We start from the raw sequence: 142,374 nt of genomic DNA, 5'->3' as shown, positions 1-142,374 counted from the left end.
TGGGTGGCTCAGTCGGTTAAGCATCTGACTCTTGATTTCAGCTCAGGTCATGATCTCAGGGTTGTGAGATCGAGCCTTGTGTGGGGCTCCATGCTCAGTGGGGAGAGGTGAGGAGCAGGGGTGGGGGCAGGTGCAGGCGCAGACAAAGGTAATCACGCTGGCCCTCTGCCTCCCAGGGCCAGAACTCAGAAGCTAGCCAGACACAATCGCAAGGTGAGGGAGAGGACCCAGGTCCTCTGAGCAGGTGAAATAAAGCGGGAGGTGAGAGCTTTTCATGAAAGCAAAATGGAGCCTTCTGGGCTGGGCGGCTGCTTGGGACCCCAGTGAACTAGGCAGAATACGAGGGGCTGCTGGACAGCCCCCAATCCATCCCCACAGACCCAAGAATGTGAACCGTCCAGAGCAGGCTGGCTGGGTGACTCAAACCAGGGTGGGCAGGAGAAGATACCTCCCACTGGCACCCAGTGTCATCTGTTCCCTCAGTGGGCAGCAGAGCAGGAACAACGAGGGAGAACCACGGGCTGGGTTTCTACTGGGCTGAGGGATTTTATTTGTTGCTCAAACTTCTGGGACCTTTTCTAATTTGTTGTTTTTCCTGAGCATTGTCAGGACCCCTTTAAAAGCTTAACGTTTGGGGGCCCCTGGGTGGCTCAGTGGGTTAAGCCTCTGCCTTCGGCTCAGGTTATGATCCCAGGGTCCTGGGATCAAGCCCCGAATCGGGCTCTCTGCTCAGCATGGAGCCTGCTTCCCCCCACCCCGCCTGCCTCTCTGCCAACTTGTGATCTCTCTCTCTCTCTCGGTCAAATAAATAAATAAATAAAATCTTTAAAAAACAAATAAATAAAAAATAAATAAAAGCTCAACGTTGGGCAGCAGCGACACTCACACCTTGTCATCCCCTGGTTTCGTTCTCACCTGCTAATGATGGGATTGGCTCTCAGGTCTGAGTTACCAGAATTCACAGCTGGTGGCTCCTGCGGTGAGTAGAACAGAAACTTCTACTAACTGAAGAGTAAGGAACAGAAACAGCCTCTGGCTATGGCGGTGACTACCAAATGAGGCAGTGAGGCAGGTGGGTGAGCAAGAGCCAGAATGTTCTCTAATGGAATCTGCATCTAGGTCAGGCAGAAAATGTCTAAGAGTGAAGGTACGTGAAAGGCACACACATCAGTGATAAATCCCAGGGGCATGTTGTGAGCACTTGGTATCTCAAAGTTCACCTCACGGCAGGTGCCGAGAGGGCACTCGACACACATTATCTCGTGTGATCCACAGATCATCCTGTGAGGGAGGGATTGCTGTGGCCATTTTACAGACAAGGAAACCAAGGCACAGAAATCAATCGATCTGTCTGGCGTTGTACAGCGAGTAAATACAGAAGGGAAACTCTAAACCCAAGTCTCGAGTTCGCTGTCTATGAACGGGAGGACGCTCCAAGGTCTGTCATTGTATGTTGTATATTCAACATGGGACCATTGGGAAGGCGGCGTTTTTGATAAAATGAGGGGCACAGCCCTGACCCTGGCTGGAGCCACCTTTGTGGGAGGCAATACACAGAAGAGAAAGCCAGAGGTCAAAGTTCAGTAGGTCAGGTGCCAAATGCTCAGTTTCTTCTTGTGGGAAGGAAACCCCAAGCTGGGAGGGCTGTCACAACCAGATGACCTGCGGCAGCCCAAGTGAGCAAAGAACATGGGGTGTTCATCAGCCAGGGGCCTCCAGGGGCCGGGAGGTGTGCCGACCTGCCCCTGAGCCTCAGGTGTGCAAACAACTCTGTCCAGCCTCTAGCCCGCTAGAGGTTGGGGCCATTTGGGTATAGAGAGAAGAAACATGACGTTTCTGGAAGTGGGGAGTTTTGAGATCCTGCCCCCAGCTCCGCAGCATACAAGAGTTCCCAACACGGCAGAACAGAGACCTCCAGACGCCAGCAGGCTGGAGCCCCGATGGGCTTCCTGGGATGCGTTTTCCAATGGCAAGTTCACTTGCTACGTCCACTATTTAAGAAAAAAGTGACATCTCTCTCCTACCCTCGGCCCCACCTCTCCCTCACCCACCCGTTTGGCCCCCAGGGGGAACCACTGTGAAAAGCGTGGCTTCCGTCCTTCCTTATTTATCTACACATTTACAAACTTAAGTTTCCTTAAAAGAAAAGACACAGATGCTGCTTCATGTATTTTTCTGCAGTTTTCTCTTTTCACCTCCCAAAAATACTCCCCTGGCCGTCTTTCTCAGTCAGCACACAGATGTCCACTGTCCCTTTTCTGGCACTGGCGTGGCCTCCTACGGGAGGAACACAGACCTCATGTCTGGGTGACTGGGTGACTTGTCCTGTGCTGAGTGGATGGGGTCACAAGGCCTCCTTTCCCCCATGGACAAATGGATGGTCCTTTCCCACAGAGTTGTCCCCTCCGGGCAACTGACCAGAGTGGGGCTGGGGTGAAGAAGAAGTCGTGTCTCAGAGTAACTGGTAATGCCTGGATCCCAGACTCTTTGATTTTTAAAAAAATTTTGTATCTATTTATTTATTTGAGAAAGAGAGTAAGTGAGTGGGGAGGAACAACGGGAGAGGAACAAGCAGACTCAGCCGAGCATGAAGCCCCACGCAGGGCTTGATTCCATAACCCTGATGGGGTCTGGGAAGTGATGGTTTGGGAAAAAGGTGGGGTCTGCGAGGTGATGGGTTTGTGAGGAGGTGAGTCAGAGAGGTGATGCAGAAGTGATGGGGTCTGAGCCATTTCCCATGACCCAATGGCCAGCTCTGCACAGTCGGAACTGCTCTCCAGACCAGTTGGGCTGGTTAGAAAAGAGTCCCACCCTCCGCCCCACAGGCTATGGTTGCCATCCACCTCATCAACCAAGCCCTTTCCTGCACACATCTGGCACGCACCTCTCTAGGGACTCCTCCTCTATCATCCAGGGGAGGAAGCAGGGGATCCCTGCTCGCTCTTCCAAGATCTTGGCTGCTCTGAGTCATAGACCAGTACCCAAGGCAGTTCAGAGCAGGAAAAACAGGTCTGTTTGATGTGATAGGAATCAGTTTACCCAAAGGACACACTTTGTGTCATGGCTGGCAAGTTTAGGAAACCCAGTGGAACAACACTGGAAACTAGAAGAGGTTGGGAATAAACAAAAAAGATCAGTGGAACCTTAGGGTTCGTCATCTTTCAGAAGCCTTCCTGCAGACTTAATTTTACCTCTTACTTTCCTTCTCTGCCCTCCCGCCTCCCTTCCTCCCTGTCTACCAAACACTCACAGCCCCTCCTCTGCCCCAGGCACTATGCTAAGCACTGGGCACCCAGAGATAAATTAGCAAGTCCCTACTCTTCTCCATAAGACTATTCCATTCTTCTTCTGCACCAAGTTTCATATTCTATTTGGGTGAGGTTTTACAGTTTTATTGTGTTTTCTGATCTCATGCTATTCAGATCTCCAGGGTCCCTGGGCCAATTTTGAGATCTCCCGACTAGTCCCTGGACCCCTGTTTCTTTTGGCTCTGTTTTGAGCGGTGGGTACTGACCAAGGATTCCCAAGACCAAAGAAACATGGGCACCTGCTGGATTCCCCTCTCGTCCTCCAGAGGAAAACTCCTGCTGGCCTTAGCAGAGGCCTTGATGGCTTACAGTATGTTGACCTCATTTCCACCACCGAGGCTCCCACACCTATCTCCTTTTCCAGCCTCGTTACCTGCGCCCAGACACTGGAGCGTTTTGGTGGGAACACGCATTTGAAGCTGAATGAATCAGTAAGTGACTACGTGGATGTAGGAGCTCCAGGAGGTAACAAGTCAGCTTCTTCAGAGCCAACGTCTTCTAGTTTCCAATGTTGTTCCATTGGGTTTCTTCTTCTAGGAGATAATATGCAGAGATGAAAAGAGTTGCCTTGATTTGGAAGAATCAAGGGGCCCTAGTACAGGGATGCCTGGGTGGCTCAGTCCGTTGAACTTCTGACTCTTGATTTCAGTTTGGCTCAGGTCACGATCTCAGGGCTGTGAGGTCGAGCCCTACATCAGGCTGGATGCTCGGTGCTGAGCCTGCTTGAGTTTCTCTCTCTCCTTCTTTCTCTGCCCCTCCCTCCACAACTTTCTCTTTCTCTCAAAATAAATAAATAATTAAAATCTTTAAAAAGGGGGGGCACTCATACAATGTTCTTTTTCTATGTTTTCTATGTGTAAGTGTATTTTTTTTTTCCAACAGAAAACGGAAATGCTAAGGAGAGATAGCAAGTCAGGGCCCGCCAACCTGGCCAGTGGGAACTTAAAGGTTTCCTTCTTTCTCTCAATGGCTAGAGGGCAAGTGGTGTCTCTAGAAGGTAGGTTCCTGGTTATCTGTGAGGGGGTGAGGTCTCACCAGGAGGCCTGCGGGGGAGGCCCCAGGTTACAGTGAGTTTGAGAGCGAAAGGCCCGGGCAACAAGGTTGCTCTGGGACACACCTGCCAAATTCCAATATTTACTCAACAACTGCTTCCGAGTCTAAGAAACACGTTGTGTGGCAAAGGCTATCTGAGGGGTGTTGTAAGCGGAAACTTGAAGGAAAGAGCTAAGCTGGGAGCAGGCCAGTCCCAAACCTGCTGAGACGACATTCCGAGGAGCCACTGGCCCAGCCCTGCTCTGTGCATCTGACATTTGCGATGTTTCAGGCAACTTGGGCCAAATTCCTGGTGCAGCTCTGGGTGGGGGCTGAGCTCTCATGTTAAGGGGCGGAGGGCAGCCCCACTAAGAGGGAGGGACAAATGAGCCCGATGACTCTCTAGGCTGAACAGGGGGAAAGGACTAAGCTTGATGTATGCTTTCTGCCCTTTGAATTTTACCTCTTTTCTCCTAAGCCCAGCTCGCCTTTGGCCTCTCCGGCTCTGCCCCAAGAGCCACCCTGAGCCCCCACAAAGATCAAAGGACTCCTCCAGCCTCACAAGACTCATCCATGCTGCTCCCTTGGCCTGCCCCTCTTTCTCCCTCTTGTCTGCACCGGCCCTCCTCTCACTCTCCTGTCCACAACCATCCTGCCTTCCTCCAGAACTTGCTACCTGTGCTGACTTCCTTCTGTCCTGGATTCCTGTGGCTGCTGACACTCTCCCTCCTGCTCCTACCTGAGTGCCTCGGACCCTTGTTATGGATGCCCTCATTTATACCTGCATCCTTCTCTGGGTGCCAAACGGTGCCTGCCTATTCCAGGAGAGGGCCAGGGGCAGGGCACATGTCATTCCTCCTTGAGAAAGCAGGGCTCTTCCCCTTCCCCTGGGCAGCCACTGCTCACTCCCTCCTTCACAAGCTCCCCGGACCCGGAGGCCAAGCCAGGCTGCATTGGTCCCTGCTCCTGGGGCTCCCTGCACTCTCCTTCCAGCACAAACTTCCTTACACATGGATTGGGCCATGTCTGACTGACCTGTCTCTCTCTCTCTCTGTCAAACAAATAAAATCTTTAAAAACAAATATAAAATAAATAAAATAAAATAAAATCTCTTGAGATAAGTGCTGGCCCAGGATAGCTCTCTGAACTTAGGCCTTCATCCAGCTCCAACCCTGTGTACCCCCTCTAAGGAGGAAAAGTCCAGAGCCCTATCAGGCAGGCAGAGATCTCTCAGAGAACAGGTGCCCACTGCCACGCTCAGGAGGACCACCAATTTGGGTAGCTGCCTGGAGCATGGCATTTGGCTGACAACTGTCCACCTTTAGCATTGTTTTAATCACATGTTTGCAGGTTTGGAGACACAGCATTGTTCAGGTTCAAGGCTGAGTTCCTCCACTCACCAGCTCTGTGGCTTTGAGCAGCTACTTAACCTCTCTGGGCCTACATACTCCATCAATAATAAGGCAGTCATTCTACAGACCTCAGAAGCAAATCACTTTCTTTACTGGCAACTTCTGTCTTGTGAATCCTTCCCTGAAAACATCCTTCTCCTCCCTCCCAATTCCTTCCCTTAAATATAAAAGCTGGAAGTAACCTCTTGTGCCCTCAGGATGGCATAGCAATTGTCATTGTCCACTTTGTAGAAACCGCCCTAGACCACTTTATTATTTTGACAGAAGCCTCAGATCTACCCAGAATGACCCCCACATTCACACTCACTATGGTGCTAGGAAGACCAAGGACATTGCAAGGAGTTATAACTGGCTAAGGTTTTTTCACATCCTGCTGGAAACCGAAGTATGGTCCCGGGCTTCTTATAAATATGAACCAAATAAAGCATCACTAGTAGTGCAGAGAACCTTCTAGAAGCTCTGCTGTGAAATCTAGACAGACCCATCTCTACTTACTGATACTCTTTACATCCAGTCATTTAATTTCTTCCTTGGGCAGTCAGCACAGGCAAGGCTGCATCCATCCTGGCATTGGATAAACATTCTTTGGGCATTTACCATAGGGAGGGTCTCAGCTAGGCACCAAAGACATGATATGCAGGAAAGAAGACAGGCACATGAGGGATGGACATGGTGGATATCCTGCAGAAGACAGAGTATGATCAGGAAATTGAACATCAAGCAAAGGACTACAGGCAAGACAGGTGTTCACAGAGCAAGGGACAAGCCATCCCTTGACCTTGGCCAGGAGAGGTCCTGCCCTGGGGACCTGGTAGGGGCCAACAGCTCTTGGCACAATAGCAGCCTAGGTCTCGGGCCACCAAAGCCAGCAGCACCAAGGATGCTCACAGAGGCATGGTGGGATTTTCTCATTTCAATTTCCTGGTCCCTCTCCTTAAGTGGTCCGAATTGACAGCTCATGGTTGATGTAGGAAAAATGTTACTGTTTGAAGCCAATGGCCTAGAAGAATTCTTGAGACATCTTTGGCTCAAGAAAGTAGTTTTCTTAAAGCACGGGGACAGGACCGTGGGCAGAAAGAGCTGCACTGAGGTTGTGAGGAGCAACTGATTATAGAGTTTCAAGTTGGGAGGGGGCTAGGGACAGCACAAGCTTCCCAGGTATTTTGGAAGAAAGGTTTCCAGGATCTGAGGGGGCTCACTATTGTTAGGAAAATATCATTACTATTTGGTAAAAACCAGTCATGAGGCTCTTCAGATGTCTATCAGTGGGCCATGTGCTTGGAGGATGACTGCCAACATGTATCTTGAGGGGTGTAGATAAAGGAAATTTTCCAAAGCAATTTCTATATGTAGACTTACAGGAATCGGGGTGGGGGGCCGGGTAAGATTGCCTCTTGTCCCCGGCAAAGCATTAACACTGAGGCAGCCGAGTTCCTAGAGGAAGGTCACTCTGCCTATTTCAAGGACCTGTCAGAGGGCTATAGACAACAAGGAAATTTAGGTTTTCTTTTGCCTTTGTTTCCTACATCAATGGGCATGGATTCTTGCTTCGGAAAATGTGTCCAGGAATTTACTTCTTTTCCTAGGGAGTAGGAAAAAAAGAGCAGTGTAGAAGAGAAAGACTGAGGGTCCCCCTGGAGAGAGGGGAGCCCTATGCTCTGCTGCTTGCTGTGGGTGGAGACAATAGAAGCACTAGGGGGCGTCTGGGTGGCTCAGTCCCTTAAGCCTCTGCCCTCCTCCCAGGTCATGATCCCAGGGTCCTTCGATGGAATCCCACATTGGGCTCCCTGCCCAACAGGGAGCCTGCTTCTCCCTCTCCCTCTGCTGTTCCCCCCTGTTTGTGCACTCTGTCAAATAAATAAAATCTTTGGGTGGGGGGCAAGCAGTAGCAGCACTGGGGAGTCTGAGTTGGGGGCATGTCCTGAACTGCCAACAGATTTTAGGCTTTAGGATTTGTATAGGAAAACTCAGTACTGTAATTGTATCTAAGAATAAGTGGAAACTGGGGCGCCTGGGTGGCTCAGCAGGTTAAGCCGCTGCCTTCGGCTCAGGTCATGATCTCAGGGTCCTGGGATCCAGCCCCGCATCGGGCTCTCTGCTCAGCAGAGAACCTGCTTCCTCCTCTCTCTCTGCCTGCCTCTCTGCCTGCTTATGATCTCTCTCTGTCAAATAAATTAAAAAAAAAAAATCTTTAAAAAAAATAATAATAAGTGGAAACTACTGGAGTCTGAGACATGTTTTAAAATAAAGGCAGAAAAGAATAAAGAAACAAAACCAAAACCAAATCCAAGCAATCAGAGGACGTAGGGGAGAGTCATTCTACCCTCAGAGGCCCCAGAATACCCCTCTAAGAGGAGAGAAATCTGCTCTGAATGTGCCCCTCCCCGCCCTTAAATTCGAAGCGGACTTGCCCCAGCACAGCCACCAGCAGCCTTCTGGGGGCGGGGGGCGGGGGGAGGAGAGGGTCACATGGCTGGGAGCAAACTGCTACCCTCAGACAGATTCTTAGCTCCAATGCATAGTGGAGCGGACCGCGCGCTGGGCTCGGAAGGCGCGGGGAGAAGGGGTGGGTGGCCAGAGCTGGTCTCAGCGCCGCCCCTGCAGACCCCCCAGCCTGCAACCGAGGGCAGAACTCAGAATTCGTCCCCCCTGGAGTCTGAGCGCGGATCAAGGCGGATCAACGCACCCAGCGGAAAAATGAAGGAGACCCAATTTAGGAACACTCAAAGCAATGGGGACCGTAGGGGTGTCACGATGGGGAGTTTGGGGGGCCTAGTGATTGATGGTTATCATTCTTAAGGGATGGTGATCACGTGCAAAGCGTGCGAAGCGTGCGAAGCCCCTCGCCCAAGTGGCTTTGTCCCGCTCCAGGTGGGAGGTGGCGCCGGAGGTGGGACGCCGGAGTCCATCTCCCGCCCGCAGCGCCACAAGCCCGCAGCGCGCCCTCCGGGTGGGTCAGCACCGCACCCGCGGCGCTCCGGCCCGATCCCTGGCGGCGCGCATCTAGGACTTGGGCGGGGACAGGGCGGGCGGGGACCGCGGCTCCTCCCTCCTCGGCCCAGGGCTCCCCTACTCTTAACCCGCGCGCGGGGGCGCCCGGGCCACTGGGCTCCGCAGAGCAAGCCAGCGGTCAACGCAGAGCCGGAGCCGCGCGCGTCCAGTCCCGAGGCCGACACCAGCACGCCGGCATGGCCCCCGCAGCGGCGTCGGGGGGCAGCACCCTGCCCAGCGGCTTCGCGGTCTTCACCAGTTTCCCGGACCTGCTCTTCATCTTCGAGTTTGTGAGTGGCTGGCGCGTTGGCGCCGGTGCCGGGGAAGGGGCGGGATGGGTGGTGGCGGCCGGGTCCGCAAGCGGCACAGAGGTCCCCGGAGCATCGGGGGAGCGGGGCAGGAGTGAGGAAAGCCTCTCTCCTCCCACCCCCACCCCGGTCGTTTGGCCCCCTCTAGACAAGAGCAATGGGCGTAAGCAGTCTCCAGGACCTAGGTGGAAACGCCAAATTCGAAACATGGGTCAAATGTTGGAGGCAGGCCTGGGTCCACTTGCGGTGCGCTGGTTTCAAAGCCGCGCTCCCAGCTCGCTTCACAGGAGCCGCGCAGAGTATGCCCTTGTTGGAGAGCAAGGTCCTTGTACAAGTGACCGGCTTCTCCCAGGGTTGGGATTTCGTTTATAAAAATAAATAAATAAAAAGAAACCTGAGTACGTATCGCCAACCGACGCCTGGAGATTGGGTTGGTGTTCTGGGAGGAGCTGAATCTGAATTATTCTCTTCTGGCCTTTGAAAGTTTCTGGCGAGTGAAGGTACTTGCCACAACTTTGATCTGGAAATAATAGAACAGGCCACGGTCATTTTGCCCTGCGCTGCGGGTGGGCGTAATGGAGAGGGGCTGGCCTCAGCGGCCCTGCGCTTGGCTGACCTTGAGCAGCAGGTAACCCACGGGTCCCTACTGGAGCTGGAACCGGAGCCGGAGCCGCCGCTGGTGGCCCAAGAGCGCTTCCCATGCCAGGCTCCTAGTAAGGGGATGACTGTAGGGACGCTTCAGACCATCCTCTGGCCGAAACTCGCCCTCCGCCAAAACTCGGCAGGAGCCACAGACAGACCCTTACCTGGGAGGGGGCTGGTGTAGTTACTCTGTGGGTGTGCTGCATGGCGGCCACCCAGACTCGTTCCCTGCACCCTACTGCCGAAAGTGGCTGCCTGGAGGGTTGGTTGGAAAAGAAATTGTCCAAACCTAACTTTAAAAACGGGATATCGGCTTCTTATTGTCTGATGGGAGGCGGGAGGGTGTGAACAGCAAAGGGAACAGGTTCTACTCTCCGTGGAGGGTTTGGTGGAAAGGGCTAAGGGGGCTGAGGTGGCCTGAGGACACCCTATTACTGAAGTTGTGTGAGTTGAGTTGATCCCAAACAGGGATGATTTCAAATCCTGGAGCTAGCCAGAATCAGGGAAGTGACATCTAAAAGAAACCCTTGACACCACTAATCTAATCTAGACAACCCTGGACACCACTAAGGCCAGCCCCATTTTTTGTGGATAGGGACACCCAAGCCCAGAGGGGAGGGGCTTGCATTCACTAGAACATTCTTTTCCTACTGGCTTGTCTGGGCCATGCAGCAGTTAGCCTGTGCTTGCCCAAGGCTGGATTTCTGAAAAGAGCATATAGACCCTCTGACTTGAGAGTCAGTCATGGGTGGTTCCTTCAGAGGCTACTGCGTTTACAAAGGCGGAGTTTCATAACCGAAAGAGATGATGGCTAATGGTGAGGTGTAGTGGGACAAGAGAGATTTTTAACCAACAGAAGGTCTTCCTAGTGTCTTTTAAATTGCCCTTATGAGTGGCTTATTCTACCTTTGTAGCTGTTTGAGGAGCATTAAAACAAGAATCAGGAGAGTGTGTTACTTGAGCTCCAGGCAGACGACTGTGGTCTTCTCCTCATGCCCTGACAAGAATGGGCTCAAGGGCAGCAGGTGGGTTGCAGGTGGCAGTGGTTGCAGGGGCGGGGCTTTCCAGAAGGGACAATCTCCCAGTACCCTCTGCCTCCTCTTGGTATCACAGTTTAGGGGAAGGAGGGCCCCTGAGAGTAGGAACAGCCCAGCCAAGCAGAGCCGTCTGCTGGGTGGGGACGGGAGGATACCACCCCCACATCCCAGTAAGTGAAAGTGGAAGGTTGGGTGTGTGAAATCTCAGAACCATGGATTAGTGGAAATTTACACCTCCTAAGGCAGTTTTGTGACCTGAGATGGTAGGGGCTTCTATAAGAAATCATTCTCTCTTCTATAAGAAATCATTCTCTCTTGATAAGAAATCAACCTCTCAGCTGTGTTAGAAGTGATTTTTTTTTTTTTTCTCCTTAATGGCACCTGGGTGGCCCAGTTGGTTAAGCACCTGACTCTTGGTTTCGGCTTAGGTCATGATCTCTATGTCCTGGGATTAAGCCCCGCCCTCACCCTCATTGGGCTCTGTGCTCAGCAGGGAATCAGCTTGAGATTCTTTCTCTCTCTCCCCGGCTCCCTCTAACACTCCCCCTGCTCATCCTCTGGCACATGCACTCTCTCTCTCTCTGAAATGAATAAATAAATCTTAAAAAAAAAAAAAAAAAAAGAGTACCTGTGTGGCTCAGTGGAGCGCCTGGGTGGCTCAGTGGGTTAAAGCCTCTGCCTTCGGCTCAGGTCGTAATCCTAGGGTCCTGGGATCAAGCCCCACATCGGGCTCTCTGCTCATTGGGGAGCCTGCTTCCCTTCCTCTCTCTCTGCCTGCCTCTTTGCCTACCTGTGATCTCTGTCTGTCAAATAAATAAATAAAATATTTTAAAATAAAATAAATAAATAAAATTCTTTAAAAAGGAGTGATTTTTTTTTTCTCCTTAATCTCAGCCCTGCTTCCCCACCTCTTTTCCTTCCTCCCAACTTTCCGGGAGACCATAGGTGCCCCAGTGTGTCTCTGAATCTCTTTCTTCCTCTCCAGGGTGGGGATTTGCCCACCGGGTGCCTGAGAGAGCAGAAAAGAAAGCAGACACTGGCCCTTTAAATTTTCCTTTGCCTGCGTTGTAACATTGTAGAGAGGAAGCTATATGTCTACATGTATGAAAAGAGTAGTGAGTTAAAGGACTCTGGGAGGGTTTTTTGTTTTTTTTTTTTAATTACATACTATTGGGCCACCTGGGTGGCTCAGTGGGTTAAAGCCTCTCCTTTCGGCTCGGGTCATGATCCCAGGGTCCTGGGATCAAGCTCCGCATCAGGTTCTCTGCTCAGCAGGGAGCACAGCTTCCAGCCCCCCTCTCTCTCTGCCTGCCTCTCTGCCTACTTGTGATATTTGTCTGTCAAATAAATAAATAAAATCTTTTAATTACAGACTATTACAACTCAACAACAAAAAGACACGCAACCCAGTTAGAAAATGTACAACAAACTTGAATAAGCGTTTCTCCAGAGGAGCTGTAGAAATGGCCCATAAGCACATGGGAAGAGGTTCAGCATCATTCATCATAAGGAACATGGAATAAAAACCACAATGGGGTAGTTTTACCTGCAATTATGGTGATAATTATGAAAAAGAAAAAAAAAAAACAGAAAATACCAAGTTTTGGTCAGGGTGAAATTAGAACCCTCATACACTGCTGGTGTTCTGCTTCTGGAAAGCAGTTTGGTGGTTTCTGAAAAAAGGAATTACCATATGACCCAGCAATTCCATGGCTAGATTTTTAACCAAGATAATTAAAAGCAGGGACCTGAATGAGTACATGTACCTGCGTGTTCCTAGCGGCACTGTTCACAATAACTGGCAGGTGGAAGCGGCCCCAGTTCAGTGGATGGATAGACAGACTCATCTGTCCATACAGCAGGATATTCTGTAGTCACAGAAAGGAATGAAGGAAGTTCTGGTACGTACTGCAAAGTTGATAAATTGAAAACATTATGCCAAGTACAGGAAGCCAGCCACCAGAGGTCATGAATTATATGATTCCATTTATATAAAACATCCAGAATAGGTAAATCCATAGAGACCGAACCCAAACCGGTGGTTGTTCACGGACTGAGATGAGAGGGAGAACAGGGGAACAACTGCTTCATGGGAACGGGGCTTCCTTTTGGGATGGCAAAAATGTTTTGGAGTTAGAGGTGGTGAACGTGTTAAACACCATTAAACAGGTCAATTTAAGATGGTTCATTTTATGTTATGGAGACTTCCCTTAAGTTTTTTAAAGAATAAAAATCAAGAAATACTTCATATTACAGAAAAGGCGCCCACATGATTATCACTATGCTTTGTCAAATCTTAATATTTGGCCTGATTGACTTTCAGTATTCGGGAAATAAAGCTTTTCAGATGGCATCTAAACCCACCGGCTCTTCCACGATCGTCTTCTCTTCCCTCCATTCTCGGGACAATCCCTGGGCTGTACGTGGTGTTCATGACTCCCAAGCAGAGCTGATTTAAACCTAGACTGCCTGCCTCACTCGGGGTGGACTGTGCGTGGCATTGTTTTATATGTTGTCACTTCACGAAAATAGTAACATCCCGCGGGTTGACGCTGTTTACCTGTGCTTCTCTTAATGGACGCGTTGGCTGATTTCAGTTTGTTGCATTCTTCTAGCATCGCCAAGAACATTCTTGAATGTGCCCTGTTAGTTCAATGTGGGGAAGTTCTTCCCAGAACACCCAGGGAGGATGTGACTTCCTGGTTCATAGGGAATTCACTTCTTCCTTTTCCCAGCTGTTACCCCATCGGGGTGCAAAACGATGTTTCCAACGGACATGTTCCAGAAGTCATGTTACCTGGAAGCTGATGGCGCATAATTAAGCTCAGGCCCCTTCTAAGATCCTGCCTTACATTGTATTCTTTAAATAAAGAAGGTTCCCAAAGTGTATATGATTCAAGCAAAACCTGGACCTTTCCAGCTCCCCGCAGCAGTGTGTGAAAATCCTCATTGTCCCTCATCCTTGCCATACGTGATTGCATTAGATTTGGCAATTTTCTGCTAACCCAATGAGTGTGAAATGCTTGGTATGTTTTAAATCTGTAGTCCATTGAGCTGATTACTCACAGTTGATACTCCCATGTCTGACCTCCCAGTAGCCTGGGAGTCACAGATGCCAGTGTCCAAGGCCAACAGGGTGGAGCTCCCCTCCCCTGCCAAGGCCAGGAAACTGCCCGCAGGGGCAGCTAAGGGTGGTGGCTCAGGGGAGGAGTGGGGGGGGGGTTGTCTGGCAACTTCACCCTGGCCCAGCACCTCTACGCCAGACCTCTGAAAGCTACAGGGCCGTGGCAAGAAGTGGAAGGCCAAGCCAATCAGATGGTGTGAGCCACACAGGCCACATTCCTGTTGAAGGCAGTGCGGTCACAGGGGCACCCCAAATGGGCAGGCTTGTAGTGGAATGTCCTCTATCCCAAAAACTCAAGCCGGGGCTTTGCTTCTGGCCTGTCCCGCGTCTCTGCCCAAGGAGGACTTCTCCTTTGGGGGACCACAGTCTCTGCTTCCCCTTCCTCCTCTTCCCTTCTAAGGCAGGGGCTCTGTGACACTTGGCCCCCCGTTCACAGAACAAGATGTTAACATAGGAAGCTTTTTGTCTCAGCCCTGGCCAGAGCCAGAGGAAACTTCTCTCACAAAGTGCCGGGGACTGATGATCGATCATCCCCCCACCCCCACCCCATCCCACCTTCAGAACTTGTGAAGGAAATGCCTGAAAATGGGTTACAGAAACCGTTAGCTCCCTCCTCTGCAGCCTGGCAAGGAGGAAAAGCCACTGATAGAATGGCTGGGAGTAAAGAGAGACCCGGGGAAGGCAGAGAAGGGTGGGGGGGGGGGGTGAGAGCCAAGACTCCTTAGGGGGCACTTTTCGCGGTGAAAGTGGAGTGGGGGTTCCGCCTGGAGTGGGTTTGCAGTTCCGATTCTCAGTGAACTGGACACGGTAGTTACTCCCAGGACACTGTTTCTCTGACCCCAAATGACTGGGGACTTTTATTATTTGAGAGTGACCGGGCGAGTCCTGAGACCTGCCCTAGATTTTCCCCGCCCGGGGAACAGCCACCCTACAGAGCCACATTGGGGGGGCGGGAGAGAAGTAGGGAATGATACAGCAGTTTTCTGGTGGGTGGTCTGCCCTCTGGTTACACTGAGAAGACAGCATGGGGACTCATAGGAACCTCGTTTCTCCGAGCTGGGAGGAGACTGAGGCAGGGAGGTGGGAGGTGTAGTTTGCCCCAGTCACTCAGTCTCCAGGGTGGCACTTCCTGGAATGGCAGTAAGTCATGTCCCTGTTTCTGCCTTCACCCAAACACCCACAATGAACTTTTGCCCGCTGCACCTTCTCTCCCCGACTGGGGAGTTCCCAGCCCCTGGGTCTGCTTGTCAAAAACACACCCAGAGGGATCTGAGCCCCTAGGTCAAGCCTGGGCCCAAGAATCTGCATTTGCTGAGCTGTTGACTGAGCGAGGTTTAGAGTGGCCACTGGTAGACCAGCACACCCCCTCGACATTTCCACCGGGGGCAAGGTGGTAGAGACAGTTCTCAGTGAGAGGACGGGGGAGGGAATCGGATGCCCTAAAGGTTCTCCTGGGTTCAAAGCAGGCACCCCCTGTGCTCCTGGGGAAATTGTCCTGCTGCCCGCAGCCAGGGTCCTCTTCCGTAGTCGGCAGGGAGTGGGGGTTGGCCCTGCTGGGCCAGTGGCTGAGCTTGGCCTTCCCTGGCTGTGCCCACTGACTCCTGACCCTGTGTCTTTGTGTTGCGCTTGGGGCCCCCCTCTCTGTAGCTGTTTCGAGGCGGGTAAGGACCCTGCCTGGCCCCTTCTCCTTTCCTCCTCTCTAAAGGGAGGGGAAGAGTGATACATAGAGGTCTCTCAGGGGTTTGTTCTTGGAGCTGAGAAATGACTTTTCTGGTTTTTCGAGAACCAGAGAGGACTGCTTTGATCGGAGTCAGTGACTTGGAGCTGTTCTCTGGAAACTGCTGAGTGCGATGATGGGGCTCAGCTCCTGCACGGTCACCCGTATGTCATCACAGGCTACATGGAAAAAGTTGCTTTTAAGCTTCCCATAGGTCACTCCCTGGCTTGACACAGATGGGCTAATACCTCAGGGGAATGAGGCCTCCTCTCTGTCAGAGAGGCACGTTCAGGAGAGAGGAGGAGGATCCCAGAGGCCACTACCGGGGACTGGGAGCACTCACGCTCAGGTCACGAAGTTTGGGTCAGGGCCAGAGGCTGACTGTTTGCACCTACGCCTGCCACGCCCCGCAGAGGGTGGGGGAGGGCGCCGTGCGGACAGCCTAGGCCAAGTTCTGCACAGGCTTTGGAACGGCGTGGCTGGGCCCATTCTCAGGAAAAGGCCCATTCTCGGGGTGGGACTGGGCAACTTGGGCCCTGCCTTGAGGTGAGATGGGGTGGGCCGGCCGGCCTGGACAGGGCTAGGGGCTGAATCCTCATGGATTCATGGTTAAGCCCTGGCCTCCAGCCCCCACACAAGCCCGTCTGGGGCTTCCTTTTGGACTCTCAAATATCAGTCCCTGGACATAGTGTTTTGAATCAAAGGCCCCCAGGGGCAGACACTAAGATCCTGCACCCCAGATGTTCTTTTCTGGGGCTGATGAGCGCGAGGACAGTGAGTGAGTGGCATGCCTTCTTACAGAAGCTCTAATGTCATGGGCAAGTGCAGGCTCACTCCTCACAGGCTTCAGATGGTTTCTGGGGGCCTGGGGCAGGTTTCTGGTACTCTCTGCCTCATCGCGCCCCGACCTGCCTTCTACATTCTAGTGGAAAGTTCTAGCTCCTGGTTAGCTCCTGCTGGGTCCCCAGCAGCATCGTTATTTCCCAGAGTAATGGACTGGCATTCACTTTTTGCCACGCTCAGCTCCAGACCCTTCTACCACTCCCACCTCATTAACAGCTAATATTCTGCCCACACTGGAGCAAAACAACTCCCTAAGGCCCCAGAAAAACATGTAGGAATGAAAAGAAAAGCCTTGTCACCAGCCATCACACATGGATATGCTCGGCAGCGGGAAGAGGCACGGCCAGTCCCAGCTGCCCTGAAATTTCACACCGGAGCCGCATAGCCCCAGATTCCTGGTAGAACTGCAGTTGGGCTGAGAGGGGAAGGGGCAGGAAGAGGAGGAGGGGGGAGAGGGCAAGAGGAGTACCCTCCTCCCCACCAAAACTCCTGGATCCAAGTTTGAAGAAGGCCCTCAGAAACTCAAGGGTGCAGGTTCTAAATGAGGGGACAGTCCAGGAACCAAGCCAACAGGAAAGGAAAGAAAGTGAAGCTGGGATCCGTGGGGGGCAGGGTGAAGCTCATGACAAGTGTCCTGCCGATGGACCCAGGGATGAGAGCCGCAGGCCTGTGCCTTACAGAAGAGGGAGTGCCGTCCTTCAGTGTTCTGATCTTTTGCTTGTTTTCTGGTGTTAAACACAAAACCTTGGTATTCTCTTCCTCTGAAAGAACAGAGCCTATTGAACAAGCCGAGAGGTGGGGGAAGGGAAGCCCGCCCGGAAGCCGCCTCCCTTGCAGTTCTCTCCAGACACTGGGCAGCTGGGAGCCCGGTGAAGGTTAAGGGACCAGGCTCCTGTTATTCCACGTTGCTATCCTCAAGGCCATTGCCAAAGTGACCCTAGACAGGGAGAGACTTTGCGGTGAACCGTTTGTGAGCTGCCTTGGGTAACTGCCTCACGCACGGGAGAGCTGACTCAGGCTCCCCAGCCAGCCTGTGGGAGCTGGTCCTCAGCGGCTGCGGGGATATGAGCAGGTGACTGTGCCTCGGTTTCTGCATCAGTAAAATGGGGCAAATAGCTCCTGCCACAAGGATTGCTGTGAGGAATACGTGAATGAGTGTCTTATGCAGAAAGCTCTTAACGACACGATGCACGTAGTTATGGTTCAATAGCTCTTAAGTACACCTGTTATTAATTTATTAATGACTCACACACCTGCTCTGAGATCAACAGGCCAATCCCTGCGAAAAGGGGAAGACTGCAGGATGGGGGCCGGAAGACCCATCCCAATCCGCCTTTGGCCTTAGATGCCCTTCTCAGGCAGGCTGGGGGCGAGTGAGATTTGGGAGTGGGTGGGGCTGTTGGGGGCACACTTGACTTGTCTCTGAGATTGTCAAGTACACACAGACACCACCCTCTGTAGGGCCTTCCCAGGGCCTCCTTTGTTGCGGGCTATCCCGGCCAGCATGCTGGGGTGGCCAGGGGGAAGGGAGGCTGTGGCACTCCTGTCCTGCCTTCTGCCTCGGGACCAGGGGATGCCTTAAACCTCTCTCACGCACCACCCTGCCAGTTCAGTGCCAGGATGGGTGGGGAGCGCTTTGTGAATTCTCAGTGCCTTGCAAACTGCTGCACCTGCCCAAGGGGAAGGGACCAATCGCCAGTGGGGCCTGGGATTACGCCTGACGAAAATGATTTGTCTTCAGTGTCAGTGTATCGCCATCTGGGAGAGCATTGGTTCAGTAAGAGGGCGGCCTCTTGCACAAATGAGTACCCCCACCTCTCCCAGCTTCCATCCTGCCCTGTGGCTGGTGATAAGCCAAACATGGTTATAGAGCGGGACCTGACAGGAAGGGTCCCACCTCACTTTTGTGTCTTAGGACTCTTTCCAGAACCAGCCCATAGTACTCCGCTGGTTTCCATTGGAGGCGTTCCTTTAGTGCAGGTGGCATGGTGGGACTAAGCCCTCTATCCTTCGGGGCCAGATTTCCTCAGCACCTCCACTGGGAAGCCCACCCTGAGAGCACCCCTTTCCTGGCACTTGGCACCTGTACAGCAGGTCCTTGCTTGGCTCTGTCTCCTGCCCGGACCCAAAGACTGTCCGTGTTCCCAGCACAGACCATGCCCTCTGAAACATTTGTCTTAGCATGCATTGGTAGGACGGGAGCTAACTTCTCATCTCCCTCCTGGTTAATAGGAATCAATAGAGGAGCCCCTGACTCCAAGGGCAGATGGAAGATGAAGCTGAGAGTCACCAGCAACTCCCAAGAAAGAACCCCCAGGACCCTGGAAGGAAGCCCCCAGCCCTATATGGGCAGTTCCTTCTCACGGCAGAGGGTACACACCTGTTTTGTCTGTTTGCTCACCACCTTATTATCCTCGTGGTGACTCCCATTAGTACCTCTTGTTTTTCAGGCACTGTGGCCATGCCCATCGGGTCTAGCATTTCCCTGGATTTGCCCTCTTTACAAGTGGCTTACTGGTATTCTTCCCGGAGCCTCCTGGTTTCTGTTTATCCTGCCGGGTAAAGCCCGTGGGTATAGGTGTGGTCAGGAAACTTTTCCATCCAGATGAGGACATGCTGGTCTGAAAGCCCTTAGCTCTGTGGACCGCAAAGAACTTTTTTTTTTTTTTAAGATTTTATTTATTTATTTGACAGAGAGAGATCACAAGTAGGAAGAGAGGCAGGCAGAGAGAGAGAGGAAGAAGCAGGCTCCCCACTGAGCAGAGAGCCCGATGTGGGGCTCGATCCCAGGACCCTGAGATCATGACCTGAGCCGAAGGCAGCGGCTTAACCCGCTGAGCCACCCAGGTGCCCCCGCAAAGAACTTTTCATTCATTCAGGAATGGGTGACCGTCCTCTGCACCGGGAGGGAGTGATTGGTGTCCGGAGCTTAAAGCCGAGGTCTAGTGCGTATCGTGGAAGAGATTTCCCTGGGACTTGAGGGAAGTGGGATCAAGGGACTGGACAGGACCCTCCTCTCAGTCCATACTCACCCTGTTAATGTCCACTGTGGACCTGAACTCAGCCCCTATCCCTTTGAATCTCAAGTTTCTATCTCCCTCTTTACAACCAGACTCAAGACTGCCTGAGTCCTGGTCTTACCTCCAGAGAAAGGGATACTACCTAAGCCTGCCTTGGGAGGGATAATGGCATAATGGAAGAATGAATTTGTCGATGAAGGGTTGGGGAGGACGGAGCAACTTGCATAGGTAAACTGAGTCAGGTGGCCTCCACACCACTCTTGGTGTTTGTCTTAAGAGTGGCCTTGCGGGGGCGCCTGGGTGGCTCAGTGGGTTGGGCCGCTGCCTTCGGCTCAGGTCATGATCTCGGGGTCCTGGGATCGAGTCCCACATCGGGCTCTCTGCTCAGCAGGAAGCCTGCTTCCCTCTCTCTCTCTCTCTCTCTGCCTGCCTCTCCGTCTGCTTGTGATCTCTCTCTGTCAAATAAATAAATAAATAAAATCTTAAAAAAAAAAAAAGAGTGGCCTTGCGGTCAGACTTTCCACACAAGAAGAATATTCTGACCCCTCCCCCCACCAGACACCTCCCTAGGGGGTCTGTGCAAGTTGCTGGGCTTTGCCCTGTCCTGGGCAGAGGTGGTTAGTGGGTCGCCCTCCCCAGGGCCCTGACACTTTTACCAGGGGCTGACTCTGCCCTTGGTGGAGCCTGGCAGCAGGGCTGGAAAGGAGAGAGGGACTTCATATGTCTGCCCCAGTGGGTGTACCTGCCTCAGTGCTGGCCGTGGTCAAGGGTACTGTCAGCATCTGCTAAATGCACGGATAACAGAATCAGTGAGGGAGTGGGTGAGCAAGGGAGCAAGTGAAGGAAGCCTCTCCTTTGACTTGCGGGGTGCTGAGCTCCTCCACACCAGGGAGGTGGGGCTCACACAAGAGCCAGGGACCTTGACAGAAGCCCCACATGGCTACTTCCTGCCATCACTACCCCTCAGAACAGGAAGAGTCCCCAGGCTCTGTCTCAGACCTGAAGAGAAGAGCCAGGGGATGTTTGGAGAAGGCTTCCACGTTTGGGGGTCTGGTCTCGGGCTTTCCCTCTGAGCTTGCTCTGCGGCTTCTCCTACCACCCGGTGCTTACATCTTCCTGGCTTCAGCTTGCTGCATTTCCCTCCTCCGTGATAGCACGTCCATAACCAGCCTCTACACACACACCCACATTCTCGCTCGGGCACATGTGCACTCACGCACGTGCACATGCGCGCACGCACACACACACTAGTCCAGTCGGTATAGACATTTCCCTCAACACAAATTGAGGTTACTGCTCCTGGCAGCCTCCTGAGAGCACCAGAGGGCTCAGAGCTCACAGCAGCCGGGACCTGGCCCATCTGGAGTTGCCATCTCCCCTTTTCCTTCCTAGGGAGATGATCAGTGGCCCCTCACCCAAGTGGCAGGATGGTGTAGTATTGGGTCACTGTCTACGTTCTGTAACCAGTTTCCTTTGCTTCTCGAGAGTTCAGATTACAGACTCCTGTTCACATGTGCCTTCAGGAAACCCACACCATGCCCTCGGAGCCACTGGGAATTCTGGTGCTGGACTCCAAGGCGCCAAGCCCTGCATGGGAAATCCTCTTTAGTTCACACCTTGACTGGTGACTGGGAAAGGATCTGCCTGTGAAGACCCTAACAGAGTAAAATGGAGTCCCAGGAAAATATCCAGAGAATCTGAGCGATTCTCCTGCATTGTCCTCAGTTATCCCAGCCGCACAGGAAAGACACTGGGCGATTGTGGACGCAGAGCTCTTTCAGCCCGGCGCAAGCTGTGGAAACACCATACGAATCTTAAGAATGTGCTAGAGGATTCCTTTCCCCCCTTTTGCAACCAAGGCTCATTGTTTGAAGACAGGCTCTCTCCTTTTTTAACGTCCTTTGTGTTTCCTTCCACAGAAGCAGACACATTTTTCTCAACTTTTGATTTCTGGGAGATCATTTGTTTTTCTCCTTTTTGATGTTTTTGAAATTATTTTTAAATTCTAGGCCCCAGTGTGGTTTGGAGTGGATATCTGTGCGTGTGGAGATCCCAGACCTGCTGGTATTTACTTTCACACATTTACAGATGAGACTTCACCCCATCCTATGACAGCTAAGACAGCGAACACTCAGGCGCTCACTCTGTGTCAGGCACTCCGCAGACATAACCCATTTCACCGCCAACCCCATGGGGTGGGCACTGTTGTTATTGCTGTTTCACAAATAGGGAACAGAGAGGTTAAGTAATGTACCAGGAACAACCAGCCACCCAGCTAGAAAGTGGCAGAGCTGAGACTAAAACCTGGTACTTTAGGCTTCAAAGTCTATACCCTTTGCCATGCTAGCCTGCCTCCTGTGGATTAATTCAGAAAGAAAAATTGAGAACCTTCTCTAAGTTTACATGAGAGCACCCCCAAAGACTATCCCCTGAGAATTTTTTTTTTTTTTTTTTACAAAAATCATTTGAGTGGGCAGGCACAAATATAAACTCTTTGAAGTCTTTGGAATTTTTTGGTCTGGTTTTGCATATTACCCCTGGTTCTTAGGAATCTCAACTTTGCTTGGCATCCCAAACCAGCCTGAATTAAAGATGGGTGGTTTCCAGTCCCAAAACACCAGGCGTAGGGGCCTTCGATCACCAGCTTATTCCCATTCACAGACACAGAGGCTACATCCCAGCATCAGGAGGACGAGCTAACCTCATGTTCAAGGCAAGACAGGGATAGAAGCTTGAGGAGGGGAGAAGAGAGGGAGCTTTGCACGGAGAGCCCAGTCAGGACCTGGAGAGTTTGCCTCAGCAGGCATCGCTGGACCGCCAAGCAGGGCATCAGAGACAGGAGCCAGTTCTTACTCTGTTTGACAGGAATTACCAGGACATAATCCAAGGGCTTGTGTTATGGAAACGTGTTCTAAGGCTTTTGGCGAAGAGCCTGGGATGTCTGTTCCACGTGCTAGTCTAACGCTCCTTCTCTCCACTTGAGTTGGATCGTAGACATTGGTGTTCCAGACAATTCTAGCATAGGGTAAGGGCTGCAAACTACAGTGTCAGCCCAGACCCACCACCGTTTTCCAGCTTGGGGTTCTGGGCCCCACAGAGAGAGCTCAGTACAGATGATTCTCAGGCCATGCAACTTAGCGCCTGTTTCTGGCAACCACCCCAGTCAGCCGTACCATGTCTGTTATGGAGGACAGTGACCTGGTGTAGGCAGGGGGCAGTGGGAAGTTGCGGCCTGTTGACAGAGATGAAGGGCAAGTGGAGTCGTGCCTCCACTTGGATGACTAACGTTTCCAAATGATTGCCTCGGGGCACTTGTTGTGGGGGGTGGGGAAGTGGGGGGTCCTGGGAACTGCTTGGAGTTTTCTTTACAAAGGGAAATGCTTGAACCCTCACCTACCCCCTTCTCTTGACAAATATTTGGCCAGTGGGGTCCTGAGGTCAGGATGGGGTGGACTGCTCCCTGCCCAAGATGCCTTATCTCCGCGGGTGTGGGTGCTGTGCTCTTTCTCTCTGTTTGCTCTCTGCACACTTAGGAGGTGGAGTGGGACAGGCACTGGCTTTGTCCCATGATTCACACTGAACCCCAGTTTTCCATGGAGCGGGGCCTTAAAGGCCTTCATGCTGACCCAGAGATCAGTTCTGTCCCGAGTGTCCTCCCCGTTAAGCCCCATCTTCAGCCACCCCTCCCCCTCACTGCGTGCCTCAAGCCTTCACTGTGGCTTCAGCATCTTCTAGACTTTGCAAGCATATTATATTATATTATATTATATTATATTATATTATATTATATTACATGACATTACATTGTAGTATCATCATGTACTCCTTCCTCTCCCTGGAAAGCCACTCCTTGACCTTTCAGCCTGGTAAACCAGTTAGTCCAACTCTCCCTTCAAGACTTGATTGGGGCCCTGCCCCGGTCCAGGCTGCTTTGTCCCCCCAGGGCTGGTTATCATCCTGCCTTGTAAACGGCTGTGTCTGCATCTGTCCCCAAGGGCTGTGGGCCCCGCAGGTGAATGCCATCTTATCCCGGTCGGGGGTGGTGCTGGGCACAGCACCAGAGGCCTCACTCTCACACCCAGAGCGTCAGCCAGTGCGCGCCAGCCTGCAATGTGGCGCGAACTGCCATTTGCCGATGAGGAGGCCGAGGCCCAAGAGCCTGACTCCCGCGACAGCCTGGTCCAGCGGCTTGCGGGGAGAGCCCCGCCCCCCTCCGCCAGGGCTCCCAAGCCACTACTGGTGGCACAGACGCTGCGTGGTGGCTGGGCCGCGGGAGCCCGCCGGCTGGGGAGGAGCGGGAGCCTTCGCGCGTGCGCAGCTGGTACAGCTGTGGCGGCTTCCCACCGGCATCTGGCATCGGCCCCAGGCTTCTCACAACCGCGGTGCCTGTTTCCAGGGCGCTGCTCACAGACCTCTAGCTGAGGGTAGATGCCGTGGTTGAGCTGTCTTTTGTCACGTACTCCTCCTGTCCTCGGGGTTCTGTCTCCATCTCAGCACCCCTCCCAGGCGGTCCTACCCTGGGGACCCACTGGGCAGGGCCATGGTGGGTAGAAGACAGGCCTCTGCCAGTCTTTTGGGAGCAAAACCCCCCGGGGTTTTAATCATTTCCTTTGTGCTGAGGACATGGCCTTCCTATGATGGTAACTTAAAATACATTCCATTCCAGGGAGAGACTGGGCTGGTGGCATGCTTCCTTCAGGAACGCTCCTGGGAACCCATCGCTCTCACATCTATTCACAGCTTGGAGGCTCCAAAAAAAAATGTCCAGAGGCACATTCACTCAGTGTCCCCTAGATGACGGGGGTCAGAATGGGCCAGTGGGGTGTGCTGTGATGGTAGAGATATTTTGTGAAAGTCCCCTTGAGAGAGAATTTCTCACTTTGAAAGGCATTATGCTAAAGGAAAGAAGCCAGTCATAAAAGCCCATCTTTTGTCATATGATTCAACTCAATGTGAAAGTTCAGAACAGGGAAATCATAGAGACAGGAAGTAGGAGGATTAGCAGTCACTTAGGGATGGGAGGGAGGGAAGCAAGTGATAGCTAAAGGTACAGGATTTCTTTTGAGGTGATGAAAAGATCCTAAAGTTGGTCTGGAGATGATGATGGCACATATCTGTAAATAATCTCTAATCGTTGAATTTTACAATTTAAATAGGCGAGTTGTCTCGTACGTGAATTATATCTCACTAAAGCTGCACGCGAGAGAGGGAGAATTGCTTCCCACCATCTTACTATGAAACTTGCTGCTCTAAACCAACCGTGCAAAGAAATAAAAAGCATAATTGTTAAAAGGACCTTTGCAAGGTCATACACCCAAAGGCAGGATAGGGTCCTGAGATCTGCCCGGGGGCAGGGGGCTGGGACTGAGCCCAGGGTGGGCTTCGCTTCTATGGACAAGTATCCTTACCATGGGCTCCTAGAGTCAGAGAGAGAGAGACAATTCATTTTCCAGGGAGCTGGAACACAGCGTCACCAGACTGGTAAAAACACACACGCAAGGCAGGACAAGTGCCCGGATAAACCTTAATGCTCCCCTCTGCACTGGTACCAGAAGTTCAGCATCAGAACTGGGGCCACGTCAAGCTAGCACATGCTCTGGACTCTATGGCAGGCACTCTGGGCCATGGCTTCACTCTGACTCCGCTTTCTTTTTCCTGCCTTTGATTCCTGGCCAAGCCACAGAGGGAGAAAACTAGCAGTTGGAGAGAAAGTCAGGAGTCTGTATGGCATCCTGAGAGCCATCTTCCCAGATTTTGCCATTGACTGGTACCATCAGTGCATTAACTTACCCCGTATGGTTTTTAATTAATTTTATCCAAAATAACTATATCACTATCTTAAAAATAAAAACAGCATCATTGCTCAGTTCACCTTTGCCAGCCCATTCCAGAAGCCCCTGCTCTAAGGGAGCTCCAGACCCCTGGCTCAACCCTGAGCCCCTCTTGCCTTAGAAAAACCAAAGAGTGAAAAAGAGAATTGTTTTTCATAGTTTGGCATTCAGCGTTCATCAATGCCATGTCCCCTGGCAGCCTGCAAGCACCTCTGGCCCACAGTGTCCCTCACAGGATTCCCTAACACAGGACTCTCCGTCCACCCTCAACCCATAAGTCATTCCCGTTTACCCATACCCGTCTGACATGAGCCCCTGAAGGCTGGTTAACTAACTCATACAGGTGGACAGGTGTCCCACACCAGGGAGTATGCCATGAACAAGAGGGACCTCACCCCCTCCATCACGTGGTCAGGGATAGTACCATTTTGTAACTAACCAAGGACACCGATTTTGTGCTGGGAACTGACAAGGAGAAGGAAGGCAGGGCTCCCTGAGAGCATATGAGGGAACATGAGGTTCCCTGTCCTCCTTGGACAGTCTTCTGGCGCCCAATAAAGGATGCTCCGGAGAGGAACATCCCCCAGTCCCTTTCTTCTGCCCTCCATAAGGCGTGCCTGTTCTCCCGCTTCTCCAGGCCTCTCTTGGCCAAGTTCTCAGCCACCAGCACGTTCACATCCCTTTGCCAGGGCCCGTTATGGAAAAGGCAAAGTCATCTCTGTGATCTTAGAGACAGCTATGGATGAAAGGCACACACACACAGATCATATGCTACGATGGTCTAAGGGTTTTTATTGAAGTGTTTGCTCCAATGACAGCAAGTTGTAAGATGCGTCCACTACCTCTGCCGATGCCTTCCCAGACCCTCAGATTCAACAGTAGAGGAAGTGTTCTGGTCAGAGATGCCCAGATCTGAGTCATCAGGCCCAGCTTTGTTTTGATAACCCCAGTTTCTTCATGGCTCTGGTTTTTCTACTCAAATGTGTTTCCGTCCTGATGCTTCTCAGCTGAGAGGCTCAGGGAGCACCTGTGAAGATGGGGGGGGGGGGGGGCCCTGCCCAGCAGGTGGACAGCAGATAGAGGAGAGGGGGCCCAGCTACCACTTGAGTTCACTCCACGGGGACGTAAGACTGGGAGGGCATCCTGTCCTCAGCCCCCAGATGCTCTGAAGGACCTTGGAGACCTTTGGCCACAGAACACTCTCCACCTGTGTCCCAGCCTTTCCGAGCACAGTTCTTACCTGGGTGGGGGACCGTGGAGAAGGCTGAACTGTCTTCCTGGGGGATGAAAAGGGACAGGAGAAGAGAAGACAATCCCAGCTTTGGTGTGTGTGCTTTTGTCCTCGGGGAGCCAGGACTGTGGCCTCAGGGGCATGGTATGACTCCTGTGCTGTCCTGTGCTCCTCTTTGAAAACACGGGGCTCCCTGAGGCTTCAGACACCAACAGGGAAATGCTTCTCTCACACCAGTCCTAGACCACGCAAGGAGGCGGGCTGACCTCTCAACTCCAGCCCGGACCCCACTAGTCAGAGCACTTCCTGGACTTAGGGATTTAAGGGTGAAATTAAAAAATATATATATGCTTATGACATAGTGTGGTCAATTATTTTGCCAAGTAAAGACCAAAAAAATCTGCTAGTCACTAACTTTTCATAAAAGGAAAGATATTTTAATGTCAAAATATTAGGATTTAATCTAGGATAAAACCTCAGAATAATGATAATACTGGAGGAGATAAGTCCTTTCTTGGGATGACAGATTACTTAGGGTTCACGTGCCTCAGTTTCCCCATCTGACAAATGGACCTCGTCTGTAGGGTTGTTGAGAGAATTAACTGAGTATTTGCGAAGTGCTTAGGATGGTGCCTGGCATGTAAGTGTGTGATATACGTTTTTGTTAAATAAAAAATCAAAACTGCATTTAAAATGTGAAAAAGGCAAGCAAGGAGGGATTGGACTGAGACCTACAATGCAGGCAGAAAGAGTGGTTTTAGGGGAGGAAAATGCCCACCGCCATTCTCTGCCTTCTTCCTGTTTTTCTGCCCCCAATGCCCCAGCATGACTGTAGGTCTGGCCCTTTATGGGTGCGGGCTCTCCCGCTCTGATGCTCACCCCTGCCCTCCCTCCCTCCGCAGGTCTTCGGGGGCCTGGTATGGATCCTGGTCGCCTCATCCCTGGTGCCCATCCCCCTGATCCAGGGCTGGGTGATGTTTGTGTCCGTGTTCTGCTTCCTGGCCACCACAACCCTCCTTGTCCTGTACATAATTGGTGCCCACGGCGGGGAGACTTCCTGGGTCACCCTGGTGAGTCACAGCCCGGAATGTTTGAGGTGGGCGGGTGGGTATTGGACCCTCTCCACTGGCAGGCTGGCTTTTCCAGGTCTGGGGGAGGCTGTCCCATTGATGACTCCTAGCCCCGTTTCCAGGCTAAGCTGGCCAGGCCTTCGGCTCTGACCTCTCCCCAGCAGCCCAGGGCTCCCCACAGCAAGGAGGTCAGGAGAAGGTGAAAGCAAAGGTCGATTGTCGCTGTCTGATTCCCATTGGGCCTGCTCGGCTTTCTCCTGCATGACTGCCTTTTTCATGGACAACCAGCAGCCCAGCCCCCCTCCCCATCCGCCTGCACCTGCCAGGTGCCTGCTGGCGTCTCCCAACATCCAGGAGAGCTGGTTTCCATCTTAGGAAGGGGCAGGGACCTGGCGGCTGGCCTTAACTGCCCAGTGGGAGGCCAGGCTTCCTGGCCAGTGCCCAGTGATGATCTTCTAAAGCAGGGTCCCCAGAGAAGGACTTGGAGGTGGCAGAGGCATCGCCTGTGGTCTTAATTCTGCCTGAATTCTGCCTTCAGGCCCTTGAAGCAGGTAAAACTTGCACATGGGACACCTGCCTTTTATCTATGGAAGAAGAGGGCAGGGCCATTTGGCAAGGCCTCTACTCTCAAAAGGCCTCCTACTTAGAATTTCTTTCTCTTTTTTTTAAGTTTTTTTTTTTTTTTTTAAGATTTTATTTATTAGAGAGTGAGAGAGCACAAGCAGGGGGAGTGGCAGAGGGAAAGGCAGAGGGAGAGGGAGAAGCAGACTCCCCACTGAGCAGGGAGCCCAACCCAGGGCTCAATCCCAGGACCCCAGAGATCATGACCTGAGCCTAAGGCAGACACTTAACCACATGAGCCACCCAGGCACCCCCTACTTAGACTTTCGAAATTACCTCCAAATTACAGCTGCTTAAAACCCTATTCTAGTCCTTTTTTGCTTTTAAACAAACCTGGAGTTTGACTACCCAAGAAAAATTGAACACTAACAAGACAAAACCATAGTGGAAATGGCCTGGGCCCCTCTCCCCCTGCCCTGGTCGCTGAGGCCACATCTGAACTGGAACTGTGACCACCTGGGGGTTAGATCCCAGGCTGCCCCTCCTGACCCCCAGCTCTTCTTCGATCCCACGTCAAGGGAAAGCAGCATGCCTTCTCCCCTGAAGTCCTGACTGTGGCCCCCCACCATGAGCTAGAACCCGCTGGGCAGTGCTGGTTACCCACGCTCTGTGAGGAGGGGGCCGGGGTGGGGTGACGGGTGGACAGAGCAGGGAGCGGGTCAGGAAGGCCCTTCTTTCCCAAAGGAAGCAGCAGAAGATGAAGGCAGGACCTGAGCCATGCCAGGAGAGCAAGGGGTGGGGGTAGACAGACCTGGCTAAGACCACAGCTGCCCCCCCCCACCCCTCACGGCTCTCTCTGACTCTGTAGGATGCAGCCTACCACTGTGTCGCTGCCCTGTTTTACCTCAGCGCCTCCGTCCTGGAAGCTCTGGCCACCATCGGGATGCAGGAGGGCTACACCTACAAACAGTACCACGAGAACATCTCCGCTGTGGTGAGTCCCCCGGGCGACTTGCCCCTGGGCCCAGCTCCCCCTGCCCAATGACAGAGGGTCAGCAGAACCCTGTTACGGTCCCTCCCTCTCTTTCTGCATCACAGACTCCTGAAGAAACAAAGCCCTGGAGGAGGGAGCTGATGTGCCCCAGCCTCCCTTAGCCCTCTGGTCTGAGCCTGGGTGGGCTTTGCAAAAGGGAAACGACCACGAGTGTCAGGCACTATCTGAACTCTCCAGGAAGGATCTTGTTTAACGCTCCCCATAGCACTAGGATGTAGGCACTCTTATTATACCCATTTCACAGATGCAGAAGCAGGATGCTAAGGACATGGATAGCTTGCTCCAAGAGGGTCAGGAGTTGCTGGTATCCAGAGCTGGTGTTCTGTCACCCCTACTCTTAGCACCTGTTTGGAACAGTGAATCTGGCCACGTGGGTGCCCCCGGCTCTCCCTGAGTGGTCTTCCCTTCAAGCACACAGTCAGGCCAGGGAAGCACTGAGACCACAGATGTCAAATCGAGTGGCCAGGGTCTCACCAAGCCGCGGGCTTCAGGGCTGGGGTTGTACAAAAGCTTTTCTGGGTCCAGCATGTCCAGACCTGTGGGTGTTTGCTTCTGCGGTTAAGCCATTCAGCTCTTTGTGACGATGCTTCCTGCCCAGTGGCTCTGAGAACCTGCTGGAGCAGGAAGGGCCGGAGCTCACGCCCCTGCCATTTCCTTGAGCAGGTACCTCAACGTGCTCATCTGTGAAATGAGCACACAGTTCCTGTCCAACTCCCTCAGAACCGCAGAGACGTTAAATCCCTTTCTCCAAGCCCTCACAGTGAGCAATGGGGGCCTCTGGGAGCTTGAGCCTCCTTCACACCGTCGGCATAACAAATGGGGATGCCCGCTGTGTGTGGCCAAGGCGCGTGGCTCATGAGGGCCTCTGGACTCTGAAGGAAGCGTTCTCCAACTTTGGGCCCAGACCCACTGGTGCACTTTGAGGGCATAACCCGGATTCCCTTTTAAATGGAATGAATCAGACAGAGTAGGAGAAGATTTTGATTCCTAAGACCTTCTTCCAGGCTGCATGTGAGGGCTCCCACCAAGATGTGAACTCGAAATAGCGGATGTATCTCTAGCCACTTAAAAAATATGAAAGAGGTTCAGAAACTAGCACTCCTCAGGTCTCTAAAGGTCGACCTGTGAGTTCTACAAATCCTGAGGTCAAATGTGATGATCAGTCACAAGATCCCAGCTCCAGGAGACGAAACAGGGCTGTCCCCACTTTTTGGAAAGAGTAGAGCAGAGGCTGAGAGAAAATGCACAGGGAGGGGCATGGTTGGGCTCTTGGAAAGGGTTTGGGGGGGTGTTCTTCCTGCTCCCAGAGGGAGGGGTCTAGAGGAAAGTTCCCAAAAGCCTTGCCTACAGGTCCCTATGGGCCCATCCCCCACCCCAAAGACACACATTCCCCTTAAGTCCCCAGCCTACTCTCCAGTTCCATAAATATGGCTGCTTCTGGTCCCTGGCATCCCCTCAAATGTCCCACAGTGTGGGAATGGCTCCCAATTTGGCTCAGCTCCTAAGATGGCTGGTTTCTAAACCGGAACATGGCCAGGCCTCACCTTGGTTGTTCTCCCTTCCCTCAGGAGGCTGGTAATCCCGCCTCCTCTGTCATCCTTCCAATGACTCTCTTGGGAGCCACCTCGCCCCATCCCAAGCCCAGAAGCCTTCTCTCCAAACAGACATCAGCAGCTCAGTGTTAGACAACAACTTCCGTAAAATTATTGCAGGTGACAGTCGTGAAATGCATGTGGAATGCGGCCAGCAGGGAACAAGACAGTTAGGGTGAATGACTGCTCGGCCCAGGGGACAGATCTCTAGTTGAGAACCACTGTCATCTCCTGTACTCCAACTTTTCTCTTTTTCTCCTTACCAAAATGCAACATACATCCAGAGAAGGGAGTGGGTTGCCCGTGTACAGATGGGTGAACTTCCATGAAGTGAATTCCTCTGCGTAACAAGCATCCAAATTGAGACATAGAACATAATAAATGGGGGCACCTGGGTGGCTCAGTCGGTTAAGCTCAGTCGATTAAGCTCAGTCGATTAAGTCCGTCTGCCTTCTGCTCAGGCCGTGATCTCAGGGTCCTGGGATCGAGCCCCACATGAGGCTCCCTGCTCAGCGGGGAGTCTGCTTCTCCCTCTCTCTCTCTCTGACCTCCTCCCCACATGTTCATTCTCTCTCTTTCTCTCCCTACCCCCTCTCTCTTAAAAAAAAAAAAAAGAACATAATAAATGGCTCCCAGGGTCCCTCTGTCCTGCCGCTATCACTGTGCACCCAAACGAAGGACACCGGTCTCCTGATTTCTAGCTGCCTAGTTCAGTTGTGCCTGCTTTTGAACTTGGAAATGGAGTCATGCACTGTGCCCTCTTTTATGTCTGGCTTCTTGCTCTCAGCCTTAGGTTCGTGAGCCTCATCCACATTTTTGGGTGGAGATGCAGAGTGTTTATTCTCACTGCTGTCTAGCATTTCGCTGACGACTACACCAACATCTACTTATCCACGCCGCAATTGATCACATCCCCCCATTTATGTTAGATGAATGAGATGTACATGGGCAAGCCCGGGGCCAGAATCCAGAATGAAAACACTGCCTGCAGGCTGATGCCCTGGTCTTGTAGGAGCCTGGTTCGATGTAAAGTCACGTCTCTCTATTGGAAATGTCAACTGTATCTGCTTGCAGGAACGACCCTGCCCAACCACAGCGTGCCTTTCCTACATCCAGGGGATAGCAAGCCCAGGAATGGGGAGGTAGCTCAAGACCTTCTCCCACACATTCCTGGCCTTTGGAAGCATCTGGCCTGCCTCTCCCCTCTCTGTTACTTAGCTGGGGCTGCCTCAAAGGCCATGCTTCTCCCTCTCTCTCTCCTTCAGAGAGTCTATGCCAGAGGGATCTCTGGGATTGGTGGGAATTGAGAGGGCAGCTGGAAATTTCTGCAGAAATCTGGAATAACATCCATTTAGGGAGAGGGGTTTCTGAAGGCCCAAGTATATGCTACATGCATGCATGTTCCCGGCTCTCAGGGTCCCCAGGGTGCCATTGCTTGACCTCACTTGGAAAATAAGTGTCTGTTTCCTGCTACTGTGGGGGACATCTGAGGGGGGTTCCTGCCAAGCGTTCTCATTGGGTCTGGAATTCCCCAGACAATAAAGTGCTCCCATCTGACAGGGAGAGGTGCTTTGGGGGCTGGGGGTGCTGCTCAGTCAAATGCTCGGTCACGTAGAACTGCTCCTTTTAGATGCTGTTTCCGGATGAGTTCTCTTAAATTTGTTATTAAGTAACTCGGCTTAGTCATTGCCTCTGGCCAATGAGGGTGCAGGGTTCGCCCATGTGTGGAGGCAGGGAGAGAGCCGGCATGAGGACCGCTGGTGTTTATGGGCATTTCCGAGAGCCACGGAACCGTAGCTGCCCTAACGTCGTGCGCGGGTTGGCAACTCTTGACCCCACACCCAAGGTCACAAATCCAGGTGCGGATATTTGACTTGGGGGCTGGCAAGCCTTCAGAGAGGCCAGCCACCCTGAGCAGGTGATAGGAATAGACGGTGCCCATGTGAACACAAGGCTGGGCCTTGACAGGGACAAAGGGACCATTTGCCCCATTTCCAGGGCCTTTGTTCCCATTGTCAAAACCCTGACTGGATCTTTCCAACAGCTTTCTCATTAAGCCCCTCCTCCTTTTTGCCAAAGCCCCAATCCCTTCTCCCCATTCCAGTCCCTCATTTCCTGCGAGTCTGACACCCTTGCCCATGCTTATGAAATTAAGATCCCTAGAAGAAAATTCTGGTGGGTGTCTGAGGATGACCAGACAACATCGAGCCCTTAACCAGACCCAGCAAACCCGCGTGTTCATATTCTCTTAGCCAAGGCCAGTGGAATCACCACTGGCAGACTCTGCCCTTACTGGTGCGGGGGAGGACGTTTTCCATGGAGAGTGGGTATCATTTGAGGGGTCTCTGAGGGCCTCCATTTCTAGCTGGGTCGCACCAGCACGATGACTTGTGTGATGACAGATACTTGACCTTGCAAGTCCTGTGGACCGGTGGGTCACCTGGAGCTCTGTGCTGAGCACATTCTGGGGCCACATCTGGGCTCAGCAGAAAAGGATGTCTGCGGGAGGGATGGGCGGCCCGCACCCTTTTGGGCCATCGTCCCAGAGTGCCGTGCCAGTGGTCAGCTCCGTAGGGACAGCCCAGGCGCTGCCCTCTCCCTGTGCACCCCCATTAATCGTTGTTTCTCTTGGTTCCAGGTGTTTTCATACGTGGTCACTCTCCTGTATGTGGTCCATGCTGTGTTTTCTCTCATCAGATGGAAGTCTTCTTAAAGCCACAGAACTTGTTCTGAAAACTCAGACGGTGTTCACTGACCAGCCCGCCTTCCGGTGTAACATTTTAGAATGCAGAAATACTCCCGAGGGCGGGAAAAAGAAACCAAACAAAAAGCAACGCTCTGTCTCTTGTGGGTGTTACGTTGACTCTCCCCTATACCTTCATGTCAGGGTTGGGGGGCTTGGGCATTTAACCTCCAGTGACTGAGCTATCTTTCTAGAGCTGTTTTCTGTTTGTGAAAGGGGGCCAGGGGGGTGGGAAATGGGGACCGTGACCACAAAACCAAGATGCCCTGCTAAGCCCTGGACCGGATCTTGAGAACTGTCTGCTGGAATTTTCCACGAGCTCTTTTGAGGACCCATCCTGGGGCCCGTTTCCAAGTCCTCACAGATAGCCTGCCTGTCCTGGGGGGGGTAGAGCTCACCCAGCAAGTGTCTGCAGATGTCCACGGTGGAAGATGATAAAACTTTGGAAAACGTCATGCAGTGCCTTTATGCTCAGTACCTTTGTGGGGTCTTTGGGGGGTTTGTTTTTAATTTCCCAGTTATCAGGGACTCCGTCATTACCGTTGTCTTTCCGAGGAATCCTTGGGCTTACATGGAATCTCGAGAGGCAACATCAAATGGCAGTTCAGAGGACAGCTGCGTACATCCTGCCAGAGAGCCCGTCACTGGGTATCCGCACCCCACCCCCCCAGCAACCATGCTTGGTTGATGGCTCTGTCCTCTCTGGAAACACATCAAGTACCAGCCCCAGGGGACCCCTTCTTTCAGGTGGAACACAGACCCCCTACAAGACAAAGGGGTCTGTGCTCCATTAGAAAGTCCTTAAGCCAGGGGACACCTGGGTGGCTCAGTCAGTTGAGCATCCCACTCTTGATCACTGCTCAGGTCTTGATCTCAGGGTCATGAGTTCAAGCCCCACACTGGGCTCAATGCTGGGTGTGGTGTCTACTTAAACCAACCACAAGTCCTTAAGCCAAAAGAAAACAGGGTGCAAAAAGTTCCTTCTCACTCCTCGTGAAGCTGATCAGAAATTCTCTGGGCAGTGTGCTTTGTGCTCTGTTGCAAAAAGGGATGAGGGTAACAAAATGTTTTCTAGAATTTCCTTGGGCCACTCCCAAGGAGAGCAAGCGGACCAGACTACTGAGGGAAAGGAAGTAAGAGGACAAGTGGTGAGCGCCATGTTTCAGGTGCGAGGTGTCTGGATTGAAAGGAGAGGGGGCCGTTAGGAAGGAGGGCGCTCAGTTAGGAATCCCAAAAGCCTGGCTTCCATTTTAAAATGCTGCTTTGTCCCTTTGCTCAGAGAATTTAATGATATCCCACAGCTGGGCACAAACCAGGTGTCTCAAAAAACCAGTTGCACCCCCAGCTATGGAGGTCTGCAGGCGGAGGCTGGACAGCCTCTTGCTAGCAGCCACATAGAATGAAGATTCAAGCCTCAGGCAGAGGTTTAGCAAGTGGACATTTTACTCCCCTTCCAACTTAGGGTTGCCTTGACTAAATGGGGTCTCTGTGGTATTTTCAGGTTATCCCTGTGATCCCAGGGTCATTGTACTGGAAAAAAAGGCCACTTCCAGTGAATCCACTTAAAATAAAATTGAAGTAAAAATTTCATAGTAAATTGGGAGCAAAAAGTTTGATTGAAGCTTTATCCTGAAAAAGTACACATTAAAAATCATGAAGAAATGATAGAAAGTTTGTCATGTGTTTAACAAAATTTGGAATCAAGAGACGATTGGGACAAGTGGCATTTTTGCCACCCCCCACAACAAAAATGCCTGCTTGCCTGCTGGCGACCCAGAAACAGGGTGCCGATGGAGGAGCATTTCTGGCCCCCAACAAAAAAGAGAAACCAAAGGCTTGCTTGAATTTCCCAAAGTTTCCTCAGTGTTTAGGAATTTTAATCATTCTCTTTAAAGGAATCTTGATTGGCTCTTTCTCTTTCCTCATTTTCATTTGCAAACTGGTCTAACGATAAAATGCATAAAATCCCTATTTAGCCAAGGCTTTCTTTGCAGGTGACTCTCTGAGAGGACTTCCTCATTCCTCCCACACTGAGTTCTTTTTTTTTTTTTTTTTTTAATTTGCAATTTCATCTGGTATTTGACTTGCATCTGTTCTCATTGGATGTTAATGGAATGCCAGCCTCCGAAAAATACCCTCTCTAGGTCTCTGGTCTTGCTTTTCCCATTTGCCCAGACCCTCCTCCCTGCCACCTGCTGCTCGCCCCCAAACCTAGTCTAGTTCCCTTGCTCAGGCATCTCATTGTTCAGCTCTTCTGCACCCTGATGTTTAGGACGTGTTTGCAGAGTAAGGGCTGACTCTTGGGCAGGCCTTCCTGCTAAGGGCACTGACCCTCTGGGAACCTGCAATGCCTGGGTAGGGAGCATTTAAGTCTACAGGGCAAGAGCCAAGTTGTCCTCAGACCCTACAGAATGGACATTGACTGAACACCTGCTCTGCTGGGACCGTTGATGGTGTGGGATGCTATCTGCCCCCCAAAGATTCTTGTGGCTGGCATGCCTCACCCCTTTGCCTCTGGGTCTTGAACAGGAGGGGTTCTTCTCTGGGGCCTATCTTGGTTCCAGCCCAAGGGCAGATGGGATGTTCCTTAAATACTGCTTGCTTCGTGTCCCTGATGGACCAAGGGTAAGGTAGCACCAACACCCCAATATGACCGCCCAGAGGACCCACCTGTGTACCTGTGCGGCCATTTGCCTTCCATTTTTGGAGCTCTTGCCTTGGGACTGCACTGGGTAAGCCCCTTCCATGCACATGTGTAGCTTCCTGTCATCCCTGCAGTGGACATAGGAGATAGTGAGTCCGGTCTTTTTTTGCAGAGGGGGAATCAGGCTCACTCAACTGGCGAGAACTGGGGCTGGGTTTCTGGCCGGCTCCTCATGCTTCCTAGCCCAAGGCTGCCCAGACCTGTCCTCATGCCAGTCTGTCCCCCTGCCTCTCAGGAAGCAATAGTGAAACAAACCCTTGTAGTATCCCAGATACCAGCGGGCAGGGGTCTTCTGAGGGGGTGAGGCCAGCATTTGGGACAGCCCAGATTGCTGGAAGGGTCTGCAGGGGCCAAGTGGGGCTGTATTGAAAGGGGCTGGCGGCTCCAAGCTGCAAAGTCACGATAGTGCCCGCCCAGGCAGGTACCGAGGTCCGCTTTGCAGCCTCCAGAGAGACAAAGGCCCACCCGGTCCAGCAGATCCTTTGCTAAGAAGGCAAATAACTGGATGGTTTTAAAGGTCATGGAACAAAGAGCAGAATCCCTCCACGGATCTGAGAGAGGATTAAGAAGCTGGAACCTGGGATGGGACCAAGAGCCAAAGCTTGTAGAACAGAACAAACCACAGTCACCATAAACACATGGTGAATGCCTGCATCAAGGGAGGGCACAGGGCGACAGACGGCCGTGGCTTAAATCCAATAGCTTTACCTTAGGGAGACTCCTGCCTGTGACTGCAGTGGCTGTGGCCCCCTTGCTTTGTCGGGGCTCTGGGGGCCTTCTCCTGACAGCCTTCCCCGTGCGGGGCAGGGTGGCCTGACTGGGGCTTCACCCGCAGATGGTCCTCCTCTGTGAACCAATCCCTGAACCCCATTCTGCTCCCAGTGGTCCCCACTGGATCTGCCCTTCTCCCAGAGAGGACAGCTGGTGGGAGTTGGGCTTCGTTAACATTGAGAAGCAAACTCTACAAAGCGCTTCATATCAGAACCCTGGCAGCCACCACATGGGGGATAGCAGGCCTCCCTAGGCTGACCTGGCAGAGACGGCAAAGGGCTCATGCTGCCAGCCAAGGGCCTGAGCGAGCAAGTGGCCTTCGGGGCCCACACAAGGGCCTGTTGTCCTGGGAATCACTCGGGGCCGGTTCACAGGTCACAATGGGGCCTTTCAAGGGACAAAGAGCCTCTGGCCCAGCGCAGTGTCCCTGCACACATGGGCATCTGCCCGGGGCATTTAAAATAACAGGATTTGGAAAAACAGATTTAAAGTGATGTTGCCCAGTCTTCACATGATTCATGATTCAAGGCGTTTGTTCTGTCTCTCTCACGCTTGGTCAGGGCAACCGTGGTGCGGTACTGGAGGAGGACACCAGGGCTCCCTCCCAGGTATCCCGGGGACAGTCACTGTGCCAGGCTCGGGGATTTGATACAGTAGCTTGTTGAGCTTCCAGGCCTTCTCTCGGCCCATGCATGGTCCACAAAAGCTCTCTAGGACAGACTCGCCAATGACACCAGTGCTTCATGACACGCCAACCTCTTCACATAATCCCCATGACAACCCTATGAGACGGATGCCATTTAGAGGAGGAATCTGAGGCACAGAGAGGGGAAGCAACTTACCCAAGGTCACACAGCAGGTCAATGTGATTCCAGTTCCAGGGCGTCTAGCTTCAAAGCCCCAAAGATAAACATCATGTGCCACATCTCACCACGATAGAGTCTCTGTCACTCTGGGAGCAGGGAGCACAGACATGCCAAGCACGTTCTTCACACCCACAACACGGACAGACGAGATAAGAAGGTTCCAACCCACACACAAGGAGTGTGGGCAAAACTTGGCCAGAAGCCCAGCTGGCCTGGAAGGAATGTCTGAGATGAGGGGGGACTTTGTTGGGCAAAGATGGCTGGGAGGGCCTTCCTGGGCAGCGCCAGGGTGGGGATCGAACCCAGAGAGGGTGGGAAGGAGAGGTCTCAGGAGGTAATGAGGGTCTGGGGTGCCCCTGAAGGTGAGGCCACAGCTTGGCTTTTACCCAAGGAGCACCGGGGACAGAACACCTGTTGGACGGTGGCAGCTGTCCAAGCGAGAGATGGCTGTGGGTCTGGATGGCAGCAGTGGGAGGGGTGGGGCTGGGCTGGGGAGGTGGGATGGACTTGACCAGACGGTGGAGGACCGAGAGCCAGTAGAAGGGAGTGGCCAAGGGCATGGATCCCTGAGCTCACCCAAGTGTATGGTCTCTCTCTCAACCTCAGCTCCCTTGCCTGAGGAAGTGCCAGCTGCTCTTGCCATTATGGGAATGAAGAGAAAGGTCTAGAATGATCCTGAAGTTTCTAACCTGGGCAGAGAGCAGCTGGCCGGTTAGCTCAGTTTGGTCAGAGCATGGTGCTGACAACCCGGGCAGATGATGGTCATTGGCTTTGTCTTTATTCATTAACCACATTCCTGGCACCAAAAACTTGGATATTTTGCTCTTCCCCACAGAACTGAATGTTTAATCGGCTATGATGTAGTTTAAAATAACCCCATGTAAAATAGCCCGAGTGGCTCAGTCGGTTAAGTGTCCAAATCTTGATTTCAGCTCAGGTCGTGATTTCAGGGTTGTGAGATCGATCCCACACAGGGCTCCACGCTGAGGGTGGAGACTGCTTGGGATTCTCTCCCTCTGCCCTACCCCCCCACCCAATGCTCACCCACTCAGTCGCTCTTTCTCAAAAAAAAAAGCCCCATTTAGCAAACCAAACTTCAGTCCCTTGGAAGGCAGCCGTTTCCTCCAGAGCCCTTCTGACCACTACGTGAAATACACCATGAGAGCCAGAGAGGGTCAGAGTCATCCAACCAGACCCTTGGCTCCTCTCAGTTTCCTGGGCTTGAGTAACCAGGAGTGAGCAGCCTGAAGCCCCCACCCCCTGGGGACAAGTGGGACAGCAGTGCTGGGAGGGATCACAGAAGGTGCAGATGAAGAACAGGAGACCCAAAAGGCCAACAGACCCAGCCAGCACCCAGCAAGTTAGCGCTGGAGCTGGCATTCAGCCTCAGGCCCCCAGGTTACCTCCTGTGCTAACCACCCCCTTGTCTTCCTGCCCCTGCTGCCCTCCTCTTTCCCCTGGTTTTATTAAGATGTGATTGTCATAGGGGCACCTGGGTGGCTCAGTTGGTCGGGCATCTGCCTTCGGCTCAGGTTGTGGTCCTGGGGTCCTGGGATCAAGTCCCACATGGGCTCCCTGCTCAGTGGGGAGCCTGCTTCTCCCTCTACTGCTCTCCTGTTTGTTCTCTCTCTGTCAAATCAATAAAAATCTTTTTTAAAAAAAGATAATCGTCATATAACATTGTACAAGTCTGAGGTGTGCAGCATGAGGATTTAACACACATACATATTGTGAAATGCTTACTACAGTAAGTTAACTAATATCCATTATCTCATGCAGTTACAAAATTTTTTTCCTTGTGCTGACGTCTTTTAAGACTTATTCTGTAAGCCACTTTTAAATAAATAATAAACGTCGTTAGCTGCTGTCATCATGTTATACATCACATCCCCGAACTTATTCACGCTGTAACTGCAAGTTTTTGCTTTTTGACCCCCATCAACCCAATTCTCCCGCCCCCTACACCCCATGTCTTGCAACCACCAATCTCATCTGTTTCTATGCGCATGTTGTGGGTTGTTTCAGAGTTCACACACAGTGACATCCCACAGCATTTGTCTTTCTCTGACTCATTTCACTTAGTAGAAGGAAGTCACTATCCCCAACAGATTACAGGCACCTGCCATGTTCATAGTGGCACTATTTCCAACAGTCAAGACATGGAAATAATCTAGGCGTCCGTCTCCGGACAAATGGGTTAAAAATGTGATATAAAAAGGAATATTATTTGGCCATAAAAAAGAAGGAAATCCTGCTGTTTTTGACAACATGGATGGACCTCGAGGGCATTCCCGCCCTGCTCTTTTAAGACCCCCCCCCCACTGTTTTCTGCCTCATGCACCTGCACCGTGGTGAACAGAGCAGAGCTCAGTGAGCGTACTGTGCTGGTGGCACGGTAAGGGGTGGGTATAAGAGTCATTCCTGGGAGCCTGGGAATAAATACCAGGGCTCAGTGGCCCACTGGGAGACCCTGTGGCCTTCAGTTTCAAGGGTTAGAACCGATGGCCATATTGAGCATCACACAGGACACACATCCAGCAATGGCTTGAGAGAGGGGTGCGGCTGTCCCCAAACCTCACTCACAAAGCAGCCAGATCCCTGTGCTATGCATATTGTACCGTGAATGTCAGTGACAGTGACAATGGTGATGATGGTGGCCATGATGTCATCCACCCTCCCGAACCCTGCCTGGCTGACATGCCACAGCCCCGAGGGCACTGTCCCCCTACCCAGCCAGCTCCCGCTCCTGGGTATCTCGCTTGGCTGTCCACCCCAGCCTCTGCCCCTTAAGCTGCAAACTTCCCCACCACTTCCTAGACAGACAGCCTGGCGGGTTTCTCTGCAGAAACCCATGCCCACCGCCCCCCCAATAGGATAGAATGATGCTGGAAGGACCGACAGACTCTATGCAGCTCCCAGGATGGAAAGAAGCAGAGAAAGGAGGAAGTGAACTGGCCTTGCAGGCCTCTCCGTGCCCCCCATCCAGGCCAGGAAGTGACAGCCGGTAAGGGACGTGCAGGTGGACAGTGTATTTCCATGGACCTCTCACATCTAACAGCAGGGCTGGGGCTCCCAGTCTTGGCCTACGCCCTGCTTGGTGTAAATAATACCTAGAATGCGCGCCGAGGCTGCATGCCCAGGGAGCAGGCCCCCACAGCCAGCTGCTCTGACAGGGCTGCCCTGCCCTTCACCCCACTTCCCCGAGGCAGGCAGTGGCCAGCCCCTAACAGGCAAATGATGCTGACTCTCTGGGGGTAGGGGCACAGGCTGTCCTCCATGCTCTGGGGCAGCCCCCCACTGTCATGGAACGGGTAGGGGTTTCTGGCCTCACTCGGCAGGAAGGTGGGGGAAAGGAGCAATGGAGAGACAGAAAGCCACCCGCTGGTCATTGTGGGCTGCCTGCCCTTCCTCCTGCTCAGCTTTGTTCCCTCCTGCGCTACATAGTGGGGTCCCCAGTGGCTGGAGGGCATAGTAGGACTGAAGCTCAGAGTTCCCCACATGTTCTTTGCTGTCCCCTCACAACAATCCTACTAGGTACATGCTATGATCATTTCCCCATGCCGATGAGGAAGCAGGCTCTCTGATGCTGAATAAGGACCATCTGAGAAATGCCCAGCCCGAGCCCAGCTTTGAACCCAGGCAGCCCAGGCAGAGAGGGAGCCAGCCCTGCAGAAGTGTCGCATGGACTGAAGATCCCCGACGTCCCTCTGCTTCCATCCAGAGCTTGCCTCACCCACTGTCCTTGCCCCCCAACCCCTGGGCCTGGCTGGACACAGGTTCTCAGCTGGCCCTGTTCATCTTCAGAGCTCAAAGGGGCTCCTGCTCCAGAAGACGCTTGCATTTTAGCAAGAGACCCTTGCAAATCTGAGAGGAAGGCTTTAGTGGTGATGTTTCGGACACACAATCCCATGCTTGCGCGTCCCCAAACTTTTCTACCAATGGGAATGTTCTTGCTGGAGTGCGACAATGACCCACCCAGTCTTGAGGGCAGTAAGCCTAAGGCAGTAAGCCTAAGCTTGCCTAAGCAAGCTGGGTCCTCTTGAGGCCCAGCTAAGTGATTTCCAGGACAGCTGTGAGAAAGAGCAGGTGCAGCTGCAGAATTGGGCAGGGTCCTCGAGCGGTCAGGTGGCCAGGAGAGGCACATGGGACGAGGCTGAGTAAGAGGATCCCTTTCTTTCTTGGATGTGACCACATGGCAGATGTGGATTTGGTGTTCTGATTTCTATGTGGCCTTCATTCCCTCCAGGTCTCTACTTCAGCACCAGGACCAAAGTCACCTCCCAGATCACTCTCTTGCCACCTGCCCAGAAGGTGGGTGTCAGAGAGCCTGCCTTCCTCCCTGCTCAAAGAGAAATGGCTTTGTATCTTCTATCCTCCCCATGATGCTGAGAACACTCTGTGACTCTCAGAGCTGGTGTGTCTGGCCACCACGCTCCCTGCCTCCAACCTCAGCAGGACCACCACCAGCAACAAAGGCCCATCCATAGCCCGAAACAATGCGAAACATCTTTCCTCAAGCCCCGATTTATCACTCGTTTCCAGCACCATAAGAGACCTCATGTACTTCCAAAAATTTAAAAGGAGGAAAAAGAAGAAAACCATCAGAGGAACTTCCCCCATTGCCTTTTCCTTCCTGGGCTCCTTCTTTCTGCCCCATCCCTCCTAGTCTACAAACCTACCCCCATCCTCCTGCCACATACAGCCCCCTCACCTGTCCAAAGCCAGTCTCTCCCACACTCCCAGATCCCATGCCTCCTCCCAGCACTCCCCTTCTTAACCTTCCATGGCTGCTTGGCTCCCTGCTGGGGTTTCCATCACTGCCCACAGCTCGATCGATCCATACCCGCCTCTTCCCAAACACCACCAACACCAACAAGAAGCAAAACCAGATCAACAAAGAAGCAAAACTAAAATACAAGAAAGTAATAATAGTCCAAGGGAAACCAAACCAAACAAAACCTGTCCACCGACCCTCCTCTTGGCTTCACAGCCAGACTGATGAAGGAGGTGCCCCCTTGTGCATTCGGAGAAGACAGGTGAAATTATTTCACCAATTTTATTGAGGGATGATTTGGATATAATAAAATGTACCCATGTTACATAGATATTTTGATAAGTTTGACCAACATGCACACCCATGTAATGATTACCTTGATCAAAATATAGAATATTTTCATCACATAGAAAAGTTCCCTTGTGTCCCTTTCAATCAACATCTTACCGAGCCCACCCCTTGGCCCCAGGCAACCACTCATCTTCTTTCTGTCTTTCTGGATGGAGATGGATTTGGATTTGTCATTTCTAGAGTTTCATATAAATAGAATCTTAGAGAATATACTCTTTTATACCTAGCTTCTTTTGCTCATCATGAAATCTATGAAACTCATCCATTTTATCAAGTTTTAAGCAATTTGTTCTTTTTTTATGGTAACTTTTTTCTAGTATTCCATTGTATGAATATGTCATAATTTGTTTATCCATTCATCTGTCAATGGACATTCAGGCTGGTCCAGCTTGAGATATTATGAATAAAGCTTTGTCTTTGTGTGAACACGTTTTCTTTATTCTTGGTAAAAACCTAGTTGTTGGATAGCTGGGTCATGTGGTCAGTGAATATTTAGGTTTATAGAAAAATCATTTTGCTTTTCAAAATGGTGGTACTATTTTGCACTCCCACAGAAACGCATGAGTCCCAGTTCCTCCTCCTACCAATATTTGATATTCTCAGTCTTTTAAAATTTTAGTTATTCTGGTGGGTGAGATTTTAATATGTATTTTCCTAATAACTACTGGTGTCAGACAACATTTCACATGCTTATTGGCCATTGTATATCTTCTTTTGTGACGTGTGTGTTAAAATCTTTTTCACATTTCCTATTGGGCTCTGTGTATGTGTATCAGATACATACTTGATTCTCACTTGCAGTCGTTATGGGCTATAACGTCACCACAAACACTAACCTAGCAAATACCCTCCTAGTGTAAATACAGCATTAGGTTCTACGAGTCTCTGGTCACAACATTTTCGTCATCTGACAAATACATAAACTTGTTTTATGTGTGTTTCTATTCATATATTTCTATATTTCTATGTGTGTCAATTCGTTAACATTGAACTCATGGCCGACAGCATTTTAATTTATTCCTGAAAATTATCTAACACAGGGGAGCCTGGATGGCACAGTCAGTTAAGCATCCAATTCTTGGTTTCAGCTCAGGTTGTGATCTCAGGATCTAACTCCAGGCTGGGCCACACCCTGAGGGTAGTGTGCATGAGGCTCTCTTTCCCTCTCCCCTTGTCTCTCCCCACCACCCCTCCTGCCATGCTCTTTGACACATGCTCTCTTTCTAAAATAAATAAATAATTGAAAGAAAGAAAGAAGGAAAGAAAGAAAAGGAAAGGAAAGGAAAGAAAAAAAAGGAAAGGAAAGGAGGTGGGAGAAAGGGGGGACACCTGGGTGGCTCAGTGGATTAGGCGTTTGCCTTCAGCTCAGGTCATGATCCCAAGGTCCTGGGATTGAGCCCCTCATCAGGCTCCCTGCCCAGCGGGAAGCCTGCTTCTTCCTCTCCCACTCTCCCTGCGTGTGTTCCCTCTCTGTCAAATAAATAAATAAAATCTTTGGAAGGAAGGAAGGAAAGTAGGAAGGAAGGAAGGGAGGGGAAGAAAAAGAGAGCTCTAACATGTGTGTTTTCTCTGTAAGACACATCACAGCTTGTTTGTACCAGCCAGCACTATGGTTGGACACCATTTTAAAAAGCAAAATCACGGGGAAGGAGTCAAGATGGCGGAGAAGTAGCAGCTGAGACTACTTCAGGTAGCAGGAGATCAGCTAGATAGCTTATCTAAAGATTGCAAACACCTACAAATCCAACGGGAGATCGAAGAGAAGAAGAACAGCAATTCTAGAAACAGAAAATCAACCACTTTCTGCAAGGTAGGACTGGCGGAGAAGTGAATCCAAAGCGACGGGAAGATAGACCGCGGGGGGAGGGGCCGGCTCCCGGCGAGCGGCGGAGCAACGGAGCAAAATCAGGACTTTTAAAAGTCTGTTCCACTGAGGGACATCGCTCCAGAGGCTTAACCGGGGTGAAGTCCATGTGGGGTCAGCGTGGCCTCAGGTCCCGCAGGGTCACAGAAGGATCAGGGGTGTCTGAGTGTCACAGAGCTTACAGTACTAGAACGGGGAAGCCGGCTACAGAGACAGGCCGAGGAGTGACTCTAAGCTCGGGGTTACCATGAACCGGTCGCAGGCTCGGTCAGCTCGGAGTGCGGCCGGAGGCCAGGGTGACGGGAGTCATTGGGCGCTGTTCTCTGGGGGCGCACTGAGGAGTGGGGCCCCGGGCTCTCGGCTCCTCCGGGCTGGAGACCGGGAGGCCGCCATCTTCATTCCCGCCCTCCGGAACTCTACGGAAAGCGCTCAGGGAACAAAAGCTCCCGAAAGCAAACCCGATCGGATTACTCAGACCAGCCCAGGTAAGGGCGGTGCAACTCCGCCTGGGACAAAGACACTTGAGAATCACTACAACAGGCCCCTCCCCCAGAAGAGCAACAAGAAACCCAGCCAGGACCAAGTTCACCTACCAAGGAGTGCAGTTTCAATACCAAGGAGAGCAGCAGAATTCCAGAGGAGGAGAAAGCAAAGCACGGAACTCGTGGCTTTCTCCCCATGATTCTTTAGCCTTGCAGTTAATTTTTTTCTTTTTCAATTTTTTTTTCTCTTCTTCTGCTAAACTTTTTAACTTTTACCCTTTTCTTTTTTAATGTTCTTTAACTAGTTTATCAAATATATATATATATTTTTTTCTTTTTTATATTTTTTTCTTTATTTGTTTTCTTTTTTAAATTGTTTCTTTTTTTTTTTTTTTTCTTTCTGGACCTCTTTTTATCCCCTTTCTCCCCCCTCACGATTTGGGATCTCTTCTGATTTGGTTAAAGCATATTTTCCTGGGGTTGTTGCTATCCTTTTAGTATTTTATTTGCTCCTTCATATACTCTTTTCTGGACAAAATGACAAGGCAGAAAAATTCACCACAAAAAAAAGAACAAGAGGCAGTACCAAAGGCTAGGGACCTAATCAATACAGACATTGGTAATATGTCAGATCTAGAGTTCAGAATGACGATTCTCAAGGTTCTAGCTGAGCTCGGAAAAGGCATGGAAGATATTAGAGAAACCCTCTCGGGAGATATAAAAGCCCTTTCTGGAGAAATAAAAGAACTAAAATTGAACCAAGTTGAAATCAAAAAAGCTATTAATGAGGTGCAATCAAAAATGGAGGCTCTCACTGCTAGGATAAATGAGGCAGAAGAAAGAATTAGCGATATAGAAGACCAAATGACAGAGAATAAAGAAGCTGAGCAAAAGAGGGACAAACAGCTACTGGACCACAAGGAGAGAATTTGAGAGTGACACCATAAGACAAAACAACATTAGAATAAGTGGGATTCCAGAAGAAGAAGAAAAAGAGAGGGGAGCAGAAGGTATATTGGAAAGAATTATTGGAGAGAATTTCCCCAATATGGCAAAGGGAACAAGCATCAAAATCCAGGAGGTTCAGAGAACCCCCCTCTAAATCAATAAGAATAGGTCCACACCCCGTCACCTAATAGTAAAATTTACAGGTCTTAGTGACAAAGAGAAAATCCTGAAAGCAGCCCTGTAACATACAATGGTAAAAATATTAGATTGGCTGCAGACTTATCCACAGAGACCTGGCAGGCCAGAAAGAGCTGGCATGATATATTCAGAGTGCTAAACTAGAAAAACATGCAGCCAAGAATACTATATCCAGCTAGGCTATCATTGAAAATAGAAGGAGAGATTAAAAGCTTCCAGGACAAACAAAAACTGAACAAATACCAAACCAGCTCTACAGGAAATATTGAAAGGGGTCCTCTAAGCAAAGAGAGACCCTAAAAGTAGTAGATCAGAAAGGAACAGAGACAATATACAATAACAGTCACCTTACAGGCAATACAATGGCACTAAATTCATATTTCTCAATAGTTACCCTGAATGTGAATGGGCTAAATGCCCCAATCAAAAGACACAGGGTATCAGAATGGATTAAAAAAAACAAAACCCATCTATATGTTGCCTATAAGAAACTCATTTTAGACCCGAAGACACCTCCAGATTTAAGGTGAGGGGGTGGAAAAGAATTTACCATGCTAATGGACATCAGAAGAAAGCAGGAGTGGCAATCCTTATATCAGATCAATTAGATTTTAAGCCAAAGACTATAATAAGAGATGAGGAAGGACACTATATCATACTCAAAGGATCTGTCCAACAAGAAGATCTAACAATTTTAAATATCTATGCCCCTAACGTGGAGCAGCCAACTATATAAACCAATTAATAACAAAATCAAAGAAACACATCAACAATAATACAATAATAGTAGGGGACTTTAACACTCCCTTCACTGAAATGGACAGATCCTCCAAGCAAAAGATCAACAAGGAAATAAAGGCCTTAAATGACACACTGGACCAGATGGACATCACAGATAGACTCAGAACATTTCATCCCAAAGCAACAGAATACACATTCTTCTCTAGTGCACATGGAACATTCTCCAGAATAGATCACATCCTCAGTACTAAATCAGGTCTCAACCAGTATCAAAAGATTGGAATCATTCCCTGCATATTTTCAGACCACAATGCTCTGAAGCTAGAACTCAATCACAAGAGGAAATTGGGAAAGAACCCAAATACATGGAGACTAAACAGCATCCTTCTAAAGAATGAATGGGTCAACCAGGAAATTAAAGAAGAATTGAAAAAATTCATGGAAACGAATGATAATGAAAACACAATGGTTCAAAATCTGTGGGACACAACAAAGGCAGTCCTGAGAGGAAAATATATAGCAGTACAAGCCTTTCTCAAGAAACAAGAAAGGTCTCAGGTACACAACCTAACCCTACACTTAAAGGAGCTGGAGAAAGAACAAGAAAGAAACCCTAAACCCAGCAGGAGAAGAGAAATCATAAAGATCAGAGCAGAAATCAATGAAATAGAAACCAAAAAAACAGTAGAACAAATCAATGAAACTAGGAGCTGGTTCTTTGAAAGAATTAATAAGATTGATAAACCCCTGGCCAGACTTATCAAAAAGAAAAGAGAAAGGACCCAAATAAATAAAATCATGAATGAAAGAGGAGAGATCACAACGAACACCAAAGAAATACAGACAATTATAAGAACATACTATGAGCAACTCTATGCCAACAAATTTGACAATCTGGAAGAAATGAATGCATTCCTAGAGACATATAAACTACCACAACTGAACCAGGAAGAAATAGAAAGCCTGAACAGACCCATAACCAGTAAGGAGATTGAAACAGTCATCAAAAATCTCCAAACAAACAAAAGCCCAGGGCCAGACAGCTTCCCGGGGGAATTCTACCAAACATTTAAAGAAGAACTAATTCCTATTCTCCTGAAACTGTTCCAAAAAATAGAAATGGAAGGAAAACTTCCAAACTCATTTTATGAGGCCAGCATCAATTTGATCCCAAAACCAGACAAGGATCCCATCAAAAAAGAGAACTATAGACCAATATCCTTGATGAACACAGATGCAAAAATTCTCACCAAAATACTAGCCAATAGGATTCAACAGTATTGATTAAAAGGATTATTAAAAGGATTATTCACCATGACCAAGTGGGATTTATTCCAGGGCTGCAAGGTTGGTTCAACATCTGCAAATCAATCAATGTGATACAACACACTAATAAAAGAAAGAACAAGAACCATATGATACTCTCCATAGATGCTGAGAAAGCATTTGACAAAGTACAGCATCCCTTCCTGATCAAAACTCTTCAAAGTGTAGGGATAGAGGGCACATACCTCAATATTATCAAAGCCATCTATGAAAAACCCACTGCAAATATCATTCTCAATGGAGAAAAACTGAAAGCTTTTCTGCTAAGGTCAGGAACACGGAAGGGATGTCCATTATCACCACTGCTATTCAACATAGTACTAGAAGTCCTAGCCTCAGCAATCAGACAACAAAAGGAAATTGAAAGCATCCAAATCGGCAAAGAAGAAGTCAAACTATCACTCTTTGCAGATGATAATGATACTATATGTGGAAAACCCAAAAGACTCCACTCCAAAACTGCTAGAACTTGTACAGGAATTCAGTGAAGTGTCAGGATATAAAATCAATGCACAGAAATCAGTTGCATTTCTCTACACCAACAACAAGACAGAAGAAAGAGAAATTAAGGAGTCCATCCCATTTACAATTGTACCCAAAACTATAAGATACCTAGGAATAAACCTAACCAAAGAGGCTAAGAATCTATACACAGAAAACTATAAAGTACTCATGAAAGAAATTAAGGAAGACACAAAGAAATGGAAAAATGTTCCATGCTCCTGGATTGGAAGAATAAATATTGTGAAAATGTCTATGCTACCTAAAGCAATCTACACATTTAATGCAATTCCTATCAAAGTACCATCCATTCTTTTCAAAGAAATGGAACAAATAATCCTAAAAATTATATGGAACCAGAAAAGACCTCAAATAGCCAAAGGAATATTGAAAAAGAAAGCCAAAGTTGGTGGCATCACAATTCTGGACTTCAAGCTCTATTACAAAGCTGTCATCATCAAGACAGCATGGTACTGGCACAAAAACAGACACATAGACCAATGGAACAGAATAGAGAGCCCAGAAATAGACCCTCAACTCTATGGTCAACTAATCTTCGACAAAGCAGGAAAGAAGGTCCAATGGAACAAAGACAGCCTCTTCAATAAATGGTGTTGGGAAAATTGGACAGTCACATGCAGAAAAACGAAATTGGATCATTTCCTTACACCACACACGAAAATAGACTCAAAATGGATGAAGGACCTCAGTGTGAGAAAGGAATCCATCAAAATCCTTGAGGAGAACACAGGCAGCAACCTCTTCGACCTCAGCCACAGCAACATCTTCCTAGGAACATCGCCAAAGGCAAGGGAAGCAAGGGCAAAAATGAACTATTGGGATTTTATCAAGATCAAAAGCTTTTGCACAGCAAAGGAAACAGTTAACAAAACCAAAGACAACTGACAGAATTGGAGAAGATATTTGCAAACGACATATCAGATAAAGGGCTAGTGTCCAAAATCTATAAAGAACTTAGCAAACTCAACACCCAAAGAACAAATAATCCAATCAAGAAATGGGCAGAAGACATGAACAGACATTTCTGCAAAGAAGACATCCAGATGGCCAACAGATACATGAAAAAGTGCTCCATATCACTTGGCTTCAGGGAAATACCAATCAAAACCACAATGAGATATCACCTCACACCAGTCAGAATGGCTAAAATTAACAAGTCAGGAAATGACAGATGCTGGCGAGGATGCGGGGAAAGGGGAACCCTCCTACACTGTTGGTGGGAATGCAAGCTGGTACAACCACTCTGAAAAACAGCATGGAGGTTCCTCAAAATGTTGAAAATAGAACTACCCTATGACCCAGCAATTGCACTACTGGGTATTTACCCTAAAGATACAAACGTAGTGATCCGAAGGGGCACGTGCACCTGAATGTTTATAGCAGCAATGTCTACAATAGCCAAACTATGGAAAGAACCTAGATGTCCATCAACAGATGAATGGATAAAGAAGAGGTGGTATATATACACAATGGAATACTATGCAGCCATCAAAAGAAATGAAATCTTGCCATTTGCGACGACGTGGATGGAACTAGAGGGTATCATGCTTAGCGAAATAAGTCAATCAGAGAAAGACAACTATCATATGATCTCCCTGATATGAGGGAGAGGAGATGCAACGGGGGGGTTAAGGGGGTAGGAGAAGAGTAAATGAAACAAGATGGGATTGGGAGGGAGACAAACCATAAGGTACTCTTAATCTCATAAAACAAACTGAGGTTTGATGTGGGGAGAGGGTTTGGAAGAAGGGGGGTGGGGTTATGGACATCGGGGAGCGTATGTGCTATGGTGAGTGCTGTGAAGTGTGTAAACCTGGTGATTCACAGACCTGTACCTCTGGGGAGAAAAATATATGTTTATAAAAAATTTTTTTAAAAAAGCAAAATCACTAACAAAACACACAAAACTGAAAGACACATGGCGTGACACAGACCACAGAAGGGACAATTTGGTTACAGCATGAGGGCTGAAACACGAAGCAGAGATCGGCTTGTCAACCCCAGCCAGAATGTGCACATCCAGAGACTCAAAATTTTTGTTGCCACAAGTCGCTGTAAAAGTGCCACAAGTATTGAATTGGGGGTCACAAGTAAGTGTTAGTGAGTGATGAATTGTGGTACAGAATCCACATTTAACAAGATGCAGCTACGAATATTCAGAGGAATACATGACCCAAGTTGGATATAAGACCTTTGTCAGATGAAGTAGTGTGACTATTTGCTCCTGAACTGTCTTTTGAAAAGCAGATCTTAGTTTCCTGAAGACTGGCTTATCAATGTTTCTTTTTATGATTTGTGATTTTTGCGTTTCTCAGATACATCAGTCTTTGCCCAACCCAAGGTCTTGAAGACTTTTTCCTACATCACCTTCTAGAAGTTTTATTGAACTAACTTTATTAGGTTTATGATCCATTTTGAGGTTATGTTTGTGTTTAGCCTAAGGTAAGGTTGAGATGTATATTTTCCCCATGTGAATATCCAAGGATTCCATCGCTGCATGTTGACAAGACTACCCTTTTCTTCATTGGATTATCTTGAAGGTTCTGTCAGAAATTAGTTGACCCTCTATGTGTAGGTCTATTTCTGGATTCTCTTTGATATGCCATTGATCTACGTGTCTATCCTTTTACCAGTACCACAGTTTTTGTACCTTCATAATAAGTCTTGAAATCAGGTATTGTAAGCCTCCTTTTGTCTTCTTTTTTCAAAATTGTTTGACTCTTCTATACCCTTCACATCTTCATAAAAATTCTTTGTCCAGTTCAACAAAAAGGACTGATGGGTCTACAATTGGAATTTCATTGAATCTACAGCCCAATTTGGGTAGGACTGACACCTTAACAGTATCGAGTCTTCTACTCTTTAAGTGTGATCTATCTTTCTATTGATTTAATCTCTTTAATTACTCTCCGGGATGTTTTGTTTTCCAGATACATATCTTGCATGTATTGTTATTCATTTTCTTCCCTTTTAATGCTATTGCAAGTGATATAAGTTTTAATATTAAAATATTTGGTGCTATATATAAAAATATATTTGATTTTTATTTATTGATCTTGTATGATCCTGCTAAACACTTATTAGTTCTAGAAGTTCTTCATAGATTCCTTAGGATTTTATACACATACAATCATATCATCTGCAAATAAAGACAGTTTTACTTTTTCCTTTTCAATCTGGATGCCTTTTATTTCTTTTTCTTATCTCATTAAAACAGCTAGGACCTCTAGTACAATGTTGAATAGATGTGGTAAGAGTGGGCATTTTTGTTTTGTTTCCAATCAGAGAGAGAACATTCTGTGTTTCACCATTAAATATGACATCTGTGGCAGGTTTTTCACAGATGGTCTTTATCAGGTTGAAGACCTTTCCTCCTTTTCCTAATTCTCTGAGAGGATTTCTCATGAAAGTTGTTGAATTTTGCCAGATTTTGTCAAATGTTTTTTCTGTATCTGTTGAGATAATCATATGGGTTTTCCTCATTCTGTTAATATGATGGATTACATCACTTTGTTTTTGAATGTTAAACCAACTTTGTATTCCTAGGATGAACTCCACATGGTCATGGTGTATTTTTAACTTTTTTATATAACAATACATGTTACTGGATTCAACTTCATAATGTTTTACCAAATATTTTCATGTCCTTGTTCATAAGGGTTATTGTCTTTAGTTTTCTTGCTTTGTAATGTATTTGTCTGGTTTTTGCATTAGAGGGATGCTGGCCCCATTGAATGAGTTGGGAAATTGTCCCTCCTTTCCCATTTTTTGAGTTTGTGTAGAATTAGCATTGTTTTATTCTTTAAATGTTTGTTTGAGTTAATCTGCAGTTTCATTTGAGTGACAGCTTATATTTAAAATGGGGCCTAAAAGCTGCTTAGCAGTTCTGCGTACAAAAGTCAGCTTTTCTGGAGTGTCACTGTAGGGTGATCTGGATGGACTATTTAATAAAGGAATCTCTAATATCACTATCTGTTAGTCTTTCTTCTTGCCTGGTTACAGTCCCCTAGAGCAGGCTCTTCCACTCTCCAGCTAGAAGGGGATAGGCCGGAGGCCTGCCCTGTGGGAGCCCAAAGTGGGAGGGAGGGAACATTCTTATTTGACTCCTTCTTCAGTCCAGCCTCTAGAGTTCCATGGTATCAACAGTTCCTAAACCTTTTGAGGATTGTTTGTTACAAATTGGGTTGGTTCTAGGCTTTCCCTACTGCCACCTCAGGATTTGGGAGGGCGGGGTTTAGTCTGAAAAGCTAATTACAGTTTATTTGGTTTTGAGCTTCTAAACTTTCTTTTCTCTCATTAGTCCTGTCCTGTAGGTTATGCCTTTCAAAAACAACCTTTACTATTATTTGAGTATAGTTTCAAGAAAGCACTAAAGCAGATATGCATGTTTCATCTGCCATATTAACCCCATAAAGAACTTGATTTTCTTTTCTTTTTTTTTAAGATTTATTTATTTATTTGAGAGAGAGCATGAGGGGAGAGGAACAGAGAGAGAGAGAGAAAGAGAGAGAGGAAGCAGACTCCCTGCAGAGTGGGAAACCCCACACAGGGCTCCATCTCACAATCCTGAGATCACCACCTGAGCCGAAACCAAGAGTAGGGTGCTTAACCGACTGAGCCTTGCAGGCACCCATTTTAATTTTCAATCCACTACAATCTGGCTTCTGATCCCACCGCTCCACAGAAAGCTGCTCCTTCCTAGCTCAATTAACTCCCCTTTACCAGGTACAGTGAGCCTCAATCAACCTTTATCTTTCCCAACCTCTCACCAGCATTTGATATCACTAGGTTCCCCTGCTTGACACCTCTTCCTTCCTAGGCTTCAGAGACCTCACCGGGAGGTCACTGGTTTCCTAGTCTCCCACCTATTTCTCTGGCTTAGTGACCTTCAACACTCCAACTGGAGCCATCTTCTCTTCCCCCCATGTCCATATTCTTCCTCGGAGAAATCATTCAGATCCACGCCAATGACTCCCAAGTCCATTTATCATCTGCCTCTCCCCCAAGTTCCAGATCCATGTACACAACTGTCCACCAAGTCTTCTCATCCATGAACATCACGTCTCTATTTGATCAAGACGTTTATGTCCTTCAGTAGAGATTAGCTGTCTTCTTAAAAATCTTGTAAATTTTCTGTTATGTGTGTTCCTGTGTTCTTTATAGTTGTGTTGCTATCATGGTTGGAACCTCTTTGATATTACTTTGATGTTACTTTTTCTAACTGGCCATTCTGAGGCACTGGCCTCCTGATGATTTCCTATGGGGTCACCTGTATCAGGCCACCTTGAACCTCACTTGTATTCACTCTAAGAGTCTATCCATTGATCCTCTTGGATAATATAGGTAGACAATCACGTCCCCTGTAAATGAAGACTGCTTTGTCCCTTCCTGTCCTTTCTCTTGTCTTGCTATGCTGGGTCAGTTTCCAGGACAGAACTGAATGATAGAGGGGCAGGCAGGCACACATGTCATATTCCCTCTTTGAATGGAAGGAATGTTTCTGAGTTTTCACCATTAAATCCCATGTTTACTCTGGTCAGAACCACTTATCACGTTTAGGGTGTTCCTTTCTACTTAAAGTTTGCCAAGAGAGATTATCAAGAGTGGGTATGACTTTGATCAGTTTTCTTTGGTCTCTGTTAGAGACATCACAAGGCTTTTCCCTTTTAAGCTGTTATTCTACTAAATTACACTGGTGGACTATTGTTGAATTAACCCCGGAGCCATTGTTCTGGCAGCCTTCTCAACACCTTAACCTCATGGTGTGATGATTTCTCCTTCTCAGGAGAGTGGACAGAGAAAATAAACCAAGGCCCATGTTCTCAGGCAAGTTTCATTAGTATCTGTTAGTCCCCTTACTGGAAGATAGCCTCAGGTAGCAACATCATGTAGGTCTGTCTACACACTTGCCTTGTCTGATCAGTCTTTAGAGATTGGGTTTGCTTATTGTTTAGTGAAGAGTTGCACACTTTGGGTCCGGAAGGAGGATGGAGTCAAGCCAGGCTATGATCCAGACCTGTGATTTTGGCTTTTAGGGATATAAGCAACCATTTAGAACATCCCCTCACCCACCTGCTCATGCCCTCAGTGCCTGGGTATGGATGGCAGCCAAACCCCTCTGTGTGTCCACCTGTAGGAAAAGTGAGTCACCACCTCCAGAGTCCAGGACATTCAGACTTAGGAGAAATTTTACCCTCGATAGAAAAAGGCTGGGGTTGAGAAATATTTTTGCTAGTCTCCATCTCTTGGTGTCTTGAAAGTTCATCTCTCTGAGATCAAAGGAATCAAAAGTAAAGAGTCTCCCAGAAAGGGAATTAATTGCCAGTTTCACCAAGGCGCAACACAGTAATGGTGTAATGTTCTTTAAATGCACCATAATTTATTGGGGATTTTGGTTTGGGGATGAATGTGTGGGATGAACCCAGCTTTTTTTTTTTTTTTCACGCACAGCATGAACTTGGGGAGCTTTAAAAAAAATACAGGACAGGGCCCAAGCCCTGGAGATTCTCATCCAGTTGCCCAAGGATGGAAACAGCCATCTGTATTTTTTTTAATGATTTATTTATTTATTTGAGAGAAAGGAAGAGAGAATGGGGGTGTGGGGCAGAAGGAGAGGGAAAGAATCCCAAGCGGAGTCATGCTGAGCATGGAGCCTGACATGAGGCTCGATCTCACAACCCCAAGATCACAACCTGAGCACAAAAGCAAGAGCTACATGTATAACCGACTTCACCACCCAGGCACCCAGGAGCCTTTTTTTAAAGAAGTGGTTTAGAGGGTTCTTAAGGACAGCCAGGTTTGGGAACCACTGACCAGAAAGATACCGGAGGGTCCCGGCCTCAGCCTCATCACCACTGAGATCTAGGGATTCCTGTAGGGTCTTAGAGATCACATGGATACCATAGACCTTCTAGCCTGATCTAGTCAAAGTGAAGCAGGTGTGTGTGTGTGTGTGTGTGTGTGCGTGCACGCATACTGCTGAATCCTGCTCTCTCTGGGAAATGGGGGACTCTGATTTCATAAACCTGTGGTCCCTGGCCTGATAATCCTGAGGACTGTAAGTGAGTATCTATCTGTGGTACAAACATCTATATACTCTTTGGAGCTCTTTTTCAAGTATGTGTCTATGTGTTTGTGATACCTACGATACAACATCATTTAAAAACACTGCTGAACTCAGAGCAGCCTTTTATAGGTTTTACATTTTTTATCACAGTTACTAGAAGTGCACCTACTATTATCGTGTCTCTGGTAGGGGGCCCATCTGTGCTTTTTATCTGTTGATTTTTAAATTTTAAGTAGGGATCTTCATCCATAGAAAGGCTGGGAAGTCCTAGGGAGAGGCCCCCTGGAGCCAGCAGCGTCCTTTGAGTTAACAGCAGCTGGAAGGTTGCTGCCTTGTCCACTGGGCAGGCAGTTACTCCCCCACACCGCCCCACCCCGTCCACTCGGGTGACCAGCTGCCCGGGTGCTATCCAGGACTTGAGTCATCCCAGTCTGTGACAGTGAGGGCTCCGTTATAAAGGAGACTCAGGACTCAGGGATGGAGTGGGTCATTTGACGACAGAACTGTACTGGGGGTGAGGGGGAGGGCACTATGGCTGCCATCCAAGTGCACGCCTGCCCCCTCCCCTCCCCCACTTCAAGCTGATTCTTAGATCCTCGGGGGATTTCTCAGTCCTCCTAACTTTGAGTGAGAGAAGTCGATGTATTAATGGCCTCAAAAGCTTCTCTAAGGGCCATGAAGACACTATGTATAAGCTCTCATTACCTAACCAACCTCAAGGTGTGTAAACTATAAATCTGGTGACTGATTCACACGCTTAAATCAGATGGTCACTGAAACTCCCCCATGGCTCCCTACTTGAGGGGACACCAGACTTTGCTCCTGTGAACCTCAAGGGCTCAAAAGCCCTGACAATACTACAACCTTGAGAACACACAGGACATCTGAGGGGTGTGTGTGTGTGTGTGTGTGTTGTAAAAGACTGCATTTTCCTGAATTATCTTGAAACCCCCTGTCCTCGCAGCATTTTCCCCAAACCCTGTTCACTCCAGCTGGGAAATTCTATTCGGTCCTGAGTAAATGCAGTTTCTGAGAAATAAGCAATCCTTCCTTCTCAAGGGTCCTTTTGTTCTTACTCTTGCCAACCAAGCCAGGTGTACCTGCTGTTTGAAAGTTTGCATTAGGCCACTTCACTTTAATGAACAACCTACTTCAACTGTAAGAACTCCAGATTGGATTTTGCTCTTATGAGAAAAGGCAAAAATAGCCGTCCAGTGTTTATTTTCAGCGAGCCATCCCAGAGGCAGCGAGGGCCCAGAGCGGGAGTAGCGCCGCCCAGCGCCTTCCTCAGGAACTACACCTCAGCCTCAGCCTCCAGCCGCCAGAGCTTTGAATCTGTACTTTATCTCAATTTCTTTTGTGCATACATGAGCAAGATACGTCCTAAGATATCAAAAAAAGCCCCCGAGAGGGTATTTTTGGGGTCTGGGAATGCTCAAAAGTTTTCCCCATATAAATTAATGGTAATCGCGTCTTCAAATTATGCCACTTTGGCTCAGGGAGTGTTTCATAGAAATGCTCTACTTGCCCATAGCAGAGAAACCTGTAATCTTATTTTGCTAAAACGTTGATGACAGAATGCTTAGAACTTTGCTCTTGCTTCCATTGTTAGAAGTAGTGCCGTTTGTTCTCGGTGCCTATACCCCCTTCCCTGTACCCCTCCCCCCGCCCCAGCAAAATCCTTTCCTGTCCAGGGTCCAGTGCTTTGAAGCAGCGGTCTTCCTCCCACACAACGTAATAATAAGGAACTCCTGGGCGCCTGGGTGGCTCAGTCGGTTGGGCATCTGCCTTCGACTCAGGTCATAATCCCAGGGGTCCTGGGATGGAGCCCCTGCAGCAGGATCCCTGCTCAGAGGGCAGTCAGCTTCTCCCTCTCCCTCTGCCCCTCCTGCCCTTGTGCTCACTGGTGCTCTCAAATAAATAAATAAGACCTTAAGTTGTTGGTGGGGGGAGACAGGAATTCCTCCAAGTTTTATTTCAATACAGGGAAAGAGGGGCTGGATGGCCCAGTGGTGGGAGTGGTTTCTCCCTGTTGAAGGCTACCTACCGGCTTTCGGCTGGGGGCTGCCAGTCTGAAGGCTTCCTGGATGGCTCTGGGGAGGCGAGTAGCCCTATCCAACCCTGGAAGCGGAGAGCAGGGGCTACTGGAGGCCTAGTCACAGCCTACAAATGTGGGGTTAACAGGCATAAAGCACCCCCCCCTGGGGGAGTAGGTAAGGACAGCTGGCAGTTGGAGGGGAAGCCTTTCTCCGAAGGAGATGTCAGAACCCCAAAGGGTGTTGCCACCACAATGTCTGTGGGGCCTCTAGAAAGGGCAGGACAGCATCTAGGCAGGAAGAGACTGCAACATGGCAAGATTGGTGCTCACCAAGGGGACATCAGGAAGGGTTACATCTGTGGGGTCTCCTCTAAAGACTGCTGTGAACCCAGCATTAGCAAAGGGTCTGAGTGAGGCCAAACTACCCCCCCTTTTTAAAGATTTTATTTATTTATTCGACAGACAGAGATCACAAGAGGGCAGAGAGGCAAGCAAAGAGAGAGGGGGGAAGCAGGCTCCCTGCTGAGCAGAGAGCCTGATGCGGGGCTCGATCCCAGGACCCTGAGATCATGACCTGAGCGAAGGCAGAGGCTTAACCCACCTGCTCCTGAGCCACCTGCTCCCCAAACTCCCCCTTTAAAAGATTGAGGTATGGGGGCACCTGGGTGGCTCGGTTAAGCGTCCGACTGGATCTCAGCTCAGGTCTTGATCTCTGAGTCATGAGTTCAAGCCCCTCACTGGGCTCCATGCTGGGTGTCGAGCCTACTACTTAAAAAAAAAAAAAAAAGTTATCAAGAGGTTTCCTGAGAGCCACAGAGACTGACTCATTGGCTTGTGTTTGCCCTGGATGAATGCCCTTGGCCATGCTGGTGACAATTCCCCCTACCCTTGATGTGACCTCTGGCATCTGCCCCAAGAGACTTCTCCTAGGCCTGGCCTCAGGAGGCAGAGAAAAATCTATGCTGGTCCTCTGTCCTGGGCCCTAAGGATGACATACTTTGAAGAGAGTTTAACATCAGTTTTGACTGATTTTGAATCCCCATGGAACTAGGATCCATACTTTTGCACCAACAGCCGCATTTGTAAGATGAAAATCTTATCCTGATTTTTTAGTTGTATCACAATGTCCTTAAAGAGAGAATCTCCTGGTTGATGTTTACTAGACATGAATTGAGCTTATCTCCAGGGGCACAATGAGACAAAAATAAAACAGCTCTGCTGTCTGGTGCGGGCCCTCCATGGACACCCAGGAGGCAGGATGCAGCTTTCTTCCCGAGGAGTGACCACAGCCAATGATAAATGCATAAACGCATGCCAAACAGTATTCTCTGTAAGGATGAGGATCTCAACACCAAAGTACAGAACAAATGTCTGAAGGTCTGGGATGGCTGACTTCATGCTAAGAAAAAGGCAGGAGTGCACCTGCCTGTTAGAGGTTACGGCAGAAGGACAGTCATTGGTCCCAAGTATGCTCCAAGTGAGGCACTTTCTGCCCTGTGTCCAGGTCTCGTTTGCCAGCCAAGTGTTGCTTTTTCCTAAAAAAATGAACCCTTAGAAGCTGTGGGGTTGGACTGGTGAGAGGAGCCAGGCCCACCTTACCCAGGTCCAAGAATGCCCAAACTAGAGGGCTCCCCTCCCAGGTCTGCCACTTGTCTCTTGTAGCCCATCAGCCACCGCTCTCCTCCATGGCCCTGCCTCACACGCTCCCCTCCCTCTGATATGGGTCCTGGACTGCCCCGGCAGGCAGTGTCGATTTTATAAGCAACATTCATGTCATTCCTCATTTTTAGAAAGCTGAGACTGGGCACTGGAGGTGCGTAAAGTGGTTAAGCAACATGACTGATGTCACACAGCAGGTTGGCGGACTCTGCACTACGGTCCCCAGATCCCGCAAGCTTCCTGCAGCGGCTCCCCACCCCTGACTTAGTTTGTGAACTAAGTTTATGAACCTTAGTTTGAATGCAGTGATCTGCAGCTGAAAGAAGTTTGACAATCCTCATGAGAGGAAGGAGAGCAAATGTGATTCATTCAAGACAATGTTTGTAGCACAAATCTGAAAGATTAAACTGGAATCTCGTTGCTAGTAGATATAAATGCTAGTAGACATTTATAGTCCCCATCCCCTGGGGGATCCCACCCCTAGCACTGCAAATTGGAATGATTTATCTATGAAGTAAGCAAGCATTCCTAACTACAAAATATTTCTTTGAGAGAGTAGAGTTGCATTTCTACTAGAATCATCAATTTCTATGTTGTAGTAGGTACTGCGGCATTGGATAAACGGAACAGGGGCTATTTGGAGGAGTGCTCCCTGCCCCCTGCTGGTTGTAAGTGTAATTCTTTAACAGTCTCAGGTTTAAACAACATAAACTGCACGTTTAAACTTACCAAAACTTTGACATATGCACATGAAACCGCTATGAAATCATCACAACCAAAATAATGAACATATAAGCCCCAAAACTTTCTTTATGCCCCTTTGTCATCCTTCCCACTCCTCCCACCCCTCTCCTAGTATTGTTGGTTTACACTTAAACAATAAAAATTACCCAATCTGAACAACAGAGAGTGAGCAGACTACAAAAACTAAACAGAGCCTGAGAGACATGGACTACAGCAAAAGATCTCAAGCTTCTGTCATCAATGTCCCAGTAGGATGTGGGTGAGTGGGTGAGGTTAGGGAAAAAAAAGCCCAAGAAATAAGAAAATAATAATACAATCCACAGAACGGGAGAAAACTTCTGCAAGTCATATATCTGATAAAGGGCTTGTATCTAGATTCTATAAAGAACTATTCCATTCAATAAAAACACAAATACCCGATTTTTTAAATGCACAAAGGATCTGATTAGACATTTCTCCAAAGAATATAGACAAATGGCCAACAAGCCACAAAAAGATGCTCAACGTCCTTAGCCATTAGGGAAATGCAAATCAAAACCACAATGAGGGGCGTCTGGGTGGCTCAGTGGGTTAAGCCGCTGCCTTCGGCTCAGATCATGATCTCAGGGTCCTGGGATCAAGCCCCGCATGGGGCTCTCTGCTTGGCAGGGATGGGGCTCTCTGCTTGGCAGGGAGCCTGCTTCCCCCCCGCTCTCTCTGCCTGCCTCTCTACCTACTTATGATCTCTTTCTCTCTGTCAAATAAGTAAGTAAAATCTTAAAAAAAAAAAAAAGAACTATGTTTAAAAAAAAAAAAAACCATGATGAGATGCCACTTCCATTCCTACTAGGATAACTATCCTCAAAAGACAGAACAAATATTGGCAAAGATGTAGAGAAACAGTTGTTCGTCACCAGTGGGAATGTGAAGTGGTGCAGCCACCGTGGAAAACAGGTTAGCAGTTCCTCAAAGAGTTAAGCATAGAATCATGGTATGACCCAGCAGTTCCACTCCTAGGTATGTACGCCGAAGAAAAAACTGGTCTACACAAAAACTGGCACAAAAATGTTCAAATCAGGGACACCTGGGTGGCTCAGTTGGTTGGACGACTGCCTTCGGCTCAGGTCATGATCCTGGGAGTCCCGGGATCGAGTCCCGCATCGGGCTCCCGGCTCCATGGGGAGTCTGCTTCTCTCTCTGACCTTCTCCTCGCTCATGCTCTCTCTCACTATCTCTCTCTCAAATAAATAAATTTAAAAAAAAAATGTTCAAATCAGGGACACCTGGCTGGCCTCGGTCAGAAGAGCGTGTGACTCTTGATCTCACGGTTGTAGGTTCAAGCCCCATGTCAGGTGTACAAATTACTTAAAATCTTTAAAAAAAAAAGTTCATAGCAGCATTATTCGTAAGAGCTAAAAGGTAGAAACAACACATGTCTATCAACTGATGAATGTATAAATAAAAATGTGGTTTATCTACACAATGAAGTTTTTGGCAATAAAACCAAATGAAGTATTGACACGTATACGAATGAATCTTGAAAACATGACACTCACTCAAAAACACCAGTTACAAAAGACCATGTATTGTGGGATTGCACGTGTGAAATGTCCAGAATAGGCAAATCCATAAAGAGGAGATCAGTGGTTACCACAGGCTGGAGAAAGGGGGTCCTGGGAAGATACTGCTAATGGGTACAGAATGCCTTGTTCTTAAAAAGCTCTTAAAATTGATTATGGTAATGGTTGTACAACTCTGTGAATAAACTAAAAACTACTAAACCATTAAGAGAAAATTAAGAAGAAATTTTAGGAGAAAAATTTCCAAGTTTGGCAAAAGACAGATACACCTTACAGATTCAAGGTGAGTACCCCCCCCCCCCGCCAAAATAAATGGAAAGAAATCTATCCCAAGACATATTGTAATCAGACTACAAAACACTAGACAAAGAAAGGTTCTTGAAAGCAGAGAGAGAAAAACAGCGTCTTGTCTGTAAAGGGAAACCATTCAAAGGAAAGCAAATTGTCATCAGAAACCAAGGAGGACAGAAGAAGTGGCCTATTTGTTGAACGGTGAAAGGCACTGTCATTCTGAGCCTGACACCTGGCTCTGGGACCTACTCTGAAAGCGGAGGTAGAACTACGGCAGTAGTAGCTGCATTATTAACTTAGCTCCACATTTTGTTCCCTACCTAATTCACCTTACCTTGTCCACCTCTATCCCGTTTACACACTGATGAGGACGGGATGGTAACATTGGTGTATTGACATAGCTGACGTGCCAGGTCCCAGAGTGCCTCACTGTCCAGAATGCTCACCTCCAGACTGTTTCAAGGCTCCAATCCCGCCACTCAAGGTTCCAAGAAACCCCCTACACTCCTCTCCCGCACGTAGGCTGTCCCTAGACTCAAGAAGGCAAGGCAGCTTTGGGAATGATCCCCTGCCTTCTCGTTGGGCTGCCCTTCTGATGATAAAGCTTTCTTGGTTCAAAACCAGTGTCCCAGTCAGACATTGGCTTACTGTGCACTGGGGACACGGACAAGCTTGAGTATGGTAATAAACCTGGATTCTCTAGCTGGCAAAATTGGTCTTAAGGAATGAAAAATAAAGACATTCTCATTGGAGGAAAACTAAGAGAATTTGTTAGCTAAAGGAAGTTCTTGAAGCAGGAGGGAAATGTACGAGATAATAGATTTACTTACTTATTTGCTTATTTATTTATTATAGAAAACATATATATTATATATATAGTAGAAAATAGAAAATAAAGTGCTCTATACATATACATATCTGCGTATGTATATACATACATAGTCTGTATATACATATACAAATACATATCTGCCCCCAGTTCCTGGCACAGAGATCTTAAAACCACTGTCATTTCTTAAGTGATAAGAGCATCAGCAAAACCTTTTATTCTAATAATTGGTCTTTGAGCCCAGTTCCTGACAGTTCCTCAATCCCTTGGAATTTCCTAGGTGATGACAGGGTCTTTTGTTCTAATGAGGTGACTCTTGATGGGCTCCTGGATGGGGTCTGGTCACCAGACAGACCAAGCTGTGATTAGCTTAGAATTTTCAGCCCCACCTCCCATTCTCCAGAGAGGGGAGAGGGGCTGGAAATGGGGTTAATGATCCCTCATGCCCATGTGGTAAAGCCACCATAAAACTCCCAGCAGTACAGGGTACTGGGGGCTTCTGAGTTGGTGAACACATGGAGGTGCTGAGACTGGCGCATCCTTTCCCATGCACCTTGCCCGAGGCTCTTCTCCATCTGGATGTTCCTCTGGATCTTTTATCGTATCCTTTTATGATAAACTTGTGAACAGGAAGTAAACTGTGAGCTGCTCTAGCAAATTCACCAAACCCAGTGAGGGTGCTGGGGGAACTCAGAAGCACAGGGGACAACCCACCTGTGACTGGAATCTAACGTAGGGTGAGGGCGGTCTTGTAGGACTGAGCCTTCAACTGGCCGGATCAGACCCCACCTTCAGGTCAACAGTGTCAGAATTGTGTTAAATCGCAGGACACACAAACTGCCTAGGGAGAAAAAAACCCAAAAGTCTGGTGTCCTAAGTGCTGTGAGTTCAGCAATAAAGGGGATATGCAGGAGAACGGGGTGTTTCCCTACTCAGAATGCTAATAGAGACTCCTGGAAGGTCAGGAAAGAACTGAAAGAATAAAAATATGGGTAGGGCACGTCTGACTGGCTCTTGATCTCAGGGTCTTGAGTCTGAGCCCCACATTGGGGGCAGAGTTTACCTAAAATAAATAAATAAATAGGGGTGCCTGGGTGGCTCAGTCAGTTAAGAATCTGACTCTCGATAGCTCAGGTTCTGATCTTAGGGTTATGAGTTCGGGGCTTGCGTGGGGATCCATGCCCAGTGTGGACACTACTTAGAAAAAAAAAATGAAGGGGCGCCTGGGTGGCTCAGTGGGTTAAGCCGCTGCCTTCGGCTCAGGTCATGATCCCAGGTCCTGGGTTCGAGCCCCACATCGGGCTTTCTGCTCAGCAGGGAGCCTGCTTCCTCCTGTCTCTCTGCCTGCCTCTCTGCCTACTTGTGATTTCTCTCTGTCAAATAAATAAATAAAATCTTAAAAAAAAAAAAAAAGAAAATGAAAAAAATAAATCAATAAAATTTTAAAATATGGGTAAATAAAATAGGCTTTTGTTTTCTCCTTGAGTTTTCCATATTATGTTTGATGGTTGAAGCAAAAAGTATAATATCTAACATGGTCCAAAATGTAGGTAGAGGAAATTTTGAAACACTTACAGACACTGGGGAAGGTAAGGGATTTAAAGGGAGGTAAGGTTTCTATACTTCAAACGGGTAAAATATCAGCCCAGTAGACAGGTGACGAGTCACGTATGCATAATGTAATACCTAGAGCAATCACTAAAACAGCGTACAAAGTAATTTAAAAAAGAGAATTTCTAGAGTCAAAAACAACATGGTGTGCCCCTTTTCCTCTAGTTTCTAGCTGAGTGACTGTAGTCAAGTCATTGGGTTGACTCACTGGATTCAGCGTCTGCCTTTGGCTCAAGTCATGATCCCAGGGTCCTGAGATTGAGCCCCGCATTGGGCTCCTAGCTCAGCAGGAAGTCGGCTTCTCCCTCTCTTTCTGCCTGCTGCTCTGCCTGCTTGTGCTCTATCAGATAAATACAATCTTAAAAAATAAATAAATAAAGTAGCCTTGAAACTATGGATGTACTGCTCTTTCGCAGTTCCTGGCAGATATCACATGCTCAATAAGTTAAAGCTATAGTTATTTATTATTTGTCAATAAAGAAGGTGGGCCTGTCCTTTAAAAGGAAAGTGACATTCCAAAATGTGAGTGGCTGAGCCTCCTCTAGGTGCTGGACAGTACCAGCGGCTACAGCTGTACGAGGCCAGAGGGAAGGAAGCTCAGGTAGCGGCTCTCTTTAAATCCGACCACACTGAGCGCTTCATTCCCTGTGTGGCCCGCACTTCCTGCCAGTCCAGTTTGATGTCTGGAACCTCATCTTCCGGCTCAGGGTCCTTTCTCAGGGCTCCCTGTGGGGAGGCCACCACGATGGGCAGAGGGCCACACTCCTCCCGGAATTCGACAACGTGGAGACTCTTCTTATCGGCCAGCTGTTGATGGGTTTCCTGGGCAAGACCAAACGGAGAACGCCAGGTTAGGTCTACGGATGTATCTATAACTGAAAGAACAGGAATGTCCACAGACCACTTGGGGACTTCACATTTCAGAGGATTCTGGGTAATGTACCTTGCAGCTAAACGATGGGATCTGGAGTAGATGGCATCATCTCCCCACTCCCCACTGGAATGGAGGAAGCACCTTGGCCTCTGGTCTCTTGCCTTCTAAACCCCCCAGTGATGTGCCATGCCGTGCCCAAAACTGAACTTGAATCTCATCAAGACCCTAGTTCTAGGGGCGCCTGGGTGGCTCAGTTCGTTAAGCCTCTGCCTTCGGCTCAGGTCATGATCTCAGGGTCCTGGGATCAAGTCCCGCATCGGGCTTTCTGCTCAGCAGGGAGCCTGCTTCCTCCTCTCTCTCTGCTTGCCTCTCTGCCTACTTGGGATCTCTCTCTCTTTCTCTGTCAAATAAATAAATAAAATCTTTAAAAAAATAATTAAAAAAATAAAAAATAAAAAATTTTTAAAAAAGACCCTAGTTCTAGCCACTGTTTTACAGGACACGCAGGGAGAGAAGACATTAAGAACCCACAAGGGGGGGGCGCCTGGGTGGCTCAGTGGGTTAAGCCGCTGCCTTCGGCTCAGGTCATGATCTCAGGGTCCTGGGATTGAGCCCCGCATCGGGCTCCCTGCTCAGCGGGGAGCCTGCTTCCCTCTCTCTCTCTCTGCCTGCCTCTCTGCCTACTTGTGATCTCTCTGTCAAATAAATAAATAAAATCTTTAAAAAAAAAAAAAAAAAGAACCCACAAGTATTTAGCAGCAGATTGGGAAGCTACAGGACCCAAAAAAAAAAAAAAAAAAAAAAAAAAAGGCAAGGAAAGAAAAAGAGGGAAACCTACAGACTAGAAGTGACCGAAAAGACATGGCAAGAACTTATAATGTATAGACCTTTTCTGTAAACTAACAAATTATGCAAAAAACTTTTTAACAAAATTAAACAAATGGATACATTACTATGAACACCACCCAGGTAACTGAAGATGCTGTGAAGTTTTAGGTATAACAGCAGTGCAGGGTATTTTTCAATCTTTATCTTTTAGAAATACATACTGAAATATTTATGAATGCTACAAGGTGATGTCTGAGACCTGGTTCAAATGGGGGAGGTACTGAGAGCAAAGTTTGGCCACAGCTACTAACTGCCGACACTGGGTGAGAGGGCCATGCGGATTCATTACAGACAGCAGCCACAGAAGTCCGGAAAAAGGCAAATAAATTTAGTAGATGACTTATTGATAGCACATTAAAATACCTGATATGTCCAACCTCATTTTCCAGACTCTATGGCCATCTTATAGTGTTCTAATTTTATATAAGTTTGAAATTAGAAACATGAGCTATTTCATAGAAACAAAATAATTTAAATTGGTGGGTCTTACAATCAATGGCATATTGCTTAAACTGGTGACATTCTTTCTCTTTTTGAGTGGCACATAAAATAATGCAACATTTTATTTATGTATTATTTTTATTATTTTTGAGAGAGTGCATGTGCGTGTGGGGAGACTGGAGAGATCCCAAGCAGCCTCCACCCTCAGCACAGAGCAACGTGGGGCTCGATCTCATGACCCTGAGATCTTGACCTGAGCCAAAATCAAGAGTCAGTCACTTAACTGACTGAGCAACCGAGGCACCCTAAATAATGCAACATTTTATAGTTGATGGCATTTTAGAAGAGATGATACATGGTGATCGTATCAGAAAATTCAAAGTACTCGGGGCGCCTGGGTGGCTCAGTGGGTTAGAGCCTCTGCCTTCAGCTCAAGTCATGATCCCAGGGTCCTGGGATCGAGCCCCGCATCGGGCTCTCTGCTCAGCAGGAGCCTGCTTCCTCCTCTCTCTCTCTGCCTGCCTCTCTGCCTACTTGTAATCTCTGTCTGTCAAATAAAATAAATAAAATCTTTAAAAAAGAAAAAAAAAGAGAAAATTCAAAGTACTAACATAAAACAAAAATATTACAGGGGCGCCTGGGTGGCTCAGTCTGTTAAGCATCTGCCTTCAGCTCAGGTCGTGATCCCGGGTTCTGGGATCAAGCCCCCACATCGGGCTCTCTGCTCAGCAGGGAGCCTTTCTCTCCCTCTGTCTCTGCCACTCCCCGCCCCCACTGGTACACACACTCTCTCTCAAATAAATAAAGTCTTTAAAAAGAAACAAAAAATATTACATAAAAGAGCAAGTCTCCCTGATCATAAATATAATCTATCTAAAACCAATACCTTAGTTATATCAAACTTCTAATGAGAAGTCTAAATTTAGAAGTGCTTTTGAAGCCTATTTTTAATAGTACCAACACACACACACACACACAGCTGTTCAAAAAGGATCTTTTAACCAAAGCTTTTCTTCCAATTAATCTTCCTATTTTACACAGAGATATGTATAATTATTCCAAAGACCACGTTACTCAAAATGAGCTATCACACTTCCTAAGTATCAGGAAGACTATCAAAGTTGAATCTCTTTTTTTTTTTTTTTTTTAAAGATTTTATTTATTTATTTGTCATAGAGAGAGAAGCGAGAGTGAGCACAGGCAGACAGAGTGGCAGGCAGAGGCAGAGGGAGAAGCAGGCTCGCCGCCAAGCAAGGAGCCCAATGTGGGACTCGATCCCAGGACGCTGGGATCATGACCTGAGCCGAAGGCAGCTGCTTAACCAACTGAGCCACCCAGGCGTCCCAAAGTTGAATCTCTTGAACCTGGTTGTCTTTTCTGCTCACCCAGCTGCTAAGGTCTACCCATCCCTTCAAAGGACAGGCCATCCCTTGGAGCAGGTAAGAGGGCAGCCCAGGGGGAGTAGAGCGATTGTGCACCTCGCCCAGGCAGAGGGGGGCAGGCTGGGTGGTAGCACAGGGCTCTCATCTCTGCAGAGAAATAACCTGGCATGTTAAGTTCATAGCTCCTTCTGACTCAGGTGTCCGTCTGAATGACCTATGCGGGTAACATGAAAACCACTTGTGCTTCTCCTGAAGACAGCACTCTTGAGTGGACCGGCTTCACTCTGGTCCCAACTGAAAGGACTAAATCAGGAAACAGACTTTCTCTCTCTTCGTTACATTTCTATACTTTTAGAATCGTAGAACAAGCATAAATTCTTTTCATAATAAAACACAGATTATAATTACAGGCTTCTATAAATATTTCATTTCAAAACTTTAAAATAGCCACGAGGTATTTTTTAAAAGGGTAATTTTCATGAACTCTCCAGTTGGATTAATTAAACAGATGCAGCCACAGGAAGCAAAGAATGCCCAAGTCCTCAGGCAGTAATGGGACAGCAACTCCAAGAGGCTCCCAGGACATCACGGTCCAAATGCCCACAACTGAAACATGAAGAAGAACTTCTGTTTCAGAGCCCAGGGAAGGGTTACCTGGCGGGAGAGCCCATGGAAGAGGCCTCGTGTGAGGTTGAGCATGTTGACGGACCCAGAGACCTTGGCATACATGTCTTTGATGCCAATGAGCCGGCAGATGGTGATGATGGCCCTATGGCAGCGGAGCCCATAGCCTAGAAAAGGAAAAGAACCATCAGTCACCTTGCTGCCTTTCACACAGCTTTGGACTCTGAGTTTTGGGAGGCCCTGCTTCACATTCTGGTTTCATCACTTCTCTGGAAAACTTACTTCCATAATGGCACTGATTTAAATGAGATGTTATAAAGACTAAAGAAATAATATATATAAATCTCTTAAGCATGTGGGCAAAAATACCAGGGATGTTATAAAGATTAAGAATATAAACATTAAAAAAAAAAAAGAATATAAACATTAAGTTCTTGGCCCCCCCCCATGCCTGAGTTAGCTAAGAACAGAGGAACACATCTGTTTTCACCCTCCTCAATTGCTCAGTTACATTGAGATCTACTTCCTCTTCCTGGAAAAATGCCTCTCTTGGCTTTGGTAACACACCCTCTTCCCCTCCCCCCAAAACACAGCATCTTAATTGCTGTTTTCAGGCACTTCGTGGAACCTGCTTATCTGATGTTTCCCCTCAGTAGAATGTGGGCTCTGTGAGGACTAAAATAGTGTTTATTTCTACTGTATCCCCAGAGTCTAGATCAGTACCCAGCAAATGCAGGTAGCAGGGAGGGAAAGACACCCCAAGTTTAGACTCTAACATTTTGATTAGCCAAGACATGGAACCCAGCACATACCTCCCTGCTTTAAGACAGAGGATCTACTCTGTGTTCCTGGCTTTCTAATTTCCAACTTGTAATGGTAATTCAATATATGTATATAAAGGGACGCCTGGGTGGCTCAGTTGGTTAAGCGGCTGCCTTCGGCTCAGGTCATGATCCCAGCATCCTGGGATCAAGTCCCACATCGGGCTCCTTGCTCAGCAGGGAGTCTGCTTCTCCTTCTGCCTCTGCCTGCCACTCTGTCTGCCTGTGCTCACTCTCTCTGACAAATAAATAAATAAAATCTTTAAAAAAAATATGTATAAAAAAACTATTTGGATACAAGCACCTAACACAGAACCATGCTTTCTACTTGAAACAGTCAGTTAAATGTGGATCCCAGAGCTATGCCAGATCATGTGAAAACTAGGGACCTCAGAGGATAGCTAAGACAGGCAACAACAGGGTGGTTTGCCCTTCTTTGCAGAGTTACATACACAGGACAAGTGTTCAAGTGAGAACAAATGCACACGTGCACAGGTATGTATAAATGCACACACCTCTGGAGACTGGTGCCCATGCAAGAGGGTGCAAGGCAGATCGTGGAAGGGCCTGGAAGGCAGATTCTAACCTGCTACCACTCACAGGGCAAGAGCCTCCCTTCTCCTCCACACCCACTTAGCAGACCTGATGCTGGGCTCCCGAGGGAAGGCGTGTCTACCACACAGCCACTGGGCCATACACAACGCTCCCCAAATGGGGGCCAGTTTTGTATATATACAAACATCCATGCAATAGTCGTCACAGCCCTATGGTCATTATTTGGATGTACTTGGACTGTAAACAATTCCAGGCAGGAACTATGTCAAAACCCTTGTTTTTTTGTTTTTTTAAGATTTTATTTATTTATTTGACAGAGAGTGAGATCACAAGTAGGCAGCAAAGAGAGAGGGGGAAGCAGGCTCCACAATGAGCAGAAAGCCTGATGTGGGGCTCGATCCCAGGACCCTGAGATCATGACCTGAGCCAAAGTCAGAGGCTTAACCCACTGAGCCACCCAGGCGCCTCTCAAAACCCTTGTTGAATGCAAGTTAAATGTATGTATGTGTGTGCGTGTATGGTGTGATATGGGACATGCTTGGCAGTGCTGCATGAGGCATTAAACACCACACTGCAACCAAGGAAGAAGCGTCCCAAGGTCAAATAAGTTTGCGAATGCCGCCTTCTCTACCCCACTCTCGGAAATTCACACCGCACAGCAGTGCATTAAAGACTTCGACAACCCCAAAGATGCCCAAGCATCTTTTCCTACTTTCCGTAATCGTTTTCCCACATGGCACTCTTTCTAGAGTTCACACCTATTAGTATCTCCTCACAGAAATAGCAATACACGGGAACATAGTTTAGGAACTGCTATCTATAATGTATCCTACTGTTTTAGCTTCAAGATCAGAAAATTTAACCCCGGGGCACTTGGGTGGCTCAGTCAGTTAAGCGTCTGCCTTCAGCTCAGGTCATGATCTCAGGGTCCTGGGAATGAAACCTGCATAGGGCTCCCTGCTCATTGGAAAGCCTGCTTCTCCCTCTCACTCTCCCCTCCACGGCCCCATGTTCCCTCTCTTGCTGTCTCTGTCAAATAAATAGATAAAATCTTTAAAAAAAAAAAAAAAATTAACCCCGATGCACAGGGAACAGGTTCAACTATATAGAAACCTGAAAAATATAGCTTCAGGAGACAGGGAAGATTTAAAAAAACAACTTTAGCAATTAATTCAGCCATCTTTCAAAAATCTTTCAGATATAAATTTATCTATACTAACACTGTTCAACGGAAATAGGACATAAGCCATAAACGCAAGCCATCTATGGAATTTTAAAATTTTCTTATCAATGTATTTGAAAAAAGGAGGTAAAATTAATTTTAGTTAAATCTTTGATTAACCTAGGGGCACCTGGGTGGCTCAGTGGGTTAAGCCTCTGCCGTTGGCTCAGGTCATGATCTCAGGGTCCTGGGATTGAGCCCCGAATAGGGTGCTCTGCTCAGCAGGGAGCCTGCTTCCCCCCGCCCTCTCTCTGCCCACCTGCCTCTCTGCCTACTTATGATCTCTGTCAAATAAATAAAAAATATATATATTTTTAAATCTTCGGTTAACCTGGGTGCCTGGGTGGCTCAGTGGGTTAAGCCACTGCCTTCAGCTCAGGTCATGATCTCAGAGTCCTGGGATCGAGCCCCACATCGGGCTCTATGCTCAGCGGGGAGCCTGCTTCCTCCTCTCTCTCTGCCTGCCTCTCTGACTGCTTGTGATCTCTCTGTCAAATAAATAAAATCTTTAAAAAAAAAAAAACAGGGGCGCCTGGGTGGCTCAGTGGGTTAAGCCGCTGCCTTCGGCTCAGGTCATGATCTCAGAGTCCTGGGATCGAGCCCCGCATCGGGCTCTCTGCTCAGCAGGGAGCCTGCTTCCTCCTCTCTCTCTGCCTGCCTCTCTGCCTGCTTGTGATCTCTCTCTGTCAAATAAATAAATAAAATCTTAAAAAAAAAAAAAAAAAAAAAAAAAAAAAACAAAAACAAAAAAAATCTTCGGTTAACCTAATATCCCTAAAACACTATCATTTCAACATGTAATCAATAATAACTTTCAGCTATTTTACATTCTTTTTTTTCATAATGAGCCTTTAAAACCTGGCGTATACTTGAAAATCTGATGTACACTTGGCAGGAGATCCCAGTAGCCACATTTCAAGGGCTCGACAGCCACTAGGGGTCCCAGCAACCACAGGAATAGCGCAAGTCGAACCGCTGATGTCGAAGTGTTTGACTCAATACTTTTTCTAATAATAAAATAAAGGTTTTTACTAGACATACAAATGATTGTGATTTTAAAGCAGAAGGCAAGTTCTCTTGGCGCACAATTAGTACTGTGATGTTTTTTCTTCCTGATTTATTTCCACATACTAGAAGCTTTGGCATGAAAAATTTAGATGTTTTATCTTTTTCTGACCCAAACTTTTTAAGATATATCTAGAGTATCATTTTAACTGTAGAACCACAGGCTAAATACAAATCCAAGTGCTCAAGAATTCTACACCCAGAGTCCACTGGGCATGACTGCCCCAGCTCCGTGACCCTGAACTCTGCCTGCCTGCCCTTCCAAAGGACAGGAAGGTCCACCTTGGCAACCCCAGAGCTCAGCATAGCACCCAGTTCAATCAATACTTGATGATGTGAGCAAATGACCAGAACCAAAGAAGCTGTAAGAGTCCTCCAACTAATACCATCAATTATTCTCGAGGAGGAACTCATGTTCCAACTCATCCAAACCCAACGACTCACTCGATTGCTCTTTCCCATTCAGAACATGCTCTTCCTACCTAGAACTCCCCTGGAACACGCCTGTGTTCATGTGAGCCTGCGTAGGTTGACTACTTTTATGTCCCTGAGAACCTCAGCCTGCTTAGATCTAATGTAGGCCTTTCCTTTTGGTGTTTTCAAAAGGGAGTTCAAAAGGGAGTTTCAAAAGGGGATCAAAAACAGAGGACAGGACGAATCTGGGATCATTTCTCTGCTTTATCTCTAACAAACTGTAAGAGTGTTTTTGGTTACCTCTAGGTTGTTTCTTCATCTTGATATGCGTCCTCTTAAATCTTAAAGAAATATCGTGGAATACTGGAGGATAAAAACATAAACATAAAAGGATTAGGCATACAGCTTTAATGCCCTTGCAAATAACACAGGGCAACTGATACTACCCTAAGCGGCTGGCACACACTGGCCAAGGATGAGTGACAAAACTCTGATTTCACTCATTACTAACCTTCTCAGGGGGAGAAAACTCGTTTCTGTATTTTACATAATTATTTGTTCCAAGACACAATAACCAGCAGAGAAACACAAAGACAGCCATAGAGCTAAACTGCCACACTTAAGGAAACAAGTGTAACCCTGTAAATTTTACGAGAGAAGATTAGCACTCACTCGTGTGGTCTTCGTATCGTTCTATATAATGCAGATAGTGAACTGCCCTGTTCTTTGCCTGAAAGGAAGAAGAAAAATCATTTTCTTAAATCTATTGATAGAATTTACATTTCCTTAGAGATTTAAAAAAAAAACATTCCAGAAAATGTTTTATTACAGAAAATTTCACGCTCACACAAAAATTCTCTTATATACTTCTAAACGCTGAGGATTTAATTTTAATAATTTAGAACAGTATCACTATCACATGTAAAAAAACATTAACAGTAATTCCTTAGTATTTTTGAACATCCTGTCGGAGTTGCAACCTTCAGCTGTGTCGCACTTTTGGTAAGCAGTCACAAGTCTGCCAAAACCAATGCAAAAGAAAACAGGTGCTATCACGGCTGCCTTTGAGGAGATCAGTAACTGATGACAGGAAGCCTCAGGGGAAGGTTCTTAATTTCGTTACTTTTTTTGTAGTTCTAATGGTGCCTAGCACACTGATCTTTTACTATCAACAAAAGAAAAATGTACATACTTTTCTGAAAGCATCCACCCGCTCACTGGCCTTCCCAACAGCAAAACCTTTGAAAAAAAAAAAAAAAGGAAAAATATAAAAAGGGGCATAAATTTGGCACACAATGTCTTTCACCACATTTCAAGTGTCAGTTCCTAAAATATTGCACAACACTGCATTTGTCTTCTGTCCACAGAAAACCCGTTATCCAAAACAAATGATAAAACATGAAGCTACAGATGGGCGTCTGGCAGGCTCAGTCGGTAGAGCATGCGACTCTTCCATCTCAGGGTTATGAGTTCGAGCCCCACACTGAGTTGTAGAGATCACTTAAATAAATGAAACTTAAAGCAAAAACATGAAGCTACAGAGACTCACTTTTCTGTTTTGGGGCAATCTGGAAAGATCACATTTAAAATTATCTATAAAATCCAAAGTTAGGTATATAACGCTACCTTTTATAAATCTCTAGATAAAACTAAATACACTTTAAAAAACTAACCATGCTCGGGGCGCCTGGGTGGCTCAGTGGGTTAAGCCTCTGCCTTCGGCTCAGGTCATGATCTCAGGGTCCTGGGATCGAGCCCCGCATTGGGCTCTCTGCTCAGCACTGAGCCTGCTTCCTCCTCTCTCTGCCTGCCTCTCTGCCTACTTGTGATCTCTCTCTCTGTGTCAAATAAATAAAATCTAAAAAAAAAAAAAAGAACCATGCCGTGTCAATCCAAGGCATTTGTCCTGTCTCTATATGTCTCTATATGGAAGGCCTCTGGAAAAAAGTAGGTAGAATAAAAAATAACACTTTCTCAAGGTACTATCATTACTAATAATCCTACCTTACGTCTGCATAATTCTAAAAAAAAAAAACTAACCATGCTCTAAATTAATAAGATAGTTTTGCAGATTTTTAAAAATAGATTAAAATAACCAAAACGGTTGGGGAAAAACATACATTGGCTATAGAGTAAAAGCACAACTTCACTGGAACTATTTTTTTTTTAATTAAGCTGTGTATTTTTAAGAAGCTGTTTTGTTTATTTGTCAGAGAGACAGCACAAGTAGGCAGAGGGGCAGGCAGAGGGAGAGGGAGAAACAGAATCCCCGCTGAGCAAGAAGCCCAATGCAGGACTCCATCCCAGGATACTGGGATCATGACCTGAGCCAAAGGCAGGTGCTTAACAACTGAGCCACCCAGGTCCCCACTAGAACTTTCATATGCAATTCAGATTTTCAATTAACCAGGAAATAAAATCAACAATTCTAAGTTTGTGAATGTTTAACCCTATAAAATGAGATTTAAGGGCGCCTGGGTGGCTCAGTGGGTTAAAGCCTCTGCCTTCGGCTCAGGTCATGATCTCAGGGTCCTGGGATCGAGCCCCACACTGGGCGCTCTGCTCAGCAGGGAGCCTGCTTCCCCCTGCCCCCCCCCCACCCTGCCTGCTTCTCTACCTGCTTGTGATCTCTGTCAAATAAATAAATAAATAAATAAATAAATATAAATAAAATAAAACGAGATTTATCACAATTTAACAGAAATGCTGTCATTATTTGCTATTACATTAATTATTTACTTTGAAGAATGTATTTTATTTTTAAATTATGTATACAAAAGTAATATAAAGCAATACTGCTCCATGAAATGAAATGCAAGACCTATAAGAACTTGGGACAAAAGGGGCTATAGATTTTAATTCCTAGTTTTAACAAAACAAATTAAGCCATATAAGTCTTAGAGGAAAATACAAATGAACTTGTATTGAAGGCTTTCTAAACAAGATACAAAATTAGAAGTGATAAAAAACTGATAAAGTCGCAATATAGGGACACCTGGGTGGCTTCGTTGGTTAAGTGTCCAACTCTTGATTTTAACTAAGGTAATGATCTCAGGGTCTCCCTATGTCAGCCTCCACACTGGGCATAACGCATGCCTTGGATTGTCTCTTTCCCTCTCCTTGTCTCTCCCCTGCTCATTCTCTCTCTCAAAAAAAAAAAAAAAAAAAAAAGCTGCTATAGAAAAGTTTAAAACCTCTGTGGATTTAAAACTTTTGTGTAGAAAAAAATTAAAAGTGAAATCAATGTGTAATAGACAAAGGGCTAATGTCCTTAACTTACAAAGAGCTTATACCAATCAGTAAAAAAAAATAAATAAATAAAACCCATCACCCAACAGGAGAATGGGTAAAACAGGTAAACAGATCTCAAAAAGGAAATAATGGCAAATGAAACATGTAAAATGGTGTCCAAACTCTCATAATTAAAGAAATGCAAATCAAAACTAAGAGATATGCTTGACAATCAGTGAAGTTTGATAATACCCAGGGCTGACCAGGGTGTTTTGGTACAGAGGGACGTAAACCGACGCAACCTTTTGGGAGGGCAATCCGGCAATACTTACCAACATTTAAAACACATCTAACTTTGAGGCAGCAATTTCACTGCAAGAAGCTTCCCTTATTGATATATGGGGAAAAGTACAACAAATTACATATACAAGAAGCTCACTGGTTTTTCTAAGTGGTGAAAAATGGAAATAACACGAACATTCACCAAAAGGGAAAAGGTTACAATAATTATGTTTCTTCATCCAATGGAACACTATGCAGTCAGTACAAAGAATGAAAGGGAATCTGTTTATGCTCCTACAGGAAGACCTCGGGTATTATACTAAGCAAGGAAAGCAAGGTACAAAATTATGGATATACTCTGTAAATGTTTCTTTAAGGTAATTTTTAAAAAATGTTTTAAAAAGTAAATGATGGGGCCCCTGGGTGGCTCAGTTGTTAAGCGTCTGCCTTCGGCACAGGTCATGATCCCAGGGTCCTGGGACCCAGCCCCTCATCGGGCTCCCTGCCCAGCAGAAAGCCTGCTTCTCCCTCTCCCAACCCCCATTTGTGTTCCCTCTCTCACTGTGTCTCTCTCTGGCAAATAAATAAATAAAATCTTCAAAAAAAAAAAGGTAGGGGCACTTGGGTGGCTCAGTGGGTTAAAGCCTCTGCCTTCGGCACAGGTCATGATCCCAGGGTCCTGGGATCGAGCCCCATATCGGGCTCTCTGCTCAGCAGGGAGCGTGCTTCCTCCTCTCTCTCTCTCTGCCTGCCTCTCTGCCTACTTGTGATCTGTCAAATAAATAAATAAATAAAATCTTCTAAAAAAAAAAAGGTAAATGGTGATACATGAATACAGAACTTCTGGAAGAAATAAAAGTAACTGTTAAGAGTGGTTTATTTTGGCAACATAGTATCTATAGATGACTTGTTATGACACTCTCAGTAAGGGTTTAAATAGACAGTTTTCCAGTTTTCTTTCCCTAACACACCCATGTATACACTTTAAAACTAGATGTTCACTGGGGAAATTTTACCAAAATGTATAAAGAAGAAAATTTAAATGATGCACAAACCTATGGACTAAACATTATTAACTTTTTGGGGATTATATTATACAATCTTCTGTGAAGTTTTTTCAGTTGTTTATTTTTACTTAGCATAATTTTATAAGTAATTCTCCACTATTCTTTAATGGCTACAGAAGATTACAACGTGTGGCTATGCTCTTTTTGTAACTATGCCCTTTTGTTGAACATTTAGTGACTTTTCCCCCCTAACGTTTCACTATTATACATAACACAACAGTTTCTTTCTTTTTTTTGTTTTTTAAAGATTTTTTTATTTATTTATTTGACAGACAGAAATCACAAATAGGCAGGCAGAGAGAGGGGAGGAAGCAGACTCACCACTGAGCAGAGAGCCCGATGCGGGGCTCGATTCCATGACCCTGGGATCATAACCTGAGCCAAAGGCAGAGGCTTTAACCCACTGAGCCACCCAGTTGCCCCAGCACTACAGTTTCTTAAGCCTTTTCAAATAACCATTGTTCTTCATGGAAAACACAGGCAGAGGAAGATCTGTTCCTTCTTTTTCCTCTAAGGGGTTTTATGGGTTTACCACAAGGTTTGTGGACCCAAGCGACTTAAAAGGTTTAATTTGTACAGAAAATCTGGGCAGCAGCAAGAACCCATGGACCCCATAGCAGAGCCCAGGCCACACCTGTCCTCTGCCTCCACCACCAGCACCGTGCCTATCACCCCCCATTCACCTGCAGCTCCTCGGCCGTTCCCCACCGCGACCAGGACACGGACTGATTTCTTTCTCCCCTCTTTTGCTGTCATATTGAAAACATTTCTTACCTAAAAGACAAAATGTTTCATATGTATAGCACCTTAAGAAAAATCTGGGGGGAAAAAATAAAGGAAAATCTGGGGGAGCCTGGATGGCTCAGTCAGTAGAGCATGCAACTCTTGTTCTCAGGGTTGTTGAGTTCAAACCCCATCAATTTAAAAATAAAATAAAAAGGAAAAGAAAATTCTAAAGTAAGGAACTGGAGTGACCTCCTTCCACACACACCCCCATAGTGAGTAGCTACACCATCCTCCCAAGCCATGAGCACCAACAACAAACTTTCTCAAAAGGAAACCTCTCTCTGCGCTATTTCTTCAGTGGTAAAATGGGAATAAGGCTTTCCCTCCCTATTTCATAAGGCAGTTAGAATGCTGGACTAAGAGCTTTTGAAGGGATTCAAAACTACAACTCTGTACAACAAAATTATACACTATTTTAAAGAATTTCACAAAGGAAAAGAGTTGCTGATTAAACTTTGAAAGAATTTATAACTGATTATAACTGATAATAACATATCCCAATTATCAGAGATGTTAGATTATGGGAATATGCTCTTCTTAGAAATGAATGAAAATGCAGTACATAGAATTAGGGTAGGACTGGATCTCTCTACGAAGGATTAGGCTCACCTGATAATACAGAATTTGGAAATACCTGCTTATTATGAACTACATGAAAATCTGTGTTTTATTTAGCTTGGTTATTTTGTTTTTTGGGTATATTTAAAAGGCTAGGAATTATGAAACTCTTACTTCTAACTGCTTACATGGCAAGTCCTTTCCCATAAAAATAGCTTAAAGGGGGCGCCTGGGTGGCTCAGTGGGTTAAGCCGCTGCCTTCGGCTCAGGTCATGATCTCAGCGTCCTGGGATCGAGTCCCGCATCGGGTTCTCTGCTCGGCAGAGATCCTGCTTCCCTCTCTCTCTCTCTGCCTGCCTCTCCATCTACTTGTGATCTCTCTCTGTCAAATAAATAAATAAAATCTTTAAAAAAAAAAAAATAGCTTAAAGGACAAGGGAGCTCCTGTTCACGTCCATGGATAACCCTACAGGAAATCATCCACATATACAAGAATTTTCCAAGGGATTAACTTCCAAAAGGTATAAACTGGTACCAAAAGACATAAAACACTTGTAAATGTTATTTTAAATTACTGATAACAATGATATAATATACATCTTTGATCACAAAATCAGTAAGTGGTTTTTCCATATGGTATTTAATCCTGACCATGTACATGGTTCTAGCTCAAAGCGAAACTCACTGTGAGAAAGTGCCCTGCAAAGAGTGATTGAAATTTACCTCATACAGGCTTCAGTTTCAAGGACCCACAAACAGCCAAGCAGATTGTGTCTTCATCAAGAGCTGGGTACTCACAGCAACTCCAAGCTTTCTTCCCCTGCCCCATGGTTCCTCCCGTCTGCCCCCTGAACCAAGTACCCAATACAGCTTGGTTAAGAATTCAAGGAGAGATTGCTAATCCTACTTTAGCTTTGAAGGAGGGCTTTAACAGTAATCTCCAAATTCTGTTCTCCACAATACCACTGAGGTTGCCTGGTCATGGGACCACAACTGGTAGCCCCCAAAAAGGGCAGCAATGAGGAGAGCCAGTATCAAGTAACTGCAATTAAAATGTCATCATTTTCTTATCCGGATCAACCCTGTGTCTCAGAAAAGTCATGCATCAAAGGCTTTTCCTCAGAGGCACTCGAATGGTGCAGTCTGTTAAATGTCCAGCTCCTGATTTCAGCTGAGGTCATGATCTCAGGGGCCTGAGATCAAGCCCTGCATTGGGCTCTAGGCTGGGCGTGAAGCCTACTTGAGATTCTCTCTCTACCTCTCCCTCTGCCCACCCCTATCCCTGACTCTCTCTTCCCGCCTCTCAAAAAGAAAAGAAAAAAAAAGGAAAAGACCTTTCCTGATGGTTCCTCTCGTGCTAGTCCCACTCCACCCACCCCAACTTCTCAAAGGCTCCACTGGGTATTTAATTCAGCATGCCTACCTCAAGAATCCTGGTATCAAAATCATCGTATGTTTCTGTAGAGAGAGAAGAAGCAGACACACAGATAAACGTGTACATGAAAGCATTTTCAACACAGGCACACCAATAATTTTTAAGTGAAAAAGAACCTCGGATCTCTTGCTGCCACTCCCTGATCATGCATCACTACCAGAGACTGCTCCAGCACTAAATTCACCCTCTCCGACAGCATCACCCTACCTCTCCAGCTCTCTCACTCAACCACTCTCACGGTGATGGCTCCTGGAGTGCCCCAGCACCTCCAGATTCTTGACCACTATCTTCCTTTCCCTCGAATCCCTCTGGTCTTCAGAGCCTCTGCCACTCAGCCAAGACACCACAAACCATAGCTTCCACCAGAGCCTGCAAATGTCCTCAAATCCCTCACCTTCTTCTCTCTCCAACACACTATCCAGGCCAGAATCAATATAACTGTCTGGCCACACCTGGCCTGCTGGATGCTGCTGGAGAAGAGTCAAAGCACAGCACACACGTGGGCCACTAGAAATTCATGGTCTCCAACTCAATCAAGTTCTCCCTGCTGCCTGTTGGCCTTTTATGTCCTTTTAGGTCCCTTTCCACTCACCACAGCAGCCACTGCAAACTCTCTGTGTTCTTTTATTTTTACTAACTTCTTCCTATAGAAAATTTCAATCATACAAAAAATAAGAGAGAACAGCAAAATGAAATCTTATATACCCATTAGCCAGCTTCAATAATTATCAACTCATAGCCAATCTCCTTTTCTCTAAACTCTAATTCCTACTCCACTAGATAATTTTGAAGCCAGTCCTAGAGACCCTGCCTCTTCATCAAAAGACTCTGGTGGCCACGCTCATCCATGCGCCCATCCTACCTTCAGAGGAAGACCCCACCTCCTCTTCACAGACTAAATGAAGCCACCAGACAGACAGCACTCATACACCACGCCCCCAGCATGCACACATTTCCACTACCAACAGCACAGGCTCCCCTGAATCCATAGTCACAAGTTAATCCATTTATCCATTCTGGATCTGGACCCTCAGTAGGGATTTAGTTATGGGGTTTTTTTCTCTCCAACCCACACCTTCGTCCTCCCAACTGAAGCATTTTGTTCCATTCTAAGAACATTCACCTGAATCTCTCCATCTCAACTTCTCCTCTCCTCTCTAAGCCAAACTTGAGAAAGTAGTCAAACTTTTGTCTATTACTTCACCTTCTACTCGTTGACAAGTTTTTTTAAATGATTTTTACTTCTTTATATATTTGGGAATGGGGGGAGAGGTGGGGGGGGCCTCTCTTTTCTAATTCGGCCTGCTAAGTATTATCAATTTTTATTTCATGTATACTTTTATAAAGCTAAAAGACAACTATCTAGTCTATCTCCTGTTTACAAAACAGCACTCCCAAGCCATGTTGCTCCATAGGTACCCCATGAGCAACCCGTGTTTGGGGAACTGCACCCTACACGTGGCTTGTATAGACCCAAAAGGCATAGTACCACATTCAAGGCTCTGAGAAGTCATGCAGTAAGGATGCTACGCAAGTACTTTGCTTTCAGTGTGTCGAATACCTCTTGGTGGTGGGCCTCTAATGTTCCATAAAATACAACTAAATAATAATGTGAAGTTATTTCGGTAATGCTCAAATCCTTTCTTGGGAAAAGGCAATCTAAACAGACAAGTAAATAAAATCTTATTAAGGAATTTTAGAACTATAAGTACTCTCTCTGTCACAAAGGAAAGCAACACCAGGACTCTGCTACCTCCATTGGGACCAGGGTCAGGAGGGCCAAGACTGACGCCTCCCCAGGTGTTTCCGCTCCATCCTCGCTCGCGTTTAACCTTCATCTTCCTCTTCCGGTCCCATTCTTCCCTCTGCTGGACCAGATCAGCCTCTACCTTCTCCTGCTCTTCCTTGCTTCTTTGGGCAATGGTCTGCACAGCTCCCTCTCTCATAAGAGGGGCATTCAAACCAGGCCATAAGAAGCCACGACGCCCTGAAGGTTTAAAAAAATACATTAATAAGAATTTTTAAAAATCATCCATCTCTTAAATGTTAAGCTGGCAGGCAACGTGTATACAGATGATGACAATGCTGGACAGAGCTTAAACTAACGATCACCTGGCAGGCCACTCAGCACGGTCTATTAAAATTTTAAGTGTACCTACCCCATAACTAGTAATTCTACTTCATGATGTCACCTAGAGAAACACTCCTGTGCCAAGTACGAGGCATAAGTGTGCTTGGACAAGGAGGTCCACTGAAGTGTTATTTGTAAAGGCAAAGAGTGGAAACATTCTATTGCTGTACAGCAACACTGGACTGGTTAAATGAACTACAGCATCTTCAACCCATGAAATATTCTGCACTGAATTGAAAGAATAAGGTAGCTATATAGGTTCTGATATGGAACAATTTCCAAGACCTATTACCAAGTGAAAAAAGTAAACCATAAGCTAGTTCATACCATGACATAATTCAATTTTTTTTTAAGAAAACACGTGTTTCTTTTTTTTTTTTTTTTAAAGATTTTATTTATTTATTTGACAGAGAGAGATCACAAGCAAATGGAGAGGCAGGCAGAGAGAGAGAGAGAGAGGGAAGCAGGCTCCCTGCTGAGCAGAGAGCCTGATGCGGGCCTCGATCCCAGGACCCTGAGATCATGACCTGAGCCGAAGGCAGCGGCTTAACCCACTGAGCCACCCAGGCGCCCAAGAAAACATGTGTTTCTTTTAGAGTATTTACGTATATAAAAACCTTTTAAAAAGTCAGAAGGAAACACATCAAAATGAGATCAATGCCTTGCTTGGGGGCAGCAACTGGGATTGGAAGAGAGAGAAAAGAACATCAAGGGGACTTTAGATTTCTCTATAATCTTTGAATTTTTTACTGAGAAGGTATACATAATGAGACTGTTGTAACTTTTAGAAATGCTAAAAAATAAGATACAAGGTGAGTCATTAGAGAAAAAGATTCAAGTAGACAAGCAAGTGCAGTGAATGCTATTTTCTTTATGCCTGGAAGCCTATTACAATTAAAGATAATTTGTCAGCCCCCACAGCACAAAATATCGATTCACATACACTGTACTATTTTTACTCTTCAAAAAAACACACGTATAAATGAGCATGTGTTCCAGGGGTTGGCAAATTAAGGCCCGGGGGCCAAACCCTGCCCACCCTTTGTTTTTGTCAAGTTTTACTAGAATGCAGCCATCCTGGTTTGATCATGTATTATCTGAACTGTCTTTGAGCTCCCATGGCAGAGCAGATAGTTGGAACAGAGTCCATGTGGCTCCCTAAAGCTAAAAGGATTTACTAACTGGCTCTTTACAGAGAAAGTCTGCCAACTCTCTCAATGAATCATAAGCTCCTTGAGAGCAGTGACTGTCGCAGAAGATGCGACATGATGGCACTTAAAGCTTGTTGAATGAAAAACTGAATGAATTCCTCTCCACGGGATTTTCTTCCCCCAGAATCATGGGACATTAAGTGAGCCATGTGGTTGAACTCTAAAACTACAAACCCTAATGCCCTTCCTGAAAAATGTGCAAGGCTTCTAGACTATAAAAACTCTCTATAAAACTAGGAGGGAAACCTTAAAAAGCAATTAGGTTTATTATAAATAAGCTTACCTTCACCAATGACCTGACCCCTGTTCAAATCCTTTCTTCTCTTTTTCTTAGTTCTTTTGCCTCTTCCTTTTCTTGCTCCTGCTCCAGTCTCTGCTAAAGCGCCTTTCCAAAGCTCATCTGCTGTCACTATAATGAAACAGGGTTTTTTGTTTCTTAATTACCAAGCAATGATCGATGGTCCTCTATGGAATGAAAAAGGCCAGAAGAGGCCAGCTTCACTTGTATCACTGTAGAATTAGAGGTGATCTTCTTTTTGATTTTTGGTATTTACCAAAAAATCTAAAATGAATTGGCTTTATAATCCTAATTTCTTTTTTTTAAATAGAAACTCTATTTTTTTAAAGTCATCTCTACACCCAACACAGGGCTCAAACTCACAACTCCAAAATCAAGAACCGCATGTTCCACCAAATGAGCAGACCAGGCGCCCCAATCCTTTTTATTTTCCCCCAATTCTAATTTCTGTTAATTTGCCAATGCTGAGTTCTGAAATCAATCTTCATTTATTATAAGCTAATTTCGGTTCAGATTGGACTATTTCAAATACCACTGCAAGTAGGAATAGTATTAGTAAAACAATGTCTACAGAAAATTAATTTTTCCTGATTTGTACTATCTCCTCTACCAGAGTGCAACTGAAAACAGACCTGAAGTACATTCTTGTTGTGAATCTAAATCAGCAGGGATTTGGGCCACAATTCAATACTCTCTAGGTCTCAGGTGCCCCCAAACAAGGGGATTAAACTAGAGCTCCCCAAAGTACAGTACAAATACAGTTGGTAGTACGTGAGATAATTCTAGGAGGTACACTAAGGAATATTTTTATTTCAATAGCACATCATATACTAATTTCTAAAGTGTTAATTCATTAAAGGAAGAAGAAAAATTAAGATACAAAAAAGCACCTTTTATTTTCCTGTTTCATGAAATGAGAGGTTTGTGGCCAGTCTACGTACGTTTAGTGAAGAAACTATAGGCTCTATACTGTTGGCCCATCAAATTACTGGGAGAAGAAATACAGCACTGTGTCTGTAGTGCACGGGTCAAGCCGATGAAATGATGACTGTCTCTGGTTCCTGAAGATGACAGAGGGCCTATACGTAGATGGAAGAAAACTCCGAGTTAGATGCCCATGCCTGTGGAAAAATATTGCCAGCACCAAATAATTAATTCTTCCTGACACAAATAAGTCACATGTACCTGAACATTCAAGGGTCCTATTTTTTTTAAAGAGTTTATTTATTTATTTGACAGTCGGAGATCACAAGTAGGCAGAGAGGCAGGCAGAGACAGAGAGGGGGAAGCAGGCTCCCTGCTGAGCAGAGAGCCCCATGCAGGGCTCGATCCCAGGACCCTGAGATCATGACCTGAGCCGAAGGCAGAGGCTTTAACCCTCTGAGCCACCCAGGCACCCCTTAGGAGTCATATTTTAAGGACAGCCTTTCTTTAAAAAATAATCAAATTTAAACTGCTGAGCTAACTGCCCATCCTAGTTAGAGAAGTGAGAGTTCATCCACACAATGGATGCAGCTATCTAAAGAAGTAGATCTGTCCTTACCTGGATACCCACGGCGCTATGTTGCCCTGACAACCCCATGATCAGCACTGTCTACTCTGGGCAAGTAGTGACCTCTGCTATATTCAGCAGGCAATGCACCTGCGTGGAAAGACCTGTAAATGGCCTGGTTAGAAGAGCACAGTGACAAACAGGAGAGCACCCTACCCTTCATTCTGAAAAAATAAGGAGGGAACACGAATACACTTTACAGACTAATTTTAGAAGCATATATAAGAAATTGGTCATAGCAGTTGCCTCTGAGGAAGAAAACTGATGTGTCTGTGGTTAGTGGGAGAGATATGCTTTTTTTGTTTTTTTGGAATTTCTCTAATCATATGCATGTGTCACACAAGAAGACGTTTTCAAACAGCCATGTCCTAGAGGCAGCCGTTTGACCAAGTCCATGGGTGGTAGTGTCCTGTGAGGGAGAGGGCAGGTGACAGGAATCAGGGAAATGGAAATGCTGATTACAAAAAACAGTACACACACTCCAGCTTGGTATTTCACTGGAACATTGAGTCACTGTGAAAAAAAATGAAAGGGGGATTAAAACAGCCCTGGAGAGAATAAAGTTGATTTAGGGGCACTGGATTTGAAGAGAAAGCCAAAGAGTGACAGCAGCTGTTTTCACGTCTCTGAGAAGTGAGGCCAGTCTGTGGCCTTCCTCATAGAAGCCTTCTGCAGACCATCTATCAGCTCAGGCTGGGGACACTGCCTGGCTCACAGCAGAGGACAGAGTCAGTAGCTTCTGAATGAATGAGTCACCCAAATAAAGGGAAGAGCTCAGGTAAGCACACTCTTCTGGACCCCTCAAGCAAGGCATGAAGTTATCTCAACAAGTGGGGTTAACAAGATAAGAGGGAGTTAAGACTAAAAGTTCAACACAGAGAGTTCCAGAAGGTCTAGGACACAATGAGATTTCAATTCTGCCCTAACCATAGGAAAAGGCATTTCACGACCACAAGTACAACATGGGCTCAGCAAAGGTTGGCTTCCTTCCCTTCTGGAGAGTGACTGAAGAGAGGGCCCTGCGCTATGTCAGTGTAGCAGTAAGGCCTCTGTACAGACACAGCTTTACTAGGAGGCATCACAGTATCCAGACAGCTCTGGACCCAGTCTTGCCACTTACTGGCTGTGCGATCTGAGCGAGTCTCTTAGCCTCTCAGAGACTCACTTATCATCTGCAAAATGGAAACAAAACCCCCTCATAAAAACTGGTGAGAATTAACCAATATAACATGTTACAAGCCTGACACACAGTAATTACTCCAAAAATCACAGCTATTGTTTTTTAAAGCCTTGAAATATAACAACTATAATCATATAAAACTTGAAAACTACTCCAGGCCTTATGCACTTCCATTATAAAAAAATGTGCTTTATTCATTTACATTTATTCCTACATAAAGTACTCTGGCATTAGATCTTATAAGAAAAGGCAGTTGGATAAACCAATCTCACCATTGCTGAGAACAGTCTTCAATGCCAGAATGGAAGCTGCTGGAAAGGTGTTTCGGTAAAGCTGTCTGGACCATGTGTGACCTGTAAATTTTTAAAAATTCTTTTAAAATACACTTCTACATTAAAAAGAACATTTTTAAAAAATATTTTATTTATTTATTTGACAGACAGAGATCACAAGTAGGCAGAGAGGCAGGCAGAGAGATGGGGGGTGGGGGATGCAGGCTCCCTGCTGAGCCAAAAGCCCTATGTGGGGCTCAATCCCAGGACCCTGGGATCATGACCTGAGTCGAAGGCAGAGGCTTTAACCCACTGAGCCACCCAGGCGCCCCTGAAAAGAACATTTTTAACACCCCAAAAATATTGATATCTATAGACTAAAAGAACCAAGAGAAGTAAATGAATCATTTTTGGATCCCATGACCACTTGAACATTACATCGTATCTTCTCCTTCATGCTGACATCTAACCAGTTACCAAGCCCTATAAACTGTCCTCAAATATCCATTAGCTGCACCCCCTCCTATTGTCTCACTGCCCTTTCTTTGCTCAGGCGCCATCCCATGGCCACAAGATAACAACAGTCCCCTAGCAGGTCTTGCTGCTCCCCCTCTAATTCCCCATCTGTTACCAGGCAGGCCTTTCTAAAATAACACACTTGGTCACTTCCCAGGCCCGATTTATCATTCTTTGGCTCCCTACTGCCTGCAGAACAAAGTCAAAACTCCTCCACATGGCATACAGGACTGCAACGTGGCCCCAACCTTCCACATCAGCGTCATCTGTCACCATTGTCCCCTCCACCCTCTTTCACTACACCAGACTTGTAGTCATTCTTGAACACACTCTGCTCTTCAATCCTGTTGTGTCTCTGACATGCTCTCCTGAAACACCACCTACAACATCAATGAATCCTGACAACCTATGTTAAGTAAAAGAAGCCCATCACAGGGGCGCCTGGGTGGCTCAGTGGGTTAAAGCCACTGCCTTCAGCTCAGGTCATGATCCCAGGGTCCTGGGATCGAGCCCCGCATCAGGCTCTCTGCTCAGCGGGGAGCCTGCCTCCCCTTCTCTCTCTCTCTGCCTGCCTCTCTGCCTACTTGTGATCTCTGTCTGTCGAATAAATAAATAAAATCTTAAAAAAAAAAAAGAAGCCCATCACAAAAGGATACATGGATATATGAAATATCCAGAACATGCGAACTATAGAGAGAGAAAGATAAGTGGTTGACCATTGCTGGGGGCAATGAAAAACTCGGGGGATGAGAGCCAAAGGATATACTTTGATGAAAATGTTCTAAAATTTGGTTATACAGTGATGGTTGTATTTATAAATGGTTGTTTTGTAAATATACTAAAAACCACTGAATTGTACACTTTAAGAGGATAATTGTAGTGTGTAAATTACATCTCGATAAAGCTGCTACCAAAAAAGAAGTTTATAATATACCAGAAAAAGGGGTAGGTAAAAAAAATAAATAAATAAAAAACAAGAAAACAAACTACACTCTGGATCCAAGTGGTATGGGTACAAACACCTGACCCCCTCCCCGTGTAACCTTAAACACATTTCTCAACCTTTGTGTCTTGATTCCCTCATCTTTATAATGGAAATAATAAAGGCATCTATCTCACAAAGGCACTGTGAAGAGGAAGTGAGGAAGAGCATAAAGAGCTTAAGATAATTCCAGGAACACAGTAAGGGCTCATGAAGGAAAGCTACAAATGCCATAGATCTTATTTGAACGGAGCCTTGAAATAGGAGGAGGTGATCAAAATATGGGACAGAAGTAAAGAATGCTCAGGGCAGATTTTCTGCCAAACGATTTCTGGTTAAATTTCCCAACAAAATGAGTTACAAAAAACAAAAACAAACAAACAAAAAAAAACCAACTTCGGTTTTTAGAGGTCTTTGGGTTTCCGAATTACGAATGCTGGGTTGTGGATTTACAATAAAATAGAACGAAGAAACAAGGCCAAGTCGATCATGAAGCATAGGGTTACACAGAGCAGACTGCCCCTCCGCAGGCTGCAAACCACCAAAGGTGGGAGAGGACAATTTAACAGCAAAACCCAGACATTCAAAAACATCCTTCTTTTCAATAATGACACTGATCAGCCCGGAATCTAAAATGACTGATACTAACCTTATCCGACTCAAGCTGGAGGACTGCCTCAACCTGCCTCGAACCCCCACATCGACATCTCCAAATGAACCCATCACCAAATGAATTACCATCACGCCCGCCGGGAAGGCGATGCTTGCTTCCCAGTTCCCCGCGCCTCTTAGCCAAGCACGCACTAGCAGTTTGGTGAACTGGAAGGAAACTAGGACGGCGTCCCGTTCACCCTCACTTTACAGAGCCCTGCGATCCAGACAAGGCGCGGAAGCGCGCAAGGTCACACAGCGGCTCTGGAAGGGACGGGAGCCGAGCATGACAGGTCCAGGGACCGGGTGCTGTCGCTTCTTCCTGCCCGTGCATCTGCAGTCTGCGGAAAAGCCCAGGTTCCCGACCCCGCTCAGAGCCCCTCTCCCAGCATCCCGGCTCTCACCCGCCTGCAAGCCACACAACGTAGGGAGACAGCCTGCGGCTCGCACCGCCGCCGCCATAATGAAGCCCTGAGAGCGCCTCCGTCGGGACCGCCTTCTCCACTGCCTGCCGCGACTGCAACTCCCGAAAGGCTGGCCACATCCTGCGGCTGAATTCCCGAGGCCAGAGGGCCGTGCCGCCGCGTAGACTGGAGTGGGGGGGTTGTCTCTACCGGCAGCATGAGAGAGTGAGTACGGCGCAGCCGCGGACAGCCCCCTCTGGGGGGGGGGGGTCCTCGCGTTAGGACCCGGGGGCGGGGCTTGGGCTGGCCGGCAGGGTGGCCGGGGCTGGCTTACAGTGAATACTGCTGAGGGCGGTCGCTAGTGACCAGACAGAAAGGCTGCGGAATCTTCGGTACCGTGAGGGCTTCCTAGGGCTGATAGGAGCTGGGGCTGCGGTTCGCAACAAGAAGTGCGAGGTACAGACGAGAACGAAAAGGGTCTAAGTAAAGCTGCAAGGGGTGATGTCTCGAGAAGGTTTAGAATAGGTAAGACAGACAAGAAGTATAAAGTTCATACCTAACTCTGGTAAAGCTCTGACGTGTTTACATTTATTACGCACCCTGGATTTCACACGCATTTATGGTTTCTTCCGATTCTCACGTTTGGTCACACACTCATACCCCAGACCTACGCTGCGGTGTTTTCACCAGCCCCGCTCATGGCTTCACTGCATCTGGGTTTGCCCGGAATGCCCAAATATGTGGATGGAGAAAAGATACGGACTTTTTTAAAAAATATATTTTTATTAACATATAATGTATTATTTGCTCCAGGGGTACAGGTCTGTGAATCATCACATTTCACATTCCATATTACACATAGGCTTACACACTTCACAGCACTCACCATAGCACACACCCTCCCCAATGTTCATAACCCCACCCCCCTCTCCCGACGCCCCCCCCCAGCAACCCTCAGTTTGTTTCCTGAGATTAAAGAGTCTCTTATGGTTTGTCTCCCTCCCGATCCCATCTTGTTTCATTTATTCCCTTCTGTACCCCCAAATCCCCCCACTTTGCTTCTCAAATTCCTCATATCAGGGAGATCATAATTGTCTTTCTCCGATTGACTTATTTCGCTAAGCATAATATCCTCTAGTTCCATCCACGTTGTGGCAAATGGCAAGATTTCATTTCTTTTGATGGCTGCCTGGTATTCCATTGTATATATATATATATACCACTAGTTCTTTATCCATTCATCTGTTGATGGACATCAAGTTTCTTTCCATGGTTTGGCTATTGTGGACATTGCTGCTATAAACATTCGGGTACACGTACCCCTTCGGATCAGTACATTTTTATCTTTGAGGTAAATACACAGTAGTGCAATTGCTGGGTCGTAGGGTAGCTCTATTTTCAACTTTTTGAGGAACCTCTATACTGTTTTCCAGAGTGACTGCACCAGCTTGCATTCTTACCAACAGTGTAGGAGGCTTCCCCTTTCTGTATATCCTCACCAGCATCTATTGTTTCCTGACTTGCTAATTTTAGCCATTCTGACTTGGCCTGAGGTGGTATCTCATTGTGGCTTTAATTTGTATTTCCCTGATGCGAGTGATGTGGAATACTTTTTGATGTGTCCGTTGGCCATCTGGATGTCGTCTTTGCAGAAATGTCTGTTCATGTCTTCCACCCATTTCTTCATTGGATTATTTGTTCTTTGGGTGTTGAGTTTAAAAAGTTCTTTATAGATTTTGGATACTAGCCCTTTATCTGATATGTCATTTGCAAATATCTTCTCCCATTCTGTCAGTTGTCTTTTGGTTTTGTTGACTGTTTTCTTTGCTGTGCAGAAGCCTCTGATCTTGATAAAGCCCCAATAAGGATATGGACTTCTTTTAAGAAGCCAGTACTCCTGCTCAGCCAGACCTCCTGATTTTCAAATTTAGTACAAAAATTTTCAAACATACAGAAAAACAAAAATAGTGACAAGTTAGATTCCAAAAATTAAGATTGACTTGGTCACTTCATCTACCCTTTCTTTTTCTTTGCTGAGTTAGACAACCTATTTCACCCCTATTTTATGATGCATCCTTTTTTTAGTAGACTTCTAACATATCAAGTTGGCTAAATTAAAAGAGATTGATCCCACTCAGCGCTGGCAGGAATTTGGGTAAGAGGCATTCAAGCAGTGGATTGAAGAAGGAAAATTACTGCTCAGTTAAAATCATAATGGTAGGATTACTGCCAAGATGGCCCCAACATTCTTTCTCTATCTCTAACTTAACATGTTATTATTCCCATCAAGAAGTGAAGTTTAGGGGCACTTGGGTGGCTCAGTCGTTAAGGGTCTCCCTTCAGCTCAGGTCATGACCCCAGGATCCTGGGATCGAGCCCCACTTCGGGCTCCTTGGTCAGTGGGAAGCCTGTTTCTCCCTCTCCCCCTCCCCTGCTTGTGTTCCCTCTCTCACTGTGTCTTTCTTTGTTAAATAAATAAGATCTTTTAAAAAAGATTGTGCTTGGATGGCACAGTTGGTGTAGCACCCAACTCTTGATTACTGCTCAGGTCATGATCTCAGGGTCTTGAGATATAGATCTCCACTCAATGTGGAATCTGCTTAAGACTCTTTGTCCCTCTGCCTTTACTCTCCTCTAAAAATAAGTAAATAAATCTAAAAAAAAAAAAAGTGAAGTTTATTTCCCCTTCCTTGAATCTGGACTGGACTTATCACTTGCTTTGACCAACAGAAAGTGGTGGAAGGCCTCATCAGATTTGAGAAGGCAGAAGAGAGCATCAGTGATCTAGAACATAGAACTAGAACTAGAACATAGAACTATAACATCTGTGTTCTAGATCAATAAAAATTATACAGTCCAAAGAACAGAGGGAGAGAAAGAAAATGAAGGATAAGTAATGGAGCTTCATAAACATTCCAATACATATGTAATGGGAATTTCCAAAAGCAGAAAAAAATATCTGAAGACTTCATTGGAAAGTTATTGGTGTTCTGGGACTTCCAGCAAAGCCAGAAGAGGACTGGCAGCTTCCACATTCATCCCCTAGGTATCCAGCTACCATGTAAAGAAATGTAGTTCAGCCTAGCCAAGTTGACATTTTAAAGCCATTATAGTCCATTCCGTGTCAACTTGACACCCACACACTTTACAGGAACTATTATAAAAGAACTCTGTAAGAACCCATATTCAAAAAGTATGTTGTCCTTACCATACATAGTGTCCTGGAAAAGTTGTAAGAACCAACGGCATCTTTAACTTAAAATTAGCAAAACTTCTAGAAACACTTTAGCAACCTTACCAAAGGTAGCCCTTATGGCCAGAAGCCCTGATGGCTATATAGGTCACTCCCTTGGGGATACAATATTATCCCCCTAAAAACTGATAACTGGAAGGCCCATTTATTTAGAGATTCTACTGCCAATACTAGACTCTGCTCTGCTGCATGCAGACATGGCAAAATAGTGCAGGAGATTCTTGTACTATACCTAGTTCTAGCATCAGGTCAACACTGTCTTCCCACAGCATCTTCCTAAATAGCCTCTTTGTGCTCTTCAACCATGAGGTTGTATCTATAAGAAGAGACATAAGAGAAACCTGCTCTTGAGCCTCATTGTATGGGACTTTATCAGGTACTGTTAACAAAAAATACAGCAGTGAAACCAGAGAGTCAATTCTTCAGTATGTATTTCACAACTAAAGAAGAAATTCTTCCAAAAGTAGATGTGGTACAACTAGAAGCCTACTCCAGTAGAGGACTTCAGACAAGATTCTCCAAGATACTCTAGAAGCAGCTGATCTTCAGAAGTATATAACTGACCAAAGACCTCTGGAAGAAATAGCTGACCTCAGATAATGAATAGCTTCTGCCCAAGATGTCAGACTGAGACTTCATTAAAGTCCTGTTTTGTTTTTCTTCTGCTTGCTTCTATTCTTTTTCTCATTCCTATAGGTCCCTGGTTGTCACCCACCCATAATGGTCCTTTTTTCTCTTTCTCCTTTCATATAATTGTTAGGTTGGAACATATTTACTCTAATGCCATTCTTAAATTATCCCAAACAGTAAGCACTACTTTCAGTCTTACCAGTTGCTAAATATGCTGTCCATTGTCATGATATATTATATATATATATGAATGAACAATTCTGGTCTCGTCATATGAGACTATAGGGAATTATAGCCAATTTTTTCCACATGTACCTACAGAGACAAATGACCTTAAACAAATCAACCTGTGACTGCTAGTGTCCCTGACTCCCATAAAAGGCTAGTTACTACAATCTAATGATCAGACCACAGGTAACTGTAGACTTGAATCTGACAACCTTTGTAGTGTTATGGGTCAGTTACTCATCACTTGGGTAGTAGGAATCCAAATAGGTAACAAAGCTAACGTAAGGCTTTGGTCCCAATCTCATGTCCTGGGCAACTCCCCCCCCCCCCTTGATTTCTGTGTGCCCCTACTGGATTCTGCTTCCTTTGCTGACAGGACAACTGTCTTGTTTTTCTCACACTAAATTCTAATGCAGTTTAGAAATAGTATCCTAAGATCTGAGTGTGTATAGAAATCCTTTGTACAGAAATCCTAACTGTTAGTCACTAATGCTGGAAATTCTAACACAGATAGGAGCTCCAAAATGAGGAGCTTGACTATTCAGGCACTCTGGCAAGTTGCTAACTCATTGTTTATGTGGACAATCAGAGCAGTATTTCCAGTGGAGGGAAATAAAAAGACTTTAGAAGACCTATCACTGACTCTGGCAGAAGTTATTAATGATATCACCTCTTACCTACATGGAAGATCTGTAAATTTGCCTCATTTCGCTGGCACAAGTAGTTACGGCTATTTGTGCTACTCTAAACCTCTAATTGACTAACCATGGTGGCATCTGTGCCATGGCTATAATTTCTTGCTGTTCTTAGATAAATGAAATAGACATGGTAGCACTGGGTATATATTGCCTTAAAGAAAACACTACTTGGCTCAATACTTCTTCACAACTGCTCTCTTATTTGATTATTGCTGTGATAATACAATAACAAAAGATATGATACAGTTTATATGGGGAAAATTGAAAAATCTGTAAGTTGTGAAGATCTGGAGGTCTAGTATATCTGAATTAGCCAGCCTTTCTCAAGCAAGGGAATGACCAAAGCGGGGGAACTAAGGAACTAAATATACCAACGGACAATCGACACACCATATATGACAATAGAACTCTGACACACTCCTCTGCAGTAACCAACCTGAGAGGCAAACCACGGACTCTACAGCAATCAGCTCAGAACAGCCAGAACTTGGTCAATGACTGCTAGTACCCCTATTTTGTTTGTCCCCACTTTCAACTTAGGATCAACCATAGAGAGCCAAATAAGCTCCCCAAACCAATCATGTAAGATGTCCTGGGGCACCTGGGTGGCTCAGTGGGTTAAGCCTCTGCCTTCGGCTCAGGTCATGATCTCAGGCTCTCTGCTCAGCAAGGAGCCTGCTTCCCCACTCCCTCTGCCTGCCTCTCTCCCTACCTGTGATCTCTCTCTCTCTCTCTCTAATATATAAATAAAATCTTAAAAAAAAAATGTCCTGCTCCCAGTTAACCTACCTCCAGCTTTCCCGTGCTAACAACCTCCAATCAGGGCATCCCTGAAGCTTCATTCTTTTTCTTCTCATTTTAAAGCATTCTTCCTTTCTGCATGCCTCTGGATCTCTGCCAAATGCAGGTGATAGTAGCTGATCCTTTGCAATAGCAAGCTCTGAATAAATAGCCTTTGTGCTTTCATTTGAGTGAGCTTCACTTATTTTCACAAGTACAGAGCCCTTCATCTTACAGAGAAGGCTGAGACCCAGAGAATTGTGGATGTGACCTCACACCCAAATGGCTTTGCAGTATTGGGTCTTGAGAAACAGATTCCTGGTCATCTGTCAATATCCCATCATCCTCTTTTTCCTTAATAACAGAATCCCCCATCTTTTAACTGGGCTATTGCTGCAAAGGACAAAGACCAATTTCTGGCTTCCCTTGCCATCAGATCTGGTCCTGTGTCTAAGTTCTCGCCAGTGATCTGTAAGCAGATGTAGTATATAGCAGTTATTTGTTGAGGAATATCTAAAGTACAGTCTTCATGTTTATGCTTTGTTTATTTGGATAATAATTGAAGAATTGAGGATGTGGAGAAAAGGAACTCTCTTGCACTATTGGTGGGAATGAGAATAAAGGCAAAAGAATGTAGGTAAAATTAAGTCTCCTTATAACTTACAGCCCATTGGCAAATACTTGGGTGGAAAAAAAAATAGAAAAAAAATAATTGAAGAAGTATTTTCACATTGACTTGAGTGTGTGCTTCTGTCATAAAGAACTTGGCTGGTCTTTGTCCTTGGTTCCCAGGAGGTAATTGTGAAATCTGTGGAAATTCCTTTGTACAGGAATAAGAGTGTCTTTGTTATTCATAGTGGGTCTTGGGGAACCACACCTGATAGTTCATGCAGATGAGATGACTCTTGGGATGCCTGGGTGGCTCAGTCAGTTAGACATCTGCCTTTGGCTCAGGTCATGATCCTGGGACCCAGTCCTGCATTGGGCTCCTTGCTCCACAGGGAGCCTGCTTCTCCCGCAGCCTGCTGCTCCCCCTGCTTGTGCTCCCTGACAAATAAATAAAATCTTTAAAAAATATATAAAAAGGTGACTCTGGTTTCCCCTGGTTTATACTAATTAGATGATTCAGGATGGGGGCTGGCCAAGTGAGAAAGACCCATCTTGTGATTAGAGAGTTGGGACTTTGAGCCATGTGATATCAGCCTGACCTCCAGGGAGGGAAGGGGCACTGGAGATTGAGTTCAACTGTGTGGTCAACCAACCATGACAACATGAACCCCAGTGAAAACTTTGGCCTATGAAGCTCAGGTAAGCTGCCCTAGTTTGCAGTACTCTGCATAGTTACACATTGCTGTACCAGTCAGTGGTGTGTTCCTGGAGAAGATGAAAGCCTCCCATCTGAGATGCTGTCAGACCTCAATCTATGTGCCTCTTCCTTAGGTTGAATTTGATTTGTATCTTTTTGTTATAATAAAATTGTCATAATAAATATAGCCCTTTCCTGAGTCCGGAGATTTGCTCAGAGAATTATCAAACCTGAAGGAGTGGTGGGAACTCCCAAATTTGTAGCCAGCTGGTCAGAAGAGTAGCCTAGGGTCCCCCACATTTGTGGCTGGTGTCTGAAATGAGAGCAGTCTTATGGAGTACTGTATCTTTAACCTGTGGAGTTTGACCTGGTTCTCATAGTTGATATGAGAAGTCATTGTAGTGCTACAAAATAAAATAGCAATGAGTTTTTATATACACACATACCAACCCACCCCCCAAAAATGGAACAATCCCAATCTACATTTGAATCTGAAAAATAATTATAGGAATCAACATTGTATTTTTCTAAAAAAATATTTAATTGGTAGTTTTCTAGAAGGAAAGTTTTTCATCTAATACAAAAGTGTGACATCAAGGGCACCTGGCTGGCACAGTCAGAAGAGCATGCGACTCTTGGGGCGCCTGGGTGGCTCAGTGGGTTAAAGCCTCTGCCTTTGCTCAGGTCATGATCCCAGGTTCCTGGGATCGAGCCCCATGTCGGGCTCTCTGCTCAGCGGGGAGCCTGCTTCCTCCTCTCTCTCTCTCTCTCTCTGCCTGCCTCTCTGCCTACTTGTGATCTCTGTCTGTCAAATAAATAAATAAAATCTTTTAAAAAAATAAAAATAAATAAATAAATAAAAAGAAGAGCATGCGACTCTTGATCTTGGGGTGGTGAGTGTAAGCCCCATGTTGGGTATAGAGATTACTTAACTAAATACTATTTTTAAAAATGTGGTATATCGGGCGCCTGGGTGGCTCAGTGGGTTAAGCCGCTGCCTTCGGCTCGGGTCATGATCTCAGGGTCCTGGGATCGAGTCCCTCATCGGGCTCTCTGCTCAGCGGGGAGCCTGCTTCCCTCTCTCTCTGCCTGCCTCTCTGTCTACTTGTGATCTCTCTCTGTCAAATAAATAAATAAAATATTTTTTAAAAAAATGTGCTGTATCAGGGCACCTGGATCGCTCAGTTGATTAAGTGACTGCCAGCTCAGGTCATGATCCTGGAGGGAGTCCTGCATAGGGCTCCCTACTCAGCAGGGAGTCTGCTTATCCCTCTGACCCTCTCTGCCTCATGCTCTGTCTCTCAAATAAGTAAATCTTTGTTTTAAATATTGTATTTATTTGAGAGAGAGAGAATGAGAGAGAAGAGCGAGTATGAGAGGGGAGAAGTCAGAGGGAGAAGCAGACTCCCCGCCAAGCAAGGAGCCAGACATGGGACTCGATCCTGGGACTCCAGGATCATGACCTGAGCTGAAGGCAGAGGCTTAACCCACTGAGCCACCCAGACATCCCAAATAAATAAATCTTTAAAAAAATAAAATGTAGTATATCTGTACAATAAAATATTTTTTTATAAACAGTGTGAAGTCAGAAGCAGTGAGAAAACATGGGCAATACAAGTTTCTCAAATTAACACCAGGTTAGTAAGCACCTACTGTCTGCTCATTTCTGAGAGGAAGTGGAGGAAATTATCTGAAGCAGCTGATAATCTGGTTCAGGAGGGGGCGCCTGGGTGGCTCAGTGGGTTAAGCCGCTGCCTTTGGCTCCGGTCATGATCTCAGGGTCCTGGGATTGAGCTCCCGCATCGGGCTCTCTGCTCAGCAGGGAGCCTGCTTCCTCCTCTCTCTCTGCCTGCCTCTCTGCCTACTTGTAATCTCTCTCTGTCAAATAAATAAATAAAATCTTTAAAAAAAAAATCTGGTTCAGGAGACAAGAAAGTGGCAAGCTGATAAAAAATGCTTTAAAGAGATCAAGACAGTAATAAGAACTACCCAAGACATCTCTTCATTTTTAAAAACCTTAAGCAAATGCAAATGCTTTTACAATTGCAAATCAGTAAGATATGACTTTACATCAGTGTTCAAGAGAATTCTTCCCTGATGAGAGGGTATTTGAACAGGGTTCTACTTAGTAGGCTTCTGAGAAGTGGAGTGCGCATTCCAGGCTGGTGGGGCAGGCAGGGAAGTGTGAAGGTATCTCCGAGGTATGGCAAGCAAATTAGTTTGTAATAGAGGTTCTTGTCAGGAGTAGCAGGAGGTTAAGGCAGAGTGAAGACGGCGTTAAATGCCAAACTGAGGAGTGAGGATTTTTCTTGTAGGCAGTACAGAGGCTTTCAGGCAAGGCAGTGGGTACAGACTGATAAGAATGGTTACCATAGCAAAGATACACAAGACAGATAGATGTCAAGCAAAGACCAGCTACAAAGTTGCAGGTATCCAGGTATATAAAGTGACTTAAGTTGGGGTTAGAAAAGAACACGGGGAGGAAAGGTAAGACAAAGCAAACTAAGACAGTACTAATGTAGTAAATTTGCTGTTTCTCTCCTGTATACTTTGGCTCTCTGGAAAGAAATTCCCATGATTTCTAGGTTTCTAGACTGGCATTCTGATCTCAGCTGTCTAGATGCCTCCATTTATCCTGTCTGCCTGCACCTCTCAGCCTTAGCCAACCTGTTGGACCTCTAGATTGTGCCTGTCTGCATGGACCCACTTTGAACTGATTCCCTGAGGTCTAGGCTCAGTGACTTAAAATGCTTGAAGGACTGTCTTTAGTATAAGCTAATCTTTTTAGTCAAGACTCCTCTGCTCTCTGCCAGCTCCTACTCCTGGCTTCTCCACATAAATTTCAGATGCATCATGATATGAACTTGAGACCCAGAAAGCTTAGGGTTAACTACTACAGAAAATAAAGACATACAGATGGCTTGAAGTAACAGACAAGGTAGGAAAAGTAGTTTAGCAATAGTTGGTATATCTGTATATTTGATGTTTTATAAAAGCAATTTTACTGAGGTGTAATTTATATACCATAAATTTCACCCATTTTGTGTGTGCAATTCAATAATTTTTAGTAAATTTACCAAACTGTTCAACCATCAACATAATCCAGTTTTAAGACATTTGCATCACCCCAATAAGATTCTTTCTAATATTTGCATTTACTCCCAGTTGCTTCTCCCAGTACCAGACAACCATTAATCTACTTTGCCTCTGAGGATTTGCCATTTCTGGACATTTGCTATAAATGGAATGGTGGCATCTGGCTTTCACTTAGAATAATGTTTTTGAAGTTTTGATTTTTTTTAATACCCACATTTTAATGATTTTAATGTTTAAAAAGATTTTATTTCAAAAATCCCAAATCTCAGAGCATAAAGATCTAATGAAAATTGCTTTTTGCTCAAACTTTAAAAATAACACTCCAGCCTCTTAGAGAGAGGTAACATGTAGTGGCATGGGGGGGTTTGTACGGGGAAGACCTTCAGTCTCTCAATCTCAAAACCACAGCTGTGAACCAGAAGGAAGAGAGACCCAGCCCAGCGCATGGCACTTTCAAATCAGTTTTCTTAGCCCTAAGATAGGGTCTGGCTGAATCACTGGTGGTTCTCCACCTAGCGCAGCTTCCATTCTCTTCACCCACACAGTAGCACCTCTGCTCCCATCAGTAACAGGATAGGGAGGTGAATCACAGTGCCGTTACAGAGAGCCCCACCAGGTAGAAAATCACAGGACTTGTTGAATCACTCAGATTCCTTTCAGCTCTTGCTTTATGAATCTCAAGCCTGAAAGGAACTTTTCCCACATTCATTAAGTTCCCAGGGTTCCTCATTGGAGTAAAGCCTTAATGTATGCTGAGACCTGAACTATACTAGTGGGTTTTCCCAGTTTCACCAAATTCACAAAGTCATTCCAGTACACATTCTCTGATGTGCAAAATGGGTGGAACATTGGCCAAAGGCTTTTCCGCATGCATTCTATTCCCAGGTTTCTAACTAGCAGGGTGAGTTCACTGATATTCGTAAATGAAAGAGGTTTGGCTGAAGATTCTCCCACATTCACTATTTCCATAGTGTTTTTCTCAAAAATAAATTCTCTGATGTTTATTGAGAGATGAGCTCTAAAAGGCCCTCCCACCTTTATTGCTTTCAAAGACTTTTCTATGTGTTCTTGGTGCTTAGTAAGAGAAGTATCACAGATTGCTTTTACCACACTTAAGTTATCTGATATTTATTTACTTACTTACTTTCTTTCTGAATAGTATGTGACTAAAGGCTGTGCCACACTCAGTGCATTGATAAGGCTTCTTGACAGTAGAAACTGTCTGCTGTTGAATAATATGTGTCCTCTGACAAAAGCCTCTCCAAATCAATCACATTTACTTGGTTTCTCACTAATACGGATCCTCTGGTGTTTGATAAAGGGCGAGGTGTGACAGAAAGCCCACCTTTTCTCTTGACATCTAAAGAGCCTTTCTTTAGCATGTACTGTCTGATGTTGAATAAGACAGGTCTTCCAACCAAGTCTTCCCACATACATTACACATACAGGATCTCTCTCCAGGGTGTGTCATGTGAAAACTGTGTGTGCTCCAGCTGAAAGCCTTCCAACATTGACTGAATTCATATGGCGTTTTTTCCAGTATGACTTTTCTGATGTTTAATAAGGGATGCAGTATGAGCAAAGGCTCTCCCACATTCATTACATTTGTAAGGTTTCTCTCCAGTATGAAATCTGTAATGTTGAGTGAGAGATGAACTCTGGCTGAAGGCTCGCCCACATTTATTACATTTGTAAGGTTTCTCTCCAGTATGAAATCTGTAATGTACAATGAGAGATGAACTCTGGCTGAAGGTTCTCCCGCATTCCCTGCATTCATAGGGCTTTTCTCCAGTGTGAGTTCTCTGGTGTTTAATAAGAGATGAAGTATGACCAAAGGCTCTTCCACATTCATTACATTTGTAGGGTTTCTCCCCAGTATGAAATCTGTAATGTAAAACAAGAGATGAACTCTGGCTGAAGGCTCTCCCACATTCACTGCATTCATAGGGCTTTTCTCCAGTATGAGTTCTCTGATGTTTAATAAGGGATGAAATATGACCAAAGGCTCTTCCACATTCACTGCATTCATAGGGCTTTTCTCCGGTGTGACATCTCTGATGGCGCCTCAGTTCTGACTGGAAATGGAAAGACTTCCCACATTCATTACATTTACAAGGTTTCTTTCCTGGATGGCTTCTCTGGGAGTTATCTCTCCCTGAAGTCTGTCTGAATTCTGTGTCACATTTATAGGCTCCTTCTCCTATAGGAACACTGCGTTGGTTAACAAGGACTGATCTTAGGTCTAAACTTCTCCCAAATTCACTCCGTTCATGATCTATCTTAAGGGTGGTAGATTTCTGAGAGATTGGCATTCCTTTCAGATGTCTCGCCTGGATTTTTGGTTGTATCTCTAATTGGTCATCACAACCACAGGTTGCTTTCAGTTTGCAGAAGCAGAATTCATCTCTGATGTATTTTTCCACTGATGCTATCTGGAGTAATTCTTCTTTGGAAATTCCCTGATTCAGTACTGATTCCTTGGCTTTAGGCCTTTTCTCCCAGTCTGAGAGGAGGGAAGGAAAAAAAAAAAAAAAAAGACAAGACATTCTCATATTAACTGTTCCATGTGCCCAGAGGAAGTAAAGTCCTATAATGGATGTAAGGTAATGAAGCTTTAAAATAATACCCGAGATGTGTACAGTTTCTTTCAAGTATAGTGTATATCTGAAGAAGGTTTTGGAGTTATCAAGAGGTGATAAATTACTGAATGGAGATTAGGAAAATCTAAAAAAAAATAGCGTTTGGATTCCAGTACACAAGGTAAATCTAACATAAAGATGAGAAGAGGGTAGGAAGATGTCCTCCACAAAGTCCCCTCAGCACCTCAGTAATATATTACAGTATATAATTGTGACAGGCAGAATAATTCTCCCCCAAAGACATCCATGCTCGAATCCCAAGAACTTGTAAATGTGTTATCTTACATGGTAAAAAGGACTTTGCAGATATGATTAAGGGCCCAAACCTTTAGATGGGGAGATTATCCTGGATTATTCAGATGGGCCCAATCTAATCACATAAGTCCTTAATTAAAATCAGAGAACATTTCCTGGCTGGGTCAGAGAGATGTGTGAGAATGACTCAGCCCACCACTTCTGGCTTTGAAGATGGAGTAAGGGTGCCATGAGCCAAGGAATGTAGCAGTCTCTAGAAGCTGGAAATATTTCTCAATTGACAGCCAGCAAGAAAACAGGGATCTCAGTTTCACAACTGCAAGAATTGGTTCTGCCAACAACTCAAATGACAGAAAACAGAATCTACCCTAGCGACTCCAGAAAGGAACACACCTCTCCTGACATCTTTTTTGAGATCCATGACAGATTTCTGACCTATGAACTATAACTAAACTCGTGTTTAAAGTCATTAGGTTTGTATTCATTTCTTTCAGCAATAACAGAAAACTAATGTAATAATAGTAACACTTCTGAAGAGGTAAATGATTACTGATGCCAGTGCTCCCAGAAGCCATATTCTGAGTCAGTAGGTCTCATGTGGCCCCTGGAGATCTGGATCTTTAACAGGCTCCCTGAGAGATTCTGAAACACAGCCATGTTTGTAGAGCACTGTCAAGACTAGATCCAGAGGTCACACCCTTGCTCCCATTCTAGAAGGAAAAAAGATCAAGAAAATATGAATATAGCAGAGATTAGCAACTTCAGTCTCTGATCTCTATTCTAGGCTCCTTTAATGAGGCCCAGCCTGTGCTCCCAGGATATGAGCACTTATTTCCTGAGATTTATCTCTGACCCAGGGCTATGATTCTACCTGAGACTGATACTGGCACAGACTGTCACCTTCCTCCATTGTGCCTTAGTTACACATGGCAGGCAGAAGAGCTTGAGTCCAGAATTCTGCTCCAAGAAGTGAGGCTCATCACATACTCTCAAGTTACCTAGGAACACGTGGTCTCAAAGAGGTGACATCAGTAGACAGTAAGGAGTAATTTTTGTTCCTGGAACCACCTCTATTGAAGCTCAGCTTGATCAAGCATGAAGTGTCTCTACCTTGATCTTCTTGACATCTACCATCTGTCCTTGCCTGTAACCCTTTAATTTCTAGGCTACTCTACTGTTTGGTCTTTCACTAACTCTCTTAACTCTGCTGGCAAAGGAGGGCCTGGCCATTTACAACTGTCAATCCTTTGATTCCATCCAACATCGTCCATATGACATCTAGTGATGATGAGTGGCACCAAGAACCCAGAAAGGGTGGGCAGAGATGGGTTCCAAAGTGTAAATGCTAGAGAAGAAAATGAGCATCTCTTCTTTCTGACACCAGACAATTACAAAAGCCCGAGAATATTCAAAATACTGCAGTGGAGAGCTCCTGGCAAGTGGTCTTACCTTCTCAAAGGAGAGCCCCATGAGCAAGGGTTCAGGGCAATTTCTCACCCATGGCTGGTGTGTGTGTTGTTGCTTAGTTCTCATTCACTCACCTGTTGAGATTTCTCCCTCTAATACACAGGGTTCTTTCCCTTTCTCCAACTGGGAGATGACATATGGTTTAGCCACTGGAAACCCTGATGGTAGAGAAAGAAAAGGACCATGACTCTGTATGTTAGAGGCCAAGGCTTTGGCTCTAGGTCTTTCTGGGGGAGATCAGACTGTAGGTGTAGAAAGCCTCCAAAGAATAGGCACTGTAAAATATTGGGAGCACAATCATGAAACTTCATATGGAGCAGAACTTTTTCTAGGAATGAGGACCCCAAGGACAATGTAAATGTCTAATTCCATAACCCCAGGGCAAAACTCAGCAAACAGGCCTACAAACCCCAAGCTTTTAAACACCAATGAAATAAAGATGGCAGGTCTGACAGGCAGGCTTTGGGCTTTGGAGGAGCTGAGCTCACCCAGAGAGGCCAGGTTCTTGAAGTTCTCCAGCATCACTACCCTGTATAGGTCCTTTTGAGCAGGGTCCAGCTGTCCCCATTCCCACTGGGTGAATTCCACAGCTACATCCTCGAATGTCATCAGATCCTGAAACACAGAAAATACTCTTGTACCCTAAGGGAACACACTAGCAGCCCCAGGGAGAAGAGTGGGTGGATGTCTGAGTAAAACCTTAGGATGTAGAAGGGATTCCAAGAGCTCCTAGCTATCCCAGTGCCCAGTGTTTTTTGTTTGTTTGTTTGGATTTTTTTAGATTTTATTTATTTGACAGACAGAGATCACAAGTAGGCAGAGAGGCAGGCAGAGATAGTGGGGGGAGGTTAGCTGGCTCCCCGCTGAGCAGAGAGCTTGATGCAGGGCTTGATCTCAGGATTATGACCTGAGCCGAAGGCAGAGGCTTTAACCCACTGAGCCACCCAGGCACCCCACCAATGCCCAGGTTTGGGTCTTGTCATCCCCAAAATATTTTAAGCTGCTCCAGGGATTGTATTATTGTTACTACTTGGATCCTACCCACTGATGCCGACTTGTCAGTATCACGCTGCTTAAAAATATAATCAGGATCTCAAGATCTCAGGCCTACAGAGACAGTCTGCTTACATAAGGGAGGTAAATGCAATCCATTTCTTCCATTTTCCACATAGTTGCATTTAATTAGAATCAACTAGAAGTAACAGACTAATATGTTTTGCATTCCTTTTTTCTTAAAATGCATCTACTTATTTGAGAGAGAGCATGAGTGAGTGTGGGAGGGGCAGAGAGAGAGGAGAGAGAAACTCCAGCAGACTCCTCACTGAGCTTGGAGCCTGACATGGGGCACCATCCCAAGACCCCAAGATCATGACCTGAGCCCAAACCAATTGTTGGACGCTTAACCAACTGTGCCACCCAGAGGCCCCTGTTTTGCATTCTCAAATGCACTAGTATCAACAATCTCCAACTATTTTTGAAACTTGTGGCCTATGATTTTAATCTTTTTTTTTTTTAAGATTTTATTTATTTATTTGACAGAGAGAGATCACAAGCAGGCAGAGAGGCAGGCAGAGAGAGAGGAGGAAGCAGGCTCCCCGCTGAGCAGAGAGCCCGATGCGGGGCTCGATCCCAGGACCCTGAGATCATGACCTGAGCCAAAGGCAGCGGCTTAACCCACTGAGCCACCCAGGCGCCCCGAGTGGCCTATGATTTTAAAGATAAGTTTTACTAAGTCCAAATCAAATATTGGGGATTTAGAATAATATATCACCACCACCACACAGTTCAGTGAAAGTATATCCAGTGGCCTTATAATGAATCAGTAAGTCTTTTGTGAGTTTGATTAACACGAATCTTCTCCCCCAAACCCTAATCACTTTTTGTCCCGACTCATTCAATTCCTGAATGTGCAAAACTGACAGACCCTGAATCCCAGGTCCCCACAAGGTACAACCATTCTGTGGGTCCCAGTCAGGACTCTCCTGTCATCCTCTGTAAAAGCAATCAGAACACCTCTCATCTGACTGTTAAATCCCTGTTACTTTTCCCAAAATATGTTTAGAAATCAAATCCCATTTAGGCATTGATTCCATAAAATAAGTCAAAGTAAAATTTTACATTAACATGAAAGTCAGTCCAAAATAGTCAAATATGGAAAACTCACTGCTATAGTAACATCTTGTGATAGATTATATTATTTGCTCAAAATAATCACTGGCTCTCCCTACAGGATTGAGTTCCCTGTCCCAACAACCCAGGGGTAGTCAAATAATCTGCTTTCACAAATGGGATGTAAAACAGGTAATGCAGGCAAGATATAAACCTTTGTTGGTATAAGTCTTTGAGAGTTTGCTGTTGTTATTACAGCATAACTAGCCTAAACCGACTCATTATGAAACTAGTACTTAATGTAGGGTTCTGCCATAGCAAAAAGCCTAAAATATCTGACTTTGGCTTCAGGGCCAGTAGTAAAGAAACCTACTGGTAAGATGGCAACCTACATGATTTGATGGTGAACTGTGTGCTAAAACTGTTGTCGGCAGTAACTGCAAAGATGAACAATGTAAACATCAACTTGTGATGTTACAAGAAGAGGCTGGAACATCAGTAGTGTGAGCTGGTTGTTACTGGCAGAATCTGACAAAACATTACAAGAAAAAAAATGAGCTTAAGAGTTTGTGAGTTTACAAAATAAAAATGGAAGGCAAAAGAAAGTGTCTAGAAATTCCAGGACTTGGAGAGTTAGAGATTAAACCAGTTTTCCTTTCCAATTGGTCAAAGACAATGTAGATAAGGCTTTTGCAATGACAAAGGATGATTAAAACTCAACCTAAGGGAAGGACCAAATTATGAGTGTGGTAATCAAACCTTTTGTTTAAACCTCTGAATAATTCCAGATGGCTCCCAGGATATCTTTAGGGCAACCAAACTGCTTACTGTCTAAAAGAATGGCTGTCCTGAGAAAAACCCTCAAAGCTCCACAATTAAGCCTAAAGAAGTATATATTTTAAAAGAACTGTGGGTAAAACTTGACACATGGAAATGAGAGAAAACAAATACATTAAAAACTGATTACATTTTGAGAGTTACACTGAACGTCCATGACTTGAAAAAAATCCTTGGGCCATCAACCTACTCAGGCAGGATGAAAAAGCTGCCTAGCCCTCAAGTGAGTTTATTCTCCAATATCATTTCCTATGTGACCAAGGAGGATACTGCAAAAGGAACTTGTGGGGCAGAGCCAAGAGCTAAGGAAAACATGGGACCCAGGAGCTCCACCCGGGGAAGAGAACCCAAACAGAACCAAAAGACTTCCCAGTCCCAAGATCAGTGGTTCTTACCAAGTCTGCCAAGTGGAATATCTTAACGGTTATGGACCTGAGACTGCTGGGCTTCTCCCTTGCTTCCCTGTTTTGAATAGGGATTTCTTACTGTGGTTATCCTTTTCCACTGTACGTTGGATATATGGATTTGGGCAGTTTGTCCTTTTAGTTCATAGGTCTCCAGATCCAGAGGAGAAACATCCAGACCTGATGTTGAGGCCATCACCCCATCCAGGACTTTGATCTTGATGTTCCTACTAGGTAACTAAATGGAGTTTTTGGGTTATCTCTTGGGGAGGGTATTTGTGTGGAGGAAAGCAAGTGAATTTTTGTAAGAAAACAGACAGTGGTAGGCTCATTAGTTGTTCAAAATTCACTGCCCCTCCCCTGGCGCCCCTCACTATGGGAGGCTTATATTTCCCATCTCACTGACATTAGGCTTGGCCACACGACTTGCTTCAGCCAATGGATTGTGGGTAGAAGCAACACATGTCCTTCCTGGGCAGAAGCCAGAAGAACCATCTCCTGGCTCTGACATTGCATTTCTCCCTGCCACATAACATATCCCAAAGGAGGACTAATCCTTTAGCCTAAATCCCAGAGCAAAGAGGGTGTGGAGCAGTCACAGCCAGTCCACTACTGATACGTAACAGAGAAGAAATACACCTTTGTTACTATGGGCCATTGAGATCTATAGGCCACTGTCACCAGGGTATAATTAGATTAAGCTCTCTGATATACCTCTGAATGGGTACATCAAGGCCAAAGAGGTTTAAACTCTATTCATTACTCTACTAGTTATTTGTGAGACTTCCAAACTGGTTGGGGTTTCCCCCATTTGCTAGAAAATTAAACACAATATCTATCATTAAGCTAGAATACATGAAACTATCATTTAGGTAGTACCAAGATGGTATCACCTTGGCATCCATGCTAGGAAGCCATGCAGTCTGGCATCCACAGCCCTCCACTTGGTTCTCCGGACGACTATAGCCAACTCTGAATGCACTTCTGGAGTCAGTCACCATTATCCCTTCTACCCCCATCACAACGCAGCTCACAAGGACTAAGCAGTTACCATTTGCCAGAAGACGGCAACAATGATATGAGCTAGCTACATTACTGAGTGGTTAAGATCTCAGAGCCAAACAACCCAGATCTGAAACTAGAATGCCTTCCTTATGAGACAGATAACCATAAACAAGTTACCTTATCTCTCTATGCCTTGGCTTTCTCAGTTGCCTCTCTGTGCCTCAGATGCCATTCTTCAAAATGAGAATGTTTGAAAGATGAAATGAGTTAGTTCAAGTAAACTGTGTAGAATAGTTCCTGATACATATTTAGTTCTCAGTACATAATGGCTATTACTGCTTTCATCATTATCATTAACATGATTACCATCTTCATTTTACAGTTGGCAAAAACAATGCATAGAGAAGTCAGGTGAGTCTTTCAGCAAGGAATTAGTGCGTTAAGTCTATCTCCTCACTAATCCAGGAAGATAACATCTGAACAGGGACATAGACTCAAAATGGCTTCCCCACCTTTCTATACCCTCAGAACCTTGTCCCTCTTCTCCATGAGCCTTCCCCCAGCCTCTCCAGCACAGGCTGATTTTTCCTTTTACTAAGCTTTGAAGGAAAGGCCTATCCGTGCCACTCCCATCTGTCATTAAATCATGCATATCCTCACTGTGACTGGGGCTGCATCCTAGGTACCAGAGTCCTCTCCCTTCTGTGGTAGTGACATTCTTTCAAGGCCAGGGCTCTCTCACATTACTTGGTACTCACTGCAGTGCTCATGACAGAAATAAACCAAAGGATCTGAGTGAGTACATACAGAGCAGAGAGGAGAGGGCCCTGGAAAGGGCCAGGGAGGCCAGCATCCACCTTGATGGGCTCAGGCTCCTACAGAGCAGGAATTGGGGTCAGTTCCCCTTGGCATTGAACAAAGGGGTTCCAGAGAAAAGGGGGCAAAGACATCCGTAGTTTAGTCATTTGAGAAAAAAATGAAGAGAACCTCAACTCACCTGGGGCCTGGCTTTCAGGAATAAACTGGTTGTTCCCTTTTCTCCTGGGTATCTCTCTGGAGGAAGAGGAGGGTCCTGAGAAGGGAGAACTAGGAAGGTAAAAGGAGCCATAAGGAAGGCTAACCCCATGACCTTTGCAGCTCCCAGACTCCCCACACTAGAGATCCCTGAAGACTCAGTGTGTCTTGGTTCTGGGGACAGAGCTGGTTCAAAGGGAGCTGAGTGGCAGCCTCTAGCTCTCTCACATGAGAGAGAAGTGCACAAACTCCCCGCCCCCTTTGTGTCCAAAGGCCACAGCAGGCTGCAGGTAACTTAGGTTTCACCATAGCTTGGCCACTCCACTGGACAGTTATTTACTGGGCATCCACAATATAAACGTGGAGAAGACTTCCAAGAAACTTTAAATCTAGCCTGCGGTATAAGACAGGTTAAGAATACAAAACAAGGTCCAGGGCAAGGCCACAAAGGGATACAGACTCTAAGGGAAAGCAAGTCACACCTTTCCCCTCATCCTTGGGAAGCCAACTCAAAGGTCGGTTCTTCCTGACAAGTTCCCAAGCATCTTAGGTCTCTGCAACCATACTTTGCAAGTCCCTCTATGATAGGGTTTTGTCCCTTACTGCTTTTAAAGCCTGAAAATCAACTATACCAGATAAGTGGTCATAGCTAACAACAACAAAAAAAGCATGGGTGGCAAGCAGCATGGTACAGTACAGGTCAGCACTTCTCAAACTTGAAAGTGTGTATGGATTCCTGAGGATCTTCTTAAACAGACTCTGATTCAGTGAATGTAGGGTAGGGCCTGAGAGCCTGCATTTCTAAGGAATTTCGAGATGATTCCTGTGCTGGTGGTCTACAGAACACAAGACATAAAGGAATACAGAGAGGGTGATAGTCCCAGAGATGCAGCCCAGTTCTGCCATTGACCAGTCTCGTGACCTTGAGCATTGGCACTAAAGACTGAAAAGTCAAATTAAAATGCCGTTTGGTGAAGGACAGTAGATTCTAAATTTACAAAGGAATGGCTTAAAACCTCCTGGGTCACCTAGATTGCCTCCTCCCAAACACTAGTGAGAGTGGTACAGGAGGTGCCCCCCCCCCACCATGTGCACTGCTAATCTTGTACAGTTGAGCTAGAGGAATCTTATCAATGAAGCAATAAAGGAAAGGGCGGGCAGGCTCTAAATGGCCCCACTGCTCTCTGATCTCTGGCCAAGGGCTACTCCCCCACAGCTTTGTATTGTTCACCCTCTCCCTCCCACACAGGAAGAGATCCTCTCCGGCCCGCTACTCTCTCCTCTGGCTTTTGGGAAGACTTCCGTGGCCATCCCCTCCACTTTTACCATGTTATCTGGATACTGGGACCTCATGCTCCTGGGCCTGGCAAATTAGGAAATGCCACAGGGAAGACGGTTACAGGCTCTGCCCCATCACTGGAGTCCCCGGCTTATTTCTAGAGTCGTCCTCCTCCTCGGCCCACTACTAACTCCCCAGAAGGGCTTCTGGCCCTCTGCACCCTTGAGAGCCAAACCTGATGCTGTGGACTCCATAGCTGGGTCTAAGGGGCGACGTCCTTTCACTAGGTCCAAATCTCTGTTCTGCGGCCGCAGCCCTGCAGTCCTCCCTACGATTCAGGGAGCAGGGAGCACGCTGGGTGACACCGGGCATTCCCACTCCGCGCGGTGACGCCCAGCCCACCCGCACGGCCCTTAGCAGGGATATCAAACCCGGACTGCCGCCCCGGCGCGGAGCTCTGCCGCCCGAGGAGGGGCCGTTCCCCCGCTTTCGGGCGCGCTCTCAGACCCCTCAGGAGTCGGGCCTGGGCGCACTGGTGCCGCTCCGCCGCCTTTCTCGGGACCAGGCTCTGGAACCCAGTTCCCTCGCAGACCCACACCCACAGTGACGACTACACCACCAGGAGGTACGTCCGTAGCCACGCCTGCGACCTCGGGGGCCAGTGCCCCTCCGCGGCCCTAAAACAGCAGGGATTCGGGAGAGAGCCTCACAGGGACACGGACCGGCTCTGCAACTCTGTCCTCTAGCTCTAGGCCCCCATAGTCTCTCGCAGGTGGGCAGGTGGAGGAGCACTCCCAACTCTGTCACGGGCTAGGGCGCGGTGCCCGCGATAAGCCCACGCGCCCGAAGTCACAGATCCCCCAAAGACTAAAGACCTTCCCGGCCCCAGACCTAGCCCCTGCGCCCAGACCGTCCCGAGCCTGCGCAGATGAGCCGCCTCGCGGGGGTCAAACAAGCGAGCGTCCGGGGCGGGTCCGCGGGGCGGGGCGAGTGGCGCCTGCGCCCTGGGGGCCGGAGAGAATGGTCCTGATGGTGCCGGCGGGGAGTCCTCTGGGAACGGCCCTGTTAGCCACCGACCAGGGTAGAGGGTTTCCCGGGCTCTCACCACCAGTTGGGAACTGAGAGCAACTTCCATTTTGGGCTCCATAGCCAGGTTTGGGGTTGTCCAACCAGAAGCCACTGGAAATTTGTTAAAAAGAGAAGCCTGGCCCTACCCTGAATCTGCCAAATAAGGATTTACAGGAGACTCTCTAAGCATATCTCTTACAGAGTGCCCAGACATACAGATGGCTTATTGCTAGTTACTTACTGCTCTTCTACAGGCCCTCCCGTGCCTCTCCGCCTTCCTCCCACTGCTCCAAGTTCAAAGTTCAGAGAAGGGTCAACGAAGAAACGATACGGACTCCTTCCTGCTCCAGAAACGAGTATCATTTACAACCTAAAAGAAATGTAGAAATGGTCTGAATATTAAAACGATGGCTCTCAGGAGGCAGTCCTCAGCCAGAGAGGGGACTTGTAAGGACTGAGTGGTTTATAGACCCTATCTAGGGGTTCTGGGACAACCCATTAAGTCAGGGCAAAACCCACCATTTTCCCCTCTTGCTTTTCAATCCGTCACTTTTTCCCAGCACTCTCGGTGGCACACATGCCCAGGATGGCATAGCAAGTGCCCAAAAAGCAAGCCCTCTTCCTCTGGGGTGGGGAGGGGGCCGGCAGGCGACGTGGGGGTGCTGCCAGGGAACCGTGGTTTTGGCCCAGGAGTTTCTGTTCTTTTCTGTGCTCTGGAACCAAGAAGGGAAAGGGATGGACGAATTAGAAAAAAATGTCATCTCATTTGTAACTTAGCACAACTAGACAGAAATGGAACTGCTTCAGATTATCTTGAGGAGCGCCCTCTGTGCCTGGTGTGCCTTTTGGCATTGGCTTGCTACAGTGTCTGAAATTTCCATCCTCTTAAATTCAGGACAGAGCCTGATCCAGAGGCCTATGTCACAATGCACATGTTACCCAAGAGAGTTAATCAATAGCTTAACAAGGATGTCCCCTCTTCCAGAGTGTTCTCATGTGTCACTCGAGGTCAACTACTGTTAGGGGAGCTCTGGTTCCCAGCAACCCAGTAAGTTTGTGCACTGCCCCCAACATTCCTTTTTGCTGCTCCTTTATAGTCAAACATTTCTCCCATTCCAACCCAGTGTGACTACTGTTCTGTACACATAGTTTTGCTTTTTACAGAATGTCATATAAATAGGATTATATCGTATGTAGCTTTTCTTTTTAAAGATTTTATTTATTTATTTGACAGAGAGACATCACAAGTAGGCAGAGGCAGGCAGAGAGAGAGGAGGAGGAAGCAGGCTCCCCAGTGAGCAGAGAGCCTGATTCGGGGCTCGATCCCAGGACCCTGGGATCAGGACCTGAGCCAAAGGCAGAGGCTTTAGCCCACTGAACCACCCAGGCATCCCTAGAATGTAACATTTTGAGAGTGGCTTTTATCACTCAGCATAAAGCCCTTGAGATCCATCTCTGTTGTCATGGGGATGAATAGTTCATTACTTTGTATTCTTGACTCCAGCTGTCCTGTAAGGAAGGCTGTCCTAAGGAGCCATACACCACATCCACTTACATCCTATTTATAAGAACATTTGGCCACATCTAGCTGCAGAGAAATGTACTCTTTAAACATGTGCCTGGCTAAAATTCTATTGCCATGGAAGATGGAGAGAAAAAACAGAAGACATCAAATTTTAGGAACAATATTGGTAAACTGTAGTTTGCTCAGAGGAAGAGCAGGTGACAAGAACATCTCTAAATCAAATTGGCCTGAGGGAGATGGCTTATTCTATTTTAAGCTTATTATTAAAAAAAACAAAAAACAAATGTAAAGGTGCTTTTGTAAGGCAGAACTGAAGCATAGATTTTTCTACTGATCCCCTGTGTGCTCAGGCATCCATCATCACACAACCTCCAACTTTCCTGGGTTGGGACCCCCATAGTAAAAACAGAAACCTGTTCACAATTAGGACTCAGGAGTATGCAGTCATTGAGAGCGGACTAAAGATGCCCCAATGGTGGCCATTCTGAAAGAAGGTATTATGAAAACAAAAACATAGAAGTAGAAAGCCATTCCAATCTGGAATCAGATCTGGGTATTAAAAGCAACAGTGTTTTTCAGGTATAGTGTGAAATTGTGCCTGAATATTTCTCTCCCACCCATCACCCAGCTTCTGATTATATGCAATTTCCACTCTCAGTATCTAAGGCTAGATAAATTAAAAACAGCAGCAAGGGAACAGCAAGAAAGGATGTCCGTCTTAGACATCATGACTTCAATCAAGTCCTAATCCTGGAAGATCCAAACCCTTACTACAGTACAAAACCATCCCCAATCTGGCCTCAAGTTACAGTTGTCAGACCCTAAATACCCACTGGCCACTCATCTTGCTACTAATTTTTCGCACTTTTATCCCCTAGTCTGTTAACTTTACAAGATGCTATTCTCTCTACATAGATTGCACTGTGTGTGTGTGTGTGTGTGTGTGTGTTTAAAAGATTTTATTTATTTGGGGGTGGCAGAGGTAAAGAGAGAGAATCCCAAGCAGAGTCCACACTGAGCATGGAGCCCAACTTGGGATCCTGAGATCCCTGAGATCATGACCTGAGCCCAAAGCAAAAGTCTGAAGCTTAACCAACTGAGCCACCGAGACACACTTTCTTTCTTCTTAATAAAGCAAGTGTTTTTTTTTTTAAGATTTTATTTATTTGACAGAGATCACAAGTAGGCAGAGAGACAGGCAGAGAGGAGGAAGCAGGCTCCCTGCTGAGCAGGGCCCCATGTAGGGCTCGATCCCAGGACCCTGAGATCATGACCTGAGCCAAAGGCAGAGGCTTTAACCCACTGAGCCACCCAGGTGCCCCAAAACAAGTGTTTTTTTTGTTTTGTTTTTTTTTTCCCAAGTGGATCAGTTATAAGACTGTAACTGTTACAGGCCTTTTTAAACATTTTCAGCCACAGTTAATTGCTTCCTGCTTGTACTCCCCTAGTGTCTCCAATGTGACATATAGAATATACTGCATTGTGTTTTAACTCTTACATTCTGGCTTTTCCTTTAGACCATGAGTTCGTCTGAGGCAGTAACTATGTCTTATTTACATTTGTAACAATGCCTTGTGTATGGTAGGCATTATAGATTTTTTGAGTGAAAGTGTAGACTTGTTTCCGAAGTAGTTTTATCATATTCTTGCAATCCCTAAGTGTTCTCTGAAGCTCTAGCTCAGTGGTTCTTAGCTTTAGCAGCACATCAGAATCACCTGAAGATCTTTGTAAACTCTCTCTCCCCAGAGTGGACCCCACGTACCAATGTGTCCAAAGCTCTTCAGATTATTCTGACATGGAGCCACCGATGAGAATCCCTACATGTCTCCAACTAGGGCCCTTCTAGCAGTACCAAAGAAGGCAAGCTGGTGTGAGCTCACACTGTCGGCAGTCTACCAACTGCCCAGTTAAACAGACGTGTATCGTGGGCTTTCCTCTTCCGCCGCAAAAATGTGCACATACCCTGCCTCAGGCCCAGCCTTGTCCTAGAAACAAATTCTGCCTTTCTCCCCAAATTTCAGAACAAAATGCCTGAAAGCGGACAAGCTGAAGCAGGAAAATCCTCTTCCAAGCGCCAGGAGACTCGTTCTCTGTCTTCCGTCAGTGAAAAACAAGGGTAGGCACCGGCCCCAAAGATCACATTTCCTTCGGATGGCCCTTCGATCAGAGGACTGGAGGGACGTGACAACACACGTAGGCAGTACTTCCAGGGTCTTATAATTCTCCCATACATCTTCTCTCACCTGGCAAAAGCAACTGGAACGCTATTCAAACCGCCATAGAGCCTTCAACCCCGTTCCCAGAAACGTGCGCTTGCGCAAAAGTTTATACGTCATATTGGAGCGCGCCGACCGCTGAGACTTCTGGGAAATGGAGTCTGTGAGGAGGCCGAACACTGTGAGCGCAGACGTCAGAGTCTTTACGCAGGCGCATTGCTTTTCAGACCTGAAGAGGCGCCGTCTTCCTGGGTACCCAGCACTCTGTGCAGGAGGTGAGCTCAGGCTGCGGGTGTTTGACTTCGAGATGTGGAGTGAGCGCAGCGGCCGAGAGAAGGGGACACTGAGAACTTGGGGGAGGTGCTGTGGGAGTTCAACGGGGTGACGCGGGCGGAGCCAGCCTGCAGAGAGAGAGAGAGAGAGAGAGAGAGAGAGAGAGAGAGAGAGAGTGTGTGTGTGTGTGTGTGTGTGTGTGTATCCCAGCTCGGAGAGGTGCAGACGGAAAGTTGCCCCTCGCTTCCTGTGTGTGTGTGTATTCCGTGGAGTGTGGGCACTGTCAGGAGTGATCTTTCATCATACACCCACTATATGCCAGATCCCAACTTTCAGGTTGGAAGTTTGGAGCCTTCTTCCGCTCCTCTCGTCCTCCTTCCCATAATGGGTGTTTAATAAATATGGGTGGAATCAACACTAAATCTGTGGGACGCCGGCTCCGCCCCTCTGTCTTTCTCAGAAAACATCTCAGATTGTCTCGGTTAGCTCCCTCCGTACGAGGCCCTCATTTAAGGATAGATACATCATGTTTTAGACTACATAATTGAACATTTAAAAAAAATTAACCAAGGAAGTTTAACTTTTAAGCTGGTTGGAATCCATTGTTGAAACCGATGGTTATTATTTAGCTTATTGACAAGTTTGATTCTAGAAGTAACTACATCTCTGAGATATCTGTGATTTAAAAAAGGATATTTGCAAATTAAGTCTGAGATGCAGTCCTTAAAGCACTTGGCTTGACATATATGGTTATCCATTAAACCAGTAATTAAAGCTACCTTAATGCCTAATGTGTCTGTTTCAGCTGTCAACATCATGCACAATCTTTTCTTAGTTCAGAGGAATGAATGGTAAAACGAATGCTTTAATATCATTCTTTAGTTGCTAGGGGCCTTGATGAGGCAGGGCCTATCATGGAGGAGGTAGGATTTGGGGTGGTGGGGGCGAACAGGGAAGAAGTAGCAAAGCATTAGGCAGATTTGAGAGGGAGCTGATTTTAACTGGAGTGAAGTGTCGAGGAGTAGTGGGAGACAAGGGTGGAGAAAAGTACACTGGCACAAAAACACAGAGGATCAGGACAAAACACAGGGCAAGTGGATAGTATAGTTCTGATCTGAAGACTGTCAGAAGAAAACTATTTGGGGACAGTAATTCTAGAGGTCACATCAGGACTAAAGAAAGAAAGGGACTAGTGGCAGGGAGCCAGTTGGGAATGCAAGGTAATCCCGATGTGGGTTGTTACAGACCTGAAATAATGGTGTCAGTGGTAGGAAAGGATAAAAATGACAATGCAGAAGAAGAGTCAGAAGGACCTGGTGAGGGGCGCCTGGGTGGCTCAGTGGGTTAAAACCTCTGCCTTCGGGTTGGGCCATGATCCAGGGTCCTGGGATCGAGCCCTGTGTCGGGCTCTCTGCCTGTCGGGGAGCCTGCTTCCACCCCCCTCTCTCTGCCTGCTTCTCTGCTTACTTGTGATCTCTGTCTGTCAAATAAATAAATAAAATATTTTTTAAGAAAAAGAAGAAGAAGAAGAAGGACCTGGTGACTAGATTTGGGAGGAAAGAGAGCAATGTAAAAGTTTGAATTGGGGGCATCTGGGAAAATAATAGAACATCTGACAGAAATGTCAAGCTAGAGAGAGGGATTAATTGGGGAGTTGCATAGGGGAAGATGTCTTAAGGTGCTGGCAGAATGCCTGAATCAAAATTTGCAGTCAGTTGGAAATGCCAGCTGAGTTTGGAAGAGGCATTGGGTCTAGACTGGAAACCATCTCTGTAGAGGTGGAAAATGGAGGGCCAGGTGGATGGACTTTCTGAGGGATAGCAGGAACATTGTACAAAGACTAAGTGTTGTTGGGCAGCAGCTAAGTTTCCAGGGCAAGACTGGGGAAAAGAAGCAGGAACTTGTCAGAATAATCAAAAGCTGCAGAGAAATAAAGATGAGAAAAAGACTATCGTAATTAGAGGTGCATTGGTAATTTTCAAGTGTACAGTTTCAGGTGGTGAGGGGTGACTAGAACAGAAAAAGATTCAAAAAGAGGAGATGGAATTGATAAGTATGTGTTACCAAGAACTTTGATCATGAAAGGAAAACCTAAATGAGAACTCTTGCTAAAGAGAGGCCATGGGATTCAGTGAAGAAGGTTTCAGAGAGATGAGGGTTGTATCTGTTTGAAGATATGGGGAAGAAGTTACTGGTGAGCTGGGAGATGGTGGAGAAAGCAAGATCTGGTAACGCAGGGAACAGATTCTGAAAAGCAACAGTAGTGGAAAAGGAGGTAGGACACAGAGGACACTCAGGGAAAGACCCAGAGACAGAAACATTTTTGTTTCGTCCTCACACCTCATGCCACCACGCACATAGCAGGTCCTTGGATGTATTTGTTGACTTGTAGGATGAATGGATTGGTATTGGGCCGTTGAAAGGAAAGCAGTTTTCATTTATTGAATGGACTAAGATAAATGCTTTACATTAACTGTCTAATTTACTGTTTATAACTACTCTGTGAGGTAGGTGGTAAACAACTGGAGGTCAACCTTTAGTTTAAGTAATTTGTCCAAGCCTTCATCATTAATAAGTACATGCCTGTGGAATGCTTTTTTACCACACAGACTTTGGAACTCTTGTGAGTGAGCATTCTTCCAAAATTCGAATGTCAGCCGTAGAAGTTTGGAGTAGCTACAGGGCAAGGATGTGAACAGGAAAAGCTTTCTAGGCAACGGCTCATTTGAAGATCTAGAATAAGAACTTGAAGAGGTTTTTTGTTTTTTTTTTCTCTAGAAATACTTTGAGAACCAGCAGTAGGACAAGAGAAAACATAAGTGACTCCATGTGGATTTGGTAGACTTGGGAAGCCCTGAGTATCACTGGGAGGCTACTGAAGCGACTGCCAGGGGAGGGAAATCAGCCTGGCAGGGATCCCACGAATAATGAGCACCTCGGGAGTATTGGCTGGTTACTGAATGGCGGGGGAGCTTTTATGCCCACCACCATTTGTAAGGTGTTCAATGCTTGTTTTATGAAGTCATAATCCAATATGCAAAACTGAAAATTGTCTTTAAGGATTTAAACATTGAGCAGTTTCAACTACAATCTCAGATGTAGTTCCCCTGATTTGTTCGAAAAGCTCAAATGCTTTCGACAACATATTCAAATACTTTGATTCCAAAGTGATTCCTACACTTACACTTAAACCTATTCTAAAACAGCAACAACACATTGTAATTAATGTTTTCATTATTTCTACACTCCTAAGATTATAACCCGTAGCTAATGCTAACACATAGCCCGTTATTTTATATGCTTTATATGTATTCTACTTACGTATCACAATAGCTCTGAGGTAGATACTTTCATTATTCTAATTTTACAGACGGGTGAACTGAGACAGAGGTTGAGAAACTTGTCTAAGGTCATACAGGTAGTAAACAGAGCTGGAATTTCATTTCTGGCAGTCTCTCCTGTATCTCAAAATACTAATTTGGACTTCTTATGAGGGCCCAAGAGTAATGTTTTAAAACCCTTCTGGGAATGGAGGAATCTTGACAAGCAAGGGAAGGATTACTTTCTTAAACAACACAGCTTGCAGGCTACTGATGATGTCTTAGCTGTTTCCATTTGTGTATATATCACTCTGCCTCCTCCTAACAAGATTCAAATCCCAATCTCTCAGGTCCAAAAAAAAAAAAAATTGTAGTTACACTAAACATGTTTTTCCAGTATTTTTTTTTAAGTTTTTACCTTTTGCATAGTTTTTTTTAAAGATTTTATTATTTGACAGAGAGAGATCCCAAGTAGGCAGAGAGGCAGGCAGAGAGAGAGGGGGGAAACAGGCTCCCCACTGAGCAGAGAGCCTGAGGGGGGCTCAATCCCAGGACCTGGAGATCATGACCTGAACCAAAGGCAGAGGCTCAACCCACTGAGCCACCCAGGCACCCCACCTTTTGCATAGGTTTAAACATTTTTGCAAACTGGTGTTCCCTCAAGGTAATAATCTTTTAAAGTTTTGCTTGGCCAGTGCTTAGTAACCCATTGTCTAGTAAATATATATTGGTCTGGTCTTTTTGAAAACTTAACTGTACCTTAGTAGTATCTCATAATTAATAAGACAAGATAGTGGGCTCATTTCCTAAAGGAAGAAGAATTAAGTCTGCATGGTTACTTTGCCTCTTTAGATGAGCTCATACTCCTTCTTCCTCTCCCCAGTACTGATTAGTCTGTTTGGGGTTTGACGTTCCTGATTCTGGGATTACTTGGTTTACCCACATTCCCTTGATTTCTTTTCTCATGCTTGTGTGAATGGACACAAGTATATATCCTAAGGATACATCTATACTTTGTGAATAGTCATACAATTAATAGGAAAAAAAAAACCAAAGTACTTATTTGTATCACTAAAGGTGTATTTGCCCTCTTTGTATTACAACGATTTTTAAAATATATATATTTTTTTCTCGTTTTGAGTATGGAACTCATGGTCTTTCAAAATTCAAACTGTTTCATTCAGCAATAATAGTTTTTATAACCTGGCCAGTGGAAGCCAGAATCACCTGATTTTTCCTATCCAAAGATGTGGCAACAGTTCAAACTCTAAATACTCCAAACTGTACCCATTAGCTTTCCCTCCAAACCTCCTCCTCCTCTGTTGCTCATCTCCATGAGAGGTACCTCTGTGCACACCGTTGTTCAGATCAGTGACCTGGAGGTCATTCTTGTTTCTCCCATCACCCTCAGCCTCCACTGGCAGTCAGTCTGTTGTCTGTTCTTCATTTTTTTTTTTTTAAGATTTTTTTTTTATTATTTGTTTGTCAGAGAGAGAGAGAGCACAAGCAAGGGTAGCTGCAGACAGAGGAAGAAGCAGGCTCCCCGATGAGCAAAAAACCCAATGCAGGACTCGATCTCAGGACCCTGGGATCATGATCTGAGCTGAAGGCAGATACTTAACCCACTGAGTCACCCAGGCATCCCTGTTCTTCATGTCTTGACAGTAGTTCCACTTTTGTCCATTTCTGCTATCACTACTTTCATTCAGCTTTTCACCATTTTTCCTTATTTAATTATGAGATTCCTCACTGGTCTTCTCACCTCCATTCTTGCCCTCCTCTAGTCCCATTCTGCTAGAGCTACCCAGAATGGCATCTATACATATGCCTGTGTCGGAGGTCCCCAAGATCACCCCCATTCAGGGATTTGCTGGAAGGACGCGGGGCTCAGCCTATCCTTGCACTCATGGCTAAGACAAGGATGTACAGCTAGGTCAATCAGGGATGAGACAGGCAGAGTCTGGAGAAACCCAAATACAGGCTTTCTTGTGCTCTCTCCCTGCCATGAGGAGTCACACCAAATGCATCCTCTCCCGCAATAAAAATGCAACAATGTATGTGTGATGTTCCAGCTCACAAAGGCTCATTAGAGGCTCAGAGCCCAAGTTTTTTTTATTGAGAGCAGGTCAGGTAGGCACTCTCTGCCTAACACATACCAAAATTCCAGACCCTCTGGCAGCAGAGCAAGTGTTCAACATAAACCACATCATTCGTTCAAATAGTTTGGCATAATGGGCCACCCTTCTTTCTTAGGGAACTCTCCCCAAATCGAAGTTCCCAGACCCCAGCCAAGGACCAACCTCGCAAATGGAATTTTCTGAGAATAGCTATCTTGGGTCTGCTTTAACTTTTCTATATACCCACATTCCTTCCTGTTTTTTTTTCCCTGTACACCAAAGTAAATACATACTCATAAAAACAAAAATCAGGGTATAAAGAATTACAAGAAATAGAATAAAACCACTTATAATGCCACCACTCAAATTCCACTTACATTTTAGTGTATATTCTTTCAGTCCTTTATACATATGCACATACACAATTAAGTCGTTTTAAGTGTGCATTCTTCACTTAATATTTGTAAATTTGTTTAAAAAAAACTCTCCTGGGGCGCCTGGGTGGCTCAGTCGTTAAGCGTCTGCCTTCGGCTCAGGTCGTGATCCCAGGGTCCTAGGATGGAGCCCAAATCGAATCGGGCTCTCTGCTCAGCAGGGAGCCTGCTTCCTCCTCTCTCTCTGCCTGCCTCTCTGCCTACTTGTGATCTCTGTCTGTCAAAAAAAAAAAAACAAAAAAAAAAACACAAAAAACAAAAAAAAACCTCTCCTGGTTATCTGTCGCAATTCCATATCCCTCCCTTCCCAGAGATAACTTGTAATTTGGTACTTATTGTCCCACACAGATTTTTTTTGTAGATATTATTTACCTGTTTTTAAGTTTGGGTTTTGTTTTTGTTTTTTTTTTTTTTTTTAAGATACATTTATTTGAAAGAGAGAGAAAGAGCGTGAGCTTGGTAAGGAGAGGCAGAGGAAAAGAGAGAACCTCATGCAGACTCCCCAATGAGTGTGTAGTCTGATGCAGGGATCAACCTCATGACCCTGAGATCATGGCCCTAAGATCATGACCTGAGCCAAAATCAAGAGTCAGGGGCTTAACCGATTGAGCCTTCCAGGTGCCCTGTTTTTTAACTTTTATATAGATGTTACACAGTAATTCTAAAACTTTATTTTTTGCTCAGTAATTACATTTTGTGATTTATTATTAACACAAAGCTCTACATCATTCATCTTAATGTATAATATTCCAATACACATAAGTTCACACATAAAATAACAATTGGTCCTTCTCATGAACATTTAAGTTGTTTGCAGTTTATCACTAGTGATCTTTTCCTCAATGATTTGTAATGCTGGCTCAGTTGTATATCAAGTTTCCCTACATGTTTGGATATGTTGGGGATTTTTTTATTCTTGTCTATTGGTCTGTTATCTGTGTGGCTATTTTTTTCATGAAAATAAAAATTGTATTATAGCATTGAGGTTAAAAACTGATGGACAGGGGCGCCTGGGTGGCTCAGTGGGTTGAGGCCTCTGCCTTCAGCTGAGGTCATGATCCCAGGGTCCTGCGATCGAGCCCCGCATCGGGCTCTCTGCTCCGCAGGGAGCCTGCTTCCTCCTCTCTCTCTGCCTGCCTCCCTGCCTGCTTGTGATCTCTGTCAAATAAATAAATAAAATATTAAAAAAAAAAAAAACCAACTGATGGACAGACCTGGGTTCAAATTCTCCCTCAGCTTCTTTTAACCCTAACTTTCCTAATCTGTAAGATAGTACCTATCTGGGGCACCTGGGTGGCTCAGTCGTTAAGCGCCTGCCTTCAGCTCAAGACATGCTTCCAGGATCCTGAGATCCAGCCCCACATCAGACTCCCTGCTCAGCACGGAGTCCGCTTCTCCCTCTCCCTCTGCCTCTCCCCCAGCTTGTGCTCTCTCTCTGTCACTCTCTCCCTCAAATAAATCAAATAAAATCTTTAAAAATAACTAAATTAAATAGTACCTACCTTATCAATTTATGAACATGGAATTAAGTTATCCCGAGAAAGAGTCTGCCTTTGGCTCAGGTCATGATTCCAGCATCCTGGGATCAAGCCCCATATTAGGCTCCCTGTTCAACAGGGAATCTGCTTCTTCCTCTCCTGCTCCCCTGTGCTTGTATTCTCTCTCTCACTATCTCTCTCTGTCATAAATAAATTAAAAAAATTTTTTTAAAGTGTCTGGTAAGTAACAAATACTAGCACAGTGCCTGGTAAGTCGCAAATACTCAATAAATGCTAGTAATTATTAATATGATATTAAATGGTATTACAGTGTATGGATATTATGGATTTAATCATATCTCCTGTTTTATTTTTTTTAAAGATTTTATTTATTTATTTGACAGAGATCACAAGTAGGCAGAGAGGCAGGCAGAGAGAGAGAGGGGGGGAAGCAGGCTCCCTGCCAAGCAGAGAGCCCGATGCGGGACTCGATCCCAGAACCCTGGGATCATGACCTGAGCCGAAGGCAGAGGCTTTAACCCACTGAGCCACCCAGGTGCCCCGATATCTCCTGTTTTAGGAACTTAGGATATTTCAAATTTTTCCTTTACTGTAAGGATTAAATGAGATAATACATGTAAAGTGCTTAAAAAGTTACCACATGTAGTGCTCCATAAGGTTAGTATTATTATGACTAAAGATATTCTCACTTACTTCCTTAGGACAAACTCCTAGGAAAGATTTGCTGAGTCAGAGTATGTGTGTTCCAAGGCTCTTCATACAATTTGCAATGATCTTTCTAAAACACAAATCTGATAATTCTTCCATGTTGAAATTCTTCAGTGATCTCCATGCCTGTGGTCCTTCTTCCATGCATGGGACCATACAAAGCTGTCCTTGAGCTGGCTGGTCTTGTCTACTTCCCCACTGCACTGCTCACAGCCTAGACCTCTGCCATTCTAAACTAGTTCCAGTTGTTCATCTTTTCCATGTAAAGACACACCTCCTTATTTTTGAAAACTTGGTACTTTTCCTGCCTAGAATGTTCCACCTCCTCCCCCCAAATCAAGCCTTACATCCCATTTCTGCCAAGGAACTTAGAGCCTCCTGTCTGGTTGAGGCAAGCCTCTGCTGGGCTCTGAGAGTTTGTTGTGGGTATCTCTTTATAATACCTATCCAATGTGTAGTGACACATTACTGGGGCTACTTGTTTGTCCTATATTCTAAGCTATAAGCTTTTAGAGGACAAGGACAGTGTCCTAAAGTTTTTTTTTTTTTTTTAAGATTTTATTTATTTATTTGACAGAGAGAGAGAGAGATCACAAGTAGGCAGAGAGGCAGGCAGAGAGAGGAGGAAGCAGGCTCCCTGCTGAGCAGAGAGCCCGATGCGGGGCTCGATCCCAGGACCCTGAGATCATGACCTGAGCCGAAGGCAGAGGCTCAACCCACTGAGCCACCCAGGCGCCCCTGTCCTAAAGTTTTGTGTTTGGTATAAATAGTTGGTGCTGAATAAATGTTGGTTGGATAGACGGATGAATGAATACAAGGATCAGTACCCATAACCCCTTGACTGCAGGAGAGTACTCGGTGCGCCCCCTCTTTGCCTCGTCCTTCCTCAGACCGCACTTCCCATCCCACTCATGATTTCCAGAAATGCTTGACTTAACTGTGTTGACTTAGACTCTTGACTGTGGGAAACTGAGACCTACTCAGCTAACTCAAGGAAAGGGGGTTAGCGATAGGATTCACACCAAGCCTAAGAAGGTTACGGCAATCCCAGAATAAATGAGGCTGGTCTAAATGCGAATTGGAGCCCAGGGGTGGTCTGCAAGCATTGAGGGACTTCACGCCAGTAAAAACTCTTAAGTCTTCGCTCCAGTGTTTCACCACTAAGGTGACCAGGCTCTTCTTCCCCCAGCCTGTGTCTAGTCTTCCTGGGTCATGCCTCTCACACACTCACGGGATCTGCTTCTGGGTAGCTTTGGCTCCCCTGATCCTCATGGCTACTTACGTCCCTCCTGACACCCTTTCAACTCATCACTCACCTGTTGTGCTGACATTTCTTAGCTCATGTTCCCCTTTCCAAGCTAGATCACATCTCAGTCCACTACCTGAGGCCTACGTCAGTGTGGCTCCAGGAGGGAGAGACAGTGTCATGTGGAACAAGATGTGGCTGCCCAACAGTGGCTCCTTTAACACAGGGTTACAAATGGGGTATTTTTCCCTTAATGAGGCTGTGGGTATTTATTGGACATGTCTTTCCATATAGTCATTTATAAAATTTCTTAGACTTCTTATCTGGTAACCATCAGGGAAATATTGAATGTGAACTTATAAATATAGTATAAGCTTCATATGTTCTTGATTTCCAGGAACAGAACTCTTCCTCTGCGATCACGGTCAAACCAGCACCCCCTCCTGTCCTGAATAGCACTATCCGTGGCCTTTCGCTCCAGAGGTTTAGGGTGGGGTTGCTCCTAGCCTGGCTTTGCTTTGTCTTCCCTGTTTGTAGGGTATTAAGAAAGAGAATGGGTATATAACTCACTGGTATTTGGAGATTTCTCGCTTTATGGGTCAGAAAACTACAAACCAAGACTTGTCTTTCTCATACCGTCTTTCTCATCCCGTACCTTTTCCTCATTAGGACTCTGCCCTTTTCTACAAGGAGAGCACACAGGAGGGAATGGCTGCTGTGTCTCCGACTGCCAGATGCCAGGTGAGGTGAACTTTGTGTGTCTGGAATACTCGGTTAGTCTCCAGATTGTAACCACTTTTCTCTCTTTATCCGGGAGCTTCTTCAGTCAAACCGAGCCAGGTAAATGAAGGGCTCCGGGGGGAATGCGTCTTTCCCATTTGACTTGTGGTATCCTTCAGTGACCTTTTCTGGCCTTGAACATGTGCCCTGTAGTGTGTCACCAGGGACACGGCCCCTGTGGACTTGGCTCTGAGAGCTTTTGCCTTAAAAATGATGGTACAGGTTGGCTTGGACGGTTTGAGGGAACAGTTTTTGTCCTGACTTGCCTTCAGTGCATCCATTTGAGAGTGGACCCCAAGTATTCCAGGAAGTGTTGGGTTAGGCTGGGGAATATGACACTTGCTGAAGAGCCCCTCAGTGAGGTGGTAAGAGTCCCAAAGAGAGATGAGTATAGGTAGAGACATGGGGCTTGCCCCACACCTGCCCACAGACCTGGAGTCTTGAATTCTATGCTCTGGCTTAGAACTTGCACACTGGAGACTCATCTGGGGTTTTAGGATTGGGGGTAAAGATGCTGTCTTACACAATCACAAAGCATTTGCATGAAATGAAGGGATCCTAAGGACAATCTAATCAACACCATCATTTTAAGGATTTGTAAAAAACAAAACACCACCAAAATAATTGGCGGGATTCAAATAAGGTTGTAGATTATAGTATAATATCAATGGTGTTTTCTTGACTTTCATAATTACACTGTGATTATATTAGAGAATATCCTTGTTTTTATAAAATATGCATAAAATAGGAGTAAAGAGGCATCATGTTCGCAAGTTACTCTCAAGAAGTTCAGGAAAAAGGAGAATGTGTGTATACTGAGAAAGACAAAAAGATAAAGCACATGTGGAGAATGTTAACATTTGGGGAAGCTGCTGAAGGGTACATAGGCATTCTTTGTTCTGTTCTTGCAAATTATCTGAAATTTACGGGCTTGGCTGTGAATATAAGAATTATGACCAAGAACTTCATGCCTCAGGGAATTATGCCACTTTCTCCCAAGTGCTTCAAAGCCCTGCTTCATTAGAACAATTTTACTTACCCTCCTTCCACAACCTCAGGGCTATCATCTTTATGACTGTTTCGCCTGGTCCATATAAAGAGAAGGGTTATAAGTAAGGGGCAATGTGATTGTGTTTCCAGGAATCAGTGACATTCGAGGATGTGGCAGTGATTTTCACAGATGAGGAGTGGAGACATCTAGTCCCTAATCAGAGGGACCTCTACAAGGAGGTGATGCTGGAAAACTATAAGATTATTGTCTCATTAGGTAAGGAGAGCTTCCCATAAGAAGTTAGACTCGGTACTGTGTTAATGGGGGATTGAGGGGCCAATAAATGATACCTCTTCTCCCACCTGAGTTCTGAAGCACTGAGAGACAAGATAGAGGAGTAGAAGGTATGGCTTAGGGGTACAGCGACAGTCGGCTTCTTCATCCTGAACCCCAAGATTGGACAGACTGGCTTCCTGAGCCATGGGCAGATTGTACAACCCCAGCCTCCCTTGTTCAGCAGCCCGTCCCTACAGTATAGAGGACCCACTCTCCAAAGGGGGGTGGGGGGGGGCAAACAGAAGAAGCTGAGTTACACATGCCCAGTTCCTCCGCCAGCTCATCAGTCAGGTAAGTTACTCAGCTCCGTCCAGAGGACTAAGGATGCCATCTTGTTGAGAGAAAATTTCTCCTGAGAGAAGCAGAGGAGGGGAGGAAGAAGTGTTTTCCTTAATTTTTTTTTAAAGATTTTATTTATTTATTTGACAGAATGAGAAAAAGAGTACAAGGAGGGGTAATAGCAGGTAGAGACGGAGAAGCAGGCTCCCCACTGAGCAGAGAGCTCAATCCCAGGCCCCCCGGGATCATGACCTGAATCGAAGGCAGTCGCTTAACCAACTGAACCACCCAAGTGCCCCGAGTGTTTTCCTTTAAAAAGAGGGCAGGGTGTAGGGTGTAGAAATACAAGCCTGTGCCTCAGAGTAAGTCACTAGAAGTGTGTTTGATTTTGAATATTTATCTTAAGTGTAGGCTTAGAGAGAGGCCCACAGAAGGCACTTTGCAGTTATAGAGACTTGGTTGACAAAACGAAAATTAAGAATGACTGCTCTGGGGGTGCCTGGGTAGCTCAGTGGGTTAAGGCCTCTGCCTTTGGCTCAGGTCTTGATCCCAGGGTCCTGGGATCGAGCTCCACATCGGGCTCTCTGCTCAGCAGGGAGCCTGCTTCCTCCTCTCTCTCTGCCTACTTGTGATCTCTGTCTGCCCAATAAATAAAATCTTAAAAAAAAAAAAAAAAAAAAAAAAGAATGACTGCTCTGGAGGCTCCCGCCCGGCTGGCTCAGTCTGTAGAGTGTGCAACTCTTTTTTTTTTTTTTTTTTAAAGATTTTATTTATTTATTTGACACACAGAGAAAGATCACAGGTAGGTAGAGAGGCAGGTGGTGGTGGGGGAAGCAGGCTCCTTGCTGAGCAGAGAGCCCGATGCGGGGCTTGATCCTAGGACCCTGAGATCATGACCTGAGCCGAAGGCAGAGGCTTAACCCACTGAGCCACCCAGGCGTCCCAGAGTGTGCAACTCTTGATCTCGGGGTCATGTGTTTAAGCTCCACATTGGGTGTAGAACCTACTTTAAAAAAAGAAGAAGAAAAGGAAAAAGAAAAAGAATGTTGGTTTGAGATATTCATGAGAAGTAAAGCTTGGGCTCCTGTACATAATGCCAACGTCTCAGGAGCTTCCAGAATTAAGAGACTGAGAGAGTGTGCAGCTTCAGAAACAGGTGTAAAACCAGCAGGTGGCCATCAGAGGACTCACACTGCAGGTTTTCTATGAGGCCAGTCAAGAATTTAAGTAAGCCAAATAGGAAAAACAGGATAGCCAGTATAGAATGTTCAGGGAGCACTAAGGGAGACTGCTGAGTCTTTGTCACAGACATTGGTGGGATGAAATATTGGGGAAAATAGAATTCCTAAGATCAGAAACAGGAAGCCAAAGGGAGGCGATGGATGTGGCCCATTTGTGGCAGGTGATCAGAATTTAACCAGATAGGTGATCCTTGGGTTCAATAAGAAAGTGTTTCTCTTTCACAAGTTGGGGACCCCCAATGCAAGGGAAGTTTAGACTTCAAGACTGCTTCTAGGATGGATTCTATTTCTTTCAGTGACAAAAATGGATAGATTCACTTGTAGAAATTTGTTCCAAGCAAATAATAGGATCAGCAGCCCCGAGTGTACAAAAATGTTCGTCACATCATTGTTTGTTAATAGTGAAACAGTAAAAACAGTCTGAATGGCAGTCAGCAGGAGATTAAATAAATTAGATTATCCCATACAACTAACAGCGTGTAGCCATTAAAGTGGTGATGTAGATCTGTGCTAGTTGAAGTAAAGTAATACTTTAAGTTCATTATGTGAAAAAAATAAAATTTACAAATTAGCATTATTTCATAACCCAGTTTTTAACAGAATGTATCTATAGGTATCTTTCAGTTTCAAAATGAATAGAAAGAAAGAAAAAATGAATACAAAGTACAAAAGGTGATCTTTCTTTTTATTTCTACTTACCTCTAATTTTCCTACGATGAACATGACCCACTTGTGTAAATAAAAGCTTAATACTAAAGGGTAAACCAACCAACAAAATTACATGTTTTTTTTACTCAGGATGATCTGTTTTCATTCTTATCTTTCCTGAGCCAAGGACTCTCTCCCACAATCGTACCAGTGCTAAAGCTATGACATCCCATTCACTTCAGCGGGGAGAATAAAACACATTAGTTCAAATGGATTTTATCAACTTTTGACCAAGTGCTACTTGTTCCTTTGTAGAACCTCAGTCTTGACCTCCATTGTGAGCTTCCCACATCCTTTTGCCTTACTTTGTACTCTGCGTTCCTGGCGTGGGCCCTCTGGCTTTCCGTTTTCTGTCAGAAAGAGTGAGAGGTTGGGTTTAAGCTTCGGAATAGTTGCGTATTTCCATCACATACCTGGCTTGTTTCTTTCTCCCTGAGCAGGACTTCCAGTTCCTCAACCTGACGTCATTTTTCAGTTGAAGAGAGGGGATGAGCCTTGGGTAGTTGATCTTCACGGATCTGAGGAGAGAGAATGTCCGGAGAATGTCTCTCTAGGTAACTGTGTATGAACAGGACAGGGCCGACTTTTGTTTTGTGGCTGTTATTTGGGTGTGTGGGAAGGAGGCTTGGGTACCACATTTTTCTCACATTCACATCTTCTGCTTTAGTGTTTATTCTCTGTCACCCACCAGCTTTCGTTTTTTTTCTCCACACATGAAAGCGTTACTCCTCTTTATCCACCAAATGTTATTATTCTCTCAGATCTGTCATGTTGCCCATACACACCTATTGCCCACCGCCCCCCCACACCACTTAGCCTACTCTCCCAATTATCCTGGCCACGCTCCCAGTGGAAAGTCTTCTCTCTCTTCTGAGCTGTCCACTGTCAGTTCTGTTCTCTTTTCAAGTCTCAGTCTTTTCCCAGCATGAACAACTGTCTATGGGAGCCAGCGGGGCAGTCCCTGTACACTACTGTTCAGATTTATTGTAGCATCTCATCTTTCTGCTGTTGTACTGTAGTATTTCCTAGCCCAGAAGAGAAACTGCATCTGTATTTTCTGTCTGATCTAGACTGGAAGACTAAGCCCGAGATTCACGGTCCTTCAGAAGGAGAAGAATCAGAAGGAATGGGGAGGGGAAAGCTTCTAGGAGAAGTTTCCGTGTGTCCTAAATTCGACGCTCATGCACTGGAGGGTGAGTCGGAAGCAGGGAAGGAGAGGCCTGCCGTCCAGACCTGCAAGAAGTCCCTTTCCCAGAAGGAAAGCTTGCAGCCGGGGTCTACCCCTCTCAAGAAAATCCTCACTAAAGAGAGAGACCAGGAATGCAGCCACTGTGGGAAGACCTTTTTTGACCACTCATCCCTTACCCGCCACCAGAGGACTCACACTGGAGAGAAGCCCTATGACTGTCACGAGTGTGGGAAGGCCTTCAGTCACAGGAGCAGTCTCAGTAGACATCTGATGTCTCACACGGGGGAGAGCCCCTATGAATGCAGTGCGTGTGGGAAGGCCTTTTTTGACCGGTCGTCCCTAACTGTCCATCAGCGAATTCATACTGGAGAGAAGCCCTTTAAATGCAGTGAGTGTGGAAAAGCCTTCTTCGACCGCTCATCCCTTACTCGACACCAGAGAATCCACACCGGAGAAAGCCCTTATGAATGTAATCAGTGTGGGAAAGCCTTCAGCCAGAAAAGTATTCTCACTCGACATCAGCTCATCCACACCGGCAGGAAGCCTTACGAATGTAACGAGTGTGGGAAAGCCTTCTATGGCGTGTCATCACTGAACAGACATCAGAAGGCTCACACTGGAGAGCCTCACTATCAGTGCAGTGAGTGCGGGAAAGCTTTCTTCGACCGTTCATCCCTTACACAGCATCAGAAGATTCACACCGGAGACAAGCCATATGAGTGCACCGAATGCGGGAAAGCCTTTAGCCAGAGATGCCGGCTCACGCGACATCAGCGAGTGCATACAGGAGAGAAACCCTTTGAATGCAGCGTGTGTGGGAAAGTGTTCAGTTCTAAGTCATCCGTTATTCAACACCAACGGCGTTACGCCAAACAAGGAATAGACTGAGTTGGGTGAAAGCTTTAGTCAAAGGACCTCCATAGAAACTCAAGCTAGGTCTTCCCCATCGTAAACAAACCCATCCTTTGAGCATTCTACCTACTCTGGCTACTCCTCTCCTTTTCCACCTCTGCTCCCACAGTGTGAATAAACATTCTCTACTTACCGTGTTCTAGAACTGTGGGATGCCAGAAGTTAGGATGTGACTCTAAAGGGTCAACACTTTGCAGAAGTTTGTTAGACAACAGGATAAATATTAGGAGGTGATCGTCAGACATGTCTCTTGTCTGAGGCCCCAAGTATCACTGCACTTTAATAACCGGAGGCTCGAGCAGGAGGGAAGGCGAAGTTGGAGCAGCACTGTCGTTTCCAGAACACTTCTTTTTATAGCTTGCGTCCCTTTCCCTGGGAGCTTTTTTGGGCCCTGGTCTTGTTTTTTTTTTTGTCCCAACTTCTAGGTTCCTTTCTACTACTACTACTACTACTACTACTACTACTACTACTACTAATACTGCTACTGCTACTACTGCTGCTGGCTAGCACTTACTGAGCGCTTACTATGGGGTAAGCACTCAATGGAGAGTTTGGCAAAGAGTAGACTCTTTGGTCCTCTCACCAACCCTGTGAAGTAGAAGTAGGTACTATTACTATCCTCATTTTACAGATGAGCAGACTAAAGTTTAGAGGTATTAAATAATTTGCCCAAAATGACACACCTCCTAAAAGGTGAAGCTAATCCTTGAATACAAGTCTACCTTCAAAGTCTGTTCTCTTAACCATTATGCTATATGGTTTGTTTAATAATTTATGTACAGGTATCATCTCAAGTAGATTAGAAGCACTTGGAGGCGTGACTTAGGTGTCTTTGCATCTCACACAGTGCCTTGCACATAATAGGTGCTCAATAAATATTTATCTGAATTAGTGATTTTCCTACTTACCAGGTTCTCTCTATTTAAAACATCTGTTGAGTGTACATCCTTTCTCTGAATTTTCAGTGTAGACTGCGCCTTTATCCTCTCAGGCTCCCATTACTGTGGTAGTCATTGAATTCTTCCCTCTTCCTTATTTTTTTTTTTTATTAAAAGATTTTATTTATTTGTCAGAGAGAGAGAGAGAGACCATGCATGCACAAGCAGGTAGAGGCAGAGAGAACCAGGCTCCCTGCTGAGCAAGGAGCCAGATGCAGACTTGATCCTAGGACCCCAGGATCACGACCCAAGCTGAAGGCAGGGGCTTAACCGACTGAGCCACCCAAGCATCCCTTCCCTCTTCCTTACTGAACAGGGGTACGTTAAGCTTTAGTGCCATAATAAGTAACCCCCAAACTGAAAATTCACATCTCATAAAATCTGATATGAGTCAGTCTGTCTCACTCTATCTTCATCATTTAGAACATGTTGCCTCTAAGGGTATCATGAAAGAGAAAGCTGGAAGATATTTTAGGTTATTTCTAAGGACCATCACTTGTGTCCACATCTCATAAACCAGAACCCAGCACCAGAGGCCAGAAAAGTAAACAAGCACCTCAATATTTGGTTAACATCAAAAGTGTGTGTCACGAATTACATTTTGCACATTACTGACATTTTGCACATTATGCTTAGACCAGTCTTTCTAAATGACACTTTCCTGCTCATCATTGCCTTACTTGAGACCTAAAATAGCTCCCTGTTTAATGAAAGCTTCTCTGAATATTTAAGGTCTGCCTTGATGTGATTCCACATCATTGAACTTTAAGTTCTGACTCCCAAAACTCTTCCTATGCCCTGGGCCGAGTCCTTTATTTTTATTTTATTAAAGATCAGGAACTAGGCAGCTTTGGCCCTAGGCATCTGCATTCCCTTCCTAGTTGCTTGAAGTGAAGCACAGACGAGGACTTGATTCTGAAAGGCTGTCTAGAATTTAGCTTACCTGCATGAATCCCAGTGGACCAAGATGCATTTCTCTTGAGAGGTAAAGTCAGATTCAAGAAGATGGACTGCCAAACAGACACCCCCCCCCAATCTACTAACAACCCTATTTGTCCACCTTTCTTAAAGCAGACAAGTGACAGGGAAGACTTTTCACGTGTGGACTCTTGAAGCAACTTGAAGAAAAACACTTCAGAGAGTGCAGAATCTATCAGAGTGGATAATGTCTGGTATTATTTAATAATGTCAAGTAGAAAATAAAAGGGACTATTGACAGACTTTTGACTGGACTATATCTGAGAGTTCTGAATCTTTAATCTATTCCCTTGTTAAAAATAAACTGACGATCGAGTATTTCCCCCAAGATATTCTGCCACTGTCAGCAAGATGAGACTAGAACAAATTCAGAACACTAATGGAATTCTGAGTATGGAGATAAGTGAAACAATGGGGACATTCCCTTTGTTCCTTTTTTAAATTTGGTGATCTGCAGAGCATTTTTTAAAATGTGAAGTGCTGTTCTACCTCCTACTAAAAATTCTGAGGGAAGGGCCATTTTCCCTTTTAACTGATATCTTCCAAGAGGGCATACAGTATTGGAGGCCTTAAATTTTTTTTTTAAAGATTATTTATTTATTTATTTATTTATTTATTTGACAGAGATTACAAGTAGGCAGAGAGGCAGTCAGAGAGAGGAGGAAGCAGGCTCCCTGCTGAGCAGAGAGCCCGATGTGGGGCTCAATCCCAGGACCCTGGGATCATGACCTGAGCCGAAGGCAGAGGCTTTAACCCACTGAGCCACCCAGACGCCCCATGGAGGCCTTAAATTTTGAGGTGTTAGCTTCACCAAATGATCATTGGGAGTACAAATCTTGGAATCAGAAATTGGTCAAATTGGAAGTATGCCCTATTTTTAAAATCAAAAATGAAACTGATGGAATTAATTTTAATATTTCAGTATTTGAATTTAATTCAAATATTTAAAATTTTCATGCAATGTTACTTCAACATGTATGTAATCAATACAAAAAGTATTGAGATACCCTACATCCTTTTTTTTAAAAACTGAATCTTCAACTACTTTGTATTTAGAGCACGTCTCAAATTCAGACTAAACACATTTCAAGTGCTCAATAGCTATTGCATTGAACAGCACAATTTCAGATAGCCATCAGAAGCTTTTAGAGGGAAAAGATAAAGGGATTGTTTTGGTCATTGGAGATGTTGGAGGGATGCTTGCTTCTGGCCATGTGGCAAGCACTCTGCACCTGTATAAGGTAGTCTTATGCTTCCAGTAGGTCAAGTGGGGTCCAAGACTGGGAAGCCTGTTCTTACCATCCCTCAGACACATTTTTAACACATCTCACAACAGCTGCTTTGATCTCTGTGTGCCTGTCTCCTTTGTTCTGAGTTGGATCTTTTGTTACCTCAGATGGGGAAGAGATTGTTATTTATGAATCTTTAACAACCCAACCAGGATATGGAGGAGGAAGTATCTAAAATTGCCCGTTAGTGAAAGATGAAAATTACTTTGTGTGATCATTTCACGTTTTCTGAGCAGACTATTAGAATCCACTTATTATGATTCGGGAGGGAGGAGGGGTTCTGTTAGAATGAGCAAAGCATGAATGGGTGCTGGCGAAGGATGTGCCCAATAGAAGCCACTGGAGCTCCCTCACCACTCCAAGATTGTCAATACAAAAAAGGAAAACTACAGCCATGATGATAAAGTTGGAGGTCTTGGGAGTGATTGTCCCACCATTTTCTTTCTGATTCCTTGGTTTGATCAAAAAGCTAGATCCTGGAAGTTAAGTGTCTCTGATATTACAGAAAAGCTAATGAAGTGGAGTCAACTGTAGCTAGTTCTGTGCTTCACCTTGTTCTATATTGGAAGGTAGCTGTAAGTTGCCCTTTGACTGATGTGTAGCCACTGATCTAGTTAATTCTTTTCTATACCCATTAAGTTGATCCACTGATAGCAGTGTAAATTTAGCTTCACCTAACACACTAGCAATTTATTTTTATTGGCTTGCCCCTGAGATTTTTTTTTTTGCATTGTACCATAATATGATAAAGCAAGATTTAAATAATTAAAATAATTAAGTTATTCATTATAGTAATGGCAGTATCTGTTAAAAAGAGAAGGAGAAAAAGCCAGTAAATAGCACGTAATCAAGTTAGTCACTGCCATGGGCAACTGAGGCTCAACCCCATTGGGACATGGGAGTCATGTTGCATGAGCTTCATAATTGTCTGCCCCTGAAGCGGGGAGCATTTATCTACTGGCTCCCATTCCCTGTTGGTTAAGTGTTGCTGCATGAACACCCAAGGTTTCTGTAGTCATCCCCTTTGGCAAAGTCAGAGACTAACTCCAGGGAGTAAAGTGATGAGGGTGGGGTACAACTGAAGCAAGGGTTTATCTGATTATGTTTGCAAAAGTGGTTGCTGCAGCATGGCTGGGGTAAAATTTGGGCCAAGAGAATATGGGGTAGCACACCCAAGGTGTTTGGAATGAGGATAGAGAGTAAGCTCATTTGAATACATTGAGCTTGAGATGCTTGTGAAATATCCAGACATATGTGGGAATGTTCTGTAGGCAAAACTGAAGGTGAAAAGAGTGATCCCAGATATATGGGTGGTGAGTGGTGGGAAATAGTTTATCAAAGTGTAGGTAGGAAGAGACTAGTGTCTAGGATAAGACCTTGAAGAATATGGAGATTAGACAGGCATGAAGAGAGGAAGCGCCCATAAAAGCAGAGTGAATAGAAGAGGATAGGGAAGCAAGAGAAACACTAGGTGAGAGCAGGGTCACAGAAAGACTTTCAAGAAAGAGGATAGCAAAAAAGTATTCAATGCCGCCAAGTGGTCAAGAAAGACAAAGCATTAGCCTTTTCAGGAAGATGGCACCAAAGGCAAAGGAAAACCCTGCCCTTTCCAAAGCAGAAGCCAAAGCAAAAACTTTGAAGTCCAAGAAAGTGGTGCTGAAAGGCATCCACAGTTAGAAAGAAAAGAAGATCCAAGGTCACCTACATTTGCACAGCCCAAGACACTGTGTCTCTGAAGGCAGCCCAAACACCCTCCAAAGACCGCCGCCAGGAGAAACAAGGTTGACCACTATGCCACCATCAATCACCCCTGACCATGGAGTCACCCCCGAAGAAAATGTAAGACAACACACTTGGCTCATTGTGGATGTCAAGACCAACAAGCACCAGATCAAATAGGCCCTGAAGAAGCCCTATGACATTGACAGAGCCAAGGTCAACACCCTAATCAGGCCCGACGGAGAGAAGGCATACATTCAACTGGCTCCTGACTACGGTGCTTTGGATGTTGCCAGCAAAACTGGGACCATACTAAACTGAGCCCAGCTGGCTAAATATAAAGGTTTTCACCGTGGTGGTGGGAAGGGGGAAGACAAAGCGCTAACGTCCACTCCCCGCGTGTTTATCAGTAACCGGGATGGTGGCGCCAAAGCCGTGTTGGAATGAATGTGGTTAAGGAATGAGTGGGGAGTGGAAGGTAGAAATAACAAGTATCCTCAGTGCTGAGTAGTTTGGCTTTAGAAGAAGGAGAGGTCAGGACTGGTAGCTGGAGGGGGACGTAAGACTAAGCGAATACTTCTTTTAAAATGTGAGAGATGTGAACATGTACCAGGATGCCTTTAGGTACAGGGGACAGAAAATTCTTCCCTAACTTGCTTAAGCCTAAAGGGACTTTATTAACTTACAGAATTGCAGAGCTCAGGTCTAGCTCTTGTTTATTGTTATAATTGGAGAGGGCAGTAGAATGGACGTAAGGAAAGGCGAATTTGTATATCTGATTACAGGCAAGTATGGTAATTCCCTCGGATGCTTCTTCCGCTCCCCGCACCTCCCCCCCCCCCCCCCCCCCCCCCCCCCCCGCCCAAAGTGAGGAAGATGAAGTAGCAGGGGCCTGAGGAGAGAAGAGGTTACAAAGATCCTCCTGGAGAACTGAATTGTAAGCAGCATAAAAACAGAGGCATACGCGGTGGGGGTTCCGCCTGGGGCAGGCGAAAAGGTCCAGGAGACAGCTCTAGTTCTTCACCCCTTCACCCCTCGGCCTCCCTTCATCTTTACTCCAAATATCAATTTCCACCTTTTAAAGGGCACATTCGAGTACCGCGTTGGTACCTCAGGGGGCGGGGCCTCGGGGCCTTCTGGGAATCGTAGTTTTTTGAGGGTACTGTGCGCCGGCGCTCTGTGGTCCTTGCTCCTTGGGGGGCCGCCGCGAGTAGGTTGGCGCCCAAGGTGAGGACCAGGCGTAGGGTGTGGTGGGAGCGGCGGCCGGGGAAGGGAGGTGTTGAAGAAAGGCCGGGAAGGAAGGAGGGATGCGAGACGCGATGACGTGAGGGTGGAACCGAAATGGGATGTTTCAAACTATCCTTGGCCCCTTCCCCAGGCTGACCTTGGATCCAACCTGCTGCGGGGCAGGGAAGGAGGCGCCAGCTGCAGGCCGGGCGCTGCTCAGGGTGACGGCGTGGCTGGGAGGTGTAGTGAGATGTCGCTAGCCTGATCCCAGAGTGTGAGTGCTCTGGGGTGCGCAGGACCGCGCTCTGCATTGCGTGTCCCACGGGTAGAACGGTGCATTTCCTCCCCTAGCCTTCCTTTCCGAAGCTTACCCTGCTGTCCTTCCCCTGCTTACCCGTGGTAGGGGTTCAGTACATCGGGATTGAACTGGGCCCACAGAACCCTGTTGGTCCGTCTTTCCCGGAAAACACCTCAATCGCTCATTTCTCTCCGTTCCCTGGGCCAGGTCCAGGCGTTTCAACCTCTTACACCCGGCTCCTTGGAGCTGCCCAGTGGTGCTCCCTCTTCTTAGTGCTGCTTTCCAATGCCGGCCAGACTTCGTGCACAACTTGGTATTTCAGTTAGTCTGCAGCTAGTTCTGGAGTGCTGTGTGGAAGTAGCTTTCTTAGTGTGAGGGAACCAAAATGTGTGTCCCAACATTTACCACCTACTTGGAAAGATAAAGATACAAAGATAACTTACATACTAGGCGATTGAATCAGAAATCTGAGAGTTCAAGGAAGATAAAGACCGTGACTCTTTGTTTCATCATGAGGATCCATTTGGTTCTGGATTGGAAAAGAGTTTATAGGCTTGGCTGGAAACAGCCATAGCTTATTTTAATGACACTGGTAGGCATCTTAAGATTAATATCACCTTTTGGTTCTGTGAGCCACATTGGATGCTGTGTCCTCTATGTACCCGCCAGACTCCAAAGAGCTCTTGAGAGGAGAAGTCTGGTAGCAGAACATGAACAATGAAACCTTAGGTGAGGAAGGTAGAAGGGTTGCCTTTGCTACTTATCTGGGTCTCTGGGTTGCAAATTACGGGACCCAGCTCAAACTAGTATGGGGGTAGGGGGAGATTTCATTCTGAGGATATTTGTTTAGGTCACGGAGCCCCAAAGAAAAGAACACAGGTGGGTAAACTGGGACCGGGGACCCTCTCTTAACCCCCTGCCTCTGCTTCTGTATGTACTTATATTTCGTATTTTCCTGTCACTGCTGACCAGCTTTTTCTGCCCTCTGATGGCTTGACAAAATGTGACTGTCAAGGGCTCCCAAGTGGAGCCTCATGAGAAGAGACTGACCTCTTTTTCTTGGTTCCACTTCCAAAATTCCATGAGAAGGACTAATTGGTTCAGATGCCAATCAGCTTTGGCCAGAAAGTAGAGTCCGTTTTTATTATTGTATCCATGTAGGTAGAGCCATTTCCTTGAAAAGTGTGAAGTATTGGCAGAGCTCAAGAGACGGAACAGTAGCTGCTCCCTGTTGCCTGTCACTCACCCTGAAATAGGACTACTAAGAAAATTACTTTATGTAGAGTAGTAGCCCTGTCCTTGCCATAGTCCCTTTCTCTGAGAACTGCTCTTTCTGCTCCTGGGTATGGCTGAGTGGGCAAGAGGTGGAAACATGAACTAAGGTCATTAGTCTTTCAATGGCTAACAACAGATAAGGTCCTGAGAATTCTGAGTAGGAGATGCAGAGACCATGGCCAGTGAATTGTGGGTGTTAGATCAGTAAGTCCAGGAGGGCTGGGAGTTACATCATTGAGCCTTATCTGTACAAAGGACAATGTTCTGAGAACAATCTCTTGGGAGATGAAGAGATGCAAGACCCATTTAGGTCCTGATGGCTTGAGAGAGCACCCTTTATCTCAGCACCATTCTCATTTGTGGCCGCCTCCATACCCATATCAGATGTCCTGCATACACAGAAATTATAAATATAATCTTGCTATTGGCCATTCTAAATGTCCAAGATGGCATATCCAGGTTCTCTGTGTAGAGATCTTAAGAGCAAGGGATAAAGAATGTGCAGCACCATCATCCTTCAGTATCCAGCAGGGTACACAACTCTATTAATGAAAAAAATAAAATCTGATTGGTAGTGGATCACAACCATATCGGAATCCCAAAGATGGTGCCAAATAGGATTTATCCCGCTGGACCATAGGGATTATGTTACATAGAATCAGCCTCAGATGAGCACTGATGGATCCCTTTACCCTTTTTTTCTACTCTTCTGTCCTCCCTACTGGTACTGACTCCATCTTGCAACAGCCTTTGTAATAGAACCCCGAAAGAATATTTTTCTAGCTTTCTCTGTGGGCAAGCTTGGGGAGACCATTGTTCCTGGCCACTCCTGGAAGGGTTTTTCAGATTCCCTGAATAAAACTTCTGTCAGATGAATGCATTTTTCTCTTGAGAATATTACCTCTCTTGTCTTCCAGGTACTGTTATGTCACAGGTGGTCTCCATATCAGGCCCAACGATGAGTAGGATTGGAGAGAAGAGGACAGAGATTCTTCATCCTGTTCCAGATGGATAGTTACTCTGTGTAGTCTGCCTTCGCTTTTTGATATTTGACTGCTGACAGCTTTTAAGACTCACCCTTCCTTCCCCTTGAGTCTTACACCTGTACAAGCTGATAAGAAAGCTTGAATGCTGTCTGCCTGGGCCTTGGCAAGAGATCCACATCACACAAGCCCCTTCCCGTGAGCATGGGAACACCCACCCTGGTCCTAAGCACAATAAAAACCCAGCCTCCTTTCCTCACTCTCTCAAGCCATTTTGGGCCAGATTGAGAGACTGACCCTGGTCTAGACCTCAGTTACGTAAGTAATGAACCTTTTCATACACTTGGTCTGTGTTTACATGGCATCATCATTCCCAGTATTGGAACCAAACTTTGGGTGGGGCCTGTCTGCCTCTGCAGGTGACCATTACACTCTGGATACACTAGCTCTCTAGCTAATCCTTTATTTCTCATGGTCTTCTGTGATGCCAGCCTATGTAGGGGCAGTGGTCAGTCAGTCCACTGGTTGGTCCTGCTGCCCTGGAGAAGCAGTTGTATTCAGGCCTGGATTCACCATTGAATAGCTGGGTGTCATTTTGCGTATAGCCTCCTCGTGCTGTGGAAACTTTAAAAAATGGCTAACAGGGGTGCCTGGGTGGCTCAGTGGGTTAAAAAATGGCTAACAGAGGAGCTGGCTCAGTTGGAGGAGTGTGCAACTCTTGATCTCAGGGTTGTGAGTTCAAGCCCCGTGTTGTGTGTAGAAATAATAGAAAATAAATAAACTTTTTAAAAAAATGACCGTGACCAAAAAAAAAAAAAAAAAAAAAATGACCCTAAAGAAGCTGGCTGGAATTTCTAGAATCTGGTGTCTGACTCCATTTCTTGGTTGGATGAAATGCAGTCACTTTTTTGAACCTGTACTTGGGACCTTTGGCAATCAGAAAGGAATTAGGACAGGAGGCCAGTGCTCTTCAGATCCCAGTAGGGGCCACAGATGTCATAAGGCCTAGATGCTGTGTGTTTTGGGGTTTTTTTCCTAAAGATTTTATTTATTTATTTGACAGAGAGAGAGATCATAAGTAGGTAGAGAGGCAGGCCGGGCCGGGGGTGGGGGGAGCAGGTTCCCCGCTGTGCAGAGAGCCCAATACAGAGCTTGATCCCAGGACACTGAGACCATGACCTTGACCTGAGCCAAAGGCAGAGGCTCAACCCACTGAGCCACCCAGGTGCCCCGACCTAGATGCTGTTTAATTTCAGTATCCTTATAATGCCCATTGTATCCTATAAATAACACCTGACCTGGCTTAAATGTATTTCTGGTCCTTAGAACTAAACTAAACTTGACTAATACACTAGTACACTAATCTGCTTTTACTGTTTTATTGGTGATCGTATAGTCTTCACAATAGCTTTTTAAAAATGTTAGTATAAGCATCCTCCTGGTTGTCTTGAATTTAAAAGTCAAATTGAGTTATTTATTAAATTGCTTGCTTATATCAAAATACTACAGAATATAAAGCTTATTATAGATTTATAAAATGGGGGTAAAAATTGACTTCATTGTAAACTCTTTGTTTTTTTTTTTAATAGTTTTCTGATATAGGTTCTGTTTCCAGGAAGTTACTAACTCAGGAACGGAGTTGTGGCAATATCCATAATTTCCATCTCCTGAGAAAGGGTGAATTTACTTCTAGGCTTGCTCTGCTCTTCGAAGAATATTGAGAGTAAGGACTGTTTCATACCAAATTGATATGTAGAGATTTTTAGTTTGAGTCCGAGAACTACAGAATGGGATCTTTCATGTCTCCTTCTCTAGCTCTGCCAGCTCTAGCTCTGCCTGGGCCTTTTCCAAGAGAACATAGAAGAGGAGAGAATGGCAGCCAGGTGGCAGGTGAATTGAACTTCCTTTAGTCACGAGCTTCTTTGCAAGCCTTAGAGATTATCCCACTATGATAGAAGTTGGGCTCTATAGAGAAGACTAGTATGTTTGCTGGTTTCAGATTCTCTTCTTTCTCACCATACAACCCAGTTGTAGGGATCTTCCTTCTGAATGGCCCTTCATAACGCCTGGGTGACCGGCCCCATCATGTTTTTTGTAATGGATGGGAGCAGAGGATTGAGGCA

At 46.1% G+C, this 142,374-nt stretch overlaps 4 protein-coding genes across 11 annotated transcripts; 2 read left to right on the top strand and 2 right to left on the bottom strand.

The window, feature by feature from the left end:
* Positions 1 to 8,824: 8,824 nt before the first annotated feature.
* On the top strand, positions 8,825 to 34,501 carry MAL (mal, T cell differentiation protein). The gene is made up of 4 exons (XM_047746741.1): positions 8,825 to 9,033; positions 27,399 to 27,566; positions 28,996 to 29,121; positions 33,412 to 34,501. Exons 1-4 carry the CDS (start codon positions 8,941 to 8,943, stop codon positions 33,484 to 33,486), a joined length of 462 nt encoding a protein of 153 aa, XP_047602697.1. The 5' UTR covers positions 8,825 to 8,940; the 3' UTR covers positions 33,487 to 34,501.
* Positions 34,502 to 65,305: 30,804 nt separating this feature from the next.
* Positions 65,306 to 89,852, bottom strand: MRPS5 (mitochondrial ribosomal protein S5). 2 transcript variants are annotated; one of them, XM_047743858.1, is made up of 12 exons: positions 89,703 to 89,852; positions 87,150 to 87,230; positions 85,087 to 85,224; positions 84,131 to 84,256; positions 82,259 to 82,492; positions 80,494 to 80,528; positions 78,410 to 78,500; positions 74,339 to 74,385; positions 73,819 to 73,876; positions 73,447 to 73,509; positions 69,100 to 69,236; positions 65,306 to 65,682 (listed from the first exon to the last, which is right to left on the bottom strand). In XM_047743858.1, exons 1-12 carry the CDS (start codon positions 89,758 to 89,760, stop codon positions 65,458 to 65,460), a joined length of 1,293 nt encoding a protein of 430 aa, XP_047599814.1. In that variant the 5' UTR covers positions 89,761 to 89,852; the 3' UTR covers positions 65,306 to 65,457. The 2 variants fall into 2 exon arrangements, with proteins under 2 accessions (XP_047599814.1, XP_047599813.1); XM_047743857.1 differs by having other exon boundaries at positions 89,707 to 89,779.
* Positions 89,853 to 89,970: 118 nt separating this feature from the next.
* Positions 89,971 to 133,702, top strand: ZNF2 (zinc finger protein 2). Of its 7 annotated transcripts, XM_047743861.1 has the most exons (7): positions 89,973 to 90,158; positions 96,412 to 96,599; positions 115,549 to 115,786; positions 125,778 to 125,849; positions 127,029 to 127,155; positions 129,884 to 129,997; positions 130,514 to 133,702. In XM_047743861.1, exons 4-7 carry the CDS (start codon positions 125,817 to 125,819, stop codon positions 131,518 to 131,520), a joined length of 1,281 nt encoding a protein of 426 aa, XP_047599817.1. In that variant the 5' UTR covers positions 89,973 to 90,158; positions 96,412 to 96,599; positions 115,549 to 115,786; positions 125,778 to 125,816; the 3' UTR covers positions 131,521 to 133,702. The 7 variants fall into 7 exon arrangements, with proteins under 7 accessions (XP_047599820.1, XP_047599822.1, XP_047599817.1 ...); XM_047743864.1 differs by lacking the exon at positions 115,549 to 115,786 and having other exon boundaries at positions 89,971 to 90,158; XM_047743862.1 differs by lacking the exon at positions 96,412 to 96,599.
* Positions 101,067 to 111,745, bottom strand: ZNF514 (zinc finger protein 514). Its single transcript, XM_047743867.1, has 5 exons — positions 110,938 to 111,745; positions 109,407 to 109,495; positions 104,543 to 104,669; positions 104,129 to 104,212; positions 101,067 to 102,196 (listed from the first exon to the last, which is right to left on the bottom strand). The coding sequence occupies exons 1-5, from the start codon at positions 110,954 to 110,956 to the stop codon at positions 101,214 to 101,216; spliced, it is 1,302 nt and encodes a 433-aa protein (XP_047599823.1). The 5' UTR covers positions 110,957 to 111,745; the 3' UTR covers positions 101,067 to 101,213.
* Positions 133,703 to 142,374: the final 8,672 nt, after the last annotated feature.

Source organism: Lutra lutra, chromosome 9, assembly GCF_902655055.1.
Source record: "Lutra lutra chromosome 9, mLutLut1.2, whole genome shotgun sequence".
NCBI lineage: Eukaryota > Metazoa > Chordata > Mammalia > Carnivora > Mustelidae > Lutra > Lutra lutra.
This window is presented reverse-complemented; position numbering and strand designations above follow the sequence as displayed.

Excerpts from the sequence above, each read along its gene's own strand:
- MAL (XM_047746741.1), top strand. The coding sequence starts at position 8,941 with ATGGCCCCCGCAGCGGCGTCGGGGGGCAGCACCCTGCCCAGCGGCTTC. Across the intron at positions 27,567-28,995 it reads AGACTTCCTGGGTCACCCTG|GATGCAGCCTACCACTGTGT; the intron begins GTGAGTCACAGC and ends CTGACTCTGTAG. Across the intron at positions 29,122-33,411 it reads ACGAGAACATCTCCGCTGTG|GTGTTTTCATACGTGGTCAC; the intron begins GTGAGTCCCCCG and ends TCTTGGTTCCAG.
- MRPS5 (XM_047743858.1), bottom strand. The coding sequence starts at position 89,760 with ATGGCGGCGGCGGTGCGAGCCGCAGGCTGTCTCCCTACGTTGTGTGGC. Across the intron at positions 80,529-82,258 it reads TGACCCTGGTCCCAATGGAG|AAACATACGATGATTTTGAT; the intron begins GTAGCAGAGTCC and ends CTCTCTCTACAG. Across the intron at positions 74,386-78,409 it reads GAACGGCCGAGGAGCTGCAG|GTTTTGCTGTTGGGAAGGCC; the intron begins GTGAATGGGGGG and ends TTTTTTTCAAAG.
- ZNF514 (XM_047743867.1), bottom strand. Across the intron at positions 104,670-109,406 it reads TCCTGAAAGCCAGGCCCCAG|GATCTGATGACATTCGAGGA; the intron begins GTGAGTTGAGGT and ends TCTGTGTTTCAG. Across the intron at positions 102,197-104,128 it reads AGAGGGAGAAATCTCAACAG|ACTGGGAGAAAAGGCCTAAA; the intron begins GTGAGTGAATGA and ends CCCTCCTCTCAG.
- ZNF2 (XM_047743859.1), top strand. The coding sequence starts at position 118,762 with ATGCCCACCACCATTTGTAAG. Across the intron at positions 118,783-125,777 it reads TGCCCACCACCATTTGTAAG|GACTCTGCCCTTTTCTACAA; the intron begins GTGTTCAATGCT and ends TTTCCTCATTAG. Across the intron at positions 129,998-130,513 it reads TCCGGAGAATGTCTCTCTAG|ACTGGAAGACTAAGCCCGAG; the intron begins GTAACTGTGTAT and ends TGTCTGATCTAG.